Raw genomic sequence first — 143,111 nt, forward strand, 5'->3', positions numbered from 1 at the left:
TTCCTTCATTCACCCCTGGACGTCTCGCTCAGCCCCCAAGTTACGGGTCCAGCTTGCTCTTTCTGTCACATTACCAAGATGAAGGGTTTAGCATGCAGGAGACCCTGCGCCGAGCCATTTTTGAAGACACCTGATGCGGCGGGTGAATCACTGCTAAATAAACCACACCTGTAAGGACGGCACAGACTTTGCATGGACCCTTCGGAGCCCGCCCCGTCACGGCCAAATTGACGCCACCAAGCGATCCTGAGAAAGGCTGGCCGGGCGATGGATCGAGCAGCGTCTAATGGCCATTCCACCTTGGATACGCCTGATTTTGTCTGATCTCGGAAGCAAAGCAGGGCTGGGCTTGGACAGTACTTGGTTGGGAGACCTCCTGGGAACACCAGGTGCTGTAGACCATTTTGATGACATTTTGCCCTACTGCCCAGTTCAGCTAGCATGGCACGGCGCCTTGCCGGACACCGACCTTAAGCAACTTAGATGATGGAAGCCCCAAGGTCTCTGAGCCAGTTGGCAGCTAAGTACGCTACCCCGCCGCCTTCACGCAGGTCTGACACCGAGCTCCTTGCCACGGCTAGGAGTGCTTATTGACTCCGCAGCTCGCTGTGTGGAAATGATGGCGTTAAATGCGCTCGGGGCCGTGAAGGGGCCAGGCTTTCAGCAGGTGCCCAGGGAAGGTTTTGGATGCCGGTCGCCTAGCGAGGGCCAGCAGAAGTAACATGTTTCTCTGCAAAGAAGCTTGTGTAACCAAGCCAGACGGCTGACAAAGAGCTAACCTCAGTGCAAGGAAGGCAAGGAAGGTGCGGAAGGAATTGGGGAGGGTTGGGGGTGATTCCTGCTAGGGCCCTGAAATCATAAAACAGGCAGGAGAGTCTGACGAATGGTGACGGAGAGGTTGTAGGGGCAGATAGGGGGTGTTGTCACGTGCGAGCACGTGTGCATGCTGGCTTGTGTGTGAGATTGCGCTTCCTAGATGTGGCGCGCTACAGACAGTAAAAGGGATTGTTCCCTTTCATTAAAAGTTAATCCCCGGCTGCAGCCTATTAGAAAGCAACTGACCGCGCTCTACTCACCCTACCCGGGTCTACCGGTGAGTCTCGCCTCTGCTCCCGGCCTGTGGCATTGGCCGTGAAGCTGACGTTCCGTCGACAGCGCTGCAGCCGATCAGTGAGCTCAGCGGCTCTGAGTGGGGCGTTGTGTCTACAAGACCTTTTAAGGAAGCCAGCAAAAAAATTGAAGAGAAGGGAAAGCACAAAAGGACCTGGTCTTGGTGAGCACTGGAAAGGGCAGCCGGCAGCCAGACGTCAAAGTAGAAAAGCAGCAAGTGAGAGGCTTGTCTCTGCCTACGGCCACACCACCCTGAACACGCCCGATCTCATTTGATCTCGGAAGCTAAGCAGGGTCAGGCCTGGTTAGTACTTGGATGGGAGACTGTAAAATAATACTCTTCCTGTATTATTTTTTTTCTACTGAGGACTTCTCAAAGTATCAATATTACGATATTCTTATAAAAAAATGTATCTATTTATTCTTGGATTGTCCATTAAAAAGAATCAGATTGCAGCAGGTACATACAATAATTAGTTATAAAGTAATTGTCCATTTGTCCATAATTAGCTTAATTGTTGAGATTCACCCATCTTTCCTTGGATCCTGGCTGGTAAATCATCTTTTTGTCCAGCATGTGTCCAGGCCTACATGTCATCTGCTTCTCAGCATGAAGATTCTGTGTCTTGTGGGGTGGGCAGAGCAAGAGAGCCCCCCCTTTCTGTACCATGGGCTTTTATAGCCAGTCGTATGGACACCTGTTCTACATATGGTAGTGAACCAAAAATACACACACAAATAGCGCATGTCAACTAGACACGATGGCTGAGGCATAGAACTCAGAAAAATGAATATCGATTAACATTCCAAATGAATTTCCATAATTAACCATTTAACATTTCCCCCTTTTTTGAGAATAAAAGGACTTTAACTTCTCAAAAGAAGATACATTCATCATTCATTTTTTCTTTCCTTCTTCCTTGGCAATATCATTAAATTTCTATAATAATAATAATAGTAATAATAGTATCAATATCGGATTATTGTTATATAATGATGTGAATTCATGTTATGGTAAGCCGTGACTAATATTCATTTAATATGTATAATTATACTTCCCTATATCTAAATTGAAGCAATCGCCGGTTCAATCGTCATCATCTGATGTCATCGGGTCGTCGTCTCGTCTTCTTCTTGGTTCTTTTATAACACAGTCTTTAGATGAAAACTCCTTTGAAATAAATTACAGCATGTAGATATTGTACAGTCCATAATTGTGTTCATTATTGTTCAGTCCATAAACTGTACTCTTTATTAGAAAGATCATGTGTGTCAGTTGATAAGAAAACAAAGTCCATGGATGAAATGTAGCTTTAATATCTGTGCAGTGTCACCTGGACTTACGTTGGATCGTCTTTGGAATCTTCCGTGTGTCCGCACTGGTCTCGTGTCACTTTTGGAACAGATGTGACGTCTTTGGTCAGTAAAGCAAGGGTTAACTTGACACTTTCCTGCTTTATATAGCACCATAACCAGTACTCAGTCCTTTATATACAGGACACATATGCCAGGTATTACCTGTTCACCAGCTTTCATTGAAGCGTTGCAGGTGATAAGAAACCACTGGAACGTGATGAAACTTAAACACAACACAGTACATATAGGATCATCGTCCTCTGCCGTCCTGGTGATCAGTGGTGTGAATTGTATTGTATGTAATGGACACAGTCTATTAAAACACTCAGCATTCACACCTGTTACCTTCTGAGACGTCCGGATATCAGTTGCTTCTTCTTGTAACTTTTGAGAATCTCTTTGATTTATAAAAATTAAAAGTCTTTATTAAGATAGAATTCATAATTGCGATGTCTTGATTGAAGTCTTCATTCCCTAATCTGATACCAAATCTGGCAGTTTTTCCTAACATATAATATCACAGCGTACCATAGCAATCAGTAATATCCATCTAATTATTATCAAAATATTAAAATAAATTATGTTTGGAATAATAAACAATAATAGATAATAATTCATTATCAATCAAGTTCTCCATATGATAGAACATTTTTATGTCATAGGTGTAATTACCTTTTCCAACCCATAGGTGTCAGTGTATTTTGAAAAAACAAGTTTTTATATCTTTATTAAACCAATAATATCAAAGAATGTATACTCCTGAACCAAAATTAATAAATATATGAATGTATGAATGAATGAATGAATAAATGAATGAATGAATTGTTGTGTTTACTCAGAAAATGTAAACATGTTTTTCCTTAGCAATATATATTTAATGAAGCAATACTCTTGTATTAGACATTACTTTATTAAATATTAATTTGTTTTCTCAATTGAGATATTGAACTGAAATAAAATCAAATGAGAATTAAAAAATGAAAAAATAGAAAAATAAGAAGTATAAAGTAAGAATAAAATTTTAAAAATGAAAAATAAAATTAAGAGTAAAAATAAGAATAAAAATAAAAATAAGGCCTTTAAATTTTAATGACAAATGCAGAGTAATTATATTCTCCATGAAAAATACCCTTATAGCTCCATTATCTGGATGATTTCATATTTGTCATAACCTTGTACCACCAAAAAATATTTAATTATGCAACTTTGCATGTAATACCCTTCTTAATTATACCATAGTACTTTATTATTATTTCTTCTTTATTAAAATGTGTGGAAAATAAGTATTGATCAAAAGTGATTATGTAATCAGGATCAAAAACACATTTTCCCCCTTAATACCAAAAATATTATTTTATAAAATTTATGTATATATCAGAACCAAATTAAAAATAATTATTCTTCTAGAAATATTGTGCATAAATTTCATATCGATGAGTAGCATAGATTTGACTAAAGAGAGGTGTGTACCTATTTAGGTAACCATTAAAAATAATATTATAGTTATTCAAGAATATTATCATGTGGAAAATTATTCTAAATTTAAATTTGCTTTGTAAACCATTTTGATGTGTGGTTGCCCTTATCCACTATTAGTTAAATCAAGAAATAATAATTATTAAAGAAATATAGAAATATATATATGTAGATAATACCTAATTATGTATTATCATTTCCTCAGAATTAAATATATTTTTGTACCTTCACATAAAGAGACATTTTTTTATTTTCAAACATACAAACATACGAGACCTCTGTCACATCAATCACACTTAGCAGCTGCTGATTTACTCATCTGTCACCTTCACTCTGACATTCACAGATCTGTTCAACTCAAACATTCCACATATGAAGTTTTAGATATACAGTACAGACCAAAAGTTTGGACACACCTTCTCATTTAAAGATTTTTCTGTATTTTCATGACTATGAAAAGTGTACATTCACACTGAAGGCTTCAAAACTATGAATTAACACATGTGGAATTATATACTTAACCAATAAAGTGTGAAGCAACTGAAAATATGTCTTCTATTCTAGGTTCTTCAAAGTAGCCACCTTTTGCATTGATGACTGCTTTGCACACTCTTGGCATTCTCTTGATGAGCTTCAAGAGGTAGTCACCGGAAATGGTTTTCACTTCACAGGTGTGCCCTGTCAGGTTTAATAAGTGGGATTTCTTGCCTTATAAATGGGTTTGGGACCTTCAATTGTGTTGTGCAGAAGTCTGGTGGATACACAGCTGATAGTCCTACTGAATAGACTGTTAGAATTTGTATTATGGCTAGAAAAAATCAGCTAAGTAAAGAAAAACGAGTGGCCATCATTACATTAAGAAATTAAGGTCAGTCAATCTGAAAAATTGGGCAAACTTTGAAAGTGTCCCCAAGTGCAGTTGCAAAAACCATCAAGCGCTACAAAGAAACTGGCTCACATGAGGACCGCCCCAGGAGAGGAAGACCAAGAGTCTCCTCTGCTTCTGAGGATAAATTTATCCGAGTCACCAGCCTCAGAAATCGCAGGTTAACAGCAGCTCAGATTAGAGACCAGGTCAATGCCACACAGAGTTCTAGCAGCAGACACATCTCTTCAACTACTGTTAAGAGGAGACTTTGTGCAGCAGGCCTTCATGGTAAAATAGCTGCTAGGAAACCACTGCTAAGGACAGGCAACAAGCAGAAGAGACTTGTTTGGGCTAAAGAACACAAGGAATGGACATTAGACCAGTGGAAATCTGTGCTTTGGTCTGATGAGTCCAAATTTGAGATCTTTGGTTTCAACCACCGTGTCTTTGTGCGACGCAGAAAAGGTGAACGGATGGACTCTACATGCCTGGTTCCCATCGTGAAGCATGGAGGAGGAGGTGTGATGGTGTTGGGGTGCTTTGATGGTGACACTGTTGGGGATTTAATCAAAATTGAAGGCATACTGAACCAGCATGGCTACAACAGCATCTTGCAGCGGCATGCTATTCCATCCTGTTTGCGTTTAGTTGGACCATCATTTATTTTTCAACAGGACAATGACCCCAAATACACCTCCAGGCTGTGTAAGGGCTATTTGACCAAGAAGGAGAGTGATGGGGTGCTAGGCCAGATGACCTGGCCTCCACAGTCACCAGACCTGAACCTAATCGAGATGGTTTGGGGTGAGCTGGACCGCAGAGTGAAGGCAAAAGGGCCAACAAGTGCTTAGCATCTCTGTGAACTCCTTCAAGATTGACGGAAGACCATTTCCGGTGACTACCTCTTGAAGCTCATCAAGAGAATGCCAAGAGTGTGCAAAGCAGTCATCAAAGCAAAAGGTGGCTACTTTGAAGAACCTAGAATATAAGACATATTTTCAGTTGTTTCACACTTTTTTGTTAAGTATATAATTCCACATGTGTTAATTCATAGTTTTGATGCCCTCAGTGTGAATGTACAATTTTCATAGTCAAGAAAATACAGAAAAATCTTTAAATGAGAATGTGTGTCCAAACTTTTGGTCTGTACTGTATATATATATATTTAACCCAAAATTGTTGTATCCCAATTTATTAATGCGCATTGCCATATCAATTGAATATCTTTATATTTCTTTGAATATTCCCCAAGTACATATTATATAATATGAGAGTAAGTCACTGGAATTTCAGACACTTGAAAAAACTCTTGTCTTAGATTCTTGTTTCACTGGCTGCCCGGTCTTAAGTTACATCAGTTGAAAATAGAATGAATGGGATCCTATACTATTAGCTCAAAGTTCAAAGGCCGCAGCTGTCACACGTCATGCTGTAAAGCTACTTTAATTTGCACGAACACTTCATGCACAGAAAATATTAGCAACACAAAAGAATTAATAAGAATTACATATATATTATAGTTCAACTAGATATATTGTTATTATTTTAAAATGTTATACACATAAAATCATGCAATTTTTTCACTTCCTGTGTGAATAAAGAAATAAATCCATTTTAGAGTTCTATGATCAAATCCTGATTTGGAATGAAAATTCTAAGGAAATATAAGAAAATAAAATTAAATATCAAATTCATACAGAAACAGAATTATTTAAATATCTTATACATATATTGGATGGTTCTAATGTAATTCAAAATATTGCTACTTAAATTTATATATATGAAGTTCTAATTTATTAATTAATATATATATATGTATTTTATAAACGTGTATATAAATACAATTATACGCAATCTCTACTTAGACAAGTATATATATATATATATATATATATATATATATATATACAGTCATATCTAAAAGTTTGGGCACCCCTATTAATCTTAAGCTTAATGTTTTATAAAAATTGGTGCTTTTGCAACAGCTATTTCAGTTTGATATATGTAATAACTGTTGGACACAGTAATGTTTCTGCCTTGAAATGTGGTTTATTGTGCTAACAGAAAATGTGCAATCTGCATTCAAACAAAATTTGACCGGTGCATAAGTATGGGCACCCTTATCATTTTCTTGTTTTAAATACTCCTGCCTACTTTTTACTGACTTACTAAAGCACTTTTTTTGGTTTTGTAACCTCATTGAGCTTTGAACTTTATAGCCAGGTGTATGCAATCATGAGAAAAGCTACTTAAAGTGGCCACTTGCAAGTTGTTCTCCTGTTTGAATCTCCTCTGAAGAGTGGCATCATGGGCTCCTCAAAACAACTGTCAAATGATCTGAAAACAAAGATTATTCAACATAGTTGTTCAGGGGAAGGATACAAAAAGCTGTCTCAGAGATTTAACCTGTCAGTTTCCACTGTGAGGAACATAGTAAGGAAATGGAAGAACATAGGGACAGTTCTTGTTAAGGCCAGAAGTGTCAGGACAAGAAAAACATCAGAAAGGCAGAGAAGAAGAATGGTGAGATCAGTCAAGGACAATCCTCAGACCACCTCCAGAGAGCTGCAGCATCAACTTGCTGCAGATGGTGTCACTGTGCATCGGTCAACTATACAACGCACTTTGCACAAGGAGAAGCTGTATGGGAGAGTGATGCGAAAGAAGCCGTTTCTGCAAGTACGCACAAACAGAGTCGGCTGATGTATGCAAAAGCACATTTGAAGAAGCCTATTTCTTTTTGGAAGAAGGTCCTGTGGACTGATGAAACCAAGATTGAGTTGTTTGGTCATACAAAAAGGCGTTATGCATGGTGGCAAAAAAACACAGCATTCCAAGAAAAACACTTGCTACCCACAGTAAAATTTGGTGGAGGTTCCATCATGCTTTGGGGCTGTGTGGTCAATGCCGGCACTGGGAATCTTGTTAAAGTTGAGGGACGCATGGATTCCACTCAGTATCAGCAGATTCTTGGCAATAGTGTTCAAGAATCAGTGATAAAGTTGAAGTTACGCAGTGGATGGATCTTTCAGCAAGACAATGATCCAAAACACCGCTCCAAATCTACTCAGGCATTCATGCAGAGGAACAATTACAATGTTCTGGAATGGCCATCCCAGTCCCCAGACCTGAATATCATTGATCATCTGTGGGATCATTTGAAGAGGCTGTCCATGCTCGGCGACCATCAAACTTAACTGAACTGGAATTGTTTTGTAAAGAGGAATGGTCAAAAATACCTTCATCCAGGATCCAGGAACTCATTAAAAGCTACAGGAAGCGACTAGAGGCTGTTATTTTTGCAAAAGGAGGATCTACTAAATATTAATGTCACTTTTCTGGTGAGGTGCCCATACTTATGCAAATGTCAAATTTTGTTTGAATGCAGATTGCACATTTTCTGTTAGTACAATAATCCTCATTTCAAGGCAGAAACATTACTGTATCCAACAGTTATTACATATATCAAACTGAAATAGCTGTTGCAAAAACACCAATTTTTATAAAACATTAAGCTTAAGATTAATAGGGGTGCCCAAACTTTTTCATATGACTGTATATATATATATGAACTATTAGAAACTATGTAACTACAATTTTACTGTATAAGATTATAAATAAATATTGAGACATTGTATTACATTTTGATACAACATTATAATTACAGATTTTCCTTAGCCGCTCCCTAAACCAAATCTTCTGTCTCTCTCAAATATCTCCAGGAACGCCCTATTTAGGAAAGACAGTTTTCTATCCTTCAAAACCTCAGAGAACTGCCTGTTCTTCTGTCCACATTCCATGATGTCACTGTGAGTTGGTCGTCTCACCTGTCTCTGTCCATCAGTTTCAGCCATTTTCCTTTTTAGAGAATCACAGTTCTGACTGAGAATTAACTCATTCTGTGGAGAGATGGATCTTTGCACTGGCTGATATGGCTTATAACATATATGAAATCTTCAGCGTATTTGATAGAGTTCACTATGGGGATGACTCAGTCTAGGAGAGTTTGATATTGGCTTTTGGTAAGATTTTACCTTTCCTGGTTTTATAAATTTAGCTTGATTTATTTTCTTTTCACGATTCTCATGTTTTCTAACAAAATCCAGCATCTGCGCACATTCAAATAATGAATTTTTTTGTGATGCCATAACTTGGGAAACTGAATTTAGGAATTTGAATTTTTGTACAAAAGTTGTTATCATATGTTGTACTTTTCCATTTTTGATGAGAGCTTTGTACAACCGTTCAAATATGGACATGAATGTATATGTACATTCCTTCCTATCAATCCTTAGTTTCTGCAGATCTTCTATGTTGGGAAAATTCTTTGTGACACAATAAATCAAATATCTTAATCTGTCCGAATCATTTTCCCATCCATTAGGAGAGTCATTTTCACAGGGCATTAAATGTAAACGTCTGGACAATGTCACAGGAATCCATATTTTAAATAATTGATTCCTCTCCTCATTGGATAAATCAAACTTATCAGAGAAGCTCTCAAATGTCTCTGAATTTCTACAGGCATGGATTTTGACATCATATTTTGGCATGATTTTGTATAATTTCAGCAAATTTTTCCTCATTTTAATTTGGAGTTGAGCCTGGGTAATTCCAGAATTCTCTGATATTTTTAGTGGCTCTTGTACGTCCGTTCCTCCTACGTCACTCACGTCTCCTCCCACATCACATAGTATATCGGTTTCTCGTATGTCAGTCATGTCTCCTCCCATGTCAGGTTTCTGTATGTCCGTCTCTTGGTCAGACCCAAGGTCACCTTCAGTTACAGACACGTGTCTTACTTCTTGTTCATTTTCCACATTACAGTCAGAATCAGTATCACCGTCTGACACTTCTACACTATTTTCCTGCTTAGAAATCTCTAACACAAGACTATGAAAAAAATCTACCAAATGTAGAATATTTCTCAATTTCTGTTTGTCTCTATTTACCAATTTAGAAGTTAACTGTAAATTTTGCAATTCACATTCTTTGTATAAACTAAGCCACAAAACTTCTATGTCATCTCCTACATTAACTTTGAAATTAATATTACTTTGTTTAGCAAAAGAAGAAATTATATCCATATTTTGCTTACCTTAAGATTCCTTGGCTTCTCTTTATCAGCACTAGTGTTGAGCCACCCCCGTAGTGTTCGGGTTCGGTTCGGTTCGTCGAACACCGGGATGTTCGAGGAACTGTTCGTCGAACTGTTCGTCGAACACCTTAGAACACCGTCGAACACCGTTAAAACCAATGGCAGGCAAACAAAAACACATAGAAACACATAGAAAACACCTGCAAAAGTGTCCAAAAGCTGACAAACTGCTCAGAAGACACTCTCTTTAAAAAAGCCGGCCGGCAAATTCAGCAGCGGCATACACCAGTACCCGACAATTTAGACAAGAAGGAATAGAGCATCACACATAGATTAGATAGATAGAAACATGTCAGTCACACATATAAGAAGCACAGTGACAGTGTTGGTTACTGCACTTGTCATTTAGTGTAAAGGATTTATTAAAAAAAATATTAGTGTTTTCATGCACCGTCTCTTTAAAAAAGCCGGCCGGCAATTCAGCATCTGTACCCGACAATTTAGAACAGAAAGAATAGAGCTTCACACATAGATTAGATAGATAGAAACATGTCAGTCACATATATAATAAGTACTGTGACAGTGTTGATTACTGTACTTGTCATTTAGTGTAAAGGATTTATTTAAAAAAATAATAGTGTGTTCATGCACTGTCTCTTTAAAAAAGCCGGCCGGCAATTCAGCAGCGGTACCCGACAATTTACAACAGAAAGATAGAGCATCACACATAGATTAGATAGATAGAAACATGTCAGTCACATATATATGAAGTACAGTGATAGTGTTGGTTACTGTACTTGTCATTTAGTATTAAAAAAGGATTTATTATTAAAAAAATTGGCGTGGGGTTCCCCTTAATTTTAGGCTCTAGCGGAGGTTAAGCAGACGGCTGGGGCAGATGTTTGAAGCCTGGGAAGGGGGTAATACCCACGGAGCTTCCCAGGCTACTAATATCAGCCCCCAGCTGAATACTTAGCCTTTACTAGCTATTAAAATGGGGGATCCCCCAAAAAAAATGACGTGGGGTCCCCCCTAATTTAATAGCTAGCAAAGGCTAGGCAGACAGCTGGAGGCTGATATTAATAGCCCAGGAAGGGAGCCATGAATATTGGCCCCCTCCCAGGCTAGAAACACCAGCCGTCAGCCGCCCCAGAAATGGCGCATTCATAGGATGCGCCAATTCTGGCACTTAGCCTCGCTCTTCCACGCTGCCCTGGTGCGGTGGCAGGGGGTAATAGGGTTGGGGTTGATGTCAGCTTATAATGCCAGCTGACATCAAGCCCAGGTTAGTAATGGAGAGGCGTCTATAAGACACCCCCATTACTAACCCCATAGTCAAAGTTAAAAAAAACACAACACCCAGAAAAAAGTCCTTTAATTGAAATAAACACACAATTCTTTATTGTTCTAAATTAAACCATACTTACCATCACGCCCATTCCAGCTGAAGCCAACGATCTCCTGAAATAAAAGAAAAATAATAAAGCAACATCATCCTTACCTTTCCATGGTTCCCATGACAGCTTCAGCTCTGCTACATCGAGATGACAGGCTGGACCGCTGCAGAACGCTGCCATCCAGCCTGTCATCCCGCAGACACTGAGAAGCGCAGGCTTGCTTGCGCTCCACAGTGTCTCTCTGTGAGGGCATCCAGATGAGCCGAGTTAATGTCCAATGAACTCGGCTCACCTCATGCACGTCACTGACAGCGTGGGAAAATTCTCCTGCACTCAGCGCTTCAGCGTGGGAGAATTCTCACACTGAAGCGCTGAGTGCAGGAGAATTCTCCCACGCTGTCAGTGACGTGCAGGAGGTGAGCTGAGTTCATTGGACATGAGCTCAACTTATGCACGTCACTGACAGCGTGGGAAAATTCTCCTGCACTCAGCGCTTCAGCGGGAGAATTCTCACGCTGAAGCGCTGAGTGCAGGAGAATTCTCCCACGCTGTTAGTGACGTGCAGGAGGTGAGCTGAGTTCATTGGACATGAGCTCACCTTATGCACGTCACTGACAGCGTGGGAGAATTCTCCTGCACTCACCGCTTCAGCTTGAGAATTTTCCCACGCTGTCAGTGACGTGCATGAGGTGAGCCGAGTTCATTGGACATGAACTCGGCTCATCTGGATGTCGTCACAGAGAGACGCTGAGCAGCGCAAGCAAGCCTGCGCTTCTCAGTGTCTGCGGGATGAGAGGCTGGATGGCAGCGTTCTACTGCGGTCCAGCCTGTCATCTCGATGTAGCAGAGCTGAAGCTGTCTTGGGAACCATGGTGTAGCGCTGGCGTCCCTGCCATCTGCTAGGCAGGGACGCTGCTCCCCTCACCGCTCCGCTGTCAGCGCGCGTTCCGTCCCGGCGTCCTCTCCCCGCTCTGCTGTCAGCGCGCGCTCCGTCCCGGCGTCCTCCTCCTGCTCTGCTGTCTGCGCGCGCTCCGTCCCGGCGTCCTCCTCCTGCTCTGCTCTCAGCGCGCGCTCCTTCCCGGCCCCTGTGCTTAGGGCGCGCGCGCGCGCGCTCCCCTCCTCTTAAAGGGGCCGCGCGCGCCGCCCTAAAGAGTCCCCGGCCAATGGCCGGAGGACTTCATCATATATAAGGCACCTCCTCCAAAATGGAGGTGCCCGAGCAATGTTGTTTGCACCTGTGTCTCACCTGTGCTTCAGCCCTCAGGTCCCGTTGCCAGTTTCCTGCCAGTTTCCTGCCAGTTTCCTGCTAGTTACCTGCCAGTACCTGCCAGTTACCTGCCTGATTCCTGCCTGAATACTTGTTACCTGTCTGCCAGTCTGAGGTCCGACGGTCTGCCTTACTACTCCTGTCAGTCTGTCTAAAGGACCAGCCTGCCCGCTCACCTGGGAGCGCATATCAGCTACCTGCCTGCTTGCCTGAGGTCCGACGGTCTGCCTTACTACTCCGGTCAGTCTGTCTATGGACCAGCTTGCCCGCTCACCTGGGAGCGCTTCTCCGTTATCTGCCTGCTTGCCAGCCCGGAGGCTCCGTTGTCACGTGCTGTGACCACCAGCTACTCCAGACTCTTGCCCGCTCACCTGGGAGCGCATCTCCGTTACCTGCCTGCTTGCCAGCCCGGAGGTCCCGTTGTCACGTGCGGTGACCATCAGCTATTCCAGAGACTCTTGCCCGCTCACCTGGGAGCGCTTCTCCGTTACCTACCTGCCTGCCAGCCCGGAGGTTCCGCCGTCACGTGCCGTGACCACCTGCTATTCCAGAGACTCTCGCTTGCTCACCTGGGAGCACACATCTACCACCTGCCTGCTAGCCTACCCGGAGGCTCCGCCATCACAGGTCGTACCTACCCCTTACCCAGAGACTGCCCTGATCACTTGCCGTAACTCCCTGTCCGTTCACCCAGAGACTGCCACCCGCTCCCTTACAAGGGCCGCCCCCTTGTATAGTAGCTCAGAGGTTCCGCCTCCCGGACCCGTTACAGTCCGCCTCCCGGACCCGTTACACATGGAAAGGTAAGGATGAGGTTGCTTTATTATTTTTCTTTTATTGCAGGAGATCGTTGGCTTCAGCTGGAATGGGCGTGACGGTAAGTATGGTTTAATTTAGAACAATAAAGGATTGTGTCTTTATTTCAATTAAAGGACTTTATTCTGGGTGTTTGTGCTTTTTTTAACTTTGACTATGGGGTTAGTAATGGGGGTGTCTTATAGACGTTTCTCCATTACTAACCTGTGCTTGATGTCAGCTGGCATTATAAGCTGACATCAACCCCAACCCTATTACCCCCTGCCACCGCACCAGGGCAGCGTGGAAGAGCGAGGCTAAGTGCCAGAATTGGCGCATCCTATGAATGCGCCATTTCTGGGGCGGCTGACGGCTGGTGTTTCTAGCCTGGGAGGGGGCCAATATTCATGGCTCCCTTCCTGGGCTATTATTATCAGCCCCCAGCTGTCTGCCTAGCCTTTGCTAGCTATTAAATTAGGGGGGACCCCACGTCATTTTTTTGGGGGGGTACCCCATTTTAAAAGCTAGTAAAGGCTATGTATTCAGCTGGGGGCTGATATTAGTAGCCTGGGAAGCTCCGTGGGTATTACCCCCTTCCCAGGCTTCAAACATCTGCCCCAGCCGTCTGCTTAACCTCCGCTAGAGCCTAAAATTAAGGGGAACCCCACGCCAATTTTTTTAATAATAAATCCTTTATTTTAATACTAAATGACAAGTACAGTAACCAACACTATCACTGTACTTCATATATATGTGACTGACATGTTTCTATCTATCTAATCTATGTGTGAACCTCTATTCTGTCTGTTATAAATTGTCGGGTACCGCTGCTGAATTGCCGGCCGGCTTTTTTAAAGAGACGGTGCATGAAAACACTATTATTTTTTTTGTTAAATCCTTTACACTAAATGACAAGTACAGTAATCAACACTGTCACTGCACTTCTTATATATGTGACTGACATGTTTCTATCTATCTAATCTATGTGTGAAGCTCTATTCTTTCGGTTCTAAATTGTCGGGTACCGGTCTATGCCGCTGCTGAATTGCCGGCTTTTCATGTTTCACTGTTGGCACTGTTCCCATCAATTTGGGCAATCACTGTAATGCCACAACCACCATGGCTGTGGCATTACAGTGAGTGGCAGACAATCCCTGCATGATTGGTGCTCTAAATAGCGCCAGACATGCAGGACACGCTTTTGGTGCACGAACAGTTATCGAACATAACCTCGAACAGCCGAATTTTTTGCAAATCGTTCGGGTTCGTCGAACAACTCGAACACCGCCCAAAACAGCTCGAATTTGAGATTGGCGAACAGTTCTAGTCGAACACCGCTCATCTCTAATCAGCACGTCCTGTCTTCAGTTCGTCTGATTCTTTTCCTGTGTGATTCTGTTCCTTGTTAGTACCTCTGCTTCCTGTCTTTCCTCAGTCTGTAGGTCCTTTCTGCTTCTCGTGACAAACTAGTGAATTTACTGACACGTGAACAACAGCTGTTCAGCTCGTCAGGACTCCCCACTTGTTCACGGAAGAAATTCACTTACTTAATTTAAAAAACAAAAAAACAGGACTGGCTGGCTCACCATTGTAAAATAATACTCTTCCTGTATTATTTTTTTCTACTGAGGACTTCTCAAAGTATCAATATCACGATATTCTTATAAAAAAATGTATCTATTTATTCTTGGATTGTCCATTAAAAAGAATCAGATTGCAGCAGGTACATACAATAATTAGTTATAAAGTAATTGTCCATTTGTCCATAATTAGCTTAATTGTTGAGATTCACCCATCTTTCCTTGGATCCTGGCTGGTAAATCATGTCTTTGTCCAGCATGTGTCCAGGCCTACATGTCATCTGCTTCTCAGCATGAAGATTCTGTGTCTTGTGGGGTGGGCAGAGCAAGAGAGCCCCCCCTTTCTGTACCATGGGCTTTTATAGCCAGTCGTATGGACACCTGTTCTACATACGGTAGTGAACCAAAAATACACACACAAATAGCGCATGTCAACTAGACACAATGGCTGAGGCATAGAACTCAGAAAAATTATTATCGATTAACATTCCAAATGAATTTCCATAATTAACCATTTAACAGAGACCTCCTGGGAATGCCAGGTGCTGTAGGCTTTTGCTTTTTCCTTCCTTCCACCAGCAGGGGGCACTCTCTTCTATGCCTTTTTTCCATTCCCTTTCACAAGTGCACACATTCATTCTCTTTTCTTTTTTTCATTTGCTTTCTCTCTTGCGCTATTTAATCTCTGCAAAATACCAGCATCCTTCTGATCACCGTGGGCCTCCAGCATTGTTGCTTATTTACTTTTAATACTAGGCTCCTTTTCACCAGGACCAGCGTCTCCCGGGTGGCTGGAGGCAACCACCGGTAACCCCAAGCAGAAGACCTTTGCAGGCAACACGACCCTCCCCCCTGAAGAGCAGCTCAAAGTCACTGGCAACCATCTCACCCTCTTCCTTCATTCACCCCTGGATGTCTCGTTCCGCCCCCAAGTTACGGGTCCAGCTTGCTCTTTCTGTCACATTACCGCGATGAAGGGTTTAGCCTGCAGGAGACCCTGCGCCGAGCCATTTTTGAAGACACATGATGCGGCGGTTGAATCACTGCTAAACAAACCACACCTGTAGGGACGGCACAGCCTTTGCATGGACCCTTCGGAGCCCGCCCCGTCACGGCCAGATTGCTCGCCATCAAGCGATCCTGAGAAAGGATGGCCGGGCAATGGATTGAGCAGCGTCTACTGGCCATACCACCTTGGATACGCCAGATCTCGTCTGATCTCGGAAGCAAATCAGGGCTGGGCTCGGACAGTACTTGAATGGGAGACATCCTGGGAACAACGGGTGCTGTAGACCATTTTGATGACGTTTTGCCCTACTGCCCAGCTCGGCTAGCATGGAACGGCGCCTTGCCGGACACCGACCTTAAGTAACTTAGATGATGGAAGCCCCAAGGCCTCTGAGCCAGTTGGCAGCAAAGTACGCTACCCCGCCGCCCTTCACACAGGCCTGACACCGAGCTCCTTGCCAAGGCTAGGAGTGGTTATTGACTCCGCAGCTCGCCGTGTGGAAATGATGGCATTAAAAGCACCCGGGGCCGTGAAGGGGCCAGGCTTACAGCAGGTGCCCAGGGAAGGATTTGGATGCCGGCCGCCTAGCGAGGGCCAGCAGAAGTAACATGTTTCTCTGCAAAGAAGCTTGTTTAACCAAGCCAGACGGCTAACAAAGAGCTAATCTCAGTGCAAGGAAGGCAAGGAAGGAATTGGGGAGGGGGGGGTGATTCCTGCTATGGGCCTGAAATCATAAAACAGGCAGGAGAGTCTGACGCATGGTGACGGAGAGGTTGTAGGGGCAGATATGGGGTGTTGTCACGTGCGAGCACGTGTACATGCTGGCTTGTGTGTGAGAGTGCGCTTCCTAGGTGTGGCGCGCTGCAGACAGTCAAAGGGATTGTTCCCTTTCATTAAAAGTTAATCCCCGGCTGCAGGGTATTAGAAAGCAACTAACCGCGCTGTACTCACCCTACCCGGTTCTACCGGTGAGTCTCGCCTCTGCTCCCGGCCTGTGTCATTGGCCGTGAAGCTGACGTTCCGTCGACAGCGCTGCAGACGATCAGTGAGCTCAGCGGCTCTGAGTGGGGCCTTCTGTCTACAAGACCTTTTAAGGAAGACAGCAAAAAAATTGAAGAAAAGTGAAAGCACAAAAGGACCTGGTCTTGCTGAGCACTGGAAAGGGCAGCCGGCAGCCAGACGTCAAAATAGAAAAGCAGCAAGTGAGAGGCTAGTCTCTGCCTATGGCCACACCACCCTGAACACGCCCAATCTTGTCTGATCTTGAAAGCTAAGCAGGGTTGGGCCTTGTTAGTATTTGGATGGGAGACCACCTGGGAATAACAGGTGCTGTAGGCTTTTGCTTTTTCCTTCCTTCCACCAGCAGGGGGCACTCTCTTCTATGCCTTTTTTCCATTCCCTTTCACAAGTGCACACATTCATTCTCTTTTCTTTTTTTCATTTGCTTTCTCTCTTGCGCTATTTCATCTCTGCAAAATACCAGCATCCTTCTGATCACCGTGGGCCTCCAGCATTGTTGCCTCTTTACTTTTAATACTAGGCTCCTTTTCACCAGGACCAGCGTCTCCCGCGTGGCTGGAGGCAACCACCGGTAACCCCAAGCAGAAGACCTTTGCAGGCAACACGACCATCCCCCCTGAAGAGCAGCTCAAAGTCACTGGCAACCATCTCACCCTCTTCCTTCATTCACCCCTGGACGTCTCGCTCCGCCCCCAAGTTACGGGTCCATCTTGCTCTTTCTGTCACATTACCGCAATGAAGTGTTTAGCCTGCAGGAGAACCTGCGCCGAGACATTTTTGAAGACACCTGATGCGGCAGGTGAATCACTGCTAAACAAACCACACCTGTAGGGACGGCACAGACTTTGCATGGACCCTTCGGAGCCCGCCCCGTCACGGCCAGATTGCTCGCCACCAAGCGATCCTGAGAAAGGCTGGCCGGGCGATGGATCGAGCAGCTTCTACTGGCCATACCACCTTGGATACGCCCGATCTCATCTGATCTCGGAAACAAAGCAGGGCTGGGCTCGGACAGTACTTGGATGGGAGACCTCCTGGGAACTCCGGGTGCTGTAGACAATTTTGATGACGTTTTTACTTTCTGCCCAGCTCGGCTAGCATGGAACTGCGCCTTGCCGGACACCGACCTTAAGTAACTTAGATGATGGAAGCCCCAATGCCTCTGAGCCAGTTGGCAGCTAAGTACGCTATCCCGCCGCCTTCACGCAGGCCTGACACCGAGATCCTTGCCACGGCTAGGAGTGCTTATTGACTCTGCAGCTCGCCGTGTGGAAATGATGACGTTAAAAGCACCCGGGGCCGTGAAGGGGCCAGGCTTTCAGCAGGTGCCCAGGGAAGGTTTTGGATGCCGGCCGCCTAGCGAGGGCCAGCAGAAGTAATATGTTTCTCTGCAAAGAAGCTTGTGTAACCAAGCCAGACGGCTGACAAAGAGCTAACCTCAGGGCAAGGAAGGTGCGGAAGGAATTGGGGAGGGGGGGGTGATTCCTGCTAGGGCCCTGAAATCATAAAACAGGCAGGAGAGTCTGATGCATGGTGACGGAGAGGTTGTAGGGGCAGATAGGGGGTGTTGTCACGTGCGAGCACGTGTGCATGCTGGCTTGTGTGTGAGAGTGCGCTTCCTAGGTGTGGCGCGCTGCAGACAGTCAAAGGGATTGTTCCCTTTCATTAAAAGTTAATCCCCGGCCGCAGGCTATTAGAAAGCAACTAACCGCGCTGTACTCACCCTACCCGGGTCTACCGGTGAGTCTCGCCTTTGCTCCCGGCCTGTGGCATTGGCCGTGAAGCTGACGTTCCGTCGACAGCGCTGCAGCCGATCAGTAAGCTCAGCGGCTCTGAGTGGGGCGTTGTGTCTACAAGACCTTTTAAGGAAGCCAGCAAAAAAATTGAAGAGAAGGGAAAGCACAAAAGGACCTGGTCTTGCTGAGCACTGGAAAGGGCAGCCGGCAGCCAGACTTCAAAGTAGAAAAGCAGCAAGTGAGAGGCTTGTCTCTGCATATGGCCACACCACCCTGAACACGCCCGATCTCATCTGATCTCGGAAGCTAACCAGGGTCAGGCCTGGTTAGTACTTGGATGGGAGACTGTAAAATAATTCTCTTCCTGTATTATTTTTTTCTACTGAGGACTTCTCAAAGTATCAATATCACGATATTCTTATAAAAAAATGTATCTATTTATTCTTGGATTGTCCATTAAAAAGAATCAGATTGCAGCAGGTACATACAATAATTAGTTATAAAGTAATTGTTCATTTGTCTATAATTAGCTTAATTGTTGAGATTCACCCATCTTTCCTTGGATCCTGGCTGGTAAATCATGTTTTTGTCCAGCATGTGTCCAGGCCTACATGTCATCTGCTTCTCAGCATGAAGATTCTGTGTCTTGTGGGGTGGGCAGAGCAAGAGAGCCCCCCCTTTCTGTACCATGGGCTTTTATAGCCAGTCGTATGGACACCTGTTCTACATATGGTAGTGAACCAAAAATACACACACAAATAGCGCATGTCAACTAGACACGATGGCTGAGGCATAGAACTCAGAAAAATGATTATCGATTAACATTCCAAATGAATTTCCATAATTAACCATTTAACATTTCCCCCTTTTTTGAGAATAAAAGGACTTTAACTGAAAAATCTCAAAAGAAGATACATTCATCAACCATTTTTTCTTTCCTTCTTCCATGGCAATATCATTAAATTTCCATAATAATAATAATAGTAATAATAGTATTAATATCGGATTATTGTTATATAATGATGTGAATTCATGTTATGGTAAGCCGTGACTAATATTCATTTAATATGTATAATTATACTTCCCTATATCTAAATTGAAGCAATCGCGGGTTCAATCGTCATCATCTGATGTCATCGGGTCGTCGTCTCGTCTTCTTCTTGGTTCTTTTATAACACAGTCTTTAGATGAAAACTTCTTTGAAATAATTTACAGCATGTAGATATTGTACAGTCCATAATTGTGTTCATTATTGTTTAGTCCATAAACTGTACTCTTTATTAGAAAGATCATGTGTGTCAGTTGATAAGAAAACAAAGTCCATGGATGAAATGTAGCTTTAATATCTGTGCAGTGTCACCTGGACTTACGTTGGATCGTCTTTGGAATCTTCCGTGTGTCCGCACTGGTCTCGTGTCACTTTTGGAACAGATGTGACGTCTTTGGTCAGTAAAGCAAGGGTTAACTTGACACTTTCCTGCTTTATATAGCACCATAACCAGTACTCAGTCCTTTATATACAGGACACATATGCCAGGTATTACCTGTTCACCAGCTTTCATTGAAGCGTTGCAGGTGATAAGAAACCACTGGAACGTGATGAAACTTGAACACAACACAGTACATATAGGATCATCGTCCTCTGCCGTCCTGGTGATCAGTGGTGTGAATTGTATTGTATGTAATGGACACAGTCTATTATAACACTCAGCATTCACACCTGTTACCTTCTGAGACTTCCGGATATCAGTTGCTTCTTCTTGTAACTTTTGAGAATCTCTTTGATTTATAAAAATTAAAAGTCTTTATTAAGATAGAATTCATAATTGCGATGTCTTGATTGAAGTCTTCATTCCCTAATCTGATACCAAATCTGGCAGTTTTTCCTAACCTATAATATCACAGCGTACCATAGCAATCAGTAATATCCATCTAATTATTATCAAAATATTAAAATAAATTATGTTTGGAATAATAAACAATAATAGATAATAATTCATTATCAATCAAGTTCTCCATATGATAGAACATTTTTATGTCATAGGTGTAATTACCTTTTCCAACCCATAGGTGTCAGTGTATTTTGAAAAAACAAGTTTTTATATCTTTATTAAACCAATAATATCAAAGAATGTATACTCCTGAACAAAAATGAATAAATATATGAATGTATGAATGAATGAATGAATGAATAAATGAATGAATGAATTGTTGTGTTTACTCAGAAAATGTAAACATTTTTTTCCTTAGCAATATATATTTAATGAAGCAATACTCTTGTATTAGACATTACTTTATTAAATATTAATGTGTTTTCTCAATTGAGATATTGAACTGAAATAAAATCAAATGAGAATTAAAAAATGAAAAAATAGAAAAATAAGAAGTATAAAGTAAGAATAAAATTTTAAAAATGAAAAATAAAATTAAGAGTAAAAATAAGAATAAAAATAAAAATAAGACCTTTAAATTTTAATGACAAATGCAGAGTAATTATATTCTCCATAAAAAATACCCTTATATCTCCATTATCTGGATGATTTCATATTTGTCATAACCTTGTACCACCAAAAAATATTAAATTTTGCAACTTTGCATGTAATACCCTTCTTAATTATACCATAGTACCTTATTATTATTTCTTCTTTATTAAAATGTGTGGAAAATAAGTATTGATCAAAAGTGATTATGTAATCAGGATCAAAAACACATTTTCCCCCTTAATACCAAAAATATTATTTTATAAAATTTATGTATATATCAGAACCAAATTAAAAATAATTATTCTTCTAGAAATATTGTGCATAAATTTCATATCGATGAGTAGCATAGATTTGACTAAAGAGAGGTGTGTACCTATTTAGGTAACCATTAAAAATAATATTATAGTTATTCAAGAATATTATCATGTGGAAAATTATTCTAAATATAAATTTGCTTTGTAAACCATTTTGATGTGTGGTTGCCCTTATCCACTATTAGTTAAATCAAGAAATAATAATTATTAAAGAAATATAGAAATATATATACAGTACAGACCAAAAGTTTGGACACACCTTCTCATTTAAAGATTTTTCTGTATTTTCATGACTTTGAAAATTGTACATTCACACTGAAGGCATCAAAACTATGAATTACCACATGTGGAATTATATACTTAACAAAAAAGTGTGAAACAACTGAAGATATGTCTTATATTCTAGGTTCTTCAAAGTAGCCACCTTTTGCTTTGATGACTGCTTTTCACACTCTTAGCATTCTCTTAATGAGCTTCAAGAGGTAGTCACCGGAAATGGTCTTCCAAAAATCTTGCAGGAGTTCCCAGAGATGCTTAGCACTTGTTGGCCCTTTTGCCTTCACTCTGCGGTCCAGCTCACCCCAAACCATCTCGATTGGGTTCAGGTCTGGTGACTGTGGAGGCCAGGTCATCTGGCGTAGCCCCCCATCAATCCCCTTCTTGGTCAAATAGCCCTTACACAGCCTGGAGGTGTGTTTCGGGTCATTGTCCTGTTGAAAAATAAATGATGGTCCAACTAAACGCAAACCGGATGGAATAGCATGCCGCTGCAAGATGCTGTGGTTGCCATGCTGGTTCAGTATGCCTTCAATTTTGAATAAATCCCCAACAGTGTCACCAGCAAAGCCCCCCCCCACACCATCACACCTCCTCCTCCATGCTTCACGGTGGGAACCAGGCATGTAGAGTCCATCCGTTCACCTTTTCTGCGTCGCACAAAGACACGGTGGTTGGAACCAAAGATCTCAAATTTGGACTCATCAGACCAAAGCACAGATTTCCATTGGTCTAATGATCATTCCTTGTGTTCTTTAGCCCAAACAAGTCTCTTCTGCTTGTTGCCGGTCCTTAGCAGTGGTTTCCTAGTAGCTATTTTACCATGAAGACCTGCTGCACAAAGTCTCCTCTTAACAGTTGTTGTAGAGATGTGTCTGCTGCTAGAACTCTGTGTGGCATTGACCTGGTCTCTAATCTGAGCTACTGTTAACCTGCGATTTCTGAGGCTGGTGACTCGGATAAACTTATCCTCAGAAGCAGAGGTGACTCTTGGTCTTCCTTTCCTGAGGCGGTCCTCATGTGAGCCAGCTTCTTTGTAGCGCTTGATGGTTTTTGAAACTTCACTTGGGGACACTTTCAAAGTTTTCCCAATTTTTCACATTGACTGACCTTCATTTCTTAAAGTAATGATGGCCACTCGTTTTTCTTTACTTAGCTGCTTTTTTCTTGCCATAATACAAATTCTAACAGTCTATTCAGTAGGACTATCAGCTGTGTATCCATCAGACTTCTGCACAACACAACTGATGGTCCCAACCCCATTTATAAGGCAAGAAATCCCACTTATTAACCCCTTACTTACCGGGGACGTATTAGTACGCATATCTGCGTACCGCCGGTTCAGTGAGGGCTCCGGCGCTGAGCCCTCACTGAACCGAGCACATGTCAGCTGATTCTTACAGCTGACATGTGCCCGCAACAGCCGCGGGTGGAATCGCGATCCACCCGCGGCTGTTAACCAGTTAAATGCTGCTGTCAATCTCCGACAGCAGCATTTAACGCGCGCTTCCGGGTAGCGCGTCATAAGCCCCGCCCACCGGCGACCCCGTCACGTGATCGCGGGTCGCCGATGGGCGTGCATGACAACCCAGGGTCTGCAGCAGACGCCTGTTGTTGTCATGATCTTGTCGCTATGAGCGCCACCTAGTGGTCGGCGCTCATAGCACAGGACCATTTCTGCTGCATGCAGGGGATCTGCTGGTCCCCTGTATGTAGCAGAGGCGATCGGACAGTTGCTGCTTCTAGTCTCCTATGGAGACTATAGAAGCATGCAAAAAGTAAAAAAAAAAAGTTTTTAAAAATATAAAAAAAAATAAAAAAATATAAAAGTTTAAATCACCCCCCTTTCGCCCCATTCAAAATAAAATATATAAAAAAAAAACCCCACATACACATATTTGGTATCGCCGCGTTCAGAATCGCCCGATCTATAAAAATAAAAAAAGAATTATTCCGATCGGTAAACGGCGTAGCGAGAAAAAAATTCTAAACGCCAGAATTACGTTTTTTGGTCGCCGCAAAATTGCAATAAAATGCAATAACGGGCGATCAAAACATCGGATCTACCCCAAATGTTATCAATAAAAATGTCAGCCTGGCACGCAAAAAATAAGCCATCAACCAGCCCCAGATCACGAAAAATGGAGACGCTACGGGTCTTAGAAATGGCGCTATTTTTTTTTTTTTTTTACCAAATTTTGGAATTTTTTTTCACCACTTAAATATAAAAGAACCTATACATGTTTGGTGTCTATGAACTCGTAATGACCTGTAGAATAAGAAGAGCAGGTCAGTTTTAGCATTCAGTGAACATGGTAAAAAAAATAAATAAAAAACAACTGGGGTATTGCACTTTTTTTGCAATTTTACCGCACTTGGAATTTTTTTCCTGTTTTCCCGTACAGGATATGATAAAACTAGTAATGGCGTTGAAAAGTACAACTCGTCCCGCAAAAAATAAGCCCTCACATGGCCATATTGACCAAAAAATAAAAACGCTATGGCTCTGGGAACAAGGGGAGCAAAAACGAAAATGCAAAAACGAAAAATGCTCCGGGGCTTAAGGGGTTAAACCTGACAGGGCACACCTGTGAAGTGAAGACCATTTCCGGTGACTACCTCTTGAAGCTCATCAAGAGAATGCCAAGAGTGTCAAAGCAGTCATCAAAGCAAAAGGTGGCTACTTTGAAGAACCTAGAATATAAGACATATTTTCAGTTGTTTCACACTTTTTTGTTAAGTATATAATTCCACATGTGGTAATTCATAGTTTTGATGCCTTCAGTGTGAATGTACAATTTTCATAGTCATGAAAATACAGAAAAATCTTTAAATGAGAAGGTGTGTCCAAACTTTTGGTCTGTACTGTATGTAGATACAGTGCCTACAAGTAGTATTTAACCCCCTGCAGATTTAGCTGGTTTGATAAGATGCAAATAAGTTAGAGCCTTCAAACTGCAAACGAGAGTAGGTTTTATGAACAGAAGCATAAATCTTACAAACCAAAAAGTTATGTTGCTCAGTTGAATTTTATTAAATTTTAAACATAAAAGTGTGTGTCAATTATTATTCAACCCCTATGTTTAATATTTTGTGGAATAACCCTTGTTTGCAATTACAGCTAATAATCGTCTTTTATAAGACCTGATCAGGCCGGCACAGGTCTGTGGAGTTATCTTGGCCCACTCCTCCATGCAGATCTTCTCCAAGTTATCTAGGTTCTTTGGGTGTCTCATGTGGACTTTATTCTTGAGCTCCTTCCACAAGTTTTCAATTGGATTAAGGCCAAAATCTCCAGGTAGGCCGTGCTATCCATCTTCCCATGGATGCGGACCAGATGGCCAGGCCCCTTGGCAGAGAAACAGCCCCACAGCATGATGCTGCCACCACCATGCTTGACTGTAGGGATGGTATTCTTGGGGTCGTATGCAGTGCCATCCAGTCACCAAACGTCACGTGTGTGGTTGGCACCAAAGATCTCGATCTTGGTCTCATCAGACCATAGAACCTTGAACCAGTCTGTCTCAGAGTCCTCCAAGTGATCATGAGCAAACTGTAGACGAGCCTTGACATGACGCTTTGAAAGTAAAGGTACCTTACGGGCTCGTCTGGAACGGAGACCATTGCGGTGGAGTACGTTACTTATGGTATTGACTGAAACCAATGTCCCCACTGCCATGAGATCTTGCCGGAGCTCCTTCCTTGTTGTCCTTGGGTTAGCCTTTGTAAGGGGTCTGGGAGGCGGAACCTCTGAGCTACTATACAAGGGGGCGGTCCTTGTAAGGGAGCGGGTGGCGACCAGGCAGGCAGTCACAGCAGGTGACCGGGACAGTCTCTAGAAGAACGGGCAGGAGGTCACGGCAAGTGACCGGGGCAGTCTCTGGATGAACGGGCAGATGGTCACGGCAAGTGACCGGGGCAGTCTCTGGGTGAACGGGCAGATGGTTACGGCAAGTGACCGGGGCAGTCTCTGGGTGAACGGGCAGATGGTCACGGCAAGTGACCGGGGCAGTCTCTGGGTAAAGGGTTGGTACGACCTGTGGCGGCTGATGGTAGACGTGAGCTCCCAGGTGAGCAGGCGAGAGTCTCTGGATAAACGGGTGGTCACAGCATGTGACGGCGGAGCCTCCAGGAAGACCAACAGACAGGCGGCAGATGAGCGCTCCCAGGTGAGCGGGCAGAAGTCTCTGGACAGGCGGGTGGTCACAGCACGTGACGGCAGAGCCTCCAGGTAGGCTAGCAGACAGGCAGCAGATGAGCGCTCCCAGGTGAGCGGGCAGGAGTCACTGGACAGGCAGGTGGTCACAGCACGTGACGGCAGAGCCTCCAGGTAGGCTAGCAGGCAGGTAGCAGATGTGCGCTCCCAGGTGAGCGGGCAAGCTGGTCCATAGACAGACTGACAAGAGTTGGAAGGCAGACCGTCGGACCTCAGGCAAGCAGGCAGGTAATTGATGTGCGCTCCCAGGTGAGCGGGCAAGCTGGTCCTTAGACAGCCTGACAGGAGTAGTAAGGCAGACCGTCGGACCTCAGGCTAGCAGGCAGGTAGCAGAATATCAGGCAGGAATAAGACAGCAAGCTGGCAGGAATCTGGCAGGTATCTGGCAGGGAACTGGCAACGGGACCTGAGGGCTGAAGCAGAGTAGTGAACAGTGCAACAACATTGCTCGGGCACCTCCATTTTGGAGGAGGTGCCTTATATATGGTGAAGTCCTCCGGCCATTGGCCAGGGACTCCTTAGGACGGCGCGCGCGGCCCCTTTAAGAGGGAGGGAGAGCGCGCGCGCGCGCCCTAAGCACAGTGGCCGGGAAGGAGCGCGCGCTGCCAGCAGAGCGGGAGGAGGACGCCGGGCATGGAGCAGAGAGGTGAGGGGAACAGCGTCCCTGCCTAGCAGAGGGCAGGGACGCCGGCGCTACAGTACCCCCCCTTTAGGCCCCCCTTTTTTAGGCCAGACAGAAATTTAGCAAGGATGAGCGGGGCATGGATGTTCTCCCGGGGCTCCCACGTTCTCTCCTCAGGACCAAACCCCTTCCAATCTACTAGAAAAAAGGTCTTTCCTCTTACCCTTTTGGTGGCAAGAATGTTCTTTACCTCAAACTCGTCCTCAGCAGAAACCGGAGCAGGAGGCGTACCTGTAGACTTGGAAAAAGAGTTAAGTACCACAGGTTTGAGGAGAGATACATGGAAGGAGTTAGGGATCCGTAAGTTGGCCGGGAGTTTCAATTTATAGGCCACTGGGTTGATCTGACTGATGACCTCCAGAGGACCGATGAACCGAGGCCCTAACTTGTAAGAAGGTATCTTGAGTCGGACATATTTAGATGAGAGCCAGACTTTATCTCCAGGACGAAATTGTGGAGGATCCAGGCGTTTTTTGTCAACGTGTCTTTTCATCCGTTCGGACGACTGAAGGAGTGCGGATCGGGTACTCTCCCAAATGGAGGAAAATTTGCTAACGAGAGATGCCGCAGCCGGGTTGTCCACAGAGGTGGAGACAGGAAAAGGAATCCGAGGATGCTGACCGAAGACTACAAAAAACGAGGATTTGGAGGAGGATTCGCTCTTGTGATTGTTATAAGAGAACTCGGCCCATGGTAGGAGATCCACCCAGTCTGAATGATGGGCATTAACGAAGTGCCGGAGGTAACTGGTCAGGTTCTGATTGATCCGCTCCACTTGACCATTGGACTGTGGGTGGTAAGCGGAAGAGAAGTCCAGGGTGACGTCTAGCAGTTTACAAGTGGCTCTCCAGAAGCGTGAGGTGAACTGTACCCCACGATCCGACACAATGTGGAGGGGCAGGCCATGAAGACGAAAGATGTGACGAATAAAGTCTTTAGCTAGCTCGGGTGCAGACGGGAGGCCTGGCAGGGGAACGAAATGAGCCATCTTGGAGAAGCGGTCAGCGACCACCCAAATGACCGTACAACTGGCAGAGACTGGGAGGTCAGTTATAAAGTCCATTGCTATATGCTGCCAGGGGGCAGCAGGTACAGAAAGCGGAAGGAGGCGACCGGCTGGCAGATGTCTCGGAACCTTGTTGCGGGCGCAGGACACACAGGCAGAAACAAAGTCTATTACGTCCTTGTGCAGGCTAGGCCACCAGTGGTGCCGGGTAATAAGCTGGAGGGTCTTTTTCTGACCGGCGTGGCCAGCCAGTTTAGACGAGTGACCCCAGTGAAGGATCTTCTCCCGATCAGATACTGATACGAACGTCTTTCCGGGAGGGAGACGATTTAGACTCACGGGAGCCACCTGCATTACTCTGGCGGGATCGATGATGTGTTTCGGATCTTCCTCGAGATCAGACACCAGAAAGGATCGAGACAAGGCGTCCGCCTTGACGTTTTTGCCAGCCGGGCGAAAATGAAGAACAAAATCAAAGCGAGCAAAAAACAAGGACCACCGGGCTTGGCGCGGGTTAAGTCTCTGGGCATGCTGGAGGTAAGCCAAGTTCTTGTGGTCAGTGTAAATTATTACTGGGTGAAGAGCCCCCTCGAGCAGGTAACGCCACTCCTCCAATGCCAGTTTGATGGCCAATAACTCTCGGTCTCCTATAGAATAATTGCGCTCTGAGGAGGAGAAGAGTTTAGAGAAGAAGCCGCAAGTTACCATCCTCCCGGAAGATGATTTTTGAGTAAGTACCGCTCCGGCTCCAGAGGAGGAGGCGTCAACTTCCAGGAAGAACTGCTTGTTGCCGACCGGGCGATGCAGCACCGGGGCGGAAGAGAAGGCCTGTTTTAAGGAAAGAAAGGCCTCCTCTGCTTCGGGCGGCCACTCTTTGGGATTAGTACCCTTACGGGTGAGCGCGGAAATTGGGGCAGTCCGGGAAGAGAAGTGCGGTATGAAGAGGCGGTAGTAGTTGGCGAAGCCCAGGAACCGCTGAATGGCCTTCAACCCCTCCGGTCGAGGCCATTTCTCGATGGCAGACAGTTTCTCTGGATCCATTCATAGGCCGGTCTGAGAAATAATGTAGCCCAAAAACGGAAGCGAGGTCTGCTCAAAGAGGCACTTCTCGTATTTAGCGAAGAGGTGATTCTGCCTGAGCCTGAGCAGGACCTGACGAACGTCCCTCCGGTGAGTCTGGAGATCCGGAGAGAAGACCAAGATGTCGTCCAGGTACACCACTACGCAGGAGTAGAGAAGGTCCCGGAAGATGTCATTGACCAACTGTTGAAAGACGGCAGGAGCGTTACAGAGACCAAAGGGCATTACAAGATATTCGTAGTGGCCGTCCCGGGTGTTGAATGCCGTCTTCCATTCATCCCCCTGACTGATACGAACCAGGTTGTACGCCCCACGGAGGTCCAGTTTGGTGAAGATTCTAGCCCCCCTCAGACGATCAAATAACTCCGGAATGAGCGGAAGGGGGTACTTATTCTTCACCGTGATCTGGTTAAGGCCTCTATAGTCTATACAGGGATGGAGAGAGCCGTCCTTCTTTTTGACGAAAAAGAAGCCTGCTCCCGCCGGGGAGTTAGATTTCCGGATGAATCCCCTGGCCAGATTCTCCTCAATATATTCGGACATCGACCGGGTCTCAGCAGCGGATAATGAATAAATACGCCCACAGGGAGGAGTAGTACCAGGTAACAGGTCGATAGGGCAGTCGTATGGTCTATGAGGGGGTAGTGTCTCTGCCTCCTTTTTATTAAAGACATCAGCATAAGACCAATAAGGAATCGGAAGTCCAGGTAGATTAGCTGGGGTAGGAGAAGGACGGACGGGATGGACGGGAACCAGACAGGTCTTATGGCAGTCCTGTCCCCAGCGAAAGACTTCTCCGGTCTGCCAGTCAACCACGGGTGCATGTCTCTGGAGCCAAGGTAGACCTAGCAAGAGGGCGTGAGAGAGTCCAGGCAGAACATGAAAGGAGATACTCTCAGAATGCAGCATTCCCACCTGCAGAGTAATGGATTCGGTGATGAGTTGGATGGGGCGTGGTAAGAGACCCCCATCCACGGCAGCAACAGACAAGGGTACAGCCAGAGGTTTGGTGGGGATGCGGAATTTCTCTACCAGGGACTGTGAAATAAGATTCCCGGCTGCTACAGAGTCAAGTTGGGCTAGTTCGAAATAACGGTTCTCCCCGCAGACGATTGAGACTGACAGCAGCAGAGATGGAGAGGATTTATTCTTGTCTAGGTCGACCTCTCTGAGCGAACCTAGACACAGGCGTTTCCCGACCTCTCCGGGCAGGCACGGATCCGGTGCTCCTTACTGCCACAGTAGAAGCAGCTCCCCTGGGCACGGCGTAAGTCCTGACGGGTTTTGACCATCTTGGTCTGGTCGACCTGCATAGGCTCAGGAGAGTGTACCTGGGGAGAGACGGATTTCTGAAAAGTAGGAGCTAGACGTAGAAACCTCCTCTCACGGGTGACCTCTTTGGCACGCTCCTGGAACCGTAGGTCAATCCGGGTGGCAAGAGTTATTAGGTCATCGAGAGTGGTAGGAATGTCCCGACCGGCAAGTTCATCTTTAATACGGCCGGACAGACCCTCCCAGAAGACGGATACCAGAGCGTCGTTATCCCAGGCCAGCTCCGAGGCAAGGGTACGGAACCGTATGGCATATTGGCCCATGGTGAGACTTCCCTGACGGAGGCGTAGCAGTGATGATGCGGATGAGGTCTTCCGTCCGGGTTCGTCGAAGACTTTCCGGAAAGCCATGAGAAAGGCAGGCAAGTCGGACACCAGGGGGTCTCCTCTCTCCCATAGAGGATTTAGCCAGGCCAGGGCCTCCCCGGTGAGATGGGACATGATGAAGGCAATTTTGGCCCGGTCGGAGTTAAACTGGTGGGACAGGAGTTCAAAGTGCAGGGTGCACTGATTTACGAAGCCCCGAGCCTGGGCGGAGTCGCCTCCGAAGCGAGGAGGTGCAGAAAGCCGGGGTCCGGGGTAGGATACCATGGTATTAGTGGACAGCGGAGCTGCCGGATTGCGAGTCATGGCACTGGCGGAGGTTGCTGGCGGAGCAGTCAGAGTGTCCAGGCGAGAATTGACATTCCGCAGGTGACCCAGGATGGACTCCTGTTGGGACCTCTGACGGGACAGTTCATGACACAGGACCGAGAGCGAGGGAGCTTGGGTGCCACCGGGTTCCATGGCCCGAGCAAACTGTAACGGGTCTGGGAGGCGGAACCTCTGAGCTACTATACAAGGGGGCGGTCCTTGTAAGGGAGCGGGTGGCGACCAGGCAGGCAGTTACAGCAGGTGACCGGGACAGTCTCTAGAAGAATGGGCAGGAGGTCACGGCAAGTGACCGGGGAAGTCTCTGGATGAACGGGCAGATGGTCACGGCAAGTGACCGGGGCAGTCTCTGGGTGAACGGGCAGATGGTCACGGCAAGTGACCGGGGCAGTCTCTGGGTGAACGGGCAGATGGTCACGGCAAGTGACCGGGGCAGTCTCTGGGTAAAGGGTAGGTACGACCTGTGGCGGCTGATGGTAGATGTGAGCTCCCAGGTGAGCAGGCGAGAGTCTCTGGATAAACGGGTGGTCACAGCATGTGACGGCGGAGCCTCCAGGAAGACCAACAGACAGGCGGCAGATGAGCGCTCCCAGGTGAGCGGGCAGAAGTCTCTGGACAGGCGGGTGGTCACAGCACGTGACGGCAGAGCCTCCAGGTAGGCTAGCAGACAGGCAGCAGATGAGCGCTCCCAGGTGAGCGGGCAGGAGTCACTGGACAGGCAGGTGGTCACAGCACGTGACGGCAGAGCCTCCAGGTAGGCTAGCAGGCAGGTAGCAGATGTGCGCTCCCAGGTGAGCGGGCAAGCTAGTCCATAGACAGACTGACAAGAGTTGGAAGGCAGACCGTCGGACCTCAGGCAAGCAGGCAGGTAGTTGATGTGCGCTCCCAGGTGAGCGGGCAAGCTGGTCCTTAGACAGCCTGACAGGAGTAGTAAGGCAGACCGTCGGACCTCAGGCTAGCAGGCAGGTAGCAGAATGTCAGGCAGGAATAAGACAGCAAGCTGGCAGGAATCTGGCAGGTATCTGGCAGGTAACTGGCAACGGGACCTGAGGGCTGAAGCAGAGTAGTGAACAGTGCAACAAGATTGCTCGGGCACCTCCATTTTGGAGGAGGTGCCTTATATATGGTGAAGTCCTCCGGCCATTGGCCGGGGACTCCTTAGGACGGCGCGCGCGGCCCCTTTAAGAGGGAGGGAGAGCGCGCGCGCCCTAAGCACAGTGGCCGGGAAGGAGCGCGCGCTGCCAGCAGAGCGGGAGGAGGACGCCGGGCACGGAGCAGAGAGGTGAGGGGAACAGCGTCCCTGCCTAGCAGAGGGCAGGAACGCCGGCGCTACAGCCTTGACTCTTCGGACAAGCCTGGCCTCGGCACGGGAGAACACTTTCAAAGGCTGTCCAGGCCGTGGAAGGCTAACAGTAGTTCCATAAGCCTTCCACTTACGGATGATGCTCCCAACAGTGGAGACAGGTAGGCCCAACTCCTTGGAAAGGGTTTTGTACCCCTTGCCAGCCTTGTGACCCTCCACGATCTTGTCTCTGATGGCCTTGGAATGCTCTTTTGTCTTTCCCATGTTGACCATGTCTGAGTGCTGTTCACAAGTTTGGGGAGGTTCTTAAATAGTCAGAAAAGGCTGGCAAAAGAGATCTTTAATCCACAAATGTGAAGCTCATTATTCTTGGAGCCTGAACTACTTCTTAATACTTTAGGGGGACCAAACAGAATTCTTGTGGTTTGAGGGGTTGAATAATAAATGACACTCTGAATTAACTTTTAACGTTTTAAAAAAACAAAAAAACAAAAAAAAAGTTGCTGCAGTGCATTTCCCACTTCCAGGCTGATCTACAGTACAAATGTCACAATGCCAAGTTAATTCCGCATGTGTCAACCACCTAAATCTGCAGGGGGTTGAATACTACTTGTAGGCACTGTAATGCCTAATTATGTATTATAATTTCCTCAGAATTAAATATTTTTTTGTACCTTCACATAAAGAAACATTTTTTTTTTTCAAACATACAAACATACGAGGCCTCTGTCACATCAATCACACTTAGCAGCTGCTGATTTACTCATCTGTCACCTTCACTCTGACATTCACAGATCTGTTCAACTCAAACATTCCACACATGAAGTTTTAGATATATATATATATATTTAACCCAAAATTGTTGTATCCCAATTTATTAACGCGCATTGCCATGTCAATTGAATATCTTTATATTTCTTTGAATATTCCCCAAGTACATATTATATAATATGAGAGTAAGTCACTGGAATTAAAGACACTTGAAAAAACTCTTGTCTTAGATTCTTTTTTCACTGGCTGCCCGGTCTTAAGTTACATCAGTTGAAAATAGAATGAATGGGATCCTATACTATTAGCTCAAAGTTCAAAGGCCGCAGCTGTCACACGTCATGCTGTAAAGCTGCTTTAATTTGCACGAACACTTCATGCACAGAAAATATTAGCAACACAAAAGAATTAATAAGTATTACATATATATTAGAGTTCAACTAGATATATTGTTATTATTTTAAAATGTTATACACATAAAATCATGCAATTTTTTCACTTCCTGTGTGAATAAAGAAATAAATCCATTTTAGAGTTCTCTGATCAAATCCTGCTTTGGAATGAAAACTCTAAGGAAATATAATAAAATAAAATTAAATATCAAATTCATACAGAAACAGAATTATTTAAATATCTTATACATATATTGGTTGGTTCTAATGTAATTCAAAATATTGCTACTTAAATTTATATATATGAAGTTCTAATTTATTAATTAATATATATATATATATTTTATAAACGTATATATAAATACAATTATACGCAATCTCTACTTAGACAAGTGTATATATATATATATATATATATATATATGAACTATTAGAAACTATGTAACTACAATTTACTGTATGAGATTATAAATAAATATTGAGACATTGTATTACATTTTGATACAACATTATAATTACAGTTTTTCCTTAGCCACTCCCTAAACCAAATCTTCTGTCTCTCTCAAATATCTCCAGGAACGCCCTCTTTAGGAAAGACATTTTTCTATCCTTCAAAACCTCAGAGAACTGCCTGTTCTTCTGTCCACATTCCATGACGTCACTGTGAGTTGGTCGTCTCACCTGTCTCTGTCCATCAGTTTCAGCCATTTTCCTTTTTAGAGAATCACAGTTCTGACTGAGAATTAACTCATTCTGTGGAGAGATGGATCTTTGCACTGGCTGATATGGGGACTATGGGGATGACTCAGTCTAGGAGAGTTTGATATTGGCTTTTGGTAAGATATTACCTTTCCTGGTTTTATAAATTTAGCTTGATTTATTTTCTTTTCACGATTCTCATGTTTTCTAACAGAATCCAGCATCTGCGCACATTCAAATAATGAATTTTTTTGTGATGCCATAACTTGGGAAACTGAATTTAGGAATTTGAATTTTTGTACAAAAGTTGTTATCATATGTTGTACTTTTCCATTTTTGATGAGAGCTTTGTACAACCGTTCAAATATGGACATGAATGTATATGTACATTCCTTCCTACCAATCCTTAGTTTCTGCAGATCTTCTATGTTGGGAAAATCCTTTGTGACACAATAAATCAAATATCTTAATCTGTCCGAATCATTTTCCCATCCATTAGGAGAGTCATTTTCACAGGGCATTAAATGTAAACGTCTGGACAATGTCACAGGAATCCATATTTAAAATAATTGATTCCTCTCCTCATTGGATAAATCAAACTTATCAGAGAATTTATCAAATGTCTCTGAATTTCTACAGGCATGGATTTTGACATCATATTTTGGCATGATTTTGTATAATTTCAGCAAATTTTTCCTCATTTTAATTTGGAGTTGAGCCTGGGTAATTCCAGAATTCTCTGATATTTTTAGTGGCTCTTGTACGTCCGTTCCTCCTACGTCACTCACGTCTCCTCCCACATCACCTAGTATGTCGGTTTCTCGTATGTCAGTCATGTCTCCTTCCATGTCAGGTTTCTGTATGTCCGTCTCTTGGTCAGACCCAAGGTCACCTTCAGTTATAGACACGTGTCTTACTTCTTGTTCATTTTCCACATTACAGTCAGAATCAGTATCACCGTCTGACACTTCTACACTATTTTCCTGCTTAGAAATCTCTAACACAAGACTATGAAAAAAATCTACCAAATGTAGAATATTTCTCAATTTCTGTTTGTCTCTATTTACCAATTTAGAAGTTAACTGTAAATTCTGCAATTCACATTCTTTGTATAAACTGAGCCACAAAACTTCTATGTCATCTCCTACATTAACTTTGAAATTAATATTACTTTGTTTAGCAAAAGAAAAAATTATATCCATATTTTGCTTACCTTAAGATTCCTTGGCTTCTCTTTATCAGCACGTCCTGTCTTCAGTTCGTCTGATTCTTTTCCTGTGTGATTCTGTTCCTTGTTAGTACCTCTGCTTCCTGTCTTTCCTCAGTCTGTAGGTCCTTTCTGCTTCTCGTGAAAAACTAGTGAATTTACTGACAAGTGAACAACAGCTGTTCAGCTCGTCAGGACTCCCCCCTTGTTCACGGAAGAAATTCACTTACTTAATTTAAAAAGCAAAAAAACAGGACTGGCTGGCTCACCATTCTAAAATAATACTCTTCCTATATTATTTTTTTCTACTGAGGACTTCTCAAAGTATCAATATCACGATATTCTTATAAAAAAATGTATCTATTTATTCTTGGATTGTCCATTAAAAAGAATCAGATTGCAGCAGGTACATACAATAATTAGTTATAAAGTAATTGTTCATTTGTCCATAATTAGCTTAATTGTTGAGATTCACCCATCTTTCCTTGGATCCTGGCTGGTAAATCATGTCTTTGTCCAGCATGTGTCCAGGCCTACATGTCATCTGCTTCTCAGCATGAAGATTCTGTGTCTTGTGGGGTGGGCAGAGCAAGAGAGCCCCCCCATTCTGTACCATGGGCTTTTATAGCCAGTCGTATGGACACCTGTTCTACATATGGTAGTGAACCAAAAATACACACACAAACAGCGCATGTCAACTAGACACGATGGCTGAGGCATAGAACTCAGAAAAATGATTATCGATTAACATTCCAAATGAATTTCCATAACTAACCATTTAACAGAGACCGCCTGGGAATGCCAGGTGCTGTAGGCTTTTGCTTTTTCCTTCCTTCCACCAGCAGGGGCACTCTCTTCTATGCCTTTTTTCCATTCCCTTTCACAAGTGCACACATTCATTCTCTTTTCTTTTTTTCATTTGCTTTCTCTCTTGCGCTATTTCATCTCTGCAAAATACAAGCATCCTTCTGATCACCGTGGGCCTCCAACATTGTTGCTTATTTACTTTTAATACTAGGCTCCTTTTCACCAGGACCAGCATCTCCCGGGTGGCTGGAGGCAACCACCGGTAACCCCAAGCAGAAGAACTTTGCAGGCAACACGACCCTCCCCCCTGAAGAGCAGCTCAAACTCACTGGCAACCATCTCACCCTCTTCCTTCATTCACCCCTGGACGTCTCGCTCCGCCCCTAAGTTACAGGTCCAGCTTGCTCTTTCTGTCACATTACCGCGATGAAGGGTTTAGCCTGCAGGAGACCCTGCGCCGAGCCATTTTTGAAGACACCTGATGCGGCGGGTGAATCACTGCTAAACAAGCCACACCTGTAGGGACGGCACAGAATTTGCATGGACCCTTCGGAGCCCGCCCCGTCACGGCCAGATTGCTCGCCATCAAGCGATGCTGAGAAAGGCTGGCCGGGCGATGGATCCACCAGCGTCTACTGGCCATACCACCTTGGATACGCCCGATCTCGTCTGATCTCGGAAACAAAGCAGGGCTGGGCTCGGACAGTACTTGAATCGGAGACCTCCTGGGAACACTGGGTGCTGTAGACCATTTTGATGACGTTTTGCCCTACTGCCCAGCTTGGCTAGCATGGAACGGCGCATTGCCGGACACCGACCTTTAGTAACTTAGATGATGGAAGCCCCAAGGCCTCTGAGCCAGTTGGCAGCTAAGTACGCTACCCCGCCGCCCTTCACGCAGGCCTGACACCGAGCTCCTTGCCACGGCTAGGAGTGTTTATTGACTCCGCAGCTCGCCGTGTGGAAATGATGGCGTTAAAAGCACCCGGGGCCGTGAAGGGGCCAGGCTTTCAGCAGGTGCCCAGGGAAGGTTTTGGATGCTGGCCGCCTAGCGAGGGCCAGCAGAAGTAACATGTTTCTCTGCAAAGAAGCTTGTGTAACCAAGCCAGACGGCTGCCAAAGAGCTAACCTCAGTGCAAGGAAGGCAAGGAAGGTAAGGAAGGTGCGGAAGGAATTGGGGAGCGGGTGGTGATTCCTGCTAGGGCCCTGAAATCATAAAACAGGCAGGAGAGTCTGCCGCATGGTGACGTAGAGGTTGTAGGGGCAGATAGGTTATGTTGTCACGTGCGAGCACGTGTGCATGCTGGCTTTTGTGTGAGAGTGCGCTTCCTAGGTGTGGCGCGCTGCAGACAGTCAAAGGGATTGTTCCCTTTCATTAAAAGTTAATCCCCGGCTCCAGGCTATTAGAAAGCAACTAACCGGGCTCTACTCACCCTAACCGGGTCTACCGGTGAGTCTCGCCTCTGCTCCCGACCTGTGGCAATGGCCGTGAAGCTGACGTTCCGTCAACAGCGCTGCAGCCGATCAGTGAGCTCAGTGGCTCTGAGTGGTGCCTTCTGTCTACAAGACCTTTTAAGGAAGCCAGAAAAAAAATTGAAGAGAAGGGAAAGCACAAAAGGACCTGGTCTTGCTGAACACTGGAAAGGGCATCCGGCAGGAAGCCTTGAAAGTAGAAAAGCAGCAAGTGAGAGGCTTGTCTCTGCCTACAGCCACACCACCCTGAACAAGCTCAATCTTGTCTGATATTGGAAGCTAAGCAGGGTTGTGCCTGGTTAGTACTTGGATGGGAGACTGCCTGGGAATATCAGGTGCTGTAGGCTTTTGCTTTTTCTTTCCTTCCACCAGCAGGGGCACTCTCTTCTATGCCTTTTTTCCATTCCCTTTCACAAGTGCACACATTCATTCTCTTTTCTTTTTTTCATTTGCTTTCTCTCTTGCGCTATTTCATCTCTGCAAAATACCAGCATCCTTCTGATCACCGTGGGCCTCCAGCATTGTTGCTTCTTTACTTTTAATACTAGGCTCCTTTTCACCAGGACCAGCGTCTCCCGCGTGGCTGGAGGCAACCACCGGTAACCCCAAGCAGAAGACCTTTGCAGGCAACACGACCCTCCCCCCTGAAGAGCAGCTCAAAGTCACTGGCAAGCATCTCACCCTCTTCCTTCATTCACCCCTGGACGTCTCGCTCCGTCCCCAAGTTACGGGTCCAGCTTGCTCTTTCTGTCACATTACCGCGATGAAGGGTTTAGCCTGCAGGAGACCCTGCGCCGAGCCATTTTTGAAGACACCTGATGCGGCGGGTGAATCACTGCTAAACAAACCACACCTGTAGGGACGGCACAGCCTTTGCATGGACCCTTCGGAGCCCGCCCCGTCACGGCCAGATTGCTTGCCACCAAGCGATCCTGAGAAAGGCTGGCCGGGCGATGGATCGCGCAGCGTCTACTGGTCATACCACCTTGGATGCGCCTGATCTCGTCTGATCTCGGAAGCAAAGCAGGGCTGGGCTCGAACAGTACTTGGATGGGATACCTCCTGGGAACACCGGGTGCTGTAGACCATTTTGATGACGTTTTGCCCTACTGCCCAGCTCGGCTAGCATGGAACGGCGCCTTGCCGGACACCGACCTTAAGTAACTTAGATGATGGAAGCCCAAAGGCCTCTGAGCCAGTTGGCAGTTAAGTATGTTACCCCGCCGCTTTCACGCAGGCCTGACACCGAGCTCCTTGCCACGGCTAGGAGTGCTTATTGACTCCGCAGCTCGCCGTGTGGAAATGATGGCGTTAAAAGCACCCGGGGCCGTGAAGGGCCAGGCTTTCAGCAGGTGCCCAGGGAAGGATTTGGATGCCGGCCGTGTAGCGAGGGCCAGCCAAAGTAACATGTTTCTCTGCAAAGAAGCTTGTGTAACCAAGCCAGACAGCTGACAAAGAGCTAACCTCAGTGCAAGGAAGGTGCGGAAGGAATTGGGGAGGGGAGGGTGATTCCTGCTAGGGCCCTGAAATCATAAAACAGGCAGGAGAGTCTGACGCATGGTGACGGAGAGGTTGTAGGGGCAGATAGGGGGTGTTGTCACGTGCGAGCACGTGTGCATGCTGGCTTGTGTGTGAGAGTGCGCTTCCTAGGTGTGGCGCGCTGCAGACAGTCAAAGGGATTGTTCCCTTTCATTAAAAGTTAATCCCCGGCTGCAGCCTATTAGAAAGCAACTAACCGCGCTCTACTCACCCTACCCGGGTCTACCGGTGAGTCTCGCCTCTGCTCCCGGCCTGTGGCATTGGCCGTGAAGCTGACGTTCCGTCGACAGCGCTGCAGCCGATCAGTGAGCTCAGCGGCTCTGAGTGGGGCGTTGTGTCTACAAGACCTTTTAAGGAAGCCAGCAAAAAAATTGAAGAGTAGGGAAAGCACAAAAGGACCTGGTCTTGCTGAGCACTGGAAAGGGCAGCCGGCAGCCAGACTTCAAAGTAGGAAAGCAGCAAGTGAGAGCTTTGTCTCCGCCTACGGCCACATCACCCTGAACACGCTCGATCTCAACTGATCTCGGAAGCTAAGCAGGGTCAGGCCTGGTTAGTACTTGGATGGTAGACTGTAAAATCTTACTTTTCCTGTATTATTTTTTTCTACTGAGTACTTCTCAAAGTATCAATATCACGATATTCTTATAAAAAAATATATCTATTTATTCTTGGATTGTCCATTAAAAAGAATCAGATTGCAGCAGGTACATACAATAATTAGTGATAAAGTAATTGTCCATTTGTCCATAATTAGCTTAATTGTTGAGATTCACCCATCTTTCCTTGGATCCTGGCTGGTAAATCATGTCTTTGTCCAGCATGTGTCCAGGCCTACATGTCATCTGCTTCTCAGCATGAAGATTCTGTGTCTTGTGGGGTGGGCAGAGCAAGAGAGCCCCCCCTTTCTGTACCATGGGCTTTTATAGCCAGTCGTATGGACACCTGTTCTACATATGGTAGTGAACCAAAAATACACACACAAATAGCGCATGTGAACTAGACACGATGGCTGAGGCATAGAACTCAGAAAAATGATTATCGATTAACATTCCAAATGAATTTCCATAATTAACCATTTAACATTTCCCCCTTTTTTGAGAATAAAAGGACTTTAACTGAAATTTCTCAAAAGAAGATACATTCATCAATCATTTTTTCTTTCCTTCTTCCTTGGCAATATCATTAAATTTCCATTATAATAATTATAGTAATAATAGTATCAATATCGGATTATTGCTATATAATGATGTGAATTCATGTTATGGTAAGCCGTGACTAATATTCATTTAATATGTATAATTATGCTTCCCTATATCTAAATTGAAGCAATCGCGGGTTCAATCGTCATCATCTGATGTCATCGGTTCGTCGTCTCGTCTTCTTCTTGGTTCTTTTATAGCACAGTCTTTAGATGAAAACTCCTTTGAAATAAATTACAGCATGTAGATATTGTACAGTCCATAATTGTGTTCATTATTGTTCAGTCCATAAACTGTACTCTTTATTAGAAAGATCATGCGTGTCAGTTGATAAGAAAACAAAGTCCATGGATGAAATGTAGCTTTAATATCTGTGCAGTGTAACCTGGACTTACGTTGGATCGTCTTTGGAATCTTCCGTGTGTCCGCACTGGTCTCGTGTCACTTTTGGAACAGATGTGACGTCTTTGGTCAGTAAAGCAAGGGTTAACTTGACACTTTCCTGCTTTATATAGGACCATAAACAGTACTCAGTCCTTTATATACAGGACACATATGCCAGGTATTACCTGTTCACCAGCTTTCATTGAAGCGTTGCAGGTGATAAGAAACCACTGGAACGTGATGAAACTTGAACACAACACAGTACATATAGGATCATCGTCCTCTGCCGTCCTGGTGATCAGTGGTGTGAATTGTATTGTATGTAATGGACACAGTCTATTATAACACTCAGCATTCACACCTGTTACCTTCTGAGACGTCCGTATGTCAGTTGCTTCTTCTTGTAACTTTTGAGAATCTCTTTGATTTATAAAAATTAAATGTCTTTATTTAGATAGAATTCATAACTGCGATGTTTTGATTGAAGTCTTCATTCCCTAATCTGATACCAAATCTGGCAGTTTTTCCTAACCTATAATATCACAGCGTACCATAGCAATCAGTAATATCCATCTAATTATTATCAAAATATTAAAATAAATTATGTTTGGAATAATAAACAATAATAGATAATAATTCATTATCAATCAAGTTCTCCATATGATAGAACATTTTTATGTCATAGGTGTAATTACCTTTTCCAACCCATAGGTGTCAGTTTATTTTGAAAAAACAAGTTTTTATATCTTTATTAAACCAATAATATCAAAGAATGTATACTCCTGAACCAAAATGAATAAATATATGAATGTATGAATGAATGAATGAATGAATGAATGAATAAATGAATGAATGAATTGTTGTGTTTACTCAGAAAATGTAAACATTTTTTCCTTTGCAATATATATTTAATGAAGCAATACTCTTGTATTAGACATTACTTTATTAAATATTAATGTGTTTTCTCAATTGAGATATTGTACTCAAATAAAATCAAATGAGAATTAAAAAATGAAAATGAAAAAATAGAAAAATAAGAAGTATAAAGTAAGAATAAAATTTTAAAAATGAAAAATAAAATTAAGAGTAAAAATAAGAATAAAAACAAAAATAAGGCCTTTAAATTTTAATGACAAATGCAGAGTAATTATATTCTCCATAAAAAATACCCTTATATCTCCATTATCTGGATGATTTCATATTTGTCATAACCTTGTACCACCAAAAAATATTAAATTATGCAACTTTGCATGTAATACCCTTCTTAATTATACCATAGTACCTTATTATTATTTCTTCTTTATTAAAATGTGTGGAAAATAAGTATTGATCAAAAGTGATTATGTAATCAGGATCAAAAACACATTTTCCCCCTTAATACCAAAAATATTATTTTATAAAATTTATGTATATATCAGAACCAAATTAAAAATAATTATTCTTCTAGAAATATTGTGCATAAATTTCATATCGATGAGTAGCATAGATTTGACTAAAGAGAGGTGTGTACCTATTTAGGTAACCATTAAAAATAATATTATAGTTATTCAAGAATATTATCATGTGGAAAATTATTCTAAATATAAATTTGCTTTGTAAACCATTTTGATGTGTGGTTGCCCTTATCCACTATTAGTTAAATCAAGAAATAATAATTATTAAAGAAATATAGAAATATATATATGTAGATAATACCTAATTATGTATTATAATTTCCGCAGAATTAAATATATTTTTGTACCTTCATATAAAGAAACATTTTTTTTTTCAAACATACAAACATACAAGGCCTCTGTCACATCAATCACACTTAGCAGCTGCTGATTTACTCATCTGTCACCTTCACTCTGACATTCACAGATCTGTTCAACTCAAACATTCCACATATGAAGTTTTAGATATATATATATATATATTTAACCCAAAATTGTTGTATCCCAATTTATTAATGCGCATTGCCATATCAATTGAATATCTTTATATTTCTTTGAATATTCCCCAAGTACATATTATATAATATGAGAGTAAGTCACTGGAATTTCAGACACTTGAAAAAACTCTCGTCTTAGATTCTTTTTTCACTGGCTGCCCGGTCTTAAGTTACATCAGTTGAAAATAGAATGAATGGGATCCTATACTATTAGCTCAAAGTTCAAAGGCTGCAGCTGTCACACGTCATGCTGTAAAGCTACTTTAATTTGCATGAACACTTCTTGCACAGAAAATATTAGCAACACAAAAGAATTAATAAGTATTACATATATATTATAGTTCAACTAGATATATTGTTATTATTTTAAAATGTTATACACATAAAATCATGCAGTTTTTTCACTTCCTGTGTGAATAAAGAAATAAATCCATTTTAGAGTTCTTTGATCAAATCCTGCTTTGGAATGAAAACTCTAAGGAAATATAAGAAAATAAAATTAAATATCAAATTCATACAGAAACAGAATTATTTAAATATCTTATACATATATTGGTTGGTTCTAATGTAATTCAAAATATTGCTACTTAAATATATATATATGAAGTTCTAATTTATTAATTAATATATATATATATTTTATAAACGTATATATAAATACAATTATACGCAATCTCTACTTAGACAAGTGTATATATATGTATATATATATATATATATGAACTATTAGAATCTATGTAACTACAGTTTTACTGTATAAGATTATAAATAAATATTGAGACATTGTATTACATTTTGATACAACATTATAATTGCAGCTTTTCCTTAGCTACTCCCTAAACCAAATCTTCTGTCTCTCTCAAATATCCCCAGGAACGCCCTATTTAGGAAAGACATTTTTCTATCCTTCAAAACCTCAGAGAACTGCCTGTTCTTCTGTCCACATTCCATGACATCACTGTGAGTTGGTCGTCTCACCTGTCTCTGTCCATCAGTTTCAGCCATTTTCCTTTTTAGAGAATCACAGTTCTGACTGAGAATTAACTCATTCTGTGGAGAGATGGATCTTTGCACTGGCTGATATGGCTTATAACATATATGAAATCTTCTGCGTATTTGATAGAGTTCACTATGGGGATGACTCAGTCTATGAGAGTTTGATATTGGCTTTTGGTAAGATTTTACCTTTCCTGGTTTTATAAATTTAGCTTGATTTATTTTCTTTTCACGATTCTCATGTTTTCCAACAAAATCCAGCATCTGCGCACATTCAAATAATGAATTTTTTTGTGATGCCATAACTTGGGAAACTAAATTTTGGAATTTGAATTTTTGTACAAAAGTTGTTATCATATGTTGTACTTTTCCATTTTTGATGAGAGCTTTGTACAACCGTTCAAATATGGACATGAATGTATATGTACATTCCTTCCTACCAATCCTTAGTTTCTGCAGATCTTCAATGTTGGGAAAATCCTTTGTGACACAATAAATCAAATATCTTAATCTGTCCGAATCATTTTCCCATCCATTAGGAGAGTCATTTTCACAGGGCATTAAATGTAAACGTCTGGACAATGTCACAGGAATCCATATTTTAAATAATTGTTTCCTCTCCTCATTGGATAAATCAAACTTATCAGAGAAGCTCTCAAATGTCTCTGAATTTCTACAGGCATGGATTTTGACATCATATTTTGGCATGATTTTGTATAATTTCAGCAAATTTTTCCTCATTTTAATTTGGAGTTGAGCCTGGGTAATTCCAGAATTCTCTGATATTTTTAGTGGCTCTTGTACGTCCGTTCCTCCTACGTCACTGACGTCTCCTCCCTCATCACCTAGTATGTCGGTTTCTCGTATGTCAGTCATGTCTCCTCCCATGTCAGGTTTCTGTATGTCCGTCTCTTGGTCAGACCCAAGGTCACCTTCAGTTACAGACACGTGTCTTACTTCTTGTTCATTTTCCACATTACAGTCAGAATCAGTATCACCGTCTGACACTTCTACACTATTTTCCTGCTTAGAAATCTCTAACACAAGACTATGAAAAAAATCTACCAAATGTAGAATATTTCTCAATTTCTGTTTGTCTCTATTTACCAATTTAGAAGTTAACTGTAAATTCTGCAATTCACATTCTTTGTATAAACTGAGCCACAAAACTTCTATGTCATCTCCTACATTAACTTTGAAATTAATATTACTTTGTTTAGCAAAAGAAGAAATTATATCCATATTTTGCTTACCTTAAGATTCCTTGGCTTCTCTTTATCAGCACGTTCTGTCTTCAGTTCGTCTGATTCTTTTCCTGTGTGATTCTGTTCCTTGTTAGTACCTCTGCTTCCTGTCTTTCCTCAGCCTGTAGGTCCTTTCTGCTTCTCGTGACAAACTAGTGAATTTACTGACACGTGAACAACAGCTGTTCAGCTCGTCAGGACTCCCCCCTTGTTCACGGAAGAAATTCACTTACTTAATTTAAAAAACAAAAAAACAGGACTGGCTGGCTCACCATTGTAAAATAATACTCTTCCTGTATTATTTTTTTCTACTAAGGACTTCTCAAAGTATCAATATCACGATATTCTTATAAAAAAATGTATCTATTTATTCTTGGATTGTCCATTAAAAAGAATCAGATTGCAGCAGGTACATACAATAATTATTTATAAAGTAATTGTCCATTTATCCATAATTAGCTTAATTGTTGAGATTCACCCATCTTTCCTTGGATACTGGCTGGTAAATCATGTCTTTGTCCAGCATGTGTCCAGGCCTACATGTCATCTGCTTCTCAGCATGAAGATTCTGTGTCTTGTGGGGTGGGCAGAGCAAGAGAGCCCCCCCTTTCTGTACCATGGGCTTTTATAGCCAGTCGTATGGACAACTGTTCTACATATGGTAGTGAACCAAAAATACACACACAAATAGCGCATGTCAACTAGACACGATGGCTGAGGCATAGAACTCAGAAAAATGATTATCGATTAACATTCCAAATGAATTTCCATAATTAACCATTTAACAGAGACCGCCTGGGAATGCCAGGTGCTGTAGGCTTTTGCTTTTTCCTTCCTTCCACCAGCAGGGGGCACTCTCTTTTATGCCTTTTTTCCATTCCCTTTCACAAGTGCACACATTCATTCTCTTTTCTTTTTTTCATTTGCTTTCTCTCTTGCGCTATTTCATCTCTGCAAAATACCAGCATCCTTCTGATCACCGTGGGCCTCCAGCATTGTTGCTTATTTACTTTTAATACTAGGCTCCTTTTCACCAGGACCAGCGTCTCCCGGGTGGCTGGAGGCAACCACCGGTAACCCCAATCAGAAGACCTTTGCAGGCAACACGACCCTCCCCCCTGAAGAGCAGCTCAAAGTCACTGGCAACCATCTCACCCTCTTCCTTCATTCACCCCTGGACGTCTCGCTCCACCCCCAAGTTACGGGTCCAGCTTGCTCTTTCTGTCACATTACCGCGATGAAGGGTTTAGCCTGCAGGAGACCCTGCGCCGAGCCATTTTTGAAGACACCTGATGCGGCGGGTGAATCACTGCTAAACAAACCACACCTGTAGGGACGGCACAGCCTTTGCATGGACCCTTCGGAGCCCGCCCCGTCACGGCCAGATTGCTCGCCATCAAGCGATTCTGAGAAAGGCTGGCCGGGCGATGGATCGAGCAGCGTCTACTGGCCATACCACCTTGGATACGCCCGATCTCGTTTGATCTCGGAAGCAAAGCAGGGCTGGGCTCAGACAGTACTTGAATGGGAGACCACCTGGGAAGACCGGGTGCTGTAGACCATTTTGATGACGTTTTGCCCTACTGCCCAGCTCGGCTAGCATGGAACGGCGCCTTGCCGTTCACCGACCTTAAGTAACTTAGATGATGGAAGCCCCAAGGCCGCTGAGCCAGTTGGCAGCTAAGTACGCTACCCCGCCGCCCTTCACGCAGGCCTGACACCGAGCTCCTTACCACGGCTAGGAGTGCTTATTGACTCCGCAGCTCGCCGTGTGGAAATGATGGTGTTAAAAGCACCCGGGGCCGTGAAGGGGCCAGACTTTCAGCAGGTGCCCAGGGAAGGTTTTGGATGCCGGCCGCCTAGCGAGGGCCAGCAGAAGTAACATGTTTCTCTGCAAAGAAGATTGTGTAACCAAGCCAGACGGCTGCCAAAGAGCTAACCTCAGTGCAAGGAAGGCAAGGAAGGTAAGGAAGGTGCGGAAGGAATTGGGGAGGGGGGGGGTGATTCCTGCTAGGGCCCTGAAATCATAAAACAGGCAGGAGAGTCTGACGCATGGTGACGGAGAGGTTGTAGGGGCAGATAGGGGGTGTTGTCACGTGCGAGCACGTGTGCATGCTGGCTTGTGTGTGAGAGTGCGCTTCCTAGGTGTGGCGCGCTGCAGACAGTCAAAGGGATTGTTCCCTTTCATTAAAAGTTAATCCCCGACTGCAGGCTATTAGAAAGCAACTAACCGCGCTCTACTCACCCTACCCGGGTCTACCGGTGAGTCTCGCCTCTGCTCCCGGCCTGTGGCATTGGCCGTGAAGCTGACGTTCCGTCGACAGCGCTGCAGCCGATCAGTGAGCTCAGCGGCTCTGAGTGGGGCGTTGTGTCTACAAGACCTTTTAAGGAAGCCAGCAAAAAAATTGAAGAGAAGGGAAAGCACAAAAGGACCTGGTCTTGCTGAGCACTGGAAAGGGCAGCCGGCAGCCAGACATCAAAGTAGATAAGCAGCAAGTGAGAGGCTTGTCTCTGCCCGATCTCGTCTGATTTCAGAAGCTAAGCAGGGTCAGGCCTGGTTAGTACTTGGATGAGAGACCACTTGGGAATACCAGGTCCTGTAGGCTTTTGCTTTTTCCTTCCTTCCACCAGCAGGGGACACTCTCTTCTATGCCTTTTTTCCATTCCCTTTCACAAGTGCACACATTCATTCTCTTTTCTTTTTTTCATTTGCTTTCTCTCTTGCGCTATTTCATCTCTGCAAAATACCAGCATCCTTCTGATCACCGTGGGCCTCCAGCATTGTTGCTTCTTTACTTTTAATACAAGGCTCCTTTTCAGCAGGACCAGCGTCTCTCGCGTGGCTGGAGGCAACCACCGGTAACCCCAAGCAGAAGACCTTTGCAGGCAAAACGACCCTCCCCCCTGAAGAGCAGCTCAAAGTCATTGGCAACCATCTCACCCTCTTCCTTCATTCACCCCTGGACATCTCGCTCCGTCCCCAAGTTACGGGTCCAGCTTGCTCTTTCTGTCACATTACCGCGATGAAGGGTTTAGCCTGCAGGAGACCCTGCGCCGAGCCATTTTTGAAGACACCTGATGCGGCGGGTGAATCACTGCTAAATAAACCACACCTGTAGGGATTGCACAGCCTTTGCATGGACCCTTCGGAGCCCGCCCCGTCACGGCCAGATTGCTCGCCACCAAGCGATCCTGAGAAAGGCTGGCCGGGTGATGGATTGAGCAGCGTCTACTGGCCATACCACCTTGGATACGCCTGATCTCGTCTGATCTCGGAAGCAAAGCAGGGCTGGGCTCGTACAGTACTTGGATGGGATAACTCCTGGGAACACCGGGTGCTGTAGACCATTTTGATGACGTTTTGCCCTACTGCCCAGCTCGGCTAGCATGGAACGGCGCCTTGCCGGACACCGACCTTAAGTAACTTAGTTGATGGAAGCCCCAAGGCCTCTGAGCCAGTTGGCAGCTAAGTACGCTACCCTGCCGCCTTCAAGCAGGCCTGACACCGAACTCCTTGCCACGGCTAGGAGTGCTTATTGACTCCGCAGCTCGCCGTGTGGAAATGATGGTGTTAAAAGCACCCGGGGGCGTGAAGGGGCCAGGCTTTCAGCAGGTCCCCAGGGAATGTTTTGGATGCCGGCTGCCTATCGAGGGCCAGCAGAAGTAACATGATTCTCTGCAAAGAAGCTTGTGTAACCAAGCCAGACGGCTGCCAAAGAGCTAACCTCAGTGCAAGGAAGGCAAGGAAGGTGCGGAAGGAATTGGGGAGGGGGGGGTGATTCCTGCTAGGGCCCTGAAATCATAAAACAGGCAGTAGAGTCTGACGCATGGTGACGGAGAGGTTGTAGAGGCAGATAGGGGGTGTTGTCACGTGCGAGCACGTGTGCATGCTGGCTTGTGTGTGAGAGTGCGCTTCCTAGGTGTGGCGCGCTGCAGACAGTCAAAGGGATTGTTCCCTTTCATTAAAAGTTAATCCCCGGCTGCAGCCTATTAGAAAGCAACTAACCGGGCTCTACTCACCCTACCCGGGTCTACAGGTGAGTCTCGCCTCTGCTCCCGGCCTGTGGCATTGGCCGTGAAGCTGACGTTCCGTCGACAGTGCTGCAGCCGATCAGTGAGCTCAGCGGCTCTGAGTGGGGCGTTGAGTCTACAAGACCTTTTAAGGAAGCCAGCCAAAAAATTGAAGAAAAGGGAAAGCACAAAAGGACCTGGTCTTGCTGAGCACTGGAAAGGGCAGCCAGCAGCCAGACGTCAAAGTAGAAAAGCAGCAAGTGAGAGGCTTGTCTGTGCCTTGAAAGTAGAAAAGCAGCAAGTGAGAGGCTTGCCAGTGCCTACCGCCAAACCACGCAGAACACGCCGGATCTTGTCTGATCTTGGAAGCTAAGCAGGGATGGGCCTGGTTAGTACTTGGATGGGAGACCACCTGTGAATACCAGGTGCTGTTGGCTTTTGCTTTTTCCTTCCTTCCACCAGCAGGGGGCACTCTCCTCTATGCCTTTTTTCCATTCCCTTTCACAAGTGCACACATTCATTCTCTTTTCTTTTTTTCATTTGCTTTCTCTCTTGTGCTATTTCATCTCTGCAAAATACCAGCATCCTTCTGATCACCGTGGGCCTCCAGCATTGTTGCTTATTTACTTTTAATACTAGGCTCCTTTTCACCTGGACCAGCGTCTCCCGCGTGGCTGGAGGCAACCACCGGTAACCCCAAGCAGAAGACCTTTGCAGGCAACACGACCATCCCCCCTGAAGAGCAGCTCAAAGTCACTGGCAACCATCTCACCCTCTTCCTTCATTCACCCCTGGACATCTCGCTCCACCCCCAAGTTACGGGTCCAGCTTGCTCTTTCTGTCACATTACCGCGATGAAGGGTTTAGCCTGCAGGAGACCCTGCGCCGAGACATTTTTGAAGACACCTGATGCAGTGGGTGAATCACTGCTAAACAAACCACACCTGTAGGGACGGCACAGCCTTTTCATGGACCCTTCGGAGCCCACCCCGTCACGGCCAGATTGCTCGCCACCAAGCGTGTTACAACTCTCCTGTTAGTTTTTTTTTAGTTTGCTGGTCACATGACCATTTTGCCTATTTAATCCGGCTCCGCCCTCCTGGCTTTGCTGGACTTCATTTGTATTTACTACTGTTGAGCTAGCTTGTTGCTCTGTTGCCGCTCTCTGTTAGTTTTGCTAGGTCTTCTGACCCCTATGCCTTTTTGTTGTGTGTTTGTCTTTGACTGCTACTATTTCTGCTAGGAGGTGTCCAACTTTTCCCAGTGCCTAGATCTTGTAGGGATCCCTCCCTCACATCTATAGGTCTGCGTTCAGACTAGCCGAGGACTTTAGCGGGTCTGATCGCAGGATCAGGTTCCCCGTTACATCGTAGGGATTTAGTTTAGTTCTATTGTAGGGATAGATCTCCTTTCTTTCCTTAGTCTCTGTAGCAGATCAGAACAGTAATTCCAGCCATAAAAAAAAAAAAAATAAAATTTCTCTAAGGAAAGACCTCCAGTTTTCCATCATGGTCTCGGTGCAAGATTTGGCTCAACGCTTGCAGGGACTCTCTCTGGAGGTGACCAAGCTGCAACAACACGTGAGTAGCTGTTCTGGAGCGCATTTTGTGGAACCTAAGGTACGTCTGCCTGATCTATTTTTTGTTAAACAACAAGATTTTTTTTCTTTTAAAAATGCTTGTCTATTATATTTTCGTTTGAGACCCGGATCCTCTGGTGATGAATCACAGCGCATAGGGATCATAATGTCACTTTTGCGCAAAGATCCTCAGGGATGGGCCTTCTCTCTCCAACCTAGTGATCCGTGCTTTAGATCAGTGGATAGTTTTTATTCTGCTTTGGGTTTGTTGTACGATGATCCTGATCGTGTCTCATCTGCTGAGTCTGAATTAAGACGTTTGAGGCAGGGATCAGGTAATCTGGAAAAATATTGTTCTCACTTCCGTCGGTGGTCTGCCCAGGTGGGGTGGAACGATTCTGCTTTGAAAAGCTTGTTTCTTGCAGGGCTATGTGAAAGGGTAAAGGATTTACTGATTGCTTATCCCACACCTGGAAACTTGCAGGAGGCAATGCAATTAGCTATACGGGTGGACAGGAGACTGCGTGAAAGGGTTAATGAGAGCAAATCCTCTGCTATGTCAGCTTCGAGTCCTGAGAGGTTCTGTGCTGACAATGGAGAGCCGATGGAAATTGGGGCGATGGCACCCCGCTCTCAGGAAAAAGACCGCCGACTTTCTGAAGGCTTGTGTTTCTATTGCGGAAATTCTGGTCATTTTATTAAGAGCTGTGTGCTTCGTAAGAAGAAAGAAAAAAAAATGGTCAGTCATGCTCGTATTACCTGTTTAAATTCTAAGAGAGTATTCCTATCTGCCACTACTGCTGCTCAGGATGAATTAATTGAATTTCGGTTATTTGTGGATTATGGATCTACTCTGAATGTGATTGATGGGGGATTCTTGGAAAAACTTAGATTAGAACCTAAAACTTTGTCATCCCCTATTGCTGTGGTTTCTGTCGATGGCTCTCCCTTGAAGAGTGTTACTCACAAGGTCTGTGAACTTCCCCTCACTATTAATGGTATTCATCAAGAGAATTTGGATTTGGTGGTATTGGATAATTTGCCTTCTCCAGTAATATTGGGGTTACCCTGGTTAAAATTGCACAATCCTGTACTGGATTGGTCTACCAATGAAATTAAGTCCTGGAGCCCTAAGTGTTATGACAAGTGTTGTAACGGGCGCATTGCTGCTGTGGATAGAGGGGAATTGCCTGTACCTATTCAGGATTTTTGGAGAGTTTTTTCTGAGGAGGAGTCGCAGGTTTTGCCTCCCCATAGAGACTATGATTGTACCATTGAATTTGTCCCTGGCGCGACTCTTCCTAAGAGTCGTTTATTTAATCTTACTATTCCTGAAAGAAAGGCTTTGGAAGAATACATACAGACAAGCTTGGCCGCCGGTCACATTAGGCCTTCCAAGTCTCCTGTGGCTGTTGGATTTTTTTTGTAAAAAAAAAAGATGGCGGTTTACGTCCTTGTCCGGACTTTCGTGAGATTAATAAAATTACTGTACGCAATCCTTACCCACTGCCATTGATTCCTGATTTATTTAACCAGTTAGTGGGGGCCAAGTGGTTCTCTAAAATTGATCTCCGGGGGGCATACAATTTGTTGCGCATGAAGGAGGGTGATGAATGGAAGACTGCTTTTAACACTCCTGTGGGTCATTTTGAGAATCAGGTTATGCCTTTTGGTCTCACCAATGCTCCAGCATTTTTTCAGAATCTTATTAATGATATCCTTAGACCTTTAATCGGCAAAAATGTGGTTGTGTATTTGGATGACATTTTGATTTATTCGCCGGATCTGGAGTCTCATTGGCGGAGCGTACGTGAGGTATTACAGTTATTAATGGACAATTCGCTTTTTGCTAAGCTGGAGAAATGTGAGTTCGCTGTACAGAGAATTAGTTTTTTGGGCTACATTATCTCCAGTGAAGGTTTTGAGATGGACCCGGTTAAAGTTCAAGCTGTGCAGGAATGGCCTAGGCCTATTGGTTTGAAATCGATACAGAGGTTTTTGGGTTTCGCCAATTATTACAGAAAATTCATAAAAAAATTTTCTATTATTGTCAAACCGCTGACCGATCTCACCAGGAAAGGTGCTAATGCGGTTCAGTGGACTTCTGAGGCCATTGAAGCTTTTGTGTTTCTAAAGGAGAGTTTCACCTCTGCTCCCATCCTTATGCAGCCTGATGTGACTAAGCCGTTTTTGGTTGAGGTTGATGCTTCTTCGGTGAGGGTTGGTGCGGTGTTGTCTCAGGAAAACAAGGATGGAGTACATCCCTGTGCCTTTTTTTCAAAAAAATTTTCCGAGACTGAACTTAATTACGATATTGGTAATCGGGAATTGCTGGCGATTAAACTCGCATTTGAACACTGGCGTCATCTCTTGGAAGGTGCTGAATTTCCCATTCAGGTTTTCACTGATCATAAAAATCTGATCTATCTTGATGCTGCCAAGCGCTTGAATGTCCGTCAGGCTAGGTGGGCACTTTTTTTCTTGCGGCTTAATTTTTCCGTTACTTACATCCTGGGTACCAAGAATGTTAAAGCGGATGCTTTGTCTCGCAGCTTTTCTCCCATGGTCGGTGTTGAGGAGGAAGAGGAGACCATTTTACAAGAAGGTGTTGTGATTGCTGCTTTGGACTCCGTTTTGGAGGATGAGATTCTTAAAGCACAGGAGAATGCCCCATCTAACACTCCCCATGGGAGGTTGTTTGTGCCTAGGACCTTTAGGAGAGATTTGTTTGTTGAGTGTCATGAGTCTCGGTTGGCAGGTCATCCAGGAATTTCTGAGACCAAGAGACTTGTGGGTCGCAGTTTTTGGTGGCCTGGATGGCAGAAGGAAGTCATTAAGTGGGTGCGCCAATGTACTGTGTGTGCAAGATCCAAGTCTTCGCATGCTCCTGCTGCGGGGTTGCTTTGCCCTCTGGAGGTTCCTAGTGCACCTTGGACACATCTGGCTATGGACTTTATTACTGACCTTCCTCCCTCTGAAGGTTTCACGGTCATCTGGGTGGTCGTGGACCGTTTTAGCAAGATGTGTCACTTGGTTCCCTTCATCAAACTGCCTTGCGCTAAGACACTCGCTAAGGCCTTTGTCAAGGAGATTGTCAGACTACATGGTGTTCCTACTGACATTGTTTCTGATAGGGGACCTCAGTTCGTGGCTCGTTTTTGGCGTGCCTTTTGTGACAGGTTGGGAGTTCATTTGTCGTTTTCATCCGGATATCATCCTGAGTCTAATGGCCAGACAGAAAGGAAGAACCAGGATGTTGAGCAGTTCTTGCGTTGTTTTGTGGCAGACAATCAAGAGGGGTGGTCTGAGTTTCTGCCACTTGCTGAATTTGCTCTTAACAACCATACATCCTCTTCTGCTGGGTGTTCGCCTTTTTTTTGTTGTTCTGGGAGACATCCGTCTTTTGGGTCATTTTCCAAATTGGTTTCGGCTGTGCCTGAGGAGGAGAGTTTTTCCGGTGATTTGGAGAGAGTTTGGACGGATGTGCGTGGTAATCTTCAGGAGGCTAACAAAAAATCTAAGAGGTACTTTGATAGGAAACGGCAAGAGGTTTTGTTTGCGGTTGGTGACATGGTTTGGTTGTCCTCTAAGAATCTGCGATTGAGGATTCCTTCTAAAAAATTGGGTCCCAAGTTCGTGGGCCCTTTAAGGTACTTCAGATAGTTAACCAATCTGCTGTTAGGTTGGAGGTTCCTACGTCCTGGAGGATTAATCCGGTGTTTCATGTTTCTCTGTTGAAAAAAGCTGATGTGTCGGATGGTGACGCCTCTGCCACTGTTCCTCCGGTGGTGGAGGACGGGGAATATGAAATTTCCCGCATCCTAAATTCTAGACGGTATAGAGGGAGTTTGCAGTATCTCGTCGCTTGGAAGGGTATCGGACCTGAGGAAAACTAATGGGTGAGAGCGGATTATGTTTCTGCCCCCAGACTTGTCCGAGCGTTTCACAGGAGGTTTCCTGGTAAGCCTGGGCCTAGGGGATCCGGAGGATTCTCTTAGAAGAGGGGTTACTGTTACAACTCTCCTGTTAGGTTTTTTTTAGTTTGCTGGTCACATGACCATTTTGCCTATTTAATCCGGCTCCGCCCTCCTGGCTTTGCTGGACTTCATTTGTATTTACTACTGTTGAGCTAGCTTGTTGCTCTGTTGCCGTTCTCTGTTAGTTTTGCTAGGTCTTCTGACCCCTATGCCTTTTTGTTGTGTGTTTGTCTTTGACTGCTACTATTTCTGCTAGGAGGTGTCCAACTTTTCCCAGTCCCTAGATCTTGTAGGGATCCCTCCCTCACATCTATAGGTCTGCGTTCAGACTAGCCGAGGACTTTAGCGGGTCTGATCGCAGGATCAGGTTCCCCGTTACATCGTAGGGATCTAGTTTAGTTCTATTGTAGGGATAGATCCCCTTTCTTTCCATACTCTCTGTAGCAGATCATAACAAAGCGATCCTGAGAAAGGCTGGCCGGGCGATGGATCAAGCAGCGTCTACTGGCCATACCACCTTGGATACGCCCGATCTCGTCTGATCTCAAAAGCAAAGCAGGGCTGGGCTCGGACAGTACTTGGATGGGAGACCTCCTGGGAACACCGGGTGCTGTAGACCATTTTGATGACATTTTGCCCTACTGCCCAGCTCGGCTAGCATGGAACGGCGCCTTGCCAGACACCGACCTTAAGTAACTTAGATGATGGAAGCCCCAAGGCCTCTGAGCCAGTTGGCAGCTAAGTACGCTACCCCACCGCCTTCACGCAGGCCTGACACCGAGCTCCTTGCCACGGCTAGGAGTGCTTATTGACTCCGCAGCTCGCCGTGTGGAAATGATGGCGTTAAAAGCACCCGGGACCGTGAAGGGGCCAGGCTTTCAGCAGGTGCCCAGGGAAGGTTTTGGATGCCGGCCGCCTAGCGAGGGCCAGCAGAAGTAACATGTTTCTCTGCAAAGAAGCTTGTGTAACCAAGCCAGACGGCTGACAAAGAGCTAACCTCAGTGCAAGGAAGGCAAGGAAGTTGCGGAAGGAATTGGGGAGGGGGGGGGTGATTCCTGCTAGGGCCCTGAAATCATAAAACAGGCAGGAGAGTCTGACGCATGGTGACGGAGAGGTTGTAGGGGCAGATACGGGGTGTTGTCACGTGCGAGCACGTGTGTATGCTGGCTTGTGTGTGAGAGTGCGCTTCCTAGGTGTGGCGCGCTGCAGACAGTCAAAGGGATTGTTCCCTTTCATTAAAAGTTAATCCCCGGCTGCAGGCTATTAGAAAGCAACTAACCGCGCTCTACTCACCCTACCCTGGTCTACCGGTGAGTCTCGCCTCTGCTCCCGGCCTGCGGCATTGGCCGTGAAGCTGACGTTCCGTCTACAGGGCTGCAGCCGATCACTGAGCTCAGCGGCTCTGAGTGGGGCGTTGTGTCTACAAGACCTTTTAAGGAAGCCAGCAAAAAAATTGAAGAGAAGGGAAAGCACAAAAGGACCTGGTCTTGCTGAACACTGGAAAGGGCATCCGGCAGCCAGACATCAAAGTAGAAAAGCAGCAAGTGAGAGGCTTGTGCCTGCCTACGGCTACACCACCCTGAACACATGTGATCTCAGAAGCAAAGCAGGGTCAGGCCTGGTTAGTACTTGGATGGGAGACCACTTGGGAATACCAGGTGCTGTAGGCTTTTGCTTTTTCCTTCCTTCCACCAGCAGGGGGCACTCTCTTCTATGCCTTTTTTCTATGCCTTTTTTCTATGCCCTTTCACAAGTTCACACTAGTGTTGAGCCACCCCCGTAGTGTTCGAGTTCGGTTCGGTTCGTCAAACACCCATGTGTTCGCCAAACTGTTCGTCGAACACCATTAAAACCAATGGCAGGCAAACAAAAACACATAGAAACACATAGAAAACACCTTCAAAGGTGTCCAAAAGCTGACAAACTGCTCAGAAGACATAACTAACACATGGAAAAGTGACAAGTACATATAGTCATGCGAAAATAAAAGAGGTGGAGGAGTAAAAGGAGGGGGAGAGACAGATATAGGCATGTCATGCCCTTCTAAAATCCAAAAAGTGAGAAGTCGACACGGCCAGTCCGCTCCTGCCCGTGCCACCTCCGTGTCGCCGGGTTTGTGCCAGAGCCGCGGTGAACCCTGACGGCCAGCCCCCCTCTCCCAATACTGGTGCCTGTCCACTGGTGGGTCGAGCGAGCCCCCCTGTGGTGGAGGCAGCTCTAAGCTTTTTAATTTAAATTGTCTCTCTAATTTGAATGAATACACTTTAAATCCATTTACAAGGATCTATTGGAGGGCAAGTCTCATGCCAGCAGCCGCGGTAATTCCAGCTCCAGTAGCGTCCACTAAAGCTGCTGCAGTTAAAAAGCTTTTATAAGGATCGAGCTCGGCTGTCCACCGCAAGGCATCCTACTGCCAGTCCCAGCCCCTATGCCTTGGGGTGCCTCCTCATGCTCTTCACTAAGTATCCCATGGTCCCGAAGCATTTCCTTTGAAAAAATTAAGTGTCTAAACTACAGGTGGTGTAGCTTGCTTAACAGCCGGGATAATCCGCTGACTAGCAGACACTGCTACTAGGCACAAAGTATTTCCTGGGCTAGATGCAGTTAAAAATTTGTAATTAGATACTCTCGTTGGATGCTGAGAAAGCATTCCATAGAGTCTCCTGGCACGCCATATATGATTCTCTTAAAAAGCTTGGGGTAGGGGTCTAGGGGACCCTTTTATAGCCAAAATCACGGCCCTGTATCGCAATACGTCACCTAGGCTGAAGATAAATGGAACTGTAGCACCCTGAGGGCTCGGTTGCTACAGACGTATTGCACCTCACCCAGAGGTGTGATATCTCACTCTCAGGTAAGGATGGAGTGTGGATCAGGACCCGACACCTGCATGCATTACACCACATTGCCGTGGGGCAGGGCGACCAATATGCCCCTGAGATGGGCACGACAGTCCCTGTCCCTGGCTGGAGTGGGGGGAGGGAACACTGAGGAAGGGGAACCCTGTAGTGCAGGAGCAGGGAGGAAGCAGTTCCTGGGTGCATTGAGAAGGGAGTATAAAAGGTGGGCACCATCTTAGTTCAGTGCAGAGAAGTCTGAGCAGAAGTGGCAGGGAGCAGGGGCTCTGCATGAGCTCTGCTCCGGAGGCGGGCCTAGTAACAGAGGCCCAGGCCTGGAAGGGGGAGAAGGAAGGAAGAGGAGCGGAGAGGGCTCCAGGAACGAGGAATGAAGGGATCCCAGGGGTGCGGACGGGCGAGTCTCCACCGCACGCCCGAATCCACCTGCGTGGAGGGGTCAGGCCAAAGGGGGAGACCGGTCCCCGAACTAGTGGAGGCAGGAAACGACCCTCAGCTAGAAACCGGAGGCTCTGACATTTTATGTGGCACAGCCCCTCGCTACACCCGCTAGGAAGGCACCACATAGGGTCAGGGAAACTGGCGCCAAGTTTAACAAGAGGAGGCCCGAGGCAGCCGGACAGAAGTGTTGGTAAGAAAGGCCAGACAAAGGACACACAAAGGGGGTCCTGTGAAGTGCTCCAAAGTTATCTGGGAGTTGTCTGAGCCCCTCACCTGGTGAGCACAGTACGACGTGGGCAGCCGTTACCTGCAGACGTGGTCTGGATAATAAGAACTGTGAGTAAAGGCCCTGGACTGCATCACTGACTCCGTGTCGTTACTGCTGCTGCCCTGCACCATCACCCCCATCCTCAGCATACACTGCCCTGAGGCTATACTCCTCCCGTGGGGAGTTATGCTACGCTCTGCTGCACCCACAACACCAGCCTCAGCGGTCTGCCCAGTAGCGGCGGTTCACTCTGACCGCAATCCACGAGTGGCGTAGTCGGACATTTAAACATCAAAACCACATAAATAGTTCCGCCACTGGTTTGACCGCCCTGAGCCACGGAACCGGGTCGCCGCCACGAAGACTACAACCACCAGCATCCACCAAAAAGGGTCCGGCTCCGGGTGTCCCAAGGCCCAGGGGGTGCGTCAGAACATTTTCATCACCTTTCACAATCACCAATGGGACAAGGCAGGGATGTCCTCTGTCCCCTCTCTTATACATCCTAGTGACGGAGCACCTGCTCTCATCAATTCGCCATAACCCCAATATTAGGTGGATTGAGGTGGGAGGCACCGAGTACAAGTGCTCTCTATTTGCTGATGATGTCCTAGTATATATCACTCAATCACATATATCCATCCCTGCTGTTATGGCTGAAATAGATCACTTTGTTACATGGTAAAATTTTAAAATCAATGCAGCGAAGTCTGAGGCCCTCGATGTCTCCCTCCCCAAATCCATATAGGATTCCATCCAGTCCAACTTTCCCTTTGCCTGGCCCTCACAGGGTATCAAATACTTAGGAATTCCTATTCATAGAGACCTTTCCCATCTATGTTATCTTAATTTTGGGCCCTTTATTGAACAATTCCATACAGACCACGGTTGGCAAGTTAGAACTGTAAGATTCACTACGTGAACCACTGGTGTTTTGTGAAAAAGCACATGTACACTGCGTTCCAAATTATTATGCAAAAAGTGTTTAGGAGTGATAAGGGAAGAATTTGTTTGTTTGTCAGTTAAACTCATTGATGGTGATGTGTGTCAGGGCTCTTTATATCACTGTAAGCAATTGCAGACACCTGTGCTAATTAGTTTGGCAGGTGTGTCCAATGAAAGGCAAGACTACTTAAGAAGGCTCTCTCACATTATTAAGCAGCCTACATTTTCTGCCAAAATGGGAAAGAAAAAGGATGTGTCGGCTGCTGAGAAGCAACAAATTGTGGAGTGTTTAGGTCAAGGCATGACTACAATCAACATTGTGCGATGATCAGGATGAAGTGTCTTGGCAATCAAGAAGTATGTAGCTGATTCACAGTACACACGTGTGCGTGCTGATAAGGGCAAATTGAGGACTCTTTCCTACAGGCAATTACGTCAGGTTGAAAGAGCAGCGGCAAAAAAGCCTTGTCATAGCAGTAGACAAGTTTTTGAAGCTGCTTGTGCCTCCAACGTCCCCCGAACAACAAGATGCAGGGTCCTTCAGAGGTTTGCAGCTGTGCATATGCCATCCTGTCGACCTCCTCTATCCACTTCACACAAGCAGAAACGGCTCCAGTGGGCCAAACATTACATGAAGACTGATTTCAAAACTGTTTTGTTCACGGATGAGTGCCGTGCAGCGCTCGATGGTCCAGATGGATGGAGTGGAGGATGGCTGGTTGATGGACACCCCACGCAAACACGGCTACAGCGCCAACAAGGAGGAGGTGGAGTAATGTTTTGGGCTGGAATCATGGGGAGAGAGATTGTCGGCCCCTTTAGGATCCCTGAAGGCGCTAAAGATGAACTCCATAATGTATGTGGATTTTCTCAAACAGCACTTCCTGCCATGGTTCAAGAAGAAGAACCGTGTATTTCACAGCAAGATCATTTTTCTGCATGATAATGCACCATCTCATGCTGCACATAAAACATCTGCATCTCTGGCTGATATGGGCATAAAAGGGGACAAACTTATGGTGTGACCCCCATGCTCCCCTGACCTGTACCCCATTCAGAACCTTTGGAGCATCATTAAAAGGAGTGTCTATGATGGCGGGAGGCAGTTCACATCTAAGCAACAGCTCTGGGAGGGTATTCTGTCCTCATGCAAAACAATTGAAGCAGAAACCATAAAAAACCTGACAAATTCAATGGACGAGAGAGTTCAGAAGCTCCTTTCGAACAAGGGGTCCTATGTGAAAATGTAACATCACCTAGAATAAAGTTTTGAGTTGAAAACTGTTTGATTTCAGTTTCTAACAACCTGCTAATGCTTATAATTTCAAAAATGACCATTTTTTTGGTCTTTATTAAAATGAAAAGGTTGATCGAAAAGTTTGGGGGATCTAAGAGTGTGGCAACCCAGTAGTCATGATTACTTCGAATTCTGACAATATGAGGGTCATGCTGCAGGTAGTGCAGCAAGAAGGCACTTATGTGTCTTGCGCATCTCGGAGCCCCAAAATTATTTTCCGGGCTAGATGCAGCTAAAAATTATTTTTAATTTTAAATCTGGTGGAGCTTATTATAGATGGCCTAATAGGATCAGTGCTGCACACTGCTACAAAGCTCAAATTATTTTCCAGTCAAGATACAGATAAACATGATTAGTAATTTGAAAGCTTAAAACGGTTGGTAGGGTGATTTTAACCAATCATCAAGCTTTTACTCTCCCCAGGATGACACAGGGGTAGAAAAGTCGTTTCGGATCCATGATTTGTTCATCTTTATGAACGTGAGTCTGTCTACATTATCAGTGGAGAGCCGCGTGCGCTTATCTGTCAGCACACCACCAGCAGCGCTGAACACACGTTCAGACAGAACGCTGGCTGCGGGGCATGACAAGATCTCCAAGGCGTAAGTGGCTAGCTCCGGCCATTTATCCAGATTGGAAGCCCAAAAAGAGCAAGGGTCCAGTGACACAGTCGTGGCTTCAATGTTTACTTGGAGATACTCCTGTACCATCGTCTCTAGGCGTTGACTATGTGTCAGACTTCTTGTCTCCTGTGGCCTTGCAAAGGATGGGCTAAAAAAGTGGTGAAATGATTCCGCAAAATAGATGTTACCAGCAGATACTGTGGTTCTGTTGCGGTTTGAGTGCTGAACACTTGACGGTCCCACGGTTGGCAAGTTGGAACTGTGAGATTCACTACGTGCACCACTGGTGTTTTGTGGAAAAGCACATGTAAGATTCTGCAACAGTCTCTGCTGATACTCCTGCATGCGTGCATCCCTTTCTATGGCAGGAATAATTTCGGCAAATTTACTTTTGTACCGGGGATCTAACAGTGTGGCAACCCAGTAGTCAGGATTATTTCTAATTCTCACAATTCGAGGGTCATGTTGCAGGTAGTGCAGCAAGAAGGCACTCATGTGTGTTGCGCATCCAGGAGCACCAAGTCCCTGTTGTGTTGGTGGCGAGGTAACAATCATGCTTCCTTCCTCTGTCCTCTCCCCCCAACCTCGCACAACAGAAATGTGATCAAGGTCTCCCTCATCTGATGAGTCTTCCATCAGTTCGTCCTCCACTTCTTCCTGGGCTCCTGCACCTTCCTCACTAGTTTGGCTGCTACCATGCGCCCTGGTAAAACCATCTCCCCCACCCTCACATGCCTGCCGCCTTGGTGCTGCCGACCGTCTGGACCTTGCAGATGTTAGCCCTTCCGCATACAACTCCTCCTCCTCTACTTCCTCCACCTCCTCTTGTGCCACCACCTGACTCCGAATTCTGTTTAACATGTGCTCCAGCATGTAAATCACCGGAATAGTCATGCTGATAATGGCATCATCAGCACTAAACATCTTCGTCGCCATTTCAAAACTGTGCAGAAGGGTGCATAGGTCCCTGATCTGAGACCACTCCTCCAGCGTGATTTGCCCCACCTCTGGATCTCGTTGGCCCAGGCTATACGTCAGAACGTATTGCACCAGGGCTTGTCGGTGCTGCCACAGTCGCTGCAACATGTGCAGAGTTGAATTCCACCGGGTAGGCACATCGCATTTTAGCCGGTGAAGTGGCAGGCCCAACGACTTCTGTAGAGATGTAAGTCGCTGAGCTGCGGGATGCGAATGGCGGAAGTGAGCACACAGCGACCGTGCCCTCTGCAGAAGGCCATCTAGTCTGGGATAGTGGGCTAAAAATTGCTGGACAACCAGGTTAAACACGTGAGCCATACAAGGCACGTGTGTGACATTGCCCCGGCAAAGGCCGCACCCAGGTTTGCAGCATTGTCGCACACGGCCTTCCCTGGTTTCAGGTCCAGTGGAGACAGCCATTCATGAAATTGGTTCTCCAGAGCTGACCACAACTCCTCAGCTGTGTGACTCACATTTCCCAGACATTTCAATGTAAAAACCGCCTGATGACGTTGAGCCCTACTGCCAGCATAGTAAGGAGGTGTGCAGGATCCCTTCTGCGCAGTTAGAAAGCTTGTGGCATGACCAGACAGGATTTGGGTGCAGGTGGAAGACCGAGAGGAGGTTGAGGAGGCAGAAGCAGTGGAGGAACTTTGACATAAAGAGGATTGACGCACAACTCGTGGGGACGGCAAGACTTGGACAGCAGCCCCTTGTCCTGCTGTCACCATAGTTACCCAGTGCCCAGTCAGCGACATGTAACGCCCCTGTCCATGCCTACTCGTCCAAGTGTCTGTGGTGAAATGCACCCTGTCACACACAGAGTTTCTCAAAGAAGCGGTGATGTTGTGTGCGACATGCTGGTGGAGCGCAGGCACACCTTTCTTTGAGAAGTAGTGCCGACTGGGCATCTGGTACTGGGGCACTGCGACGGACATAAGGTCTCGAAAATCCTCTGTGTCCACCAGGCGGAAAGGCAGCATTTCTGTAGCCAAGAGCTTGCAGATGGTGAAATTCAACCTCTTAGCTTTCTCATGGCTAGGAGGAAATGGTCTTTTACTTGTCCACATCTGAGGGACCGAGGGCTGGCTATATTGCTTAGACGGGGTTGATAAGGGTGTCCCCGGCAAACTGCCGGTCTGTGAGGAAGATGCAGGCGGACATGTTAGGTTGCCTTGATCCAAAGGTGGTGCTATCGATGTCGGACAGCGCTCAACACCAGCTGGTGTTACCACCTCCAAAGAAAATGATGACCTGCCAATCACGCTGGCTGTTGCGGGTAAAGAGGTGGCAGGTCTGCGCCCCAAAACAGGTGTGACTGCTGTCCCCCCAGTCACAGAGGATGAAGAGGCCGCGGATGCACAAGATATGGCAGACGGTGGTTGGCCCGGCCGGCTAGGCCGCATTGTAGCACACTGAGCTTCCCACTGCAACTTATGCTTCATGTCCATGTGCCGGTTCATGCATGAAGTACTCAAACTATGTATTTTTTGGCCTCTACTTAGCTTTTGCTGACAAATGTTACAGATAACACAAGTTGGGTCATCTTTATCGATCTGAAAAAATGCCCAGGCTATGCAAGGCTTAGCACCCATGCGACCTGAAGAGCCACCACGACTTGTGGTGAGAGGCAGAGTTGTGTTTGAGGATGCAGTTGTTGACGTGCTTCCAGTACTACGTCTCTGTCCAGGAAGGCGCAACCTGACCTCGTCGTCACTAGCATCTTCCTCCACCTCCTCTGCTGACCTCATCTCTTGGCTGACTGTGGGTTGACAGTAAGTGGGATCTCCAACCTCATCATCATCACCCTGTGTGTTATCACACCCGTCGTCCTCAGAGCCAACCTGTTCCTGCCCTGACAAAAAACTAAAGTTGTCGCTCCAATCAGGTATTTGAGTCTCATCATCGTCTTCCTCATTGTCTCCACCAACAGGAGTTACAGTTTGGGAATGAGGGTCTACATTATGGTCAGAACCTTCTGCGTCTGGTCCTGGATCCGACTCATAAAGATTCTGGGCATCAGTGCAGATCATTTCCTCGTCTGGATTCACAGAAGCGCTGGAGTCGACCTCTGATTCCCAGGCTATAGTATGAGTAAACAGCTCTGCAGACTCAACCATCTGTTCTACCTCATACTCAGACGGGCAGCTGGAGATTTGGGAGCTGTGAGGAAGCAAGTGCGATTTGGGTGACACCTTTGAGGACTGGAGTATTTGTGATGTTGAAGTTGATGTGGAGTAGAGCCCACTTAAAGGAGCACTTGATATCCGTTGAAGCACCTGCTGTTTTTGTGCCTCATCTGGAATTTGTAGCGATTGGCATGGCCGTAAGAAAGGGATCTTATCACATTGTCCGCTAAAAGAAGTAGACATTTTAGTTTGGCTGGAAGATGGTCTTTCTTCTGCAGATGTTACTGTTGCTTTAACACCTACCCCACGGACACAACCTTTTTTCCCCTTCCCAACACGCCTATTCCCCTTTCCACCAGCAGCAGGCCTTTTTCCACTCATTTTGGTGGTTAACTAATTCACAACTCTGGAGTTGTTTGCACAAAAAAACAATGGATGGTAACCGAGCAGAGCTGAGTGGCCAAACTGTGGTATTAGGCCAAAACTATTGGCTGGGTTAGATGCAGAAAAAAATTATATTAAATTTGCAACCTGATGGAGGTCAGTATAGATGGACTAATACATCAAGTCCCACACAAAGCTAGAAGCCCAATATTTTTTCAGAGGTAGATGCAGAAAAAAATATATTCAGTTTGCAACCTGATGGAGGTCAGTATAGATGGACTAATACAACAAGTCCCACACACAGCTAGAAGCCCAATATTTTTTCAGAGGTACTGTAGATGCAGAAGAAAATATATTCAGTTTGCAACCTGATGGAGGTCAGTATAGATGGACTAATACAACAAGTCCCACACACAGCTAGAAGCCCAAATATTTTTTCAGAGGTACTGTAGATGCAGATAAAAATTATTTTTAATTTGCAACCTGATGGAGGTCAGTATAGATGGACTAATAGAGAAAGTCCGACACACTACTAGAAGGCCAAATATTTTTTCAGAGCTAGATGCAGAAAAAAATTATATTCAGTTTGCAACCTGATGGAGGTCAGTATAGATGGATTAATAGAACAAGACCCACACACAGATAGAAGCCCAATATTTTTTCAGAGGTAGATGCAGAAAAAAATATATTCAGTTTGCAACCTGATGGAGGTCAGTATAGATGGACTAACAGAGAAAGTCCCATACACTACTAGAAGGCCAAATATTTTTTCAGAGCTAGATGCAGAAAAAAATTATATTCAGTTTGCAACCTGATGGAGGTCAGTATAGATGGACTAATACAACAAGTTCCACACACAGCTAGAAGCCCAAATATTTTTTCAGAGGTACTGTAGATGCAGATAAAAATTATTTTTAATTTGCAACCTGATGGAGGTCAGTATAGATGGACTAATAGAGAAAGTCCGACACACTACTAGAAGGCCAAATATTTTTTCAGAGCTAGATGCAGAAAAAAATTATATTCAGTTTGCAACCTGATGGAGGTCAGTATAGATGGATTAATAGAACAAGACCCACACACAGCTAGAAGCCCAATATTTTTTCAGAGGTAGATGCAGAAAAAAATATATTCAGTTTGCAACCTGATGGAGGTCAGTATAGATGGACTAATACAACAAGTCCCACACACAGCTAGAAGCCCAATATTTTTTCAGAGGTAGATGCAGAAAAAAATATATTCAGTTTGCAACCTGATGGAGGTCAGTATAGATGGACTAATACAACAAGTCCCACACACAGCTAGAAGCCCAATATTTTTGCAGAGGTATTGTAGATGCAGAAAAAAATATATTCAGTTTGCAACCTGATGGAGGTCAGTATAGATGGACTAATACAACAAGTCCCACACACAGCTAGAAGCCCAAATATTTTTTCAGAGGTACTGTAGATGCAGATAAAAATTATTTTTAATTTGCAACCTGATGGAGGTCAGTATAGATGGACTAATAGAGAAAGTCCGACACACTACTAGAAGGCCAAATATTTTTTCAGAGCTAGATGCAGAAAAAAATTATATTCAGTTTGCAACCTGATGGAGGTCAGTATAGATGGATTAATAGAACAAGACCCACACACAGCTAGAAGCCCAATATTTTTTCAGAGGTAGATGCAGAAAAAAATATATTCAGTTTGCAACCTGATGGAGGTCAGTATAGATGGACTAACAGAGAAAGTCCCACACACTACTAGAAGGCCAAATATTTTTTCAGAGCTAGATGCAGAAAAAAATTATATTCAGTTTGCAACCTGATGGAGGTCAGTATATATGGACTAATACAACAAGTCCCACACACAGCTAGAAGCCCAAATATTTTTTCAGAGGTACTGTAGATGCAGATAAAAATTATTTTTAATTTGCAACCTGATGGAGGTCAGTATAGATGGACTAATAGAGAAAGTCCGACACACTACTAGAAGGCCAAATATTTTTTCAGAGCTAGATGCAGAAAAAAATTATATTCAGTTTGCAACCTGATGGAGGTCAGTATAGGTGGACTAATAGAACAAGTCCCACACACTGCTAGAAGGCCAAATATTTTTTCAGAGCTAGATGCAGAAAAAAATTAGATTCAGTTTGCAACCTCATGGAGGTCAGTATAGATGGACTAATAGAATGATGCTATGCCCAAAAGATTTTACTTCACTAGGTGCAGTAAAAAAATTGGTATTCTATACACAGGTGGTATATCTTGCAACACAGATAGGCTACTCCACTGACTAACACACTCTGCAATAGGCCAAAAAGGATTAGCTTTGCTAGATTCAGCCAAATGCTGTGAAAAAAACTTGCACAGCACTGGCACAGACCTGCCTGGCAAAAACTGATAGGAACTGATGTAACCTAGTCCTGAAAAGGACTCCAATTACAATTAGTCTTTACTCCCACAACCTATCTATTTAAGAGCACAGACCTGCCTGATAAAAGTCGTAGGAAATGCTGTAACCTAGTCCTTAAAAGGACTGCAATCACAACTATTCCCTACTCCCAAGCTATCTCTATATTTGTGCGAAAATTGGCTTGAAATTAACAAGGTATAGCGCACACAGCAACAGCGGTGCCGTCTAACACGCAGCTGCAGCAGTGAGAAAATGGTGGCGACGGGGAAAATGGCTTGGTCTTATAGGGCAAGGACATGTGACATACACTGCCAATGACACATGCCCTTGCTTGTGTGAAAAAAAGCACTTCGCTCCGTGTGTGCGCTGCTGATAAGCTGACAGATTGCACCTCCCCACTGTAAATGCGGGAAAGAGAAAAAAAAATGGAGATCTTCATTGTTCCTGCAGAGATCCATCCCCTGCCCCTCCCCCCACCCCGCTGTACACTCAAACTGCGTATTAACATTAATTTTCATCATTACTGAGAAAAAATCCAGTTATGATTTTGGTGCACGAACAGTTATCGAACATAACCTCGAACAGCCGAATTTTTCTCAAATTGTTCGTGTTCGCCGAACGGCTCGAACACCGCCCAAAACAGCTCGAATTTGAGATTGGCGAACAGTTCGAGTAGAACAACGCTCATCTCTAGTGCACACATTCATTCTCTTTTCTTTTTTTCATTTGCTTTCTCTCTTGCGCTATTTCATCTCTGCAAAATACCAGCATCCTTCTGATCACCGTGGGCCTCCAGCATTGTTGCTTATTTACTTTTAATACTAGGCTCCTTTTCACCAGGACCAGCGTCTCCCGGGTGGCTGGAGGCAACCACCGGTAACCCCAAGCAGAAGACCTTTGCAGGCAACACGACCCTCCCCCCGGAAGAGCAGCTCAAAGTCACTGGCAACCATCTCACCCTCTTCCTTCATTCACCCCTGGACGTCTCGCTCCGCCCGCAAGTTACGGGTCCAGCTTGCTCTTTCTGTCACATTACCGCAATGAAGGGTTTAGCCTGCAGGAGACCCTGCGACGAGACATTTTTGAAGACACCTGATGCGGCGGGTGAATCACTGCTAAACAAACCACACCTGTAGGGACGGTACAGCCTTTGCATGGACCCTTCGGAGCCCGCCCCGTCACGGCCAGATTGCTCACCACCAAGCGATCCTGAGAAAGGCTGGCCGGGCGATGGATCGAGCAGCGTCTACTGGCCATACCACCTTGGATACGCCTGATCTTGTCTGATCTCAGAAGCAAAGCAGTGCTGGGCTCGGACAGTACTTGGATGGGATACCTCCTGGGAACACCGGGTGATGTAGACCATTTTGATGACGTTTTGCCCTACTGCCCAGCTCGGCTAGCATGGAACGGCGCCTTGCCGGACACCGACCTTAAGTAACTTAGATGATGGAAGCCCCAAGGCCTCTGAGCCAGTTGGCAGCTAAGTACGCAACCCCGCCGCCTTCACGCAGGGCTGACACCGAGCTCCTTGCCACGGCTAGGAGTACTTATTGACTCCGCAGCTCGCCGTGTGGAAATGATGGCGTTAAAAGCACCCGGGGCCGTGAAGGGGCCAGGCTTTCAGCAGGTGCCCAGGGAAGGTTTTGGATGCCGGCCGCCTAGCGAGGGCCAGCAGAAGTAACATGTTTCTCTGCAAAGAAGCTTGTGTAACCAAGCCAGACGGCTGCCAAAGAGCTAACCTCAGTGCAAGGAAGGCAAGGAAGGCAAGGAAGGAATTGGGGAGGGGGGGTGATTCCTGCTAGGGCCCTGAAATCATAAAACAGGCAGGAGAGTCTGACGCATGGTGACAGAGAGGTTGTAGAGGCAGATAGGGGGTGTTGTCACGTGCGAGCACGTGTGCATGCTGGCTTGTGTGTGAGAGTGCGCTTCCTAGGTGTGTCGCACTGCAGACAGTCAAAGGGATTGTTCCCTTTCATTAAAAGTTAATCCCCGGCTGCAGGCTATTAGAAAGCAACTAACCGCGCTCTACTCATCCTACCCGGGTCTACCGGTGAGTCTCGCCTCTGCTCCCGGCCTGCGGCATTGGCCGTGAAGCTGACGTTCCGTCGACAGCGCTGCAGCCGATCAGTGAGCTCAGCGGCTCTTAGTGGGGCGTTGTGTCTACAAGACCTTTTATGGAAGCCAGCAAAAAAATTGAAGAGAAGGGAAAGCACAAAAGGACCTGGTCTTGCTGAGCACTGGAAAGGGCAGCCGGCAAGCCGACTTCAAAGTAGAAAAGCAGCAAGTGAGAGGCTTGTCTGTGCCTACGGCCACACCACCCTGTACATGCCTGATCTTGTCTGATCTCACAAGCTAAGCAGGGTTGGGCCTGGTTAGTACTTGGATAAGAGACGGCCTGGGAATACCAGGCGCTGTAGGCTTTTGCTTTTTCCTTCCACCAGCAGGGGGCATTCTCTTATATGCCTTTTTTCCATTCCCTTTCACAAGTACACACATTCATTCTCTTTCTTTTTTTCATTTGCTTTCTCTCTTGCGCTATTTCATCTCTGCAAAATACCAGCATCCTTCTGATCACCGTGGGCCTCCAGCATTGTTGCTTCTTTACTTTTAATACTAGGACCAGCATCTCCTGCGTGGCTGGAGGCAACCACCGGTAACCCCAAGCAGAAGACCTTTGCAGGCAACACTACCCTCCCCCCTGAAGAGCAGCTCAAAGTCACTGTCAACCATCTCACCCTCTTCCTTCATTCACCACTCAACGTCTCGCGCCGCCCCCAAATTACAGGTCCAGCTTGCTCTTTCTGTCACATTACCGCGATGAAGGGTTTAGCCTGCAGGAGACCCTGCGCCGAGCCATTTTTGAAGACACCTGATGCGGCGGGTGAATCACTGCTAAACAAACCACACCTGTACGGACGGCACAGCCTTTGCATGGACCCTTCGGAGCCCGCCCCGTCACAGCCAGATTGCTCGCCACCAAGCGATCCTGAGAAAGGCTGGCCGGGCGATGGATTGAGCAGCGTCTACTGGCCATACCACCTTGGATACGCCCGATCTCATCTGATCTCGGAAGCAAAGCACGGCTGGGCTCGGACAGTACTTGAACGGGAGACCTCCTGGGAACACCGGGTGATGTAGACCATTTTGATGACGTTTTGCCCTACTGCCCAGCTCGGCTAGCATGGAACGGCGCCTTGCCGGACACCGACCTTAAGTAACTTAGATGATGGAAGCCCCAAGGCCTCTGAGCCAGTTGGCAGCTAAGTACGCTACCCCGCCGCCTTCACGCAGGCCTGACACCGAGCTCCTTGCCACGGCTAGGAGTGCTTATTGACTCCGCAGCTCGCCGTGTGGAAATGATGGCGTTAAAAGCACCCGGGGCAGTGAAGGGGCCAGGCTTTCAGCAGGTGCCCAGGGAAGATTTTGGATGCCGGCCGCCTAGCGAGGGCCAGCAGAAGTAACATGTTTCTCTGCAAAGAAGCTTGTGTAACCAAGCCAGATGGCTGCCAAAGAGCTAACCTCAGTGCAAGGAAGGCAAGGAAGGTGCGGAAGGAATTGGGGAGGGGGGGGGTGATTCCTGCTAGGGCCCTGAAATCATAAAACAGGCAGGAGAGTCTGACGCATGGTGACGGAGAGGTTGTAGGGGCAGATAGGGGGTGTTGTCACGTGCGAGCACGTGTGCATGCTGGCTTGTGTGTGAGAGTGCGCTTCCTAGGTGTGGCGCGCTGCAGACAGTCAAAGGGATTGTTCCCTTTCATTAAAAGTTAATCACCGGCTGCAGCCTATTAGAAAGCAGCTAACCATGCTCTACTCACCCTACCCGGGTCTACCGGTGAGTCTCGCCTCTGCTCCCGGCATGTGGCATTGGCCGTGAAGCTGACGTTCCGTCGACAGCGCTGCAGCCGATCAGTGAGCTTAGCGGCTCTGAGTGGGGCGTTGTGTCTACAAGACCTTTTCCGGAAGCCTGCAAGAAAATTGAAGAGAAGGGAAAGCACAAAAGGACCTGGTCTTGCTGAGCACTGGAAAGGGCAGCCGGCAGCCAGACGTCAAAGTAGAAAAGCAGCAAGTGAGAAGCTAATCTCAGCCTACGGCCACACCACCCTGAACATGCCCAATCTCGTCTGATCTCAAAAGCTAAGCAGGGTTGGGCCTGGTTAGTACTTGGATGGGAGACCACCTGGGAATACCAGGTGCTGTAGGCTTTTGCTTTTTCCTTCCTTCCACCAGCAGGGGGCACTATCTTCTATGCATTTTTTCCATTCCCTTTCACAAGTGCACACATTCATTCTCTTTTCCTTTTTTCATTTGCTTTCTCTCTTGCGCTATTTCATCTCTGCAAAATACCAGCATCCTTCTGATCACAGTGGACCTCCAGCATTGTTGCTTTTTACTTTTAATACTAGGCTCCTTTTCACCAGGACCAGCGTCTCCCGCGTGGCTGGAGGCAACCACCGGTAACCCCAAGCAGAAGACCTTTGCAGGCAGCATGACCCTGCCCCCTGAAGAGCAGCTCAAAGTCACTGGCAACCATCTCACCCTCTTCCTTCATTCACCCCTGGACGTTTCGCTCCGCCCCCAAGTTACGGGTCCAGCTTGCTCTTTCTGTCACATTACCGCGATGAAGGGTTTAGCCTGCAGGAGACCCTGCGCCGAGCCATTTTTGAAGACACCTGATGCGGCGGGTGAATTACTGCTAAACAAACCACACCTGTAGGGACGGCACAGACTTTGCATGGACCCTTCGGAGCCCGCCCCGTCACGGCCAGATTGCTCGCCACCAAGCGATCCTGAGAAATGCTGGCCGGGCGATGGATCGAGCAGCTTCTACTGGCCATACCACCTTGGATACGCCCGATCTCATCTGATCTCGGAAGCAAAGCAGGGCTGGGCTCGGACAGTACTTGGATAGGAGACCTCCTGGGAACACCGGGTGCTGTAGATCATTTTGATGACGTTTTTACCTACTGCCCAGCTCGGCTAGCATGGAACGGCGCCTTGCCGGACACAGACCTTAAGTAACTTAGATGATGGAAGCCCCAAGGCCTCTGAGCCAGTTGGCAGCTAAGTACGCTACCCCGCCGCCTTCACGCAGGCCTGACACCTAGCTCCTTGCCACGGCTAGGAGTGCTTATTGACTCCGCAGATCTCCGTGTGGAAATGATGGCGTTAAAAGCACCCGGGGCCGTGAAGGGGCCAGGCTTTCAGCAGGTGCCCAGGGAAGGTTTTGGATGCCGGCCGCCTTGCGAGGGCCAGCAGAAGTAACATGTTTCTCTGCAAAGAAGCTTGTGTAACCAAGCCAGACGGCTGACAAAGAGCTAACCTCAGTGCAAGGAAGGCAAGGAAGGTGCGGAAGGAATTGGGGAGGGGGGGTGATTCCTGCTAGGGCCCTGAAATCATAAAACAGGCAGGAGAGTCTGACTCATAGTGATGGAGAGGTTGTAGAGGCAGTTAGGGGGTGTTGTCACGTGCGAGCACGTGTGCATGCTGGCTTGTGTGTGAGAGTGCGCTTCCTAGGTGTGGCGCGCTGCAGACAGTCAAAGGGATTGTTCCCTTTCATTAAAAGTTAATCCCCGGCTGCAGCCTATTAGAAAGCAACTAACCGCGCTCTACTCACCCTACCCGGGTCTACCGGTGAGTGGCGCCTCTGCTCCCGGCCTGTGCTATTGGCCGTGAAGCTGACGTTCCGTCGACAGCGCTGCAGCCGATCAGTGAGCTCAGCGGCTCTGAGTGGGGCGTTGTGTCTACAAGACCTTTTAAAGAAGCCAGCAAAAAAATTGAAGAGAAGGGAAAGCACAAAAGGACCTGGTCTTGCTGAGCACTGGAAAGGGCAGCCGGCAGCCAGACGTCAAAGTAGAAAAGCAGCAAATGAGCGGCTTGTCTCTGCCAATGGCCACACCACTCTGAACACACCTGATCTCAGAAGCTAAGCAGGGTCGGGCCTGGTTAGTACTTGGATAGGAGACCGCCTGGGAATACCAGGTGCTGTAGGCTTTTGCTTTTTCCTTCCTTCCACCAGCAGGGGGCACTCTCTTCTATGCCTTTTTTCCATTACCTTTCACAAGTGCACACAATTATTCTCTTTTCTTTTTTTCATTTGCTTTCTCTCTTGCTCTATTTCATCTCTGCAAAATACCAGCATCCTTCTGATTACAGTGGGCCTCCAGCATTGTTGCTTCTTTACTTTTAATACTAGGACCAGCGTCTCCCGCGTGGCTGGAGGCAACCACCAGTAACCCCAAGCAGACGACCTTTGCAGGCAACACGACCCTCCCCCTGAAGAGCAGCTCAAAGTCACTGGCAACCATCTCACCCTCTTCCTTCATTCACCCCTGGACGTCTCGCTCCGCCCCCAAGTTACGGATCCAGCTTTCTCTTTCTGTCACATTACCGCGATGAAGGGTTTAGCCTGCAGGAGACCCTGCGCCGAGACATTTTTGAAGACACCTGATGCGGCGGGTGAATCACTGCTAAACAAACCACACCTGTAGGAACGGCACAGCCTTTGCATGGACCCTTCGGAGCCCGCCCCGTCACGGCCAGATTGCTCGCCACCAAGCGTGTTACAACTCTCCTGTTAGTTTTTTTTTAGTTTGCTGGTCACATGACCATTTTGCCTATTTAATCCGGCTCCGCCCTCCTGGCTTTGCTGGACTTCATTTGTATTTACTACTGTTGAGCTAGCTTGTTGCTCTGTTGCCGTTCTCTGTTAGTTTTGCTAGGTCTTCTGACCCCTATGCCTTTTTGTTGTGTGTTTGTCTTTGACTGCTACTATTTCTGCTAGGAGGTGTCCAACTTTTCCCAGTCCCTAGATCTTGTAGGGATCCCTACCTCACATCTATAGGTCTGCGTTCAGACTAGCCGAGGACTTTAGCGGGTCTGATCGCAGGATCAGGTTCCCCGTTACATCGTAGGGATCTTGTTTAGTTCTATTTTAGGGATAGATCTCCTTTCTTTCCTTAGTCTCTGTAGCAGATCATAACAGTAATTCCAGCCATAAAAAAAAAAAAAAAATTTCTCTAAGGAAAGACCTCCAGTTTTCCATCATGGTCTCGGTGCAAGATTTGGCTCAATGCTTGCAGGGACTCTCTCTGGAGGTGACCAAGCTCCAACAACACGTGAGTAGCTGTTCTGGACCGCATTTTGTGGAACCTAAGGTACGTCTGCCTGATCTATTTTTTGGCGAACAACAAGATTTTTTTTCTTTTAAAAATGCTTGTCTATTATATTTTCGTTTGAGACCCGGATCCTCTGGTGATGAATCACAGCGCATAGGGATCATAATGTCACTTTTGCGCAAAGATCCTCAGGGATGGGCCTTCTCTCTCCAACCTAGTGATCCGTGCTTTAGATCAGTGGATAGTTTTTTTTCTGCTTTGGGTTTGTTGTACGATGATCCTGATCGTGTCTCATCTGCTGAGTCTGAATTAAGACGTTTGAGGCAGGGATCAGGTAATCTGGAAAAATATTGTTCTCACTTCCGTCGGTGGTCTGCCCAGGTGGGGTGGAACGATTCTGCTTTGAAAAGCTTGTTTCTTGCAGGGCTATGTGAAAGGGTAAAGGATTTACTGATTGCTTATCCCACACCTGGAAACTTGCAGGAGGCAATGCAATTAGCTATACGGGTGGAAAGGAGACTGTGTGAAAGGGTTAATGAGAGCAAATCTTCTGCTATGTCAGCTTCGAGTCCTGAGAGGTTCTGTGCTGACAATGGAGAGCCGATGGAAATTGGGGCGATGGCACCCCGCTCTCAGGAAAAAGACCGCCGACTTTCTGAAGGCTTGTGTTTCTATTGCGGAAATTCTGGTCATTTTATTAAGAGCTGTGTGCTTCGCAAGAAGAAAGAAAAAAAAATGGTCAGTCATGCTCGTATTGCCTGTTTAAATTCTAAGGGAGTATTCCTATCTGCCACTACTGCTGCTCAGGATGAATTAATTGAATTTCGGGTATTTGTGGATTGTGGATCTACTCTGAATGTGATTGATGGGGGATTCTTGGAAAAACTTAGATTAGAACCTAAAACTTTGTAATCCCCTATTGCTGTGGTTTCTGTCGATGGCTCTCCCTTGAAGAGTGTTACTCACAAGGTCTGTGAATTTCCCCTCACTATTAATGGTATTCATCAAGAGAATTTGGATTTGGTGGTATTGGATAATTTGCCTTCTAAAGTAATATTGGGGTTACCCTGGTTAAAATTGCACAATCCTGTACTGGATTGGTCTACCAATGAAATTAAGTCCTGGAGCCCTAAGTGTTATGACAAGTGTTGTAACGGGCGCATTGCTGCTGTGGATAGAGGGGAATTGCCTGTACCTATTCAGGATTTTTGGAGAGTTTTTTCTGAGGAGGAGTCGCAGGTTTTGCCTCCCCATAGAGACTATGATTGTACCATTGAATTTGTCCCTGGCGCGACTCTTCCTAAGAGTCGTTTATTTAATCTTACTATTCCTGAAAGAAAGGCTTTGAAAGAATACATACAGACAAACTTGGCCGCCGGTCACATTAGGCCTTCCAAGTCTCCTGTGGCTGTTGGATTTTTTTTTGTAAAAAAAAAAGATGGCGGTTTACGTCCTTGTCTGGACTTTCGTGAGATTAATAAAATTACTGTACGCAATTCTTACCCACTGCCATTGATTCCTGATTTATTTAACCAGTTAGTGGGGGCCAAGTGGTTCTCTAAAATTGATCTCCGGGGGGCATACAATTTGTTGCGCATGAAGGAGGGTGATGAATGGAAGACTGCTTTTAACACTCCTGTGGGTCATTTTGAGAATCTGGTTATGCCTTTTGGTCTCACCAATGCTCCAGCATTTTTTCAGAATCTTATTAATGATATCCTTAGACCTTTAATCGGCAAAAATGTGGTTGTGTATTTGGATGACATTTTGATTTATTCGCCGGATCTGGAGTCTCATTGGCGGAGCGTACGTGAGGTATTACAGTTATTAATGGACAATTCGCTTTTTGCTAAGCTGGAGAAATGTGAGTTCGCTGTACAGAGAATTAGTTTTTTGGGCTACATTATCTCCAGTGAAGGTTTTGAGATGGACCCGGTTAAAATTCAAGCTGTGCAGGAATGGCCTAGGCCTATTGGTTTGAAATCGATACAGAGGTTTTTGGGTTTCGCCAATTATTACAGAAAATTCATAAAAAAATTTTCTATTATTGTCAAACCGCTGACCGATCTCACCAGGAAAGGTGCTAATGCGGTTCAGTGAACTTCTGAGGCCATTGAAGCTTTTGTGTTTCTAAAGGAGAGGTTCACCTCTGTTCCCATCCTTATGCAGCCTGATGTGACTAAGCCGTTTTTGGTTGAGGTTGATGCTTCTTCGGTGGGGGTTGGTGCGGTGTTGTCTCAGGAAAACAAGGATGGAGTACATCCCTGTGCCTTTTTTTCAAAAAAATTTTCCGAGACTGAACTTAATTACGATATTGGTAATCGGGAATTGCTGGCGATTAAACTCGCATTTGAACACTGGCGTCATATCTTGGAAGGTGCTGAATTTCCCATTCAGGTTTTCACTGATCATAAAAATCTGATCTATCTTGATGCTGCCAAGCGCTTGAATGCCCGTCAGGCTAGGTGGGCACTATTTTTCTCGCGGTTTAATTTTTCCGTTACTTACATCCTGGGTACCAAGAATGTTAAAGCGGATGCTTTGTCTCGCAGCTTTTCTCCCATGGTCGGTGTTGAGGAGGAAGAGGAGACCATTTTACAAGAAGGTGTTGTGATTGCTGCTTTGGACTCCGTTTTGGAGGATGAGATTCTTAAAGCACAGGAGAATGCCCCATCTAACACTCCCCATGGGAGGTTGTTTGTGCCTAGGACCTTTAGGAGAGATTTGTTTGTTGAGTGTCATGAGTCTCGGTTGGCAGGTCATCCAGGAATTTCTGAGACCAAGAGACTTGTGGGTCGCAGTTTTTGGTGGCCTGGATGGCAGAAGGAAGTCATTAAGTGGGTGCGCCAATGTACTGTGTGTGCAAGATCCAAGTCTTCGCATGCTCCTCCTGCGGGGTTGCTTTGCCCTCTGGAGGTTCCTAGTGCACCTTGGACACATCTGGCTATGGACTTTATTACTGACCTTCCTCCCTCTGATGGTTTCACGGTCATCTGGGTGGTCGTGGACCATTTTAGCAAGATGTGTCACTTGGTTCCCTTCATCAAACTGCCTTGCGCTAAGACACTCGCTAAGGCCTTTGTCAAGGAGATTGTCAGACTACATGGTGTTCCTACTGACATTGTTTCTGATAGGGGACCTCAGTTCGTGGCTCGTTTTTGGCGTGCCTTTTGTGACAGGTTGGGAGTTCATTTGTCGTTTTCATCCGGATATCATCCTGAGTCTAATGGCCAGACAGAAAGGAAGAACCAGGATGTTGAGCAGTTCTTGCGTTGTTTTGTGGCAGACAATCAAGAGGGGTGGTCTGAGTTTCTGCCACTTGCTGAATTTGCTCTTAACAACCATACATCCTCTTCTGCTGGGTGTTCGCCTTTTTTTTGTTGTTCTGGGAGACATCCGTCTTTTGGGTCATTTTCCAAATTGGTTTCGGCTGTGCCTGAGGAGGAGAGTTTTTCCGGTGATTTGGAGAGAGTTTGGACGGATGTGCGTGGTAATCTTCAGGAGGCTAACAAAAAATCTAAGAGGTACTTTGATAGGAAACGGCAAGAGGTTTTGTTTGCGGTTGGTGACATGGTTTGGTTGTCCTCTAAGAATCTGCGATTGAGGATTCCTTCTAAAAAATTGGGTCCCAAGTTCGTAGGGCCCTTTAAGGTACTTCAGATAGTTAACCAATCTGCTGTTAGGCTGGAGGTTCCTACGTCCTGGAGGATTAATCCGGTGTTTCATGTTTCTCTGTTGAAAAAAGCTGATGTGTCGGATGGTGACGCCTCTGCCACTGTTCCTCCGGTGGTGGAGGACGGGGAATATGAAATTTCCCGCATCCTAAATTCTAGACGGTATAGAGGGAGTTTGCAGTATCTCGTCGCTTGGAAGGGTTTCGGACCTGAGGATAACTCATGGGTGAGAGCGGATTATGTTTCTGCCCCCAGACTTGTCCGAGCGTTTCACAGGAGGTTTCCTGGTAAGCCTGGGCCTAGGGGATCCGGAGGATCCTCTTAGAAGAGGGGGTACTGTTACAACTCTCCTGTTAGGTTTTTTTTAGTTTGCTGGTCACATGACCATTTTGCCTATTTAATCCGGCTCCGCCCTCCTGGCTTTGCTGGACTTCATTTGTATTTACTACTGTTGAGCTAGCTTGTTGCTCTGTTGCCGTTCTCTTTTAGTTTTGCTAGGTCTTCTGACCCCTATGCCTTTTTGTTGTGTGTTTGTCTTTGACTGCTACTATTTCTGCTAGGAGGTGTCCAACTTTTCCCAGTCCCTAGATCTTGTAGGGATCCCTACCTCACATCTATAGGTCTGTGTTCAGACTAGCCGAGGACTTTAGCGGGTCTGATCGCAGGATCAGGTTCCCCGTTACATCGTAGGGATCTAGTTTAGTTCTATTGTAGGGATAGATCTCCTTTCTTTCCATACTCTCTGTAGCAGATCATAACAAAGCGATCCTGAGAAAGGCTGGCCGGGCGATGGATCAAGCAGAGTCTACTGGCCATACCACCTTGGATACGCCCGATATCGTCTGATCTCGAAAACAAAGCAGGGCTGGGCTCGGACAGTACTTGGATGGGAGACCTCCTGGGAACACCGGGTGCTGTAGACCATTTTGATGACATTTTGCCCTACTGCCCAGCTCGGCTAGCATGGAACGGCGCCTTGCCGGACACCGACCTTAAGTAACTTAGATGATGGAAGCCCCAAGGACTCTGAGCCAGTTGGCAGCTAAGTACGCTACCCGGGCCGCCTTCACGCAGGCCTGACACCGAGCTCCTTGTCACTGCTAGGAGTGCTTATTGACTCCGCAGCTCACCGTGTGGAAATGATGGCGTTAAAAGCACCCGGGGCCGTGAAGGGGCCAGGCTTTCAGCAGGTGCCCAGGGAAGGTTTTGGATGCCGACCGCCTAGCGAGGGCCAGCAGAAGTAACATGTTTCTCTGCAAAGAAGCTTGTGTAACCAAGCCAGACGGCTGACAAAGAGCTAACCTCAGTGCAAGGAAGGCAAGGAAGGAATTGGGGAGGGGGGGGTGATTCCTGCTAGGGCCCTGAAATCATAAAACAGGCAGAAGAGTCTGACGCATGGTGACGGAGAGGTTGTAGGGGCAGATAGGGGGTGTTGTCACGTGTGAGCATGTGTGCATGCTGGCTTGTGTGTGAGAGTGCGCTTCCTAGGTGTGGCGCGCTGCAGACAGTCAAAGGGATTGTTCCCTTTCATTAAAAGTTAATCCCCGGCTGCAGGCTATTAGAAAGCAACTAACCGCGCTCTGCTCACCCTACCCGGGTCTACCGGTGAGTCTCGCCTCTGCTCCCGGCCTGTGGTATTGGCCGTGAAGCTGACGTTCCATCGACAGCGCTGCAGCCGATCAGTGAGCTCAGTGGCTCTGAGTGGGGCGTTCTGTCTACAAGACCTTTTAAGGAAGCCAGCAAAATATTGAAGAGAAGGGAAAGCACAAAACCAGGGGAGGAGTCCTGAGGAGATAATTTACATATTCCCACTGCATTTTGGGGTAAGTGAAGAGTCTCCGCGAGCTCAAAGAACACTGGATTTTGGCTGTCGGAGCTGAAAAGAGGACATCGGTAAACCAGGGGAGGAGTCCTGAGGAGATAATTTGCATATTCCCACTGCATTTTGGGGTAAGTGAAGAGTCTCCGCGAGCTCAAAGAACACTGGATTTTGGCTGTTGGAGCTGAAAAGAGGACATCGGTAAACCAGGGGAGGAGTCCTGAGGAGATAATTTTCATATTCCCACTGCATTTTGGGGTAAGTGAAGAGTCTCCGCGAGCTCAAAGAACACTGGATTTTGGCTGTTGGAGCTGAAAAGAGGACATCGGTAAAGCAGGGGAGGAGTCCTGAGGAGATAATTTGCATATTCCCACTGCATTTTGGGGTAAGTGAAGAGTCTCCGCGAGCTCAAAGAACACTGGATTTTGGCTGTTGGAGCTGAAAAGAGGACATCGGTAAAAAGCGCGCCTACTGGCGCGCGCATTTTGAAGCTTTTTTTTTAAGCTTTTTTCACTGTTTTCAGAACATTAACAATAAGAACATGGAAGAGTCCAGGAGCCATTTGGTGAGCTGCATATCCTGCTACATGTTCACAGACTTGCCAGTGGAAAAGCCAAACTTCACATGCCAGAAATGCAAGCTTGTGTCCCTGTTGGAGGAAAAGTTGCGAAATCTAGAAGAGAGGTTAACTACCTTGAAAATCATTAAGGAAGGTGAAGAGTTCTTAGACAGAGCAGAATTATCTCTTCATGATTCAGAAAGAGAAGAAATTCGAACTGCACTTGACGAAACAGAGGAATGGAAGCATGTGACCCACAGAAGCAGGAGGATCGAGAGGCAGTCAGCACCCATACTGCTCAGGAACCAGTACCAGGCTCTCACGCAGGAGAACCATGAAGAAATACAGCAAAATAAGACTTTGCCAGCAATGAATAACCTTGTAAGCCCTCAGAATCCTCCTGGATGGAGAAAGAAGAATGTTGTGAAGAAAAAACGGAGAGTGGTGGTCATGGGGGATTCCCTGTTAAGAGGAACAGAGGCCGCTATCTGCAGACCAGACATAACCTCAAGAGAAATGTGCTGTCTTCCAGGAGCAAAAATTAAAGATGTGTCTGACAGGATATCAAGATTCTTCAGACCTACAGATCACTACCCATTCCTGCTACTACATGTGGGGACAAATGACACCGCAAGAAAGGACCTGGAAACCATCTGCAGTGACTTTGAAGACTTAGGCAAGAAAGTGAAAGAATTGGGAGTGCAGGTGGTCTTCTCATCCATCCTCCCAGTGTATGGCCATGGAACAATGAGGTGGAATAAGATTCTACAGGTGAACAACTGGCTACGTCGATGGTGCCGTCAACAAGGATTTGGATTTCTGGATCACGGAATGAATTACCTATACGATGGACTACTTGCTAGAGATGGGGTGCACCTTACGAAGACTGGAAAACATGTATTTGGAAGTCGCCTTGCTACACTCATCAGAAGAGCTTTAAACTAGAACAATGTGGGAAGGGAAGCAAAAGGCCAGAAAAAGCCATACAGCTGACAAATACTATTGAGATCTCTGCTACTGGAAGTGGAAAGGAAGAACAAAGACAAAACAATTTAAATAATAAAAATATGGGAGGAAGAGAAACCAATCACAAACTAAAATGTTTTTATACAAATGCACAAAGCATGGGCAACAAACAAGGAGAATTGGAACTACTAATGCAGGAAAAGGAATATGATGTCATTGGAATCACTGAAACTTGGTGGGACGATACACATGATTGGAATAAAAGGCTAAAAGGATACAACTTATTTGCATGAAACAGACTTGATAAACGAGGAGGAGGTGTTGCATTGTATGTTAGAAAAGTGTATATCTGCACAGAGATTGAAGCTTCAGAGAATGGGAGTTCTGTGGAAACTGTTTGGGTAAGAATACAAGGAGAGAACAACGGAAAGGACACCATTGTAGGCATTTACTACAGGCCACCTGGGCAAGCTGAAGATATGGATGAACTCTTTATGTATCAAATGACCAAGTTCTCCAAAAATATGACGTAGTGGTCATGGGAGATTTCAACTATCCAGACATTTGTTGGGAATCTCTCTCAAGTAAAACTAACAGGTCAAGCAAATTCTTATCCTCTCTTGCTGACTACTTTATCTTCCAAAAGGTAGGGGAGAAAACAAGTGGATCTGCTACTTTGGATCTAATCCTTATAAACAGGGAGGAAATGGTTGAGGAGGTAAAGGTGGCTGGGACGCTAGGAGGCAGCGATCATGCTATTATAGAATTTTGGATAACTAGAGGAGGAAGACATGTGAAGACTCAAACTTCAAGGTTAGATTTTAGAAAGGCAGATTTTAAGAGACTCAGAAAGAGAATAGGAGGGATCCAATGGCTGGATGTCCTTAAGGACAAAAATGTCCAGGAAGGATGGGAAATTTTTAAAAATGAGATTCTCAAAGCACAATCGTTAACAATCCCGAAAAGTAGGAAGAATGGGAAGCATTTAAGGAAACCAGGATGGATGAACACAGAACTTAAAGACATGCTAAAAAGAAAGAAAGAAATGTTTATTAAATGGAAAGAGGGATGCATATCTAAAGAAGATTATAATGCAGTCTGCAGATCCTGCAGGGCACGTATCAGGTTAGCTAAAGCTGACAATGAATTAAGGCTTGCAAGAGATGTCAAAAGCAATAAAAAAGGATTTTGGGGGTATGTCAAAAGTAAAAGAAAAGTCAAAGATGCTATAGGATTTTTACAGGATGAAAATGGAGAAATGGTAAGAGAGGATGTTGAGAAGGCCGAACTTTTTAATTCCTATTTTGCATCTGTTTTCTCTCAGAAAGAAAATGTAACATCAACTGATCTTCACTGTCCTTTTAAAGGAATAGAGGAATCCAAGTTATCTGTAAACAGAAAGATTGTGAGGGAATATTTAGCTAACATAAATGAGTTCAAGTCTCCAGGTCCAGATGAATTACACCCCAGAGTACTGAAGGAGATCGTAGAAGAAATTTTAGAACCACTCTCCATAATCTTTGAAAATTCTTGGAGAACAGGAGAAGTCCCAGAAGACTGGAGAAGAGCAAATGTTGTTCCTATCTTCAAAAAGGGGAAGAAGGTGAACACAGGGAACTATAGGCCGGTGAGTCTGACTTCTATACCAGGAAAGATCTTTGAACAAATTATTAAACAACATGTATGTAAGTACATGGATAAGAATGAAGTGATTAACCAGAGTCAGCATGGGTTTGTAACTAACAAGTCATGTCAGACTAACTTAATTTCCTTCTATGACAGAATCACTGACTGGGTGGATCAGGGAAATGCTGTAGATATAATATATCTTGACTTCAGCAAAGCATTTGACAAAGTATCTCACACCATCCTTATTGAAAAAATGACCAAGTATGCAATGGACCAGGCAACTGTTAGGTGGATTCATAACTGGCTTAGTGATCGGACTAAAAGGGTGGTTGTAAATGGCTTCACATCCAGCTGGATGAATGTCGCAAGTGGGGTACCAGAGGGCTCCGTCCTGGGACCTGTATTGTTCAACATCTTTATCAATGATTTAGATGAAGGAATTGAGGGTAAACTGATTAAATTTGCTGATGACACAAAGCTAGGAGGGATAGCTAATACTAGAGAAGAGAGAGAGAGGATTCAAAAAGACCTAAATAAACTGGAGCAGTGGGCAGCAACCAACAGAATGGTTTTTAACAGGGAAAAATGCAAAGTACTACATCTGGGCAATAAAAATGAAGAAAGCATATACAGAATGGGAGGAATAGAGCTAAGCAACAGTACATGTGAAAAAAACTTAGGTATACTAATAGATCATAGACTGAACATGAGTCAACAGTGTGATGCAGCAGCAAAAAAGGCAAATACAATTCTGGGATGTATTAACAGAAGCATACAGTCTAGATCACGTGAAGTCATTATCGGTCTTTACTCCTCTTTGGTCAGACCTCATCTGGAATACTGTGTACAGTTTTGGGCACCACATTTTAAAAAAGACATAGACAAACTGGAGCAAGTTCAGAGAAGAGCGACCAGAATGGTGACTGGTCTGCAAACCATGTCCTATGAGGAACGGTTGCAGGATTTGGGAATGTTTAGCTTGCAAAAAAGAAGATTGAGAGGAGACTTAATAGCTGTCTACAAATATGTCAAGGGCTGTCACATTGTAGAAGTATCATCTTTATTCTCATTTGCACAAGGAAAGACTAGAAGCAATGGGATGAAACTAAATGGGAGGAGACACAGATTAGATATTAGAAAAAACATTTTGACAGTTAGGGTGATTAATGAGTGGAACAGGCTGCCACGAGAGGTGGTGAGTTCCCCTTCAATGGACGTCTTCAAACAGAGGCTGGACAGACATCTGTCTGAGATGATCTAGTGAATCCTGCTTTGAGCAGGGGGTTGGACCAGATGACCCAGGAGGACCCTTCCAACTCTACCATCCTATGATTCTATGAAAAGGACCTGGTCTTGCTGAGCACTGGAAAGGGCAGCCGGCAGCCAGACGTCAAAGTAGAAAAGCAGCAAGTGAGAGACTAGTCTCTGCCTATGGCCACACCACCCTGAACACGCCCATTATCTCATCTGATCTCAAAAGCTAAGCAGGGTTGGGCCTGGTTAGTACTTGGATGGGAGACCACCTGGGAATATCAGGTGCTGTAGGCTTTTGCTTTTTCTTTCCTTCCACCAGCAGGGGCACTCTCTTCTATGCCTTTTTTCCATTCCCTTTCACAAGTGCACACATTCATTCTCTTTTCTTTTTTTCATTTGCTTTCTCTCTTGCGCTATTTCATCTCTGCAAAATACCAGCATCCTTCTGATCACCGTGGGCCTCCAGCATTGTTGCTTATTTACTTTTAATACTAGGCTCCTTTTCACCAGGACCAGCGTCTCCCGCGTGGCTGGAGGCAACCACCGGTAACCCCAAGCAGAAGACCTTTGCAGGCAACACGACCCTCCCCCCTGAAGAGCAGCTCAAAGTCACTGGCAACCATCTCACCCTCTTCCTTCATTCACCCCTGGACGTCTCGCTCCGCCCCCAAGTTACGGGTCCAGCTTGCTCTTTCTGTCACATTACCGCGATGAAGGGTTTAGCCTGCAGGAGACCCTGCGCCGAGCCATTTTTGAAGACACCTGATGCGGCGGGTGAATCACTGCTAAACAAACCACACCTGTAGGGACGGCACAGCCTTTGCATGGACCCTTTGGAGCCCGCCCCGTCACCGCCAGATTGCTCGCCACAAGCGAGCACGTGTGCATGCTGGCTTGTGTGTGAGAGTGCGCTTCCTAGGTGTTGGCGCGCTGCAGACAGTCAAAGGGATTGTTCCCTTTCATTAAAAGTTAAACCCCGGCTGCAGGCGATTAGAAAGCAACTAACCGTGCTCTACTCACCCTACCCGGGTCTACCGGTGAGTCTCGCCTCTGCTCCCGGCCTGTGGCATTGGCCTCGAAGCTGACGTTCCGTCGACAGCGCTGCAGCCGATCAGTGAGCTCAGCGGTTCTGAGTGGGGCCTTCTGTCTACAAGACCTTTTAAGGAAGCCAGCAAAAAAATTGAAGAGAAGGGAAAGCACAAAAGGACCTGGTCTTGCTGAGCACTGGAAAGAGCAGCCGGCAGCCAGACTTCAAAGTAGAAGAGCAGCAAGTGAGAGGCTTGTCTGTGCCTATGGCCAAACCACCCTGAACACGCCCGATCTTGTCTGATCTTGGAAGCTAAGCAGGGTTGGGCCTAGTTAGTACTGCCTGGGAATACCAGGTGCTGTAGGCTTTTGCTTTTTCCTTCCTTCCACCAGCAGGGGGCACTCTCTTCTATGCCTTTTTTCCATTCCCTTTCAGAGGCCGTTAGTCAGGGCAGGAGTCAGGTAACCAACACTTTGACCACATACTCTCTACTAACTATGTTTCTGTTAGCTCTCACTTTTTCCTCTATAGTCCTCCACTTTCTAATAACCCCTCAAATCCCTACACCAAGTAAGAAACTCTTCATCTCTCCCTCTATTCTCCCCATTCATCTCACCTCCTCCTCCAAATTATTCCTCAACATTCAATCCTGGATCTCCAAACACAGACAGCCACCTCATGCTCTCTCTTCCTCCCACCTGCTAACACTTTCTCTGCTCCTCCTCACTGCTGGAGATATCTCTCCAAATCCTGGTCCTCCTCACCATATCCCCACAGTCACTTCTACCTCCTATCCACGACCTTCCTCAAACTGTCGCAACCCTTCTAACCTCATACCCATCCAACTAATACCCACCTCCTCAGCTATACTAACAGGAGCTCTCTGGAACGCTCGCTCTGTCTGCAACAAACTTTCCTTCATCCACGATCTTTTCATTACAAACAAACTCTCCTTCCTCGCCATCACCGAAACCTGGCTCACCCCCTCTGACACAGCCTCCCCAGCTGCCCTTTCATATGGCGGATTCCACCTTTCCCACACCCCCCGCCCCAATGGCAAACATGGTGGAGGCGTAGGTTTCCTCCTATCAGAACTCTGCGCTTTCACCAAAATCCCACTGCCACCCTCCGTTACACTCCCCTCTTTTGAGGTGCACTGTGTGCGCATCTATTCCCCCTCCAACCTCCAACTGGCCGTCGTTTACCGACCTCCAGGGCAAGCCACCACCTTCTTAGACCATTTCACTACCTGGCTGCTTCACTTCCTTTCCACTGACATCCCCACTATCATAATGGGTGATTTCAACATCCCCATTGACACTCCCCACTCGTCTGTCTCTAAGCTCCTATCCCTCACTTCCTCCTTTGGACTCACTCAATGGTCTTCCACACCCACCCACAAAGATGGCCACACACTGGACCTCATCTTCACCCGCCTCTGTTCCCTATCTAACCTCTCTAACTCCCCACTCCCTCTCTCTGACCATAACCTCCTCACATTCTCTACCCTCTCCGGGTGCACAATCCCCACTCCACAAACTCACACACCCTCGCAGAAATCTCAAACACCTTGACCTACACTCTCTCTCTGAATCCCTCCTTCCTCTCACAGACATAAATTCCTTACACGATGCAGACGTTGCTGCTGCTTCATATAACACCACAATAGCTGTAGCTCTAGACTCGATCGCCCCTCTCACACACACCACACCTCGCACATTCAACAGGCAACCCTGGCACACTAAACTTACCAAAGAACTGCGCCGGGCCTCCAGGGTTGCGGAGCGGAGATGGAAAAGGTCTCACTCCATCGAGCACTTCATCGCATTCAAGCAATCCCTCACTAATTTCAAGTCCGCACTCACTACAGCAAAACAAACCTACTTCTCATCTCTCATATCCTCCCTATCTCACAACCCTAAACAGCTATTTAACACTTTCAACTCTCTCCTTCGTCCCCCAGCACCTCCTCCCTCTTCTCTCATCTCAGCCGACGACTTTGCCTCATTCTTCAAACAGAAGATTGACACCATCAGACAAAACTTTGGCCTAAAGTCCACGCAACCCCTCCTCATATCTACTCAACCCTCCTCCTCCAAACCCCACTTCTCCACCATTACAGAAGGTCAAGTCTCCTCTTTACTCTCCAAATCACACCTCACCACCTGCGAACTTGACCCAATCCCATCCCACCTCATCACTAACCTCACCACAGTCTTCATCCCAACCCTAACCCACCTCTTCAATCTATCACTAACAACCGGAGTCTTCCCCTCATGTTTCAAACATGCCGCAATCACACCCATCCTCAAAAAGCCCTCCCTTGACCCTTCCTCTCTGACCAGCTACCGCCCCATATCACTCCTCCCCTTTGCCTCAAAACTTCTAGAACAACATGTCCACCTTGAACTGTCCTCCCACCTCTCCTCCTGCTCCCTCTTCGACCGTCTACAATCTGGCTTCCGACCGCATCACTCGACTGAAACTGCCCTGACCAAAGTCACCAATGACCTACTAAATGCCAAATCCAAGCAACACTACTCCATCCTCCTCCTTCTGGACCTGTCATCTGCCTTTGACACAGTGGACCATTCCCTCTTACTCCAGATTCTCTCATCTCTTGGCATCACGGAATTGGCTCTATCTTGGATCTCCTCATACTTAACAGACAGGACATTCAGCATCTCCCACTCACGCACCACCTCCTCATCTCGCCCCCTATCTGTCGGTGTCCCCCAAGGTTCAGTTCTAGGACCTCTGCTCTTCTCCATCTACACCTTCGGCCTGGGACAGCTCATAGAGTCTCACGGCTTTCAGTATCACCTCTATGCTGACGACACACAGATCTACCTCTCTGGACCCGATATCTCCTCCCTACTAACCAGAATCCCACAATGTCTGTCCGCCATCTCATCCTTCTTCTCCGACAGGTTTCTAAAACTCAACATGGATAAAACAGAGTTCATCATCTTTCCACCCTCTCATTCACATCCCCCATCCGACCTATCCATCAACGTCAATGGCTGTTCACTCTCCCCAGTCCCACAAGCTCGCTGCCTTGGGGTAACCCTGGACTCTGATCTCTCCTTCAAGCCACATATCCAAGCCCTTTCCACCTCCTGCCGACTCCAACTCAAAAACATCTCCCGGATCCGTGCATTCCTCAGCAAAGACTCTGCAAAAACACTAGTGCATGCCCTCATCATATCCCGCCTCGACTACTGCAACCTCCTGCTCCGTGGCATCCCTTCCAACACTCTTGCACCTCTCCAATCTATCCTAAACTCTGCTGCTCGACTAATCCACCTGTCCCCCCGCTATTCCCCGGCCTCTCCTCTCTGTCAATCCCTTCACTGGCTCCCCATTGCCCAGAGAATTCAGTTCAAAATTCTAACCATGGCATACAAAGCCATCCACAACCTGTCTCCCCCATACATCTGTGACCTAGTCTCCCGGTACTTACCTGCACGCAACCTCCGATCCTCACAAGACCTCCTGCTCTACTCCCCTCTTATCTCCTCCTCCCACAATCGTATACAAGATTTCTCCCGTGCTTCCCCCCTACTCTGGAACTCTCTACCCCAACATATCAGACTCTCGCCGACCGTGGAAACCTTCAAAAGGAAATTGAAGACCCACCTCTTCCGACAAGCCTACAACCTGCAATAAACACCACTGCACGACCAGCTCTACCCTCACCTACTGTATCCTCACCCATTCCTTGTAGACTGTGAGCCCTCACGGGCAGGGTCCTCGCTCCTCCTGTACCAGTCGTTGACTCGTTTTGTTAAGATTATGTAAATGCTTTTGTTATGTATATCCCTATCACATGCAAAGCGACATGGAATAAATGGCGCTATAATAATAAATAATAATAATATTAATAAGTGCACACATTCATTCTCTTTTCTTTTTTTCATTTGCTTTCTCTCTTGCGCTATTTCATCTCTGCAAAATACCAGCATTCTTCTGATCACCGTGGGCCTCCAGCATTGTTGCTTCTTTACTTTTAATACTAGGCTCCTTTTCACTAGGACCAGCGTCTCCCGCGTGGCTGGAGGCAACCACCGGTAACCCCAAGCAGAAGACCTTTGCAGGCAACACGACCCTCCCCCATGAAGAGCAGCTCAAAGTCTCTGGCAACCATCTCACCCTCTTCCTTCATTCACCCCTGGACGTCTCGCTCCGCCCCCAAGTTACGGGTCCAGCTTGCTCTTTCTGTCACATTACCGCGATGAAGGGTTTAGCCTGCAGGAGAACCTGCGCCGAGCCATTTTTAAAGACACCTGATGCGGCGGGTGAATCACTGCTAAACAAACCACACCTGTAGGGACGGCACAGACTTTGCATGGACCCTTCGGAGCCCGCACCGTCACGGCCAGATTGCTCGCCACCAAGCGATCCTGAGAAAGGCTGGCCGGGCGAAGAATCGAGCAACTTCTACTGGCCATACCACCTTGGATACGCCCGATTTCATCTGATCTCGGAAGCAAAGCAGGGCTGGACTCGGACAGTACTTGGATGGGAGACCTCCTGGGAACACCGGGTGCTGTAGACCATTTTGATAACGTTTTTACCTACTGCACAGCTCGGCTAGAATGGAACGGCGGCTTGCCGGACACCGACCTTAAGTAACTTAGATGATGGAAGCCCCAAGGCCTCTGAGCCAGTTGGCAGCTAAGTACGCTACCCCGCCGCCTTCACGCAGGCCTGACACCGAGCTCCTTGCGACGGCTAGGAGTGCTTATTGACTCCGCAGCTTGTCGTGTTGAAATGATGGCGTTAAAAGCACCCGCTGCCGTGAAGGGGCCAGGCTTTCAGCAGGTGCCCAGGGAAGGATTTGGATGCCGGCCGCCTAGCGAGGGCCAGCAGAAGTAACATGTTTCTCTGCAAAGAAGCTTGTGTAACCAAGCCAGACGGCTGACAAAGAGCTAACCTCAGTGCAAGGAAGGCAAGGAAGGTGCGGAAGGAATTGGGGAGGGGGGGGTGATTCCTGCTAGGGCCCTGAAATCATAAAACAGGCAGGAGAGTCTGACGCATGGTGACGGAGAGGTTGTAGGGGCAGATAGGGGGTGTTGTCACGTGCGAGCACGTGTGCATGCTGGCTTGTGTGTGAGAGTGCGCTTCCTAGGTGTGGCGCGCTGCAGACAGTCAAAGGGATTGTTCCCTTTCATTAAAAGTTAATCCCCGGCTGCAGGCTATTAGAAAGCAACTAACCGCGCTCTACTCACCCTACCCGGGTCTACCGGTGAGTCTCGCCTCTGCTCCCGGCCTGTGGCATTGGCCGTGAAGCTGACGTTCCGTCGACAGCGCTGCAGCCGATCAGTGAGCTCAGCGGCTCTGAGTGGGGCGTTGTGTCTACAAGACCTTTTAAGGAAGCCAGCACAAAAATTGAAGAGAAGGGAAAGCACAAAAGGACCTGGTCTTGCTGAGCACTGGAAAGGGCAGCCGGCAGCCAGACTTCATAGTAGAAAAGCAGCAAGTGAGAGGCTTGTCTCTGCCTACGGCCACACCACCCTGAATACGCCCGATCTCATCTGATCTCGGAAGCTAAGCAGGGTCAGGCCTGGTTAGTACTTGGATGGGAGACTGTAAAACAATACTCTACCTGTATTATTTTTTTTCAACTGAGGACTTCTCAAAATATCAATATCACGATATTCTTATAAAAAAATGTATCTATTTATTCTTGGATTGTCCATTAAAAAGAATCAGAATGCAGCAGGTGCATACAATAATTAGTTATAAAGTAATTGTCCATTTGTCCATAATTAGCTTAATTGTTGAGATTCACCCATCTTTCCTTGGATACTGGCTGGTAAATCATGTGTTTGTTCAGCATGTGTCCAGGCCTACATGTCATCTGCTTCTCAGCATGAAGATTCTGTGTCTTGTGGGGTGGGCAGAGCAAGAGAGCCCACCCTTTCTGTACCATGGGCTTTCATAGCCAGTCGCATGGACACCTGCTCTACATATGGTAGTGAACCAAAAATACACACACAAATAGCGCATGTCAACTAGACACGATGGCTGAGGCATAGAACTCAGAAAAATGATTATCGATTAACATTCCAAATGAATTTCCATAATTAACCATTTAACATTTCCCCCTTTTTTGAGAATAAAAGGACTTTAACTGAAATTTCTCAAAAGAAGATACATTCATCAATCATTTTTTCTTTCCTTCTTCCTTGGCAATATCATTAAATTTCCATAATAATAATAATAGTAATAATAGTATCAATATCGAATTATTGCTATATAATGATGTGAATTCATGTTATGGTAAGCCGTGACTAATATTCATTTAATATGTATAATTATACTTCCCTATATCTAAATTGAAGCAATCGCGGGTTCAATCGTCATCATCTGTTGTCATCGGGTCGTCGTCTCGTCTTCTTCTTGGTTCTTTTATAACACAGTCTTTAGATGAAAACTCCTTTGAAATAAATTACAGCATGTAGATATTGTACAGTCCATAATTGTGTTCATTATTGTTCAGTCCATAAACTGTACTCTTTATTAGAAAGATCATGTGTGTCAGTTGATAAGAAAACAAAGTCCATGGATGAAATGTAGCTTTAATATCTGTGCAGTGTCACCTGGACTTACGTTGGATCGTCTTTGGAATCTTCCGTGTGTCCGCACTGGTCTCGTGTCACTTTTGGAACAGATGTGACGTCTTTGGTCAGTAAAGCAGGGGCGGAACTACCGCCCGTGCAGCCGGTTCATTGAACGGGGGCCCCGAGGGAGAGGGGGCCCCTCCAGCCTCCAGCAGGGCCGCCATCAGGGCATGACTGCCCTGACTCCAGTATGGGGCCCGGCCGGTAGGGGCCCCCTCGGGGGCCCCCCTCTTGTGCGTCTCTCTCCTCATGGGGCCCCCGGCCCCATGATATGCGCCGGGTCCGGGACATTTCAGCGCTGAGCTGGGCTGTTGCAGCAGCGCCTTCATGATTCCCCTGACTTCCGGTCATGTGACGGTGCAGTCACATGGCCGGAAGTCAGGAGAACCTGCTGTCAGCGATTTGGACGAGCGCCAGGATTCTGCAGGGATCGCATGGGGGTAAGTATAACAAGTTTTATTTTTTTTAAAATACAATTAACTATGAGTGGAGAGATGGGAGATGCACATGTGTGTGTGTGTGTGTGTGTGGGGGGGAGATGGGAGATGCACATGTGTGTGTGTGGGGGGGGAGATGGGAGATGCACATGTGTGTGTGTGGGGGGGGAGATGGGAGATGCACATGTGTGTGGGGGGGGAGATGGGAGATGCACATGTGTGTGGGGGGGGAGATGGGAGATGCACATGTGTGTGGGGGGGGGAGATGCACATGTGTGTGGGGGGGGGATGGGAGATGCACATGTGTGTGGGGGGGGGATGGGAGATGCACATGTGTGTGGGGGGGAGATGGGAGATGCACATGTGTGTGGGGGGGAGATGGGAGATGCACATGTGTGGGGGGGAGATGGGAGATGCACATGTGTGGGGGGGATGGGAGATGCACATGTGTGGGGGGGGGGATGGGAGATACACATGTGGTGGGGGGGAGATGGGAGATGCACATGTGGGGGGATGAGAGAGGTGCACATGTGGTGGAGGGGGATGAGAGAGGTGCACATGTGGTGGAGGGGGATGAGAGAGGGGCACATGTGGGGGAGGGGGATGAGAGAGGGGCACATGTGGGGGAGGGGGACGAGAGGGGCACATGTGGGGGAGGGGGTGAGAGATGTGCACATGGGGGGGTGAGAGCTGCACATGGGGGGGTTTGAGAGCTGCACATGGGGGAATTGGGAGTAGGGGATAATGAGCTGCACATAACGAATGTGGGGTGGGGGAGAGTAAATGATAAATGATGATGGGGTGGGGAGAGCACGGACATGATATAATGAATTGGGGCAGGGGGTGCATGTAAATATTGAATGCGGGGAGCAGGAAGTATAGAGTAGGGGGCGTTGCGGATGCAGGAGTGTGACTGGTAACAAATTGGCGGAAAGAGTAGAGGTTCTAATTAAATTATATATTAAGTGCCTATTTACAGTTAATGGGGGCACAGTGGTGGATTACAATTTATATTTGGAATGGTAGGTTGCATAATAACTAACCATATATTGATGGTGGATGCACGTCTGTATTCAGCTGCGTAATGTAGAAGTTGGGGAATGTGCTCTAGATAACTGTGTTATTTTATGCAGAGACGAGTCCTGGCTGGAAGATGTGATGGCGGTCTGTGCTGGATGAAGGAGAAAAGCGAAGATGAAGGACTTCACCTAGAGACGTCACCGGTGAGTCAGTCTATTACATGTACACTGTGTATAATGTCACTGGTGATCACTGTATTACCTGTACACTGACACTATATACAGAGCTCCTGTGTATAATGTCACTGGTGATCCCTGTATTACCTGTACACTGACACTATATACAGAGCTCCTGTGTATAATGTCACTGGTGATCACTGTATTACCTGTACACTGACACTATATACAGAGCTCCTGTGTATAATTTCACTGGCGATCACTAGATTACCTGGACACTTACATTATACATACCATGTATAGAGCACCCGTGTATAATGACACTTATGGTAATATTAGTAATGTGGTGGTAATATTAGTAATGTAGTGGTAATATGTGGTCTGGTCATGGTGTGGCAGTTTTTCTCCCTTCTGTGTGGTATTATTCGGTCACTATGTTGTGGTAATATGTGGTCTGGTCATGGTGTGGCGGTATTCCCTGTATGTGGTATTATTGGTCATTTAAAAAAAAAATGTATATGACACATTCCCTTAAAGAAAACTAAATAAAAATATATCTAAAAAGAGTATTGGATATTTTAAGAAAATTTTAATAGGTTAGAGTAGGGCCCGCCCAGAAGAGTCTACCTTATCGTGGTGGCGGCTTTAAAAATCTTTTGGCCAAAACAAAAGCTGATGGCTATGTATGTGGCGCCATCACATGGCCGAACGTCAGGAGAACCTGGTGGCAGCGACGTGGACGAGCGCCAGGATTCTGCAGGGATTGCATGGGGGTAAGTATAACAAGTTTTATTTTTTTTAAATACAATTAATTAACTAGGAGTGGGGGGAATCAGAGATGCACGGGGGGGATGAGAGATGCACATGGGGGGGTGAGAGATGCACATGGGGGGGTGAGAGATGCACATGGTGGGGGTGAGAGATGCACATGGTGGGGGTGAGAGATGCACATGGTGGGGGTGAGAGATCCACATGGTGGGGGTGAGAGATGCACATGGTGGGGGTGAGAGATGCACATGGTGGGGGTGAGAGATGCACATGGTGGGGGTGAGAGATGCACATGGGGGGGTGAGAGATGCACATGGGGGATGAGAGATGCACATGGGGGGGATGAGAGATGCACATGGGGGGGGATGAGAGATGCACATGGGGGGGATGAGAGATGCACGGGGGGTGAGAGCTGCACATGGGTGGGATGAGAGCTGCACATGGGGGGGGTGAGAGATGCACATGGGGGGTTATGTTTACATAACTTTGTTGCCTTATGAAGGGCAGGGGGGCCCCCCAAAATTTCTTGCACAGGGGCCCACTACAGTCTGTGTCCGCCCCTGCAGTAAAGCAAGGGTTAACTTGACACTTTCCTGCTTTATATAGCACCATAACCAGTACTCAGTCCTTTATATACAGGACACATATGCCAGGTATTACCTGTTCACCAGCTTTCATTGAAGCGTTGCAGGTGATAAGAAACCACTGGAACGTGATGAAACTTGAACACAACACAGTACATATAGGATCATCGTCCTCTGCCGTCCTGGTGATCAGTGGTGTGAATTGTATTGTATGTAATGGACACAGTCTATTATAACACTCAGCATTCACACCTGTTACCTTCTGAGACGTCCGGATATCAGTTGCTTCTTCTTGTAACTTTTGAGAATCTCTTTGATTTATAAAAATTAAAAGTCTTTATTAAGATAGAATTCATAATTGCGATGTCTTGATTGAAGTCTTCATTCCCTAATCTGATACCAAATCTGGCAGTTTTTCCTAACCTATAATATCACAGCGTACTATAGCAATCAGTAATATCCATCTAATTATTATCAAAATATTAAATTAAATTATGTTTGGAATAATAAACAATAATAGATAATAATTCATTATCAATCAAGTTCTCCATATGATAGAACATTTTTATGTCATAGGTGTAATTACCTTTTCCAACCCATAGGTGTCAGTGTATTTTGAAAAAACAAGTTTTTATATCTTTATTAAACCAATAATATCAAAGAATGTATACTCCTGAACCAAAATGAATAAATATATGAATGTATGAATGAATGAATGAATGAATGAATAAATGAATGAATGAATTGTTGTGTTTACTCAGAAAATGTAAACATTTTTTTCCTTAGCAATATATATTTAATGAAGCAATACTCTTGTATTAGACATTACTTTATAAAATATTAATGTGTTTTCTCAATTGAGATATTGAACTCAAATAAAATCAAATGAGAATTAAAAAATGAAAAATAGAAAAATAAGAAGTATAAAGTAAGAATAAAATTTTAAAAATGAAAAATAAAATTAAGAGTAAAAATAAGAATAAAAATAAAAATAAGGCCTTTAAATTTTAATGACAAATGCAGAGTAATTATATTCTCCATAAAAAATACCCTTATATCTCCATTAACTGGATGATTTCATATTTGTCATAACCTTGTACCACCAAAAAAATATTAAATTATGCAACTTTGCATGTAATACCCGTCTTAATTATACCATAGTATCTTATTATTATTTCTTCTTTATTAAAATGTGTGGAAAATAAGTATTGATCAAAAGTGATTATGTAATCAGGATCAAAAACACATTTTCCCCCTTAATACCAAAAATATTATTTTATAAAATTTATGTATATATCAGAACCAAATTAAAAATAATTATTCTTCTAGAAATATTGTGCATAAATTTCATATCGATGAGTAGCATAGATTTGACTAAAGAGAGGTGTGTACCTATTTAGGTAACCATTAAAAATAATATTATAGTTATTCAAGAATATTATCATGTGGAAAATTATTCTAAATATAAATTTGCTTTGTAAACCATTTTGATGTGTGGTTGCCCTTATCCACTATTAGTTAAATTAAGAAATAATAATTATTAAAGAAATATAGAAATATATATATGTAGATAATACCTAATTATGTATTATAATTTCCTCAGAATTAAATATATTTTTGTACCTTCATATAAAGAAACATTTTTATTTTTTCAAACATACAAACATACGAGGCCTCTGTCACATCAATCACACTTAGCAGCTGCTGATTTACTCATCTGTCACCTTCACTCTGACATTCACAGATCTGTTCAACTCAAACATTCCACATATGAAGTTTTAGATATATATATATATATATTTAACCCAAAATTGTTGTATCCCAATTTATTAATGCGCATTGCCATATCATTTGAATATCTTTATATTTCTTTGAATATTCCCCAAGTACATATTATATAATATGAGAGTAAGTCACTGGAATTTCAGACACTTGAAAAAACTCTTGTCTTAGATTCTTTTTTCACTGGCTGCCCGGTCTTAAGTTACATCAGTTGAAAATAGAATGAATGGGATCCTATACTATTAGCTCAAAGTTCAAATGCCGCAGCTGTCACACGTCATGCTGTAAAGCTACTTTAATTTGCACGAACACTTCATGCACAGAAAATATTAGCAACACAAAAGAATTAATAAGTATTACATATATATTATAGTTCAACTAGATATATTGTTATTATTTTAAAATGTTATACACATGAAATCATGCAATTTTTTCACTTCCTGTGTGAATAAAGAAATAAATCCATTTTAGAGTTCTTTGATCAAATCCTGCTTTGGAATGAAAACTCTAAGGAAATATAAGAAAATAAAATTAAATATCAAATTCATACAGAAACAGAATTATTTAAATATCTTATACATATATTGGTTGGTTCTAATGTAATTCAAAATATTGCTACTTAAATTTATATATATGAAGTTCTAATTTAATAATTAATATATATATATATATATATGTTATAAACGTATATATAAATACAATTATACGCAATCTCTACTTAGACAAGTGTATATATATATATATATATATATATGAACTATTAGAAACTATGTAACTACAATTTTACTGTATAAGATTATAAATAAATATTGAGACATTGTATTACATTTTGATACAACATTATAATTACAGTTTTTCCTTAGCCACTCCCTAAACCAAATCTTCTGTCTCTCTCAAATATCTCCAGGAACGCCCTATTTAGGAAAGACATTTTTCTATCCTTCAAAACCTCAGAGAACTGCCTGTTCTTCTGTCCACATTCCATGACATCACTGTGAGTTGGTCGTCTCACCTGTCTCTGTCCATCAGTTTCAGCCATTTTCCTTTTTAGAGAATCACAGTTCTGACTGAGAATTAACTCATTCTGTGGAGAGATGGATCTTTGCACTGGCTGATATGGCTTATAACATATATGAAATCTTCTGCGTACTTCATAGAGTTCACTATGGGGATGACTCAGTCTAGGAGAGTTTGATATTGGCTTTTGATAAGATTTTACCTTTCCTGGTTTCATAAATTTAGCTTGATTTATTTTCTTTTCACGATTCTCATGTTTTCTAACAAAATCCAGCATCTGCGCACATTCAAATAATGAATTTTTTTGTGATGCCATAACTTGGGAAACTGAATTTAGAAATTTGAATTTTTGTACAAAAATTGTTATCATATGTTGTACTTTTCCATTTTTGATGAGAGCTTTGTACAACCGTTCAAATATGGACATGAATGTATATGTACATTCCTTCCTACCAATCCTTAGTTTCTGCAGATCTTCTATGTTGGGAAAATCCTTTGTGACACAATAAATCAAATATCTTAATCTGTCCGAATCATTTTCCCATCCATTAGGAGAGTCATTTTCACAGGGCATTAAATGTAAACGTCTGGACAATGTCACAGGAATCCATATTTTAAATAATTGATTCCTCTCCTCATTGGATAAATCAAACTTATCAGAGAAGCTCTCAAATGTCTCTGAATTTCTACAGGCATGGATTTTGACATCATATTTTGGCATGATTTTGTATAATTTCAGCAAATTTTTCCTCATTTTAATTTGGAGTTGAGCCTGGGTAATTCCAGAATTCTCTGATATTTTTAGTGGCTCTTGTACGTCCGTTCCTCCTACGTCACTCACGTCTCCTCCCACATCACCTAGTATGTCGGTTTCTCATATGTCAGTCATGTCTCCTCCCATGTCAGGTTTCTGTATGTCCGTCTTGTAACGGGTCTGGGAGGCGGAACCTCTGAGCTACTATGCAAGGGGGCAGTCCTTGTAAGGGAGCGGGTGGCGACCAGGGAAGATGGGCAGGAGGTCACAGCAGGTGACCGGGACAGTCTCTGAGTGAACAGGCTGGAGGTCACGGCAAGTGACCGGGGCAGTCTCTGGATGAACGGGCTGATGGTCACGGCAAGTGACCGGGGCAGTCTCTGAATGAACGGGCAGATGGTCACGGCAAGTGACCGGGGCAGTCTCTGGATGAACGGGCAGATGGTCGAGGCAAGTGACCGGGGCAGTCTCTGGATGAACGGGCAGATGGTCACGGCAAGTGACCGGGGCAGTCTCTGGATGAACGGGCAGATGGTCACGGCAAGTGACCGGGGCAGTCTCTAGGTAAAGGGTTGGTACGACCTGTGGCAGCTGATGATAGACGTGAGCTCCCAGGTGAGCAGGCGAGAGTCTCTGGATGAACGGGTGGTCACAGCATGTGACGGCGGAGCCTCCAGGAAGACCAACTGACAGGCGGCAGATGAGCACTCCCAGGTGAGCGGGCAGAAGTCTCTGGACAGGCGCATGGTCACAGCATGTGACGGCAGAGCCTCCAGGTAGGCTAGCAGACAGGCAGCAGATGAGCGCTCCCAGGTGAGCGAGCAGGAGTCACTGGACAGGCAGGTGGTCACAGCACGTGACGGCGGAGCCTCCAGGTAGACTAGCAGGCAGGTAGCTGGTGTGTGCTCCCAGGTGAGCGGGCAAGCTGGTCCATAGACAGACTGACAGGAGTTGGAAGGCAGACCGTCGGACCTCAGGCAAGCAGGCAGGTGGCTGATGTGCGCTCCCAGGTGAGCGGGCAGGCTGGTCCTTAGACAGACTGACAGGAGTAGTAAGGCAGACCGTCGGACCTCAGACTAGCAGGCAGGTAGCAGATAATCAGGCAGGAATCTGGCAGGTAACTGGCAGGTAACTGGCAACGGGACCTGAGGGCTGAAGCAGAGTAGTGAACAGTGCAACAACATTGCTCGGGCACCTCCATTTTGGAGGAGGTGCCTTATATATGGTGAAGTCCTCCGGCCATTGGCCGGGGACTCCTTAGGACGGCGCGCGCGGCCCCTTTAAGAGGGAGGGAGAGCGCGGGCGCGCGCCCTAAGCACAGTGGCCGGGAAGGAGCGCGCGCTGCCAGCAGAGCGGGAGGTGGACGCCGGGCACGGAGCAGAAAGGTGAGGGGAACAGCGTCCCTGCCTAGCAGGGGGCAGGGACACCGGCGCTACAGTACCCCCCTTTAGGCCCCACCTTTTTTAGGCCAGACAGAAATTTAGCTAGGATAAGAGGGGCATGGATGTTCTCCCGGGGCTCCCACGTTCTCTCCTCAGGACCAAACCCCCTCCAATCTACTAGAAAAAAGGTCTTTCCTCTTACCCTTTTGGTGGCAAGAATGTTCTCTACCTCAAACTCGTCCTCAGCAGAAACCGGAGCAGGAGGCGTACCTGTAGACTTGGAAAAAGAGTTAAGTACCACAGGTTTGAGGAGAGATACATGGAAGGAGTTAGGGATCTGTAAGTTGGCCGGGAGTTTTAATTTATAGGCCACTGGGTTGATCTGACTGATGACCTCCAGAGGACCGATGAACCGAGGCCCTAACTTGTAAGAAGGTATCTTGAGTCGGACATATTTAGATGAGAGCCAGACTTTATCTCCAGGATGAAATTGTGGAGGATCCAGGCGTTTTTTGTCAGCGTGTCTTTTCATCCGTTCGGACGACTGAAGGAGTGCGGATCGGGTACTCTCCCAAATGGAGGAAAATTTGCTAACGAGAGATTCCGCAGCCGGGTTGTCCACAGAGGTGGAGACAGGAAAAGGAATCCGAGGATGCTGACCGAAGACTACAAAAAACGGGGATTTGGAGGAGGATTCGCTCTCGTGATTGTTATAAGAGAACTCGGCCCAAGGTAGGAGATCCACCCAGTCAGAATGATGGGCATTAACGAAGTGCCGGAGGTAACTGGTCAGGTTCTGATTGATCCGCTCCACTTGACCATTGGACTGTGGGTGGTAAGGGGAAGAGAAGTCCAGGGTGACGTCTAGCAGTTTACAAGTGGCTCTCCAGAAACGTGAGGTGAACTGTACCCCACGATCCGACACGATGTGGAGGGGCAGGCCATGAAGACGGAAGATGTGGCGGATAAAGTCTTTAGCCAGCTCGGGTGCAGACGGGAGACCAGGCAGGGGAATAAAGTGAGCTATCTTGGAAAAGCGGTCAGCGACCACCCAAATGACCGAACAACCGGCAGAGACGGGGAGATCAGTTATGAAGTCCATAGCAATATGCTGCCAGGGGCCAGCAGGCACAGGAAGCGGAAGAAGGCGACCAGCTGGCAGGTGTCTCGGGACTTTGTTGCGGGCGCAGGACACACAGGCAGAAACAAAGTCTATTACGTCCTTGTGCAGGGTAGGCCACCAGTAGTGCCGGGCAATAAGCTGGAGGGTCTTTTTCTGACCGGCGTGGCCAGCTAGTTTAGACGAGTGACCCCAGTGTAGGATCTTCTCCCGATCAGGTACTGATACGAACGTCTTACCGGGAGGGAGACGATTTAGACACACGGGAGCCACCTGCATTACTCTGGCGGGATCGATGATATGTTTAGGTTCTTCCTCGAGATCGGACACCAGAAAGGATCGGGACAAGGCATCTGTTTTGACGTTTTTGTCAGCCGGGCGAAAATGAAGAACAAAATCAAAGCGAGCAAAAAACAAGGACCACCGGGCTTGGCGCGGGTTAAGTCTCTGGGCATGCTGTAGGTAAGCCAAGTTCTTGTGGTCAGTGTAAATTATTACCGGGGGAAGAGCCCCCTCGAGTAGGTAACGCCACTCCTCCAATGCCAGTTTGATGGCCAATAACTCTCGGTCTCCTATGGAATAGTTGCGCTCAGAAGAGGAGAAGAGTTTGGAGAAGAAGCCACAAGTTACCATTTTCCCGGAAGATGATTTTTGAGTAAGTACCACTCCGGCTCCAGAGGAGGAGGCGTCAACTTCCAGGAAGAACTGCTTGTTGCCGTCCGGGCGATGCAGCACCGGGGCGGAAGAGAAGGCCTGTTTTAGGGAAAGAAAGGCCTCCTCTGCTTCGGGCGGCCACTCTTTGGGATTAGTACCCTTACGGGTGAGCACGGAAATTGGGGCAGTCCGGGAAGAGAAGTGTGGTATGAAGAGGCGGTAGTAGTTGGCGAAGCCCAGGAATCGCTGAATGGCCTTCATCCCCTCCGGTCGAGGCCATTTCTCGATGGCAGACAGTTTCTCTGGATCCATTCGTAGGCCGGTCTGAGAAATAATGTAGCCCAAAAACGGAAGCGAGGTCTGCTCAAAGAGGCACTTCTTGTATTTAGCGAAGAGGTGATTCTGCCTGAGCCTGAGCAGGACCTGACGAACGTCCCTCCGGTGAGTCTGGAGATCCGGAGAGAAGACCAAGATGTCGTCCAGGTACACCACTACGCAGGAGTAGAGAAGGTCACGGAAGATGTCATTGACCAACTGTTGAAAGACGGCAGGAGCGTTACAGAGACCAAAGGGCATTACCAGATATTCATAGTGGCCGTCCCGGGTGTTGAATGCCGTCTTCCATTCATCCCCCTGACGGATACGAACCAGGTTGTACGCCCCACGGAGGTCCAGTTTGGTGAAGATTTTAGCCCCCCTCAGACGATCAAATAACTCCGGAATGAGCGGAAGGGGGTACTTATTCTTCACCGTGATCTGGTTAAGGCCTCTATAGTCTATACAGGGACGGAGAGAGCCGTCCTTCTTTTTGACGAAAAAGAAGCCTGCTCCCGCCGGGGAGGTAGATTTCCGGATGAATCCCCTGGCCAGATTCTCCTCAATATATTCGGACATCGACCGGGTCTCAGCAGCGGATAAAGGATAAATACGCCCATGGGAAGGAGTAGTACCAGGTAACAGGTCGATAGGGCAGTCTTATGGTCTATGAGGAGGTAGAGTCTCTGCTTCCTTTTTATTAAAGACATCAGCATAAGACCAATAAGGAATCGGAAGTCCAGGTAGATTAGCTGGGGTAGGAGAAGGATGGACGGGATGGACGGGAACCAGACAGGTCTTATGGCAGTCCTGTCCCCAGCGAAGGACTTCTCCGGTCTGCCAGTCAAGCACGGGTGCATGTCTCTGGAGCCAAGGTAGGCCTAGCAAGAGGGCGTGAGAGAGTCCAGGCAGAACATGAAAGGAGATACTCTCAGAATGCAGCATTCCCACCTGCAGAGTAATGGATTCGGTGATGAGTTGGATGGGGCGTGGTAAGAGGCCCCCATCCACGGCAGCAACAGACAAGGGTACAGCCAGAGGTTTGGTGGGGATGCGGTATTTCTCTACCAGGGACTGTGAAATAAGATTCCCGGCTGCTCCAGAGTCAAGTTGGGCTAGTTCGAAATAACGGTTCTCCCCGCAGACGATTGAGACTGACAGCAGCAGAGATGGAGAGGATTTATTCTTGTCTAGGTCGACCTCTCTGAGCGAACCTAGACACAGGCGTTTCCCGACCTCTCAGGGCAGGCAAGGATCCGGTGCTCCTTACTGCCACAGTAGAAGCAGCTCCCCTCGGCACGGCGTAAGTCCTGACGGGTTTTGACCATCTTGGTCTGGTCGACCTGCATAGACTCAGGAGAGTGTACCTGGGTAGAGACGGAGGGAGTGACGGGTTTCTGAAAAGTAGGAGCTAGACGTGGTAACCTCCTCTCACGGGTGACCTCTTTGGCACGCTCCTGGAAACGTAGGTCAATCCGGGTGGCAAGAGTTATTAGGTCATCGAGAGTGGTAGGAATGTCCCGACCGGCAAGTTCATCTTTAATACGGCCGGACAGACCCTCCCAGAAGACGGATACCAGAGCATCATTATCCCAGGCCAGCTTCGAGGCAAGGGTATGGAACCGTATGGCATATTGGCCCACGGTGAGACTTCCCTGACGGAGGCGTAGCAGTGATGATGCGGATGAGGTCTTCCGTCCGGGTTCGTCGAAGACTTTCCGGAAAGCCGTGAGAAAAGCAGGCAAGTTGGACACCAGGGGGTCTCCTCTCTCCCATAGAGGATTTAGCCAGGCCAGGGCCTCCCCGGTGAGATGGGACATGATGAATTCAATTTTGGCCCGGTCGGAGTTAAACTGGTGGGACAATAGTTCAAAGTGCAGGGTGCACTGATTTATGAAGCCCCGAGCCTGGGCGGAGTCGCCTCCGAAGCGAGGAGGTGCAGAAAGCCGGGGTCCGAGGTAGGATACCATGGTATTAGTGGGCAGTGGAGCTGCCGGATTGCGAGACATGGCACTGGCGGAGGTTGCTGGTGGAGCAGTCAGAGTGTCCAGGCGAGTATTGACATTCCGCAGGTGACCCAGGATGGACTAATGTTGGGACCTTTGACGGGACAGTTCATGACACAGGTCCGAGAGCGAGGGAGCTTGGGTGCCACCGGGTTCCATGGCCCGAGCAAACTGTAACGGGTCTGGGAGGCGGAACCTCTGAGCTACTATACAAGGGGGCAGTCCTTGTAAGGGAGCGGGTGGCGACCAGGGAAGACGGGCAGGAGGTCACAGCAGGTGACCGGGACAGTCTCTGAGTGAACGGGCTGGAGGTCACGGCAAGTGACCGGGGCAGTCTCTGGATGAACGGGCTGATGGTCACGGCAAGTGACCGGGGCAGTCTCTGAATGAACGGGCAGATGGTCACGGCAAGTGACCGGGGCAGTCTCTGGATGAACGGGCAGATGGTCACGGCAAGTGACCGGGGCAGTCTCTGGATGAACGGGCAGATGGTCACGGCAAGTGACCGGGGCAGTCTCTGGATGAACGGGCAGATGGTCACGGCAAGTGACCGGGGCAGTCTCTAGGTAAAGGGTTGGTACGACCTGTGGCGGCTGATGATAGACGTGAGCTCCCAGGTGAGCAGGCGAGAGTCTCTGGATGAACGGGTGGTCACAGCATGTGACGGCGGAGCCTCCAGGAAGACCAACTGACAGGCGGCAGATGAGCGCTCCCAGGTGAGCGGGCAGAAGTCTCTGGACAGGCGGGTGGTCACAGCACGTGACGGCAGAGCCTCCAGGTAGGCTAGCAGACAGGCAGCAGATGAGCGCTCCCAGGTGAGCGAGCAGGAGTCACTGGACAGTCAGGTGGTCACAGCACGTGATGGCGGAGCCTCCAGGTAGACTAGCAGGCAGGTAGCTGGTGTGTGCTCCCAGGTGAGCGGGCAAGCTGGTCCATAGACAGACTGACAGGAGTTGGAAGGCAGACCGTCGGACCTCAGGCAAGCAGGCAGGAGGCTGATGTGCGCTCCCAGGTGAGCGGGCAGGCTGGTCCTTAGACAGACTGACAGGAGTAGTAAGGCAGACCGTCGGACCTCAGACTAGCAGGCAGGTAGCAGATAATCAGGCAGGAATCTGGCAGGTAACTGGCAGGTAACTGGCAACGGGACCTGAGGGCTGAAGCAGAGTAGTGAACAGTGCAAAAACATTGCTCGGGCACCTCCATTTTGGAGGAGGTGCCTTATATATGGTGAAGTCCTCCGGCCATTGGCCGGGGACTCCTTAGGACGGCGCGCGCGGCCCCTTTAAGAGGGAGGGAGAGCGCGCGCGCCCTAAGCACAGTGGCCGGGAAGGAGCGCGCGTTGCCAGCAGAGCGGGAGGAGGACGCCGGGCACGGAGCAGAGAGGTGAGGGGAACAGCGTCCCTGCCTAGCAGAGGGCAGGGACGCCGGCGCTACACGTCTCTTGGTCAGACCCAAGGTCACCTTCAGTTACAGACACGTGTCTTACTTCTTGTTCATTTTCCACATTACAGTCAGAATCAGTATCACCGTCTGCCACTTCTACACTATTTTCCTGCTTAGAAATCTCTAACACAAGACTATGAAAAAAATCTACCAAATGTAGAATATTTCTCAATTTCTGTTTGTCTCTATTTACCAATTTAGAAGTTAACTGTAAATTCTGCAATTCACATTCTTTGTATAAACTGAGCCACAAAACTTCTATGCCATCTCCTACATTAACTTTGCAATTAATATTACTTTGTTTAGCAAAAGAAGAAATTATATCCATATTTTGCTTACCTTAAGATTCCTTGGCTTCTCTTTATCAGCACGTCCTGTCTTCAGTTCGTCTGATTCTTTTCCTGTGTGATTCTGTTCCTTGTTAGTACCTCTGCTTCCTGTCTTTCCTCAGTCTGTAGGTCCTTTCTGCTTCTCGTGACAAACTAGTGAATTTACAGACACATGAACAACAGCTGTTCAGCTCGTCAGGACTCGCCCCTTGTTCACGGAAGAAATTCACTTACTTAATTTAAAAAAACAAAAAAACAAGACTGGCTGGCTCACCATTGTAAAATAATACTCTTCCTGTATTATTTTTTTCTACTGAGGACTTCTCAAAGTATCAATATCACGATATTCTTATAAAAAATGTATCTATTTATTCTTGGATTGTCCATTAAAAAGAATCAGATTGCAGCAGGTACATACAATAATTAGTTATAAAGTAATTGTCCATTTGTCCATAATTAGCTTAATTGTTGAGATTCACCCATCTTTCCTTGGATCCTGGCTGATAAATCATGTCTTTGTCCAGCATGTGTCCAGACCTACATGTCATCTGCTTCTCAGCATGAAGATTCTGTGTCTTGTGGGGTGGGCAGAGCAAGAGAGCCCCACCTTTCTGTACCATGGGCTTTTATAGCCAGTCGTATGGACACCTGTTCTACATATGGTGGTGAACCAAAAATACACACACAAATAGCGCATGTCAACTAGACACGATGGCTGAGGCATAGAACTCAGAAAAATGATTATCGATTAACATTCCAAATGAATTTCCATAATTAACCATTTAACAGAGACCGCCTGGGAATGCCAGGTGCTGTAGGCTTTTGCTTTTTCCTTCCTTCCACCAGCAGGGGGCACTCTCTTCTATGCCTTTTTTCCATTCCCTTTCACAAGTGCACACATTCATTCTCTTTTCTTTTTTTCATTTGCTTTCTCTCTTGCGCTATTTCATCTCTGCAAAATACCAGCATCCTTCTGATCACCGTGGGCCTCCAGCATTGTTGCTTATTTACTTTTAATACTAGGCTCCTTTTCACCATGACCAGCGTCTCCCGGGTGGCTGGAGGCAACAACCGGTAACCCCAAGCAGAAGACTTTTGCAGGCAACACGACCCTCCCCCCTGAAGAGCAGCTCAAAGTCACTGGCAACCATCTCACCCTCTTCCTTCATTCACCCCTGGACTTCTCGCTCCGCCCCCAAGTTACGGGTCCAGCTTGCTCTTTCTGTCACATTACCGCGATGAAGGGTTTAGCCTGCAGGAGACCCTGCGCCGAGCCATTTTTGAAGACACCTGATGCGGCGGGTGAATCACTGCTAAACAAACCACACCTGTAGGGACGGCACAGACTTTGCATGGACCCTTCGGAGCCCACCCCGACACGGCCAGATTGCTCGCCACCAAGCGATCCTGAGAAAGGATGGCCGGGCGATGGATAGAGCAGCTTCTACTGGCCATACCACCTTGGATACGCCTGATATCGTATGATCTTGGAAGCAAAGCATGGCTGGGCTCGGACAGTACTTGAATGAGAGACCTCCTGGGAACAGCTGGTGCTGTAGACCATTTTGATGACGTTTTGCCCTACTGCCCAGCTCGGCTAGCATGGAACGGCGCCTTGCCGGACACCGACCTTAAGTAACTTAGATGATGGAAGCCCCAAGGCCTCTGAGCCAGTTGGCAGCTAAGTACGCTATCCCGCCGCCTTCACGCAGGTCTGACACCGAGCTCCTTTCCATGGCTAGGAGTGCTTATTGACTCCGCAGCTCGCCGTCTGGAAATGATGGCGTTAAAAGCACCCGGGGCTGTGAAGGGGCCAGGGTTTCAGCAGGTGCCCAGGGAAGGTTTTGGATGCCTGTCGCCTAGCGAGGGCCAGCAGAAGTAACATGTTTCTCTGCAAAGAAGCTTGTGTAACCAAGCCAGACAGCTGACAAAGAGCTAACCTCAGTGGAAGGAAGGCAAGGAAGGTGCGGAAGGAATTGGGGAGGGGGGGTGATTCCTGCTAGGGCCCTGAAATCATAAAACAGGCAGGAGAGTCTGACGCATGGTGACGGAGAGGTTGTAGGGGCAGATAGGGGGTGTTGTCACGTGCGAGCACGTGTGCATGCTGGCTTGTGTGTGAGAGTGCGCTTCCTAGGTGTGACGCGCTGCAGACAGTCAAAGGGATTGTTCCCTTTCATTAAAAGTTAATCCCCGGCTGCAGCCTATTAGAAAGCAAATAACCGAGCTCTACTCACCCTACCCGGGTTTACCGGTGAGTCTCGCCTCTGCTCCCGGCCTGTGGCATTGGCCGTGAAGCTGATGTTCCGTCGACAGCGCTGCAGCCGATCAGTGAGCTTAGCGGCTCTGAGTGGGGCATTGTGTCTACAAGATCTTTTAAGGAAGCCAGCAAGAAAATTGAAGAGAAGGGAAAGCACAAAAGTACCTGGTCTTGCTGAGCACTGGAAAGGGCAGCCGGCAGCCAGACGTCAAAGTAGAAAATCAGCAAGTGAGAAGCTAGCCTCTGCCTACAGCCACACCACCCTGAACACGCCCAATCTGGTCTGATCTTAAAAGCTAAGCAGGGTTGGACCTGGTTAGTACTTAGATGGGAGACTGCCTGGGAATACCAGGTGCTATAGGCTTTTGCTTTTTCCTTCCTTCCACCAGCAGGGGGCACTCTCTTCTATGCCTTTTTTCCATTCCCTTTCACAAGTGCACACATTCATTCTCTTTTCTTTTTTTCATTTGCTTTCTCTCTTGCGCTATTTCATCTCTGCAAAATACCAGCATCCTTCTGATCACCGTGGGCCTCCAGCATTGTTGCTTCTTTACTTTTAATACTAGGCTCCTTTTCACCAGGACCAGCGTTTCCCGGGTGGCTGGAGGCAACAACCGGTAACCCCAAGCAGAAGACTTTTGCAGGCAACACGTCCCTTCCCCATGAAGAGCAGCTCAAAGTCACTGGCAACCATCTCACCCTCTTCCTTCATTCACCCCTGCACGTCTCGCTCCGCCACCAAGTTACGGGTCCAGCTTGCTCTTTCTGTCACATTACCGCGATGAAGAGTTTAGCCTGCAGGAGACCCTGCGCCGAGCCATTTTTGAAGACACCTGATGCGGCGGGTGAATCACTGCTAAACAAACCACACGTGTAGGGACGGCACAGCCTTTGCATTGACCCTTCGGAGCGCGCCCCGTCACGGCCAGATTGGTCGCCATCAAGCGATCCTGAGAAAGGCTGGCCGGGCGATGGGTCAAGCAGCGTCTACTGGCCATACCACCTTGGATACGCCCGATCTCGTCTGATCTCGGAAGCAAAGCAGGGCTGAGCTCGGACAGTACTTGGATGGGAGACCTCCTGGGAGCACCGGGTGCTGTAGACCATTTTGATGACGTTTTGCCCTACTGCCCAGCTCGGCTAGCATGGAACGGCGCCTTGCCAGACACCGACCTTAAGTAACTTAGATGATGGAAGTCCCAAGGCCTCTGAGCCAGTTGGCAGCTAAGTACGCTACCACGCACGCCTGACACCGAGCTCCTTGCCACGGCTAGGAGTGCTTATTGACTCCGCAGCTCGCCGTGTGGAAATGATGGCGTTAAAAGCACCCGGGGCCGTGAAGGGGCCAGGCTTTCAGCAGGTGCCCAGGAAAGGTTTTGGATGCTGGCCGCCTAGCGAGGGCCAGCAGAAGTAACATGTTTCTCTGCAAAGAAGCTTGTGTAACAAAGCCAGACGGCTGACAAAGAGCTAACCTCAGTGCAAGGAAGGCAAGGAAAAAATTGGGGGGGGGTGGGTGATTCCTGCTAGGGCCCTGAAATCATAAAACAGGCAGGAGGGTCTGACGCATGGTGACGGAGAGGTTGTAGGGGCAGATATGGGGTGTTGTCACGTGCGAGCACGTGTGCATGCTGGCTTGTGTGTGAGAGTGCGCTTCCTAGGTGTGGCGCGCTGCAGACAGTCAAAGGGATTGTTCCCTTTCATTAATAGTTAATCCCTGGCTGCAGGCTATTAGAAAGCAACTAACTGCGCTCTACTCACCCTACCCGGGTCTATCGGTGAGTCTCGCCTCTGCTCCCGGCCTGTGATATTGGCCGTGAAGCTGACGTTCCGTCGACAGCGCTGCAGCCGATCAGTGAGCTCAGCCGCTCTGAGTGCGGCCTTCTGTCTACAAGACCTTTTAAGGAAGCCAGCAAAAAAATTGAAGAGAAGGGAAAGCACAAAAAGACCTAGTCTTGCTGAGCACTGGAAAGGGCAGCCGGCAGCCGGCATCTAGACTTCAAAGTAGAAAAGCAGCAAGTGAAAGGCTTGTCTCTGCCTATGGCCACACCACCCTGAACACGCTCGATCTCGTCTGATCTTGGAAGCTAAGCAAAGTTAGGCCTGGTTAATACTTGGATGGGAGACCACCTGGGAATACCAGGTGCTGTAGGCTTTTGCTTTTTCCTACCTTCCACCAGCAGGGGGCACTCTCTTCTGTGCCTTTTTTCCATTCCCTTCCACAAGTGCACACATTCATTCTCTTTTCTTTTTTTCATTTGCTTTCTCTCTTGCGCTATTTCATCTCTGCAAAATACCAGCATCCTTCTGATCACCGTGGGCCTCCAGCATTGTTGCTTATTTAATTTTAATACTAGGCTTCTTTTCACCAGGACCAGCGTCTCCCGGGTGGCTGGAGGCAACAACCGGTAACCCCAAGCAGAAGACTTTTGCAGGCAACACGACCCTCCCCCCTGAAGAGCAGCTCAAAGTCACTGGCAACCATCTCACTCTCTTCCTTCATTCACCCCTGGACGTCTCGCTCCGCCCTCAAGTTACGGGTTCAGCTTGCTCTTTCTGTCACATTACCGCGATGAAGGGTTTAGCCTGCAGGAGACCCTGCGCCGAGACATTTTTGAAGACACCTGATGCGGCGGGTGAATCACTGCTAAACAAACCACACCTGTAGGGACGGCACAGACTTTGCATGGACCCTTCGGAGCCCGCACCGTCACGGCCAGATTGCTCGCCACCAAGCGATCCTGAGAAAGGCTGGCCGGGCGATGGATCGAGCAACTTCTACTGGCCATACCACCTTGGATACGCCCGATCTCATCTGTTCTCGGAAGCAAAGCAGGGCTGGGCTCGGACAGTACTTGGATGGGAGACCTCCTGGGAACACCGGGTGCTGTAGACCATTTTGATGACGTTTTTACCTACTGCCCAGCTCGGCTAGCATGGAACGGCGCCTTGCCGGACACCGACCTTAAGTAACTTAGATGATGGAAGCCCCAAGGCCTCTGAGCCAGTTGGCAGCTAAGTACGCTACCCCGCCGCCTTCACGCAGGCCTGACACTGAGCTCCTTGCCACGGCTAGGAGTGCTTATTGACTCCGCAGCTCGCCGTGTGGAAATGATGGCGTTAAAAGCACCCGGGGCCGTGAAGGGGCCAGGCTTTCAGCAGGTGCCCAGGGAAGGTTTTGGATGCCGGCCGCCTAGCGAGGGCCAGCAGAAGTAACATGTTTCTCTGCAAAGAAGCTTGTGTAACCAAGCCAGACGGCTGACAAAGAGCTAACCTCAGTGCAAGGAAGGCAAGGAAGGTACGGAAGGAATTGGGGAGGGGGGGTGATTCCTGCTAGGGCCCTGAAATCATAAAACAGGCAGGAGAGTCTGAAGCATGGTGACGGAGAGGTTGTAGGGGCAGATAGGGGGTGTTGTCACGTGCGAGCACGTGTGCATGCTGGCTTGTGTGTGAGAGTGCGCTTCCTAGGTGTGGCGCGCTGCAGACAGTCAACGGGATTGTTCCCTTTCATTAAAAGTTAATCCCTGGCTGCAGGCTATTAGAAAGCAACTAACCGCGCTCTACTCACCCTACCCGGGTCTACCGGTGAGTCTCGCCTCTGCTCCCGGCCTGTGGCATTGGCCGTGAAGCTGACGTTCCGTCGACAGTGCTGCAGCCGATCAGTGAGCTCAGCGGCTCTGAGTGGGGCGTTGTGTCTACAAGACCTTTTAAGGAAGCCAGCAAAAAAATTGAAGAGAAGGGAAAGCACAAAAAGACCTGGTCTTGCTGAGCACTGGAAAGGGCAGCCGGCAGCCAGACGTCAAAGTAGAAAAGCAGCAAGTGAGAAGCTTGTCTCTGCCTACGGCCACACCACCCTGAACACGCCCGTTCTCATCTGATCTTGGATGCTAAGCAGGGTTGGGCCTGGTTAGTACTTGGGTGGGAGACTGTAAAATAATACTCTTCCTGTATTATTTTTATCTACTAAGGACTTCTCAAAGTATCAATATCACGATATTCTTATAAAAAAATGTATCTATTTATTCTTGGATTGTCCATTAAAAAGAATCAGATTGCAGCAGGTACATACAATAATTAGTTAGAAAGTAATTGTCCATTTGTCCATAATTAGCTTAATCTTTCCTTGGATCCTGGCTGGTAAATCATGTCTTTGTCCAGCATGTGTCCAGGCCTACATGTCATCTGCTTCTCAGCATGAAGATTCTGTGTCTTGTGGGGTAGGCAGAGCAAGAGAGCCCCCCCCTTCTGTACCATGGGCTTTTATAGCCAGTCGTATGGACACCTGTTCTACATATGGTAGTGAATCAAAAATACACACACAAATAGCGCATGTCAACTAGACACGATGGCTGAGGCATAGAACTCAGAAAAATGATTATCGATTAACATTCCAAATGAATTTCCATAATTAACCATTTAACATTTCCCCCTTTTTTGAGAATAAAAGGACTTTAACTGAAATTTCTCAAAAGAAGATACATTCATCAATCATTTTTTCTTTCCTTCTTCCTTGGCAATATCATTAAATTTCCATAATAATAATAATAGTAATAATAGTATCAATATCGGATTATTGCTATATAATGATGTGAATTCATGTTATGGTAAGCCGTGACTAATATTCATTTAATATGTATAATTATACTTCCCTATATCTAAATTGAAGCAATCGCGGGTTCAATCGTCATCATTTGATGTCATCGGGTCGTCGTCTCGTCTTCTTCTTGGTTCTTTTATAACACAGTCTTTAGATGAAAACTCCTTTGAAATAAATTACAGCATGTAGATATTGTAGAGTCCATAATTGTGTTCATTATTGTTCAGTCCATAAACTGTACTCTTTATTAGAAAGATCATGTGTGTCAGTTGATAAGAAAACAAAGTCCATGGATGAAATGTAGCTTTAATATCTGTGCAGTGTCACCTGGACTTACGTTGGATCGTCTTTGGAATCTTCCGTGTGTCCGCACTTGTCTCTTGTCACTTTTGGAACAGATGTGACGTCTTTGGTCAGTAAAGCAAGGGTTAACTTGACACTTTCCTGCTTTATATAGCACCATAACCAGTACTCAGTCCTTTATATACAGGACACATATACCAGGTATTACCTGTTCACCAGCTTTCATTGAAGCGTTGCAGGTGATAAGAAACCACTGGAACGTGATGAAACTTGAACACAACACAGTACATATAGGATCATCGTCCTCTGCCGTCCTGGTGATCAGTGGTGTGAATTGTATTGTATGTAATGGACACAGTCTATTATAACACTCAGCATTCACACCTGTTACCTTCTGAGACTTCCGGATATCAGTTGCTTCTTCTTGTAACTTTTGAGAATCTCTTTGATTTATAAAAATTAAAAGTCTTTATTAAGATAGAATTCATAATTGCGATGTCTTGATTGAAGTCTTCATTCCCTAATCTGATACCAAATCTGGCAGTTTTTCCTAACCTATAATATCACAGCGTACCATAGCAATCAGTAATATCCATCTAATTATTATCAAAATATTAAAATAAATTATGTTTGGAATAATAAACAATAATAGATAATAATTCATTATCAATCAAGTTCTCCATATGATAGAACATTTTTATGTCATAGGTGTAATTACCTTTTCCAACCCATAGGTGTCAGTGTATTTTGAAAAAACAAGTTTTTATATCTTTATTAAACCAATAATATCAAAGAATGTATACTCCTGAACCAAAATGAATAAATATATGAATGTATGAATGAATGAATGAATGAATAAATGAATGAATGAATTGTTGTGTTTACTCAGAAAATGTAAACATTTTTTTCCTTAGCAATATATATTTATTGAAGCAATACTCTTGTATTAGACATTACTTTATTAAATATTAATGTGTTTTCTCAATTGAGATATTGAACTCAAATAAAATCAAATGAGAATTAAAAAATGAAAAAATAGAAAAATAAGAAGTATAAAGTAAGAATAAAATTTTAAAAATGAAAAATAAAATTAAGAGTAAAAATAAGAATAAAAATAAAAATAAGGCCTTTAAATTTTAATGACAAATGCAGAGTAATTAGATTCTCCATAAAAAATACCCTTATATCTCCATTATCTGGATGATTTCATGTTTGTCATAACCTTGTACCACCAAAAAATATTAAATTATGCAACTTTGCATGTAATACCCTTCTTAATTATACCATAGTACCTTATTATTATTTCTTCTTTATTAAAATGTGTGGAAAATAAGTATTGATCAAAAGTGATTATGTAATCAGGATCAAAAACACATTTTCCCCCTTAATACCAAAAATATTATTTTATAAAATTTCTGTATATATCAGAACCAAATTAAAAATAATTATTCTTCTAGAAATATTGTGCATAAATTTCATATCGATGAGTAGCATAGATTTGACTAAAGAGAGGTGTGTACCTATTTAGGTAACCATTAAAAATAATATTATAGTTATTCAAGAATATTATCATGTGGAAAATTATTCTAAATATAAATTTGCTTTGTAAACCATTTTGATGTGTGGTTGCCCTTATCCACTACTAGTTAAATCAAGAAATAATAATTATTAAAGAAATATAGAAATATATATATGTAGATAATACCTAATTATGTATTATAATTTCCTCAGAATTAAATATATTTTTGTACCTTCACATAAAGAAACATTTTTATTTTTTCAAACATACAAACATACGAGGCCTCTGTCACATCAATCACACTTAGCAGCTGCTGATTTACTCATCTGTCACCTTCACTCTGACATTCACAGATCTGTTCAACTCAAACATTCCACATATGAAGTTTTAGATATATATATATATATATTTAACCCAAAATTGTTGTATCTCAATTTATTAATGCGCATTGCCATATCAATTGAATATCTTTATATTTCTTTGAATATTCCCCAAGTACATATTATATAATATGAGAGTAAGTCACTGGAATTTCAGACACTTGAAAAAACTCTTGTCTTAGATTCTTTTTTCACTGGCTGTCCGGTCTTAAGTTACATCAGTTGAAAATAGAATGAATGGGATCCTATACTATTAGCTCAAAGTTCAAAGGCCGCAGCTGTCACACGTCATGCTGTAAAGCTACTTTAATTTGCACGAACACTTCATGCACAGAAAATATTAGCAACACAAAAGAATTAATAAGTATTACATATATATTATAGTTCAACTAGATATATTGTTATTATTTTAAAATGTTATACACATAAAATCATGCAATTTTTTCACTTCCTGTGTGAATAAAGAAATAAATCCATTTTAGAGTTCTTTGATCAAATCCTGTTTTGGAATGAAAACTCTAAGGAAATATAAGAAAATAAAATTAAATATCAAATTCATACAGAAACAGAATTATTTAAATATCTTATACATATATTGGTTGGTTCTAATGTAATTCAAAATATTGCTACTTAAATTTATATATATGAAGTTCTAATTTATTAATTAATATATATATATTTTATAACCGTATATATAAATACAATTATACGCAATCTCTACTTAGACAAGTGTATATATATATATATATATGTATATATATATATATATTTGTGATCTATTAGAAACTATGTAACTACAATTTTACTGTATAAGATTATAAATAAATATTGAGACATTGTATTACATTTTGATACAACATTGTAATTACAGTTTTTCCTTAGCCACTCCCTAAACCAAATCTTCTGTCTCTCTCAAATATCTCCAGGAACGCCCTATTTAGGAAAGACATTTTTCTATCCTTCAAAACCTCAGAGAACTGCCTGTTCTTCTGTCCACATTCCATGACGTCACTGTGAGTTGGTCGTCTCACCTGTCTCTGTCCATCAGTTTCAGCAATTTTCCCTTTTAGAGAATCACAGTTCTGACTGAGAATTAACTCATTCTGTGGAGAGATGGATCTTTGCACTGGCTGATATGGCTTATAACATATATGAAATCTTCTGCGTATTTGATAGAGTTCACTATGGGGATGACTCAGTCTAGGAGAGTTTGATATTGGCTTTTGGTAAGATTTTACCTTTCCTGGTTTTATAAATTTAGCTTGATTTATTTTCTTTTCACGATTCTCATGTTTTCTAACAAAATCCAGCATCTGCGCACATTCAAATAATGAATTTTTTTGTGATGCCATAACTTGGGAAACTGAATTTAGGAATTTGAATTTTTGTACAAAAGTTGTTATCATATTTTGTACTTTTCCATTTTTGATGAGAGCTTTGTACAACCGTTCAAATATGGACATGAATGTATATGTACATTCCTTCCTACCAATCCTTAGTTTCTGCAGATCTTCTATGTTGGGAAAATCCTTTGTGACACAATAAATCAAATATCTTAATCTGTCCGAATCATTTTCCCATCCATTAGGAGAGTCATTTTCACAGGGCATTAAATGTAAACGTCTGGACAATGTCACAGGAATCCATATTTTAAATAATTGATTCCTCTCCTCATTGGATAAATCAAACTTATCAGAGAAGCTCTCAAATGTCTCTGAATTTTTACAGGCATGGATTTTGACATCATATTTTGGCATGATTTTGTATAATTTCAGCAAATTTTTCCTCATTTTAATTTGAAGTTGAGCCTGGGTAATTCCAGAATTCTCTGATATTTTTAGTGGCTCTTGTACGTCCGTTCCTCCTACGTCACTCACGTCTCCTCCCACATCACCTAGTATATCGGTTTCTCGTATGTCAGTCATGTCTCCTCCCATGTCAGGTTTCTGTATGTCCGTCTCTTGGTCAGACCCAAGGTCACCTTCAGTTACAGACACGTGTCTTACTTCTTGTTCATTTTCCACATTACAGTCAGAATCAGTATCACCGTCTGACACTTCTACATTATTTTCCTGCTTAGAAATCTCTAACACAAGACTATGAAAAAAATCTACCAAATGTAGAATATTTCTCAATTTCTGTTTGTCTCTATTTACCAATTTAAAAGTTAACTGTAAATTCTGCAATTCACATTTTTTGTATAAAGTGAGCCACAAAACTTCTATGTCATCTCCTACATTAACTTTGAAATTAATATTACTTTGTTTAGCAAAACAAGAAATTATATCCATATTTTGCTTACCTTAAGATTCCTTGGCTTCTCTTTATCAGCACGTCCTGTCTTCAGTTCGTCTGATTCTTTTCCTGTGTGATTCTGTTCCTTGTTAGTACCTCTGCTTCCTGTCTTTCCTCAGTCTGTAGGTCCTTTCTGCTTCTCGGGACAAACTAGTGAATTTACTGACACGTGAACAACAGCTGTTCAGCTCGTCAGGACTTCCCCCTTGTTCACGGAAGAAATTCACTTACTTAATTTAAAAAACAAAAAAACAGGACTGGCTGGCTCACCATTGTAAAATAATACTCTTCCTGTATTATTTTTTTCTACTGAGGACTTCTCAAAGTATCAATATCACGATATTCTTATAAAAAAATGTATCTATTTATTCTTGGATTGTCCATTAAAAAGAATCAGATTGCAGCAGGTATATACAATAATTAGTTATAAAGTAATTGTCCATTTGTCCATAATTAGCTTAATTGTTGAGATTCACCCATCTTTCCTTGGATCCTGGCTGGTAAATCATGTCTTTGTCCAGCATGTGTCCAGGCCTACATGTCATCTGCTTCTCAGCATGAAGATTCTGTGTCTTGTGGAGTGGGCAGAGCAAGAGAGCCCCCCCTTTCTGTACCATGGGCTTTTATAGCCAGTCGTATGGACACCTGTTCTACATATGGTAGTGAACCAAAAATACACACACAAATAGCGCATGTCAACTAGACACGATGGCTGAGGCATAGAACTCAGAAAAATGATTATCGATTAACATTTCAAATGAATTTCCATAATTAACCATTTAACAAAGACCACCTGGGAATGCCAGGTGCTGTAGGCTTTTGCTTTTTCCTTCCTTCCACCAGCAGGGGGCACTCTCTTCTATGCCTTTTTTCCATTCCCTTTCAGAAGTGCACACATTCATTCTCTTTTCTTTTTTTCATTTGCTTTCTCTCTTGCACTATTTCATCTCTGCAAAATGCCAGCATCCTTCTGATCACCGTGGGCCTCCAGCATTGTTGCTTATTTACTTTTAATACTAGGCTCCTTTTCACCAGGACCAGCGTCTCCCGGGTGGCTGGAGGCAACCATCGGTAACCCCAAGCAGAAGACCTTTGCAGGCAACACTACCCTCCCCCCTGAAGAGCAGCTCAAAGTCACTGGCAACCATCTCACCCTCTTCCTTCATTCACCCCTGGACGTCTCGCTCCGTCCCCAAGTTACGGGTCCAGCTTGCTCTTTCTGTCACATTACCGCGATGAAGGGTTTAGCCTGCAGGAGACCCTGCGCCGAGACATATTTGAAGACACCTGATGCGGCGGGTGAATCACTGCTAAACAAACCACACCTGTAGGGACGGCAAAGCCTTTGCATGGACCCTTCGGAGCCCGCCCCGTCACGGCCAGATTGCTCGCCACCAAGCGATCCTGAGAAAGTCTGGCAGGGCGATGGATCGAACAGCGTCTACTGGCCATACCACCTTGGATACGCCTGATCTCGTCTGATCTCGGAAGCAAAGCAGAGCTGGGTTCAGACAGTGCTTGGATGGGAGACCTCCTGGGAACACCGGGTGCTGTAGACCATTTTGATGACTTTTGCCCTACTGCCCAGCTCGGCTAGTATGGATCGGCGCCTTCCCGGACACCGACCTTAAGTAACTTAGATGATGGAAGCCCCAAGGCCTCTGAGCCAGTTGGCAGCTAAATACGCTACCCCGCCGCCTTCATGCAGGCCTGACACCGAGCTCCTTGCCACGGCTAGGAGTGCTTATTGACTCCGCAGCTCGCCATGTGGAAATGATGGCGTTAAAAGCACCCGGGGCCGTGAAGGGGCCAGGCTTTCAGCAGGTGCCCAGGGAAGGTTTTGGATGCCGGCCGCCTAGTGAGGGCCAACAGAAGTAACATGGTTCTCTGCAAAGAAGATTGTGTAACCAAGCCAGACGGCTGCCAAAGAGCTAACCTCAGTGCAAGGGAGGTGCGGAAGGAATTGGGGAGGGGGGGGGTGATTCCTGCTAGTGCCCTGAAATCATAAAACAGGCAGGAGAGTCTGACGCATGGTGACGGAGAGATTGTAGGGGCAGATAGGGGGTGTTGTCACGTGTGAGCACGTGTGCATGCTGGCTTGTGTGTGAGAGTGCGCTTCCTAGGTGTGGCGCGCTGCAGACAGTCAAAGGGATTGTTCCCTTTCATTAAAAGTTAATTCCTGGCTGCAGCCTATTAGAAAGCAACTAACCGCGCTCTACTCACCCTACCCGGGTCTAGCGGTGAGTCTCGCCTCTGCTCCCGGCCTGTGGCATTGGCCGTGAAGCTGACATTCCGTCGACAGCGCTGCAGCCGATCAGTGAGCTCAGCGGCTCTGAGTGGGGCGTTGTGTCTACACGACCTTTTAAGGAAGCCAGCAAAAAAATTGAAGAGAAGGGAAAGCACAAAAGGACCTGGTCTTGCTGAGCACTGGAAAGGGCAGCCGGCAGACAGACGTCAAAGTAGAAAAGCAGCAAGTGAGAGGCTTGTCTCTGCCTACGGCCACACGACCATGAACACGACTGATCTCGTCTGATATTGGAAGCTAAGGAGGGTCAGGTCTGGTTAGTACTTGGATGGGAGAGCACCTGGGAATACCAGGTGCTGTAGGCTTTTGCTTTTTCCTTCCTTCCACCAGCAGGGGGCACTCTCTTCTATGCCTTTTTTCCATTCCCTTTCACAAGTGCACACATTCATTCTCTTTTCTTTTTTTCATTTGCTTTCTCTCTTGCGCTATTTCATCTCTGGAAAATATCAGCATCCTTCTGATCACCGTGGGCCTCCAGCATTGTTGCTTCTTTACTTTTAATACTAGGCTCCTTTTCACCAGGACCAGCGTCTCCCGCGTGGCTGGAGGCAACCACCGGTAACCCCAATCAGAAGACCTTTGCAGGCAACATGACCCTCCCCCCTGAAGAGCAGCTCAAAGTCACTGGCAACCATCTCACCCTCTTCCTTCATTCACCCCTGGACGTCTCGCTCCGCCCCCAAGTTACGGGTCCAGCTTGCTCTTTCTGTCACATTACCGCGATGAAGGGTTTAGCCTGCAGGAGACCCTGCGCCGAGACAGTTTTGAAGACACCTGATACGGCGGGTGAATCACTGCTAAAGGAACCACACCTGTAATGACGGCACAGCCTTTGCATGGACCCTTTGGAGACCTCCCCGTCACGGCCAGATTGCTCGCCACCAAGCGATCCTGAGAAAGGCTGGCCGGGCGATGGATCGAGCAGCTTCTACTGGCCATACCACCTTGGATACGCCTGATCTCATCTGATCTCGGAAGCAAAGCAGGGCTGGGCTCGGACAGTACTTGGATGGGAGACCTCCTGGGAACACCGGGTGCTGTAGACCATTTTGATGACGTTTTTACCTACTGCCCAGCTCGGCTAGCATGAAACAGCGCCTTGCCGGACACCGACCTTAAGTAACTTAGATGATGGAAGCCCCAAGGCCTCTGAGCCAGTTGGCAGCTAAGTACGCTACCCCGCCGCCTTAACGCAGGCCTGACACCGAGCTCCTTGCCACGGCTAGGAGTGCTTATTGACTCCGCAGCTCGCCGTGTGGAAATGATGGCGTTAAAAGCACCCGGGGCCGTGAAGGGGCCAGGCTTTCAGCAGGTGCCCAGTATTGTTGAGCCACCCCCGTAGTGTTCGAGTTCGGTTCGGTTCGTCGAACACCCGTGTGTTCGCCGAACTGTTCGTCGAACACCGTTAAAACCAATGGCAGGCAAACAAAAACACATAGAAACACATAGAAAACACCTTCAAAGGTGTCCAAAAGCTGACAAACTGCTCAGAAGACACAACTAACACATGGAAAAGTGACAAGTACATATAGTCATGCGAAAAGAAAAGAGGTGGAGGAGTAAAAGGAGGGGGAGACACAGATATAGGCATGTCATGCCCTTCTAAAATCCAAAAAGTGAGAAGCCGACACGTTCCGTCCGCTCCTGCCCGTGCCACCTCCGTGTCGCCGGGTTTGTTCCAGAGCCGCGGTGAACCCTGACAGCCAGCCCCCCTCTCCCAATACTGGTGCCTGTCCGCTGGTGGGTCGAGCGAGCCCCCCTGTGGTGGAGGCAGCTCTAAGCTTTTTAATTTAAATTGTATCTCTAATTTGAATAAATACACTTTAAATCCATTTACAAGGATCTATTGGAGGGCAAGTCTCATGCCAGCAGCCGCGTAATTCCAGCTCCAGTAGCGTCCACTAAAGCTGCTGCAGTTAAAAAGCTTTTATAAGGATCGAGCTCGGCTGTCCACCGCAAGGCATCCTACTGCCAGTCCGAGCCCCTATGCCTTGGGGTGCCTCCTGATGCTCTTCACTGAGTATCCCGTGGTCCCGAAGCATTTCCTTTGAAAAAATGAAGTGTCCAAACTACAGGTGGTGTAGCTTGCTTAACAGCCGGGATAATCCACTGACTAGCAGACCCTGCTACTAGGCACAAAGTATTTCCTGGGCTAGATGCAGTTAAAAATTTGTAATTAGATACTCTCGTTGGATGCTGAGAAAGCATTCCATAGAGTCTCCTGGCACGCCATATATGATTCTCTTAAAAAGCTTGGGGTAGGGGTCTAGGGGACCCTTTTATAGCCAAAATCACGGCCCTGTATCGCAATACGTCACCTAGGCTGAAGATAAATGGAACTGTAGCACCCTGAGGGCTCGGTTGCTACAGAGGTATTGCACCTCACCCAGAGGTGTGATATCTCACTCTCAGGTAAGGATGTAGTGTGGATCAGGACCCGACACCTGCATGCATTACACCACATTGCCGTGGGGCAGGGCGACCAATATGCCCCTGAGATGGGCACGACAGTCCCTGTCCCTGGCTGGAGTGGGGGGAGGGAACACTGAGGAAGGGGAACCCTGTAGTGCAGGAGCAGGGAAGAAGCAGTTCCTGGGTGCATTGAGAAGGGAGTATAAAAGGTGGGCACCATCTTAGTTCAGTGCAGAGAAGTCTGAGCAGAAGTGGCAGGGAGCAGGGGCTCTGCATGAGCTCTGCTCCGGAGGCGAGCCTAGTAACAGAGGCCCAGGCCTGGAAGAGGGAGAAGGAAGGAAGAGGAGCGGAGAAGGCTCCATGAACAAGGAATGAAGGGATCTCAGGGGTGCGGACGGGCGAGTCGCCACCGCACGCCCAAATCCACCTGCGTGGAGGGGTCAGGCCAAAGGGGGAGACCGGTCCCCGAAACTAGTGGAGGCAGGAAACGACCCTCAGCTAGAAACAGGAGGCTGTGACATTTTATGTGGCGCAGCCCCTCGCTACACCCGCTAGGAAGGCACCACATAGGGTCAGGGAAACTGGCGCCAAGTTTACCAAGAGGAGGCCCGAGGCAGCCGGACAGAAGGGTTGGTAAGAAAGGCCAGACAAAGGACACACTAAGGGGGTCCTGTGAAGCACTCCAAAGTTATCTGGGAGTTGTCTGAGCCCCTCACCTGGTGAGCACAGTACGACGTGGGCAGCCGTTACCTGCAGACGTGGTCTGGATAATAAGAACTGTGAGTAAATGCCCTGGACTGCATCACTGACTCCGTGTCATTACTGCTGCTGCCCTGCACCATCACCACCATCCTCCGCATACACTGCCCTGAGGCTATACTCCTTCCGTGGGGAGTTATGCTACGCTCTGCTGCACCCACAACACCAGCCTTAGCGGTCTGCCCTGTAGCGGCGGTTCACTCTGACCGCAATCCACGGGTGGCGTAGTCGGACATTTAAACATCAAAACCACATAAATAGTTCCGCCACTGGTTTGACCGCCCTGAGCCACGGAACCGGATCGCCGCCACGAAGACTACAACCACCAGCATCCACCAAAAAGGGTCCGGCTCCGGGTGTCCCAAGGCCCAGGGGGTGCGTCAGAACATTTTCATCACCTTTCACAATCACCAATGGGACAAGGCAGGGATGTCCTCTGTCCCCTCTCTTATACATCCTAGTGATGGAGCACCTGCTCTCATCAATTCGCCATAACACCAATATTAGGTGGATTGAGGTGGGAGGCACCGAGTACAAGTGCTCTCTATTTGCTGATGATGTCCTAGTATATATCACTCAATCACATATATCCATCCCTGCTGTTATGGCTGAAATAGATCACTTTGTTACATGGTAAAATTTTAAAATCAATGCAGCGAAGTCTGAGGCCCTCGATGTCTCGATCCCCAAATCCATATAGGATTCCATCCAGTCCAACTTTCCCTTTGCCTGGCCCTCACAGGGTATCAAATACTTAGGAATTCCTATTTATAGAGACCTCTCCCATCTATGTTATCTTAATTTTGGGCCCTTTATTGAACAATTCCATACAGACCACGGTTGGCAAGTTAGAACTGTAAGATTCACTACGTGAACCACTGGTGTTTTGTGGAAAAGCACATGTACACCGCGTTCCAAATTATTATGCAAAAAGTGTTTAGGATTGGTAAGGGAAGAATTTGTTTGTTTGTCGGTTAAACTCATTGATGGTGATGTGTGTCAGGGCTCTTTATATCACTGTAAGCAATTGCAGACACCTGTGCTAATTAGTTTGGCAGGTGTGTCCAATGAAAGGCAAGACTACTTAAGAAGGCTGTCTCACATTATTAAGCAGCCTACATTTTCTGCCAAAATGGGAAAGAAAAAGGATGTGTCGGCTGCTGAGAAGCAACAAATTGTGGAGTGTTTAGGTCAAGGCATGACTACAATCAACATTGTGCGATGATCAGGATGAAGTGTCTTGGCAATCAAGAAGTATGTAGCTGATTCACAGTACACACGTGTGCGTGCTGATAAGGGCAAATTGAGGAGTCTTTCCTACAGGCAATTACGTCAGGTTGAAAGAGCAGCGGCAAAAAAGCCTTGTCATAGCAGCAGACAAGTTTTTGAAGCTGCTTGTGCCTCCAACGTCCCCCGAACAACAAGATGCAGGGTCCTTCAGAGGTTTGCAGCTGTGCATACGCCATCCTGTCGACCTCCTCTATCCACTTCACACAAGCAGAAACGGCTCCAGTGGCCCAAACATTACATGAAGACTGATTTCAAAACTGTTTTGTTTACGGATGAGTGCCGTGCAGCGCTCAATGGTCCAGATGGATGGAGTGGAGGATGGCTGGTTGATGTACACCCCACGCAAACACGGCTAAAGCGCCAACAAGGAGGAGGTGGAGTAATGTTTTGGGCTGGAATCATGGGGAGAGAGATTGTCGGCCCCTTTAGGATCCCTGAAGGCGCTAAAGATGAACTCCATAATGTATGTGGATTTTCTCAAACAGCACTTCCTGCCATGGTTCAAGAAGAAGAACCGTGTATTTCACAGCAAGATCATTTTTCTGCATGATAATGCACCATCTCATGCTGCACATAAAACATCTGCATCTCTGGCTGATATGGGCATAAAAGGGGACAAACTTATGGTGTGACCCCCATGCTCCCCTGACCTGTACCCCATTCAGAACCTTTGGAGCATCATTAAAAGGAGTGTCTATGATGGCGGGAGGCAGTTCACATCTAAGCAACAGCTCTGGGAGGGTATTCTGTCCTCATGCAAAACAATTGAAGCAGAAACCATCCAAAACCTGACAAATTCAATGGACGAGAGAGTTCAGAAGCTCCTTTCGAACAAGGGGTCCTATGTGAAAATGTAACATCACCTAGAATAAAGTTTTGAGTTGAAAACTGTTTGATTTCAGTTTCTAACAACCTGCTAATGCTTATAATTTCAAAAATGACCATTTTTTTGGTCTTTATTAAAATGAAAAGGTTGATCGAAAAGTTTGGGGGATCTAAGAGTGTGGCAACCCAGTAGTCATGATTAGTGTTGAGCCACCCCCGTAGTGTTCGAGTTCGGTTCGGTTCGTCGAACACCCGTGTGTTCGCCGAACTGTTCGTCGAACTGTTCGTCGAACACCTTCGAACACCGTTAAAACCAATGGCAGGCAAACAAAAACACATAGAAACACATAGAAAACACCTTCAAAGGTGTCCAAAAGCTGACAAAATGCTCAGAAGACACAACTAACACATGGAAAAGTGACAAGTACATATAGTCATGCGAAAAGAAAAGAGGTGGAGGAGTAAAAGGAGGGGGAGACACAGATATAGGCATGTCATGCCCTTCTAAAATCCAAAAAGTGAGAAGCCGAGACGGCCAGTTCGCTCCTGCCCGTGCCACCTCCGTGTCGCCGGGTTTGTGCCAGAGCCGCGGTGAACCCTGACGGCCAGCCCCCCTCTCCCAATACTGGTGCCTGTCCGCTGGTGGGTCGAGAGAGCCCCCCTGTGGTGGAGGCAGCTCTAAGCTTTTTAATTTAAATTGTCCCTCTAATTTGAATGAATACACTTTAAATCCATTTACAAGGATCTATTGGAGGGCAAGTCTCATGCCAGCAGCCGCGTAATTCCAGCTCCAGTAGCGTCCACTAAAGCTGCTGCAGTTAAAAAGCTTTTATAAGGATCGAGCTCGGCTGTCCACCGCAAGGCATCCTAGTGCCAGTCCCAGCCCCTATTCCTTGGGGTGCCTCCTGATGCTCTTCACTAAGTATCCCGTGGTCCCGAAGCATTTCCTTTGAAAAAATTAAGTGTCCAAACTACAGGTGGTGTAGCTTGCTTAACAGCCGGGATAATCCGCTGACTAGCAGACACTGCTACTAGGCACAAAGTATTTCCTGGGCTAGATGCAGTTAAAAATTTGTAAGTAGATACTCTCGTTGGATGCTGAGAAAGCATTCCATAGAGTCTCCTGGCACGCCATATATGATTCTCTTAAAAAGCTTGGGGTAGGGGTCTAGGGGACCCTTTTATAGCCAAAATCACGGCCCTGTATCACAATACGTCACCTAGGCTGAAGATAAATGGAACTGTAGCACCGAGGGCTCGGTTGCTACAGACGTATTGCACCTCACCCAGAGGTGTGATATCTCACTCTCAGATAAGGATGGAGTGTGGATCAGGACCCGACACCTGCATGCATTACACCACATTGCCGTGGGGCAGGGCGACCAATATGCCCCTGAGATGGGCACGACAGTCCCTGTCCCTGGCTGGAGTGGGGGGAGGGAACACTGAGGAAGGGGAACCCTGCAGTGCAGGAGCAGGGAGGAAGCAGTTCCTGGGTGCATTGAGAAGGGAGTATAAAAGGTGGGCACCATCTTAGTTCAGTGCAGAGAAGTCTGAGCAGAAGTGGCAGGGAGCAGGGGCTCTGCATGAGCTCTGCTCTGGAGGCGGGCCTAGTAACAGAGGCCCAGGCCTGCAAGAGGGAGAAGGAAGGAAGAGGAGCGGAGAAGGCTCCAGGAACGAGGAATGAAGGGATCCCAGGGGTGCGGACGGGCGAGTCGCCACCGCACGCCCGAATCCACCTGCGTGGAGGGGTCAGGCCAAAGGGGGAGACCGGTCCCCGAACTAGTGGAGGCAGGAAACGACCCTCAGCTAGAAACCGGAGGCTCTGACATTTTATGTGGCGCAGCCCCTTGCTCCACCCGCTAGGAAGGCACCACATAGGGTCAGGGAAACTGGCGCCAAGTTTACCAAGAGGAGGCCCGAGGCAGCCGGACAGAAGTGTTGGTAAGAAAGGCCAGACAAAGGACACACAAAGGGGGTCCTGTGAAGCGCTCCAAAGTTATCTGGGAGTTGTCTGAGCCCCTCACCTGGTGAGCACAGTACGACGTGGGCAGCCGTTACCTGCAGACGTGGTCTGGATAATAAGAACTGTGAGTAAAGGCCCTGAACTGCATCACTGACTCCGTGTCGTTACTCCTGCTGCCCTGCACCATCACCCCCATCCTCCGCATACACTGCCCTGAGGCTATACTCCTTCCGTGGGGAGTTATGCTACGCTCTGCTGCACCCACAACACCAGCCTTAGCGGTCTGCCCTGTAGCGGCGGTTCACTCTGACCGCAATCCACGGGTGGCGTAGTCGGACATTTAAACATCAAAACCACATAAATAGTTCCGCCACTGGTTTGACCGCCCTGAGCCACGGAACCGGATCGCCGCCACGAAGACTACAACCACCAGCATCCACCAAAAAGGGTCCGGCTCCGGGTGTCCCAAGGCCCAGGGGGTGCGTCAGAACATTTTCATCACCTTTCACAATCACCAATGGGACAAGGCAGGGATGTCCTCTGTCCCCTCTCTTATACATCCTAGTGACGGAGCACCTGCTCTCATCAATTCGCCATAACACCAATATTAGGTGGATTGAGGTGGGAGGCACCGAGTACAAGTGCTCTCTATTTGCTGATGATGTCCTAGTATATATCACTCAATCACATATATCCATCCCTGCTGTTATGGCTGAAATAGATCACTTTGTTACATGGTAAAATTTTAAAATCAATGCAGCGAAGTCTGAGGCCCTCGATGTCTCGATCCCCAAATCCATATAGGATTCCATCCAGTCCAACTTTCCCTTTGCCTGGCCCTCACAGGGTATCAAATACTTAGGAATTCCTATTTATAGAGACCTCTCCCATCTATGTTATCTTAATTTTGGGCCCTTTATTGAACAATTCCATACAGACCACGGTTGGCAAGTTAGAACTGTAAGATTCACTACGTGAACCACTGGTGTTTTGTGGAAAAGCACATGTACACCGCGTTCCAAATTATTATGCAAAAAGTGTTTAGGAGTGATAAGGGAAGAATTTGTTTGTTTGTCAGTTAAACTCATTGATGGTGATGTGTGTCAGGGCTCTTTATATCACTGTAAGCAATTGCAGACACCTGTGCTAATTAGTTTGGCAGGTGTGTCCAATGAAAGGCAAGACTACTTAAGAAGGCTCTCTCACATTATTAAGCAGCCTACATTTTCTGCCAAAATGGGAAAGAAAAAGGATGTGTCGGCTGCTGAGAAGCAACAAATTGTGGAGTGTTTAGGTCAAGGCATGACTACAATCAACATTGTGCGATGATCAGGATGAAGTGTCTTGGCAATCAAGAAGTATGTAGCTGATTCACAGTACACACGTGTGCGTGCTGATAAGGGCAAATTGAGGACTCTTTCCTACAGGCAATTACGTCAGGTTGAAACAGCAGTGGCAAAAAAGCCTTGTCATAGCAGCAGACAAGTTTTTGAAGCTGCTTGTGCCTCCAACGTCCCCCGAACAACAAGATGCAGGGTCCTTCAGAGGTTTGCAGCTGTGCATATGCCATCCTGTCGACCTCCTCTATCCACTTCACACAAGCAGAAACGGCTCCAGTGGGCCAAACATTACATGAAGACTGATTTCAAAACTGTTTTGTTCACGGATGAGTGCCGTGCAGTGCTCGATGGTCCAGATGAATGGAGTGGAGGATGGCTGGTTGATGGACACCCCACGCAAACACGGCTACAGCGCCAACAAGGAGGAGGTGGAGTAATGTTTTGGGCTGGAATCATGGGGAGAGAGATTGTCGGCCCCTTTAGGATCCCTGAAGGCGCTAAAGATGAACTCCATAATGTATGTGTATTTTCTCAAACAGCACTTCCTGCCATGGTTCAAGAAGAAGAACCGTGTATTTCACAGCAAGATCATTTTTCTGCATGATAATGCACCATCTCATGCTGCACATAAAACATCTGCATCTCTGGCTGATATGGGCATAAAAGGGGACAAACTTATGGTGTGACCCCCATGCTCCCCTGACCTGTACCCCATTCAGAACCTTTGGAGCATCATTAAAAGGAGTGTCTATGATGGCGGGAGGCAGTTCACATCTAAGCAACAGCTCTGGGAGGGTATTCTGTCCTCATGCAAAACAATTGAAGCAGAAACCATCCAAAACCTGACAAATTCAATGGACGAGAGAGTTCAGAAGCTCCTTTCGAACAAGGGGTCCTATGTGAAAATGTAACATCACCTAGAATAAAGTTTTGAGTTGAAAACTGTTTGATTTCAGTTTCTAACAACCTGCTAATGCTTATAATTTCAAAAATGACCATTTTTTTGGTCTTTATTAAAATGAAAAGGTTGATCGAAAAGTTTGGGGGATCTAAGAGTGTGGCAACCCAGTAGTCATGATTACTTCGAATTCTGACAATATGAGGGTCATGCTGCAGGTAGTGCAGCAAGAAGGCACTTATGTGTCTTGCGCATCTCGGAGCCCCAAAATTATTTTCCGGGCTAGATGCAGCTAAAAATTATTTTTAATTTTAAATCTGGTGAAGCTTATTATAGATGGCCTAATAGGATCAGTGCTGCACACTGCTACAAAGCCCAAATTATTTTCCAGTCAAGATACAGATAAACATGATTAGTAATTTGAAAGCTTAAAACGGTTGGTAGGGTGATTTTAACCAATCATCAAGCTTTTACTCTCCCCAGGATGACACAGGGGTAGAAAAGTCGTTTCGGATCCATGATTTGTTCATCTTTATGAACGTGAGTCTGTCTACATTATCAGTGGAGAGCCGCGTGCGCTTATCTGTCAGCACACCACCAGCAGCGCTGAACACACGTTCAGACAGAACGCTGGCTGCGGGGCATGACAAGATCTCCAAGGCGTAAGTGGCTAGCTCCGGCCATTTATCCAGATTGGAAGCCCAAAAAGAGCAAGGGTCCAGTGACACAGTCGTGGCTTCAATGTTTACTTGGAGATACTCCTGTACCATCGTCTCTAGGCGTTGACTATGTGTCAGACTTCTTGTCTCCTGTGGCCTTGCAAAGGATGGGCTAAAAAAGTGGTGAAATGATTCCGCAAAATTGATGTTACCAGCAGATACTGTGGTTCTGTTACGGTTTGAGTGCTGAACACTTGACGGTCCCACGGTTGGCAAGTTGGAACTGTGAGATTCACTACGTGCACCACTGGTATTTTGTGGAAAAGCACATGTAAGATTCTGCAACAGTCTCTGCTGATACTCCTGCATGCGTGCATCCCTTTCTATGGCAGGAATAATTTCTGCAAATTTACTTTTGTACCGGGGATCTAACAGTGTGGCAACCCAGTAGTCAGGATTATTTCTAATTCTCACAATTCGAGGGTCATGTTGCAGGTAGTGCAGCAAGAAGGCACTCATGTGTGTTGCGCATCCAGGAGCACCAAGTCCCTGTTGTGTTGGTGGCGAGGTAGCAATCATGCTTCCTTCCTCTGTCCTCTCCCCCCAACCTCGCACAACAGAAATGTGATCAAGGTCTCCCTCATCTGATGAGTCTTCCATCAGTTCGTCCTCCACTTCTTCCTGGGCTCCTGCACCTTCCTCACTAGTTTGGCTGCTACCATGCGCCCTGGTAAAATCATCTCCCCCACCCTCACATGCCTGCCGCCTTGGTGCTGCCGACCGTCTGGACCTTGCAGATGTTAGCCCTTCCGCATACAACTCCTCCTCCTCTACTTCCTCCACCTCCTCTTGTGCCACCACCTGACTCCGAATTCTGTTTAACATGTGCTCCAGCATGTAAATCACCGGAATAGTCATGCTGATAATGGCATCGTCAGCACTAAACATCTTCGTCGCCATTTCAAAACTGTGCAGAAGGGTGCATAGGTCCCTGATCTGAGACCACTCCTCCAGCGTGATTTGCCCCACCTCTGAATCTCGTTGGCCCAGGCTATACGTCAGAACGTATTGCACCAGGGCTTGTCGGTGCTGCCACAGTCGCTGCAACATGTGCAGAGTTGAATTCCACCGGGTAGGCACATCGCATTTTAGCCGGTGAAGTGGCAGACCCAACGACTTCTGTAGAGATGTAAGTCGCTGAGCTTCGGGATGCGAACGGCGGAAGTGAGCACACAGCGACCGTGCCCTCTGCAGAAGGCCATCTAGTCTGCGATAGTGGGCTAAAAATTGCTGGACAACCAGGTTCAACACGTGAGCCATACAAGGCACGTGTGTGACATTGCCCCGGCGAAGGGCCGCACCCAGGTTTGCAGCATTGTCGCACACGGCCTTCCCTGGTTTCAGGTCCAGTGGAGACAACCATTCATGAAATTGGTTCTCCAGAGCTGACCACAACTCCTCAGCTGTGTGACTCACATTTCCCAGACATTTCAATGTAAAAACCGCCTGATGACGTTGAGCCCTACTGCCAGCATAGTAAGGAGGTGTGCAGGATCCCTTCTGCGCAGTTAGAAAGCTTGTGGCATGACCAGACAGGCTTTGGGTGCAGGTGGAAGACCGAGAGGAGGTTGAGGAGGCAGAAGCAGTGGAGGAAAAATGACATAAAGAGGATTGACGCACAACTCGTGGGGACGGCAAGACTTGGACAGCAGCCCCTTGTCCTGCTGTCACCATAGTTACCCAGTGCCCAGTCAGCGACATGTAACGCCCCTGTCCATGCCTACTCGTCCAAGTGTCTGTGGTGAAATGCACCCTGTCACACACAGAGTTTCTCAAAGAAGCGGTGATGTTGTGTGCGACATGCTGGTGGAGCGCAGGCACACCTTTCTTTGAGAAGTAGTGCCGACTGGGCATCTGGTAATGGGGCACTGCGACGGACATAAGGTCTCGAAAATCCTCTGTGTCCACCAGGCGGAAAGGCAGCATTTCTGTAGCCAAGAGCTTGCAGATGGTGAAATTCAACCTCTTAGCTTTCTCATGGCTAGGAGGAAATGGTCTTTTACTTGTCCACATCTGAGGGACCGAGGGCTGGCTATTGTGCTTAGATGGGGTTGATAAGGGTGTCCCCGGCAAACTGCCGGTCTGTGAGGAAGATGCAGGCGGACATGTTAGGTTGCCTTGATCCAAAGGTGGTGCTATCGATGTCGGACAGCGCTCAAGACCAGCTGGTGTTACCACCTCCAAAGAAAATGATGACCTGCCAATCACGCTGGCTGTTGCGGGTAAAGAGGTGGCAGGTCTGCGCCCCAAAACAGGTGTGACTGCTGTCCCCCCAGTCACAGAGGATGAAGAGGCCGCGGATGCACAAGATATGGCAGACGGTGGTTGGCCCGGCTGGCTAGACCGCATTGTAGCACACTGAGCTTCCCACTGCAACTTATGCTTCATGTCCATGTGCCGGTTCATGCATGAAGTACTCAAACTATGTATTTTTTGGCCTCTACTTAGCTTTTGCTGACAAATGTTACAGATAACACGAGTTGGGTCATCTTTATCGATCTGAAAAAATGCCCAGGCTATGCAAGGCTTAGCACCCATGCGACCTGAAGAGCCACCACGACTTGTGGTGAGAGGCAGAGTTGTGTTTGAGGATGCAGTTGTTGACGTGCTTCCAGTACTACGTCTCTGTCCAGGAAGGCGCAACCTGACCTCGTCGTCACTAGCATCTTCCTCCACCTCCTCTGCTGACCTCATCTCTTGGCTGACTGTGGGTTGACAGTAAGTGGGATCTCCGACCTCATCATCATCACCCTGTGCGTTATCACACCCGTCGTCCTCAGAGCCAACCTGTTCCTGCCCTGACAAAAAACTAAAGTTGTCGCTCCAATCAGGTATTTGAGTCTTATCATCGTCTTCCTCATTGTCTCCACCAACAGGAGTTACAGTTTGGGAATGAGGGTCTACATTATGGTCAGAACCTTCTGCGTCTGGTCCTGGATCCGACTCATAAAGATTCTGGGCATCAGTGCAGATCATTTCCTCGTCTGGATTCACAGAAGCGCTGGAGTCGACCTCTGATTCCCAGGCTATAGTATGAGTAAACAGCTCTGCAGACTCAACCATCTGTTCTACCTCATACTCAGACGGGCAGCTGGAGATTTGGGAGCTGTGAGGAAGCAAGTGCGATTTGGGTGACACCTTTGAGGACTGGAGTATTTGTGATGTTGAAGTTGATGTGGAGGAGAGCCCACTTAAAGGAGCACTTGATATCCGTTGAAGCACCTGCTGTTTTTGTGCCTCATCTGGAATTTGTAGCGATTGGCGTGGCCGTAAGAAAGGGATCTTATCACATTGTCCGCTAAAAGAAGTAGACATTTTAGTTTGGCTGGAAGATGGTCTTTCTTCTGCAGATGTTACTGTTGCTTTAACACCTACCCCACGGACACAACCGTTTTCCCCTTCCCAACACGCCTATTCCCCTTTCCACCAGCAGCAGGCCTTTTTCCACTCATTTTGGTGGTTAACTAATTAACAACTCTGGAGTTGTTTGCACAAAAAAACAATGGATAGCAACCGAGCAGAGCTGAGTGGCCAAACTGTGGTATTAGGCCAAAACTATTGGCTGGGTTAGATGCAGAAAAAAATTATATTCAATTTGCAACCTGATGGAGGTCAGTATAGATGGACTAATAGAGAAAGTCCCACACACTGCTAGAAGGCCAAATATTTTTTCAGAGCTAGATGCAGATGAAAATTATTTTTAATTTGCAACCTGATGGAGGTCAGTATAGATGGACTAATAGAGAAAGTCCCACACACAGCTAGAAGCCCAATATTTTTTCAGAGGTAGATGCAGAAAAAAATATATTCAGTTTGCAACCTGATGGAGGTCAGTATAGATGGACTAATACAACAAGTCCCACACACAGCAAGAAGCCCAATATTTTTTCAGAGGTAGATGCAGAAAAAAATATATTCAGTTTGCAACCTGATGGAGGTCTGTATAGATGGATTAATAGAACAAGTCCCACACACAGCTAGAAGCCCAATATTTTTTCAGAGGTAGATGCAGAAAAAAATATATTCAGTTTGCAACCTGATGGAGGTCAGTATAGATGGACTAATACAACAAGTCCCACACACAGCTAGAAGCCCAATATTTTTTCAGAGGTAGATGCAGAAAAAAATATATTCAGTTTGCAACCTGATGGAGGTCTGTATAGATGGATTAATAGAACAAGTCCCACACACAGCTAGAAGCCCAATATTTTTTCAGGGGTAGATGCAGAAAAAAATATATTCAGTTTGCAACCTGATGGAGGTCAGTATAGATGGACTAATACAACAAGTCCGACACACAGCTAGAAGCCCAATATTTTTTCAGAGGTAGATGCAGAAAAAAATATATTCAGTTTGCAACCTGATGGAGGTCTGTATAGATGGATTAATAGAACAAGTCCCACACACAGCTAGAAGCCCAATATTTTTTCAGAGGTAGATGCAGAAAAAAATATATTCAGTTTGCAATCTGATGGAGGTCAGTATAGATGGACTAATACAACAAGTCCCACACACAGCTAGAAGCCCAATATTTTTTCAGAGGTAGATGCAGAAAAAAATATATTCAGTTTGCAACCTGATGGAGGTCTGTATAGATGGACTAATACAACAAGTCCCACACACAGCTAGAAGCCCAATATTTTTTCAGAGGTAAATGCAGAAAAAAATATATTCAGTTTGCAACCTGATGGAGGTCAGTGTAGATGGACTAATACAACAAGTCCCACACACAGCTAGAAGCCCAATATTTTTTCAGAGGTAGATGCAGAAAAAAATATATTCAGTTTGCAACCTGATGGAGGTCTGTATAGATGGATTAATAGAACAAGTCCCACACACAGCTAGAAGCCCAATATTTTTTCAGGGGTAGATGCAGAAAAAAATATATTCAGTTTGCAACCTGATGGAGGTCAGTATAGATGGACTAATACAACAAGTCCGACACACAGCTAGAAGCCCAATATTTTTTCAGAGGTAGATGCAGAAAAAAATATATTCAGTTTGCAACCTGATGGAGGTCTGTATAGATGGATTAATAGAACAAGTCCCACACACAGCTAGAAGCCCAATATTTTTTCAGAGGTAGATGAAGAAAAAAATATATGCAGTTTGCAACCTGATGGAGGTCAGTATAGATGGACTAATACAACAAGTCCCACACACAGCTAGAAGCCCAATATTTTTTCAGAGCTAGATGCAGAAAAAATTATATTCAATTTGCAACCTGATGGAGGTCAGTATAGATGGACTAATAGAATGATGCTATGCCCAAAAGATTTTACTTCACTAGGTGCATTAAAAAAATTGGTATTCTATACACAGGTGGTATATCTTGCAACACAGATAGGCTACTCCACTGACTAACACACTCTGCAGTAGGCCAAAAAGGATTAGCTTTGCTAGATTCAGCCAAATGCTGTGAAAAAAACTTGCACAGCACTGGCACAGACCTGCCTGGCAAAAACTGATAGGAACTGATGTAACCTAGTCCTGAAAAGGACTCCAATTACAATTAGTCTTTACTCCCACAATCTATGTATTTAAGAGCACAGACCTGCCTGATAAAAGTCGTAGGAAATGCTGTAACCTAGTCCTTAAAAGGACTGCAATCACAACTATTCCCTACTCCCAAGTTATCTGTAGATTTGTGCGAAAATTGGCTTGAAATTAACAAGGTATAGCGCACACAGCAACAGCGGTGCCGTCTAACACGCAGCTGCAGCAGTGAGAAAATGGTGGCGACGGGGAAAATGGCTTGGTCTTATAGGGCAAGGACATGTGACATACACTGCCAATGACACATGCCCTTGCTTGTGTGAAAAAAAGCACTTCGCTCCGTGTGTGCGCTGCTGATAGGCTGACAGATTGCAACTCCCCACTGTAAATGCGGGAAAGAGAAAAAAAAAATGGAGATCTTCATTGTTCCTGCAGAGATCCATCCCCCGCCCCTCCCCCCACCCCGCTGTACACTCAAACTGCGTATTAACATTAATTTTCATCATTACTGAGAAAAAATCCAGTTATGATTTTGGTGCACGAACAGTTATCGAACATAACCTCGAACAGCCGAATTTTTCTCAAATTGTTCGTGTTCGCCGAACGGCTCGAACACCGCCCAAAACAGCTTGAATTTGAGATTGGCGAACAGTTCGATTAGAACAACGCTCATCTCTAGTGCCCAGGGAAGGTTTTGGATGCCGGCCGTCTAGCGAGGGCCAGCAGAAGTGACATGTTTCTCTGCAAAGAAGCTTGTGTAACCAAGCCAGACGGCTGACAAAGAGCTAACCTCAGTGCAAGGAAGGTGCGGAAGGAATTGGGGAGGGGGGGGTGATTCCTGCTAGGGCCCTGAAATCATAAAACAGGCAGGAGAGTCTGACGCATGGTGACGGAGAGGTTGTAGGGGCAGATAGGGGGTGTTGTCACGTGCGAACACGTGTGCATGCTGGCTTGTGTGTGAGAGTGCGCTTCCTAGGTGTGGCGCGCTGCAGACAGTCAAAGGGATTGTTCCCTTTCATTAAAAGTTAATCCCCGGCTGCAGCCTATTAGAAAGCAACTAACTGCGCTCTACTCACCCTACCCGGGTCTACCGGTGAGTTTCGCCTCTGCTCCCGGCCTGTGGCATTGGCTGTGAAACTGACGTTCCGTCGACAGCGCTGCAGCCGATCAGTGAGCGCAGCGGCTCTGAGTGGGGCGTTGTGTCTACACGACCTTTTAAGGAAGCCAGCAAAAAAATTGAAGAGAAGGGAAAGCACAAAAGGACCTGGTCTTGCTGAGCACTGGAAAGGGCAGCCGGCAGCCACACGTCAAAGTAGAAAAGCAGCAAGTGAGAAGCTTGTCTCTGCCTACGGCCACACCACCCTGAACACGCCTGATCTCATCTGATCTCAGAAGCTAAGCAGGGTTGGGCCTGGTTAGTACTTGGATGGGAGACTGCCTGGGAATACCAGGTGCTGTAGGCTTTTGCTTCTTCCTTCCTTCCACCAGCAGGGGGCACTCTCTCCTATGCCTTTTTTCCATTCCCTTTCACAAGTGCACACATTCATTCTCTTTTCTTTTTTTCATTTGCTTTCTCTCTTGCACTATTTCATCTCTGCAAAATACCAGCATCTTTCTGATCACTGTGGGCCTCCAGCATTGTTGCTTCTTTACTTTTAATACTAGGCTCCTTTTCACCAGGACCAGCGTCTCCCGCGTGGCTGGAGGCAACCACCGGTAACCCCAAGCAGAAGACCTTTGCAGGCAACACGACCCTCCCCCCTGAAGAGCAGCTCAAAGTCACTGGCAACCATCTCACCCTCTTCCTTCATTCACCCCTGGACTTCTCTCTCCGCCCCCAAGTTACGGGTCCAGCTTGCTCTTTCTGTCACATTACCGCGATGAAGGGTTTAGCCTGCAGGAGACACTGCGCCGAGCCATTTTTGAAGACACCTGATGCGGCGGGTGAATCACTGCTAAACAAACCACACCTGTAGGGACGGCACAGCCTTTGCATGGACCCTTCGGAGCCCGCCCCATCACGGCCAGATTGCTCGCCACCAAGCGATCCTGAGAAAGGCTGGCCGGACGATGGATCGAGCAGCGTCTACTGGCCATACCACCTTGGATACGCCTGATCTCATCTGATCTCGGAAGCAAAGCAGGGCTGGGCTCGGACAGTACTTGGATGGGATTCCTCCTGGTAACACCGGGTGCTGTAGACCATTTTGATGATGTTTTGCCCTACTGCCCAGCTCGGCTAGCATGGAACGGCGCCTTTCCGGACACCGACCTTAAGTAACTTAGATGATTGAAGCCCCAAGGCCTCTGAGCCAGTTGGCAGCAAAGTACGCTACCCCGCCGCCTTCACGCAGGCCTGACACCGAGCTCCTTGCCATGGCAAAGAGTGCTTATTGACTCCGCAGCTCGTCGTCTGGAAATGATGGCGTTAAAAGCACCCGGGGCCGTGAAGGGGCCAGGCTTTCAGCAGGTGCCCAGGGAAGGTTTTGGATGCCGACCGCCTAGCGAGGGCCAGCAGAAGTAACATGTTTCTCTGCAAAGAAGCTTGTGTAACCAAGCCAGACGGCTGACAAAGAGCTAACCTCAGAGCAAGGAAGGAAAGGAAGGTGCGGAAGGATTTGGGGAGGGGGGGGTGATACCTGCTAGTGCCCTGAAATCATAAAACAGGCAGGAGAGTCTGACGCATGGTGACGGAGAGGTTGTAGGGGCAGATAGGGGGTGTTGTCACGTGCGAGCACGTGTGCATGCTGGCTTGTGTGTGAGAGTGCGCTTCCTAGGTGTGGCGCGCTGCAGACAGTCAAAGGGATTGTTCCCTTTCATTAAAAGTTAATCCCCGGCTGCAGGCTATTAGAAAGCAACTAACCGCGCTCTACTCACCCTACCCGGATCTACCGGTGAGTCTCGCCTCTGCTCCCGGCCTGTGGCATTGGCCGTGAAGCTGACGTTCCGTCGACAGCGCTGCAGCCGATCAGTGAGCTCAGCGACTCTGAGTGGGGCGTTCTGTCTACAAGACATTTTAAGGAAGCCAGCAAAAAAATTGAAGAGAAGGGAAAGCACAAAAGGATCTGGTCTTGCTGAACACTGGAAAGGGCATCCAGCAGCCAGACGTCAAAGTAGAAAAGCAGCAAGTGAGAGGCCTGTCTTAGGGTACGGCTACACCACACTGAAAGTGCCCGATCTCATCTGATCTCAGAAGCTAAGCAGGACTGGGCCTGGTTAGTATTTGGATGGGAGACCACCTGGGAATACCAGGTGCTGTAGGCTTTTGCTTTTTCCTTCCTTCCACCAGCAGGGGGCACTCTCTTCTATGCCTTTTTTCCATTCCCTTTCACAAGTGCACACATTCATTCTTTTTTCTTTTTTTCATTTGCTTTCTCTCTTGCGCTATTTCATCTCTGCAAAATACCAGCATCCTTCTGATCACCGTGGGCCTCCAGCATTGTTGCTTCTTTACTTTTAATACTAGGCTCCTTTTCACCAGGACCAGCGTCTCCCGCGTGGCTGGAGGCAACGACCGGTATCCCCAAGCAGAAGACCTTAACAGGCAACACGACCCTCCACCCTGAAGAGCAGCTCAAAGTCACTGGCAACCATCTCACCCTCTTCCTTCATTCACCCCTGGACGTCTCGCTCCGCCCCCAAGTTACGGGTCCAGCTTGCTCTTTCTGTCACATTACCGAGATGAAGGGTTTAGCCTGCAGGAGACCCTGCGCCGAGCCATTTTTGAAGACACCTGATGCGGCGGGTGAATCACTGCTAAACAAACCACACCTGTAGGGATGGCACAGCCTTTGCATGGACCCTTCGGAGCCCGCCCCGTCACGGCCAGATTGCTCGCTGTAGCGCCGGCGTCCCTGCCCTCTGCTAGGCAGGGACGCTGTTTCCCTCACCTCCCTGCTCCGTGCCCGGCGTCCTCCTCCCGCTCTGCTGGCAGCGCGCGCTCCTTCCCGTCCACTGTGCTTAGGGCGCGCGCGCGCGCTCTCCCTCACTCTTAAAGGGGCCGCGCGCGCCGTCCTAAAGAGTCCCCGTCCAATGGCCGGAGGACTTCACCATATATAAGGCACCTCCTCCAAAATGGAGGTGCCCGAGCAATGTTGTTGCACTGTTTATTACTCTGCTTCAGCCCTCAGGTCCCGTTGCCAGTTACCTGCCAGTTACCTGCCAGTTACCTGCCAGATTCCTGCCTGATTATCTGCTACCTGCCTGCTAGTCTGAGGTCCGACGGTCTGCCTTACTACTCCTGTCACTCTGTCTAAGGACCAGCTTGCCCGCTCACCTGGGAGCGCACATCAACTACCTGCCTGCTTGCCTGAGGTCCGACGGTCTGCCTTCCAACTCTTCAGTCTGTCTATGGACCAGCTTGCCCGCTCACCTGGGAGCGCACATCTGATACCTGCCTGCTAGCCTACCTGGAGGCTCTGCCGTCACGTGCTGTGACCACCTGCCTGTCCAGTGACTCCTGCCCGCTCACCTGGGAGCGCTCATCTGTTGCCATTCTGCTAGCCTACCTGGAGGCTCTGCCGTCACGTGCTGTGACCACCCGCCTGTCCAGAGACTTCTGCCCGCTCACCTGGGAGCGCTCATCTGCCGCCTGTCTGTTGGTCTTCCTGGGAGCTCCGCCGTCACATGCTGTGACCACCCGTTTATCCAGAGACTCTCGCCTGCTCACCTGGGAGCTCACGTCTACCATCAGCCGATACAGGTCGTACCAACCCTTTACCCAGAGACTGCCCCGGTCACTTGCCGTGACCATCTGCCCGTTCACCCAGAGACTGCCCCGGTCACTTGCCGTGACCATCTGCCCGTTCACCCAGAGACTGCCCCGGTCACTTACCGTGACCATCTGCCCGTTCACCCAGAGACTGCCCCGGTCACTTGCCGTGACCTCCAGCCCGTTCACTCAGAGACTGTCCCGGTCACCTGCTGTGACCTCCTGCCCGTCTTCCCTGGTCGCCACCCGCTCCCTTACAAGGACTGCCCCCTTGTATAGTGGCTCAGAGGTTCCGCCTCCCAGACCCGTTACACTCGCCACCAAGCGATCCTGAGAAAGGCTGGCCGGGCGATGGATCGAGCAGCGTCTACTGGCCATACCACCTTGGATACGCCCGATCTCGTCTGATCTTGGAAGCAAAGCAGGGCTGGGCTCAGACAGTACTTGGATGGGAGACCTCCTGGGAACACCGGGTGCTGTAGACCATTTTGATGACGTTTTGCCCTACTGCCCAGCTCGGCTAGCATGGAACGGCGCCTTGCCGGACACCGACCTTAAGTAACTTAGATGATGGAAGCCCCAAGGCCTCTGAGCCAGTTGGCAGCTAAGTACGCTACCCCGCCGCCTTCACGCAGGCCTGACACCGAGCTCCTTGCCATGGCTAGGAGTGCTTATTGACTCCGCAGCTCGCCGTGTGGAAATGATGGCGTTAAAAGCACCCGGGGCCGTGAAGGGGCCAGGCTTTCAGCAGGTGCCCAGGGAAGGTTTTGGATGCCGGCCGCCTAGCGAGGGCCAGCAGAAGTAACATGTTTCTCTGCAAAGAAGCTTGTGTAACCAAGCCAGATGGCTGACAAAGAGCTAACCTCAGTGCAAGGAAGGTTATCCTTATCATCTCTTGCTGACAACTTTATCTTCCAAAAGGTAGGGGAGAAAACAAGGGGATCTGCTACTTTGGATCTAATCCTTATAAACAGGGAGGAAATGGTTGAGGAGGTAAAGGTGGCTGGGACCCTAGGAGGCAGCGATCATGCTATTATAGAATTTTGGATAACTAGAGGAGGAAGACATGTGAAGACTCAAACTTCAAGGTTAGATTTTAGAAAGGCAGATTTTAAGAGACTCAGAAAGATAATAGGAAGGATCCAATGGCTGGATGTCCTTAAGGACAAAAATGTCCAGGAAGGATGGGAAATTTTTAAAAATGAGATTCTTAAAGCACAATCGTTAACAATCCCGAAAAGTAGGAAGAATGGGAAGCATTTAAGGAAACCAGGATGGATGAACACAGAACTTAAACTCATGCTAAAAAGAAAGAAAGAAATGTTTATTAAATGGAAAGAGGGAGGCTGTAACATACCTGGCGGCGTCCTTGCATAGTGGTCCATCTCCCACTGTGCAAGAGCGCGCACTTGATCTCCTGTCCAGAATGTCTCTCTGGCTTCCCTCCATGCTGTCTGTTTGTGTCTGTTTCTGCTGCTTAAGGGCGGCGCCCGATCACTTCCTGCTTTTTGTACCTGCTGTGGGTCACACCCCTTGTGCGTCCTCAGCCCATTGATGTCTGTCAACTGGTATATAACCCAGCTGCGGCAATCAACCCCTGCCTGAGCATAGTGTTTCATTCAGTGTGTGCTTGCACTCTGAAGGTGCCAGGTCCCGTTCTTTGTCTCCTGCCTTGCGGTATCATTTCCCGTGTCTGAACTGAGTCCTGTCTATGTCTCCTGCCTTGCGGTATCAGTTCCCGTGTCTGAACTGAGTCCTGTCTTTTGTCTCCTGCCTTGCGGTATCAGTTCCCGTGCCTGAACTGAGTCCTGTCTATGTCTCCTGCCTTGCGGTATCAGTTCCCGTGTCTGTACTGTGTCCTATCTGTGTACCTTAACCTGCAGTCTGTACTCGTTCCTTGCCTGTTCGTTCCGCCTTCCTGGAGGCTGTATTTCCAGGCCAGTCTGAACACGCTCCTTGCCTGTTCGTCCTGCCTCTCTGGGGGCCGTATTCCCAGACCCGCTCCTGTATCCCGCTGCAGTGTCGTTCTTTTCCGTACACTCAGTTCCAGTCTGAACTCTCTCCTATCTTTTACCTGTTTTTTCTCTATGTCCGTTCCATTCCTTTTTCTGCAGAGTCTGAACTCGTACCTAACTCCTGCTCGTTGTCACTGTACTTCCGTTTGTGAGTTTGTGGTCCACTCGCTACTTCTCTGCAAGTACCCTGTGGGTATCTGGTTCTGCCTTTCCCTTCTAGTCTGTTCCGTGTGAACAGAGCCCTGTTCCAACCGCGTCTGCGGTTTTCGCTTTGCTCAGCTCTGTCCGCCGCGTCTGCGGTTTTCGCTTTGCTCAGCTCTGTCCGCCGCGTCTGCGGTTTTCGCTTTGCTCAGCTCTGTCCGCCGTGTCTGCGGTTTTCGCTTTGCTCAGCTCTGTCCGCCGCGTCTGCGGTTTTCGCTTTGCTCAGCTCTGTCCGCCGCGTCTGCGGTTTTCGCTTTGCTCAGCTCTGTCCGCCGCGTCTGCGGTTTTCGCTTTGCTCAGCTCTGTCCGCCGCGTCTGCGGTTTTCGCTTTGCTCAGCTCTGTCCGCCGCGTCTGCGGTTTTCGCTTTGCTCAGCTCTGTCCGCCGCGTCTGCGGTTTTCGCTTTGCTCTGCTCTGTCCGCCGCGTCTGCGGTTTTTGCTTTGCTCTGTTCTGTCCGCCCCGCGTCTGCGGTTTTCGCTTTGCTCAGCTCTGTCCGCCGCGTCTGCGGTTTTCGCTTTGCTCAGCTCTGTCCGCCGTGTCTGCGGTTTTCGCTTTGCTCAGCTCTGTCCGCCGCGTCTGCGGTTTTCGCTTTGCTCAGCTCTGTCCGCCGCGTCTGCGCTTTTCGCTTTGCTCTGCTCTGTCCGCCCCGCGTCTGCGGTTTTTCGCTTTGCTCAGCTCTGTCCGCCGCGTCTGCGGTTTTCGCTTTGCTCTGTTCTGTCCGCCCCGCGTCTGCGGTTTTCGCTTTGCTCAGCTCTGTCCGCCGCGTCTGCGGTTTTCGCTTTGCTCAGCTCTGTCCGCCGTGTCTGCGGTTTTCGCTTTGCTCAGCTCTGTCCGCCGCGTCTGCGGTTTTCGCTTTGCTCAGCTCTGTCCGCCGCGTCTGCGCTTTTCGCTTTGCTCTGCTCTGTCCGCCCCGCGTCTGCGGTTTTTCGCTTTGCTCAGCTCTGTCCGCCGCGTCTGCGGTTTTCGCTTTGCTCAGCTCTGTCCGCCGCGTCTGCGGTTTTCGCTTTGCTCAGCTCTGTCTACCGCGTCTGCGGTTTCGAATTTGTCTCCCAGTCTGTACTAGACCCTACCCAGCCTGTGCTCTAGTCTGCCTGTTCCTGTATTCCCCGGTGTGGGTCAACAGCCGTGTCCGGAGTCTGACCTGGAGTAGACCCTGGTTCCTCTGCTCGGTTCCTCCCTGGTGCACTGGCGTCGTATGCCGTCGTGCGACCTTGGTCGGATCAGGCAGATACTTAGTTACGCCCCTCCAGGCACTCTCCGGTTCATGGCACAGTGGAATCACTACATAAACACGCACACGCCAGTCAGTCCGGGCGTGTGCATTACAGCATGCTCAGGCCATGGTTCCCGTTGAGTCCCACGGCCTTCGCTCTCTGAGAAGTTTTCCAGCGAATACATGCATTAAAATAAATATATATATATTTTTTTTTCCCTTTAGCTGAGTTCCAGGCGATTTACGCACCCGTCCAGATGGATCTATCTGCTCTCGTTCCTGCGGATCCGCTACGTTATTATGGGGATCCAAGACAAAGTCGTGCATTTGTGGAGCAATGCATGCTACACTTCAAGTTCTACCCTCTATGTTTTCCCACCGATCGGGTTAAGGTGGCATTCATTATGTCTTACCTGGCGGGTGATGCCTTGGAATGGATAAACCCCCTATATGAAACACAGGATTCGATCCTCCTGGACCTAATGGCCTTCCTGGTGGCCTTTCTAATGGTCTTCGATGATCCTAACCCGGAGGCTCCTGCTGAAGCTTCACTTCCCAATATCCCGGAGCAGCCCC

At 46.6% G+C, this 143,111-nt stretch overlaps 2 non-coding genes and 31 pseudogenes across 2 annotated transcripts; all 33 read left to right on the forward strand.

Moving 5' to 3' along the window:
• The first annotated feature begins 282 nt into the window (after positions 1-282).
• LOC141269532 (5S ribosomal RNA) lies at positions 283-401 on the forward strand (annotated as a pseudogene).
• Positions 402-16,122: 15,721 nt separating this feature from the next.
• Positions 16,123-16,242, forward strand: LOC141269762 (5S ribosomal RNA; annotated as a pseudogene).
• A 933-nt stretch (positions 16,243-17,175) lies between these two features.
• On the forward strand, positions 17,176-17,294 carry LOC141267869 (5S ribosomal RNA; annotated as a pseudogene).
• A 621-nt stretch (positions 17,295-17,915) lies between these two features.
• LOC141267861 (5S ribosomal RNA) lies at positions 17,916-18,035 on the forward strand (annotated as a pseudogene).
• An 18,522-nt stretch (positions 18,036-36,557) lies between these two features.
• LOC141269369 (5S ribosomal RNA) lies at positions 36,558-36,677 on the forward strand (annotated as a pseudogene).
• A 951-nt stretch (positions 36,678-37,628) lies between these two features.
• LOC141268920 (5S ribosomal RNA) lies at positions 37,629-37,747 on the forward strand (annotated as a pseudogene).
• Positions 37,748-38,367: 620 nt separating this feature from the next.
• Positions 38,368-38,487, forward strand: LOC141267604 (5S ribosomal RNA; annotated as a pseudogene).
• A 7,646-nt stretch (positions 38,488-46,133) lies between these two features.
• LOC141267657 (5S ribosomal RNA) lies at positions 46,134-46,253 on the forward strand (annotated as a pseudogene).
• A 1,666-nt stretch (positions 46,254-47,919) lies between these two features.
• LOC141268825 (5S ribosomal RNA) lies at positions 47,920-48,039 on the forward strand (annotated as a pseudogene).
• A 982-nt stretch (positions 48,040-49,021) lies between these two features.
• Positions 49,022-49,140, forward strand: LOC141269547 (5S ribosomal RNA; annotated as a pseudogene).
• Positions 49,141-54,758: 5,618 nt separating this feature from the next.
• LOC141267878 (5S ribosomal RNA) lies at positions 54,759-54,878 on the forward strand (annotated as a pseudogene).
• A 942-nt stretch (positions 54,879-55,820) lies between these two features.
• Positions 55,821-55,929, forward strand: LOC141269607 (5S ribosomal RNA; annotated as a pseudogene).
• An 11,893-nt stretch (positions 55,930-67,822) lies between these two features.
• LOC141269306 (5S ribosomal RNA) lies at positions 67,823-67,942 on the forward strand (annotated as a pseudogene).
• Positions 67,943-68,882: 940 nt separating this feature from the next.
• Positions 68,883-69,001, forward strand: LOC141268694 (5S ribosomal RNA; annotated as a pseudogene).
• A 601-nt stretch (positions 69,002-69,602) lies between these two features.
• LOC141268328 (5S ribosomal RNA) lies at positions 69,603-69,722 on the forward strand (annotated as a pseudogene).
• Positions 69,723-70,664: 942 nt separating this feature from the next.
• LOC141266831 (5S ribosomal RNA) lies at positions 70,665-70,783 on the forward strand. Its single transcript, XR_012320852.1, has one exon. It is a non-coding gene; the product is annotated as a 5S ribosomal RNA (ribosomal RNA).
• A 620-nt stretch (positions 70,784-71,403) lies between these two features.
• LOC141267554 (5S ribosomal RNA) lies at positions 71,404-71,523 on the forward strand (annotated as a pseudogene).
• Positions 71,524-72,463: 940 nt separating this feature from the next.
• Positions 72,464-72,572, forward strand: LOC141268536 (5S ribosomal RNA; annotated as a pseudogene).
• A 5,601-nt stretch (positions 72,573-78,173) lies between these two features.
• LOC141269050 (5S ribosomal RNA) lies at positions 78,174-78,293 on the forward strand (annotated as a pseudogene).
• Positions 78,294-83,770: 5,477 nt separating this feature from the next.
• LOC141267290 (5S ribosomal RNA) lies at positions 83,771-83,891 on the forward strand (annotated as a pseudogene).
• Positions 83,892-84,885: 994 nt separating this feature from the next.
• On the forward strand, positions 84,886-84,991 carry LOC141270241 (5S ribosomal RNA; annotated as a pseudogene).
• Positions 84,992-89,062: 4,071 nt separating this feature from the next.
• On the forward strand, positions 89,063-89,182 carry LOC141267706 (5S ribosomal RNA; annotated as a pseudogene).
• Positions 89,183-107,539: 18,357 nt separating this feature from the next.
• Positions 107,540-107,658, forward strand: LOC141268456 (5S ribosomal RNA; annotated as a pseudogene).
• Positions 107,659-108,279: 621 nt separating this feature from the next.
• On the forward strand, positions 108,280-108,399 carry LOC141267691 (5S ribosomal RNA; annotated as a pseudogene).
• A 928-nt stretch (positions 108,400-109,327) lies between these two features.
• On the forward strand, positions 109,328-109,446 carry LOC141268016 (5S ribosomal RNA; annotated as a pseudogene).
• Positions 109,447-110,067: 621 nt separating this feature from the next.
• Positions 110,068-110,187, forward strand: LOC141267484 (5S ribosomal RNA; annotated as a pseudogene).
• A 7,637-nt stretch (positions 110,188-117,824) lies between these two features.
• Positions 117,825-117,944, forward strand: LOC141269700 (5S ribosomal RNA; annotated as a pseudogene).
• Positions 117,945-118,876: 932 nt separating this feature from the next.
• Positions 118,877-118,995, forward strand: LOC141270257 (5S ribosomal RNA; annotated as a pseudogene).
• A 621-nt stretch (positions 118,996-119,616) lies between these two features.
• Positions 119,617-119,736, forward strand: LOC141267309 (5S ribosomal RNA; annotated as a pseudogene).
• A 16,003-nt stretch (positions 119,737-135,739) lies between these two features.
• On the forward strand, positions 135,740-135,858 carry LOC141266943 (5S ribosomal RNA). The gene has a single exon (XR_012320962.1). It is a non-coding gene; the product is annotated as a 5S ribosomal RNA (ribosomal RNA).
• Positions 135,859-136,479: 621 nt separating this feature from the next.
• On the forward strand, positions 136,480-136,599 carry LOC141268551 (5S ribosomal RNA; annotated as a pseudogene).
• Positions 136,600-137,540: 941 nt separating this feature from the next.
• Positions 137,541-137,659, forward strand: LOC141268347 (5S ribosomal RNA; annotated as a pseudogene).
• A 1,812-nt stretch (positions 137,660-139,471) lies between these two features.
• Positions 139,472-139,591, forward strand: LOC141267858 (5S ribosomal RNA; annotated as a pseudogene).
• The last annotated feature ends 3,520 nt before the right edge of the window (positions 139,592-143,111 follow it).

The sequence above is a fragment of the Phyllobates terribilis genome, unplaced genomic scaffold, assembly GCF_046119375.1.
Source record: "Phyllobates terribilis strain yellow unplaced genomic scaffold, ASM4611937v1 Scaffold_4__5_contigs__length_816908805, whole genome shotgun sequence".
In the NCBI taxonomy this organism is placed as follows: Eukaryota; Metazoa; Chordata; class Amphibia; order Anura; family Dendrobatidae; genus Phyllobates; species Phyllobates terribilis.